General features: G+C 43.7%; 3 protein-coding genes and 3 long non-coding RNA genes across 6 annotated transcripts; 2 read left to right on the top strand and 4 right to left on the bottom strand.

Moving 5' to 3' along the window:
- Positions 1 to 11,193: 11,193 nt before the first annotated feature.
- LOC119703692 lies at positions 11,194 to 12,683 on the bottom strand. The gene is made up of 2 exons (XR_005257688.1): positions 12,394 to 12,683; positions 11,194 to 12,109 (listed from the first exon to the last, which is right to left on the bottom strand). It is a non-coding gene; the product is annotated as an uncharacterized LOC119703692 (long non-coding RNA).
- Positions 12,684 to 12,830: 147 nt separating this feature from the next.
- HOOK1 (hook microtubule tethering protein 1) lies at positions 12,831 to 34,116 on the top strand. Its single transcript, XM_038144319.1, has 22 exons — positions 12,831 to 12,975; positions 17,100 to 17,185; positions 18,743 to 18,815; positions 19,125 to 19,175; positions 20,143 to 20,275; positions 20,921 to 20,988; positions 22,194 to 22,256; positions 22,855 to 22,938; positions 25,532 to 25,698; positions 26,304 to 26,444; positions 27,539 to 27,740; positions 28,587 to 28,697; positions 28,991 to 29,078; positions 29,166 to 29,217; positions 29,638 to 29,778; positions 30,440 to 30,527; positions 30,839 to 30,873; positions 31,416 to 31,498; positions 31,894 to 31,994; positions 32,331 to 32,432; positions 33,129 to 33,197; positions 33,373 to 34,116. The coding sequence occupies exons 1-22, from the start codon at positions 12,925 to 12,927 to the stop codon at positions 33,529 to 33,531; spliced, it is 2,148 nt and encodes a 715-aa protein (XP_038000247.1). The 5' UTR covers positions 12,831 to 12,924; the 3' UTR covers positions 33,532 to 34,116.
- A 2,524-nt stretch (positions 34,117 to 36,640) lies between these two features.
- Positions 36,641 to 44,459, bottom strand: LOC119703868 (cytochrome P450 2J2-like). The gene is made up of 10 exons (XM_038144318.1): positions 43,516 to 44,459; positions 42,853 to 43,157; positions 42,169 to 42,331; positions 41,870 to 42,019; positions 41,193 to 41,353; positions 40,625 to 40,801; positions 40,230 to 40,365; positions 39,867 to 40,054; positions 39,269 to 39,407; positions 36,641 to 38,653 (listed from the first exon to the last, which is right to left on the bottom strand). Exons 2-10 carry the CDS (start codon positions 43,039 to 43,041, stop codon positions 38,478 to 38,480), a joined length of 1,479 nt encoding a protein of 492 aa, XP_038000246.1. The 5' UTR covers positions 43,042 to 43,157; positions 43,516 to 44,459; the 3' UTR covers positions 36,641 to 38,477.
- A 101-nt stretch (positions 44,460 to 44,560) lies between these two features.
- LOC119703867 (cytochrome P450 2J2-like) lies at positions 44,561 to 55,841 on the bottom strand. Its single transcript, XM_038144317.1, has 9 exons — positions 55,325 to 55,841; positions 53,641 to 53,803; positions 52,869 to 53,009; positions 50,785 to 50,945; positions 49,808 to 49,984; positions 49,125 to 49,266; positions 48,380 to 48,567; positions 47,212 to 47,350; positions 44,561 to 46,732 (listed from the first exon to the last, which is right to left on the bottom strand). Exons 1-9 carry the CDS (start codon positions 55,529 to 55,531, stop codon positions 46,554 to 46,556), a joined length of 1,497 nt encoding a protein of 498 aa, XP_038000245.1. The 5' UTR covers positions 55,532 to 55,841; the 3' UTR covers positions 44,561 to 46,553.
- A 6,157-nt stretch (positions 55,842 to 61,998) lies between these two features.
- On the bottom strand, positions 61,999 to 101,726 carry LOC119704227. Its single transcript, XR_005257874.1, has 4 exons — positions 101,666 to 101,726; positions 93,740 to 93,941; positions 63,170 to 63,259; positions 61,999 to 62,488 (listed from the first exon to the last, which is right to left on the bottom strand). It is a non-coding gene; the product is annotated as an uncharacterized LOC119704227 (long non-coding RNA).
- On the top strand, positions 64,816 to 70,214 carry LOC119704226. The gene is made up of 3 exons (XR_005257873.1): positions 64,816 to 64,944; positions 66,604 to 66,715; positions 69,826 to 70,214. It is a non-coding gene; the product is annotated as an uncharacterized LOC119704226 (long non-coding RNA).
- Positions 101,727 to 117,244: the final 15,518 nt, after the last annotated feature.

The following is a 117,244-nucleotide window of genomic DNA, read 5'->3' as shown; positions in this document are numbered from 1 at the left end:
TGCATGACTAGAAACCAACTTACTGAATTGTTTAAAATGGAACTTCCACTACTTTTGTTTGTGTAAAAAGCTTTTACAGGACTGCAAACCAATGTAATTATGCCCAGATCACTGCTTTATTTTGGGCAAATGTTTCACATGGGAAGCAGGAATGTGGGACAGAACCAGACCTAAGCCTGGTGTGTCCTACTCCCGATTTTTACCCATAGAAATTAATTTTATGGGACAGCTGGATTTTTATGCTGCTGATTAAAAAGACAAGCTGTCTTCTCAGAAGTGAGTTCATGCTTGAAGATGAGACTTCATGTTTGTTACATCTCGAGCTTTCACACTTACAAATGTGATTATTGGACTGTGATTTTTGTAATAGGTTAGGGGTTTTTTGCATAGTCAAATACAAATAGTGTGATTTTCTAGTGCATTTTACCCATTCCACGAGTTTGCATTGTAATTTAACAGTATCCTCTGAGATCATCTGTTACTTTTTGGCAGCCTAAGACTTCATGGGCTTTTCAAAAGCGGCACCTTACAGATGTGAAAGCAATGAGCAAATAAAAATACTGATTTTTCAGGGAATATCAAAATGGGATTTCTCCTGCTTCTAGTGAGGGAACCTACATTAATTGCAGGGAAGAAGGGCTTAGTCCTGGTTCTTACACAGGCCTTGAGATTGCTGCCAGAAGAATGCCTTGTTTAGCAGCCTCTGTAAGCACTGCCTGCACTGTCAGTCCAGAACACTTCCCACAGAATAAAAGCCCACAGCTGGTTTCTGCTGGGAGAGGGGCTCAGTGGAGGCAGGTGGGGCAGCTGGAGTTGCTGTGGTTCCTGGGAGAGATGTAGTGCAGTCTTCGCTAAATTAGTAATTTGATTGACATATTCAGTTCGTTAATAATAATTTACTGTGATTAGCAGAGAGTCACAGAAACTCAGTGTAGATATCACACAGAAGTAATTGTCACTGTTTCCCTCCTCCTCTGCAGTTGCATCTGTCACTTAAATGTACTGAAATAAAGTCTGGTGTGTTCTCTGCCTTCCTGGGATGCCAGAATGGGATTCTCTCTGTACCATAAGCTGAATGGCAAAAAGAATCCAGGTGAGTGTTCAGGAAACCAGGTCTCTTGCCAGAGCCAGGTCTAACACTATGAATTCATCAAATGGGAAATTTTAAATCAGCACCATTCATACCATTCTTTCCTCCTGTAATGAGGGTCTGTAAATAAGAGCAACTGGAAGTTTTAAAATAATGTGCAATAACTTTGATTCAATGAATTTCAAGGGCTTTTCCAGCCTTAACAATAGTGTTTCTATGACTACTGGGAAAAATCTTGCTCCTTTACTGTGAAGTTATAAATGAATTTGTTTCCATCCTCAACAGAAAAATGTCAGATGCCAAAGGCCTTTTCATTGTTTTCAGATTTTCCTTTCCCTGCACTGATAAGATTCTCTCCTGCAGAGATAACAACCACACAATAGCCCAGCAAAGGATAGCTGGGTAGGAATGAGACACCACAGCAATGGTCAGATCCAAGTCCAGGACACTGAACTCCAGGCAAGCAGATTTTATTTCACACAGTGGCACCCGAAATCCATCTGGCACATCCCATTCCATTCTGACTTCCTGTGCAGATCCAGAACATCCTCTCAGCTGGACAAGCACTGATGGTTTCTGTCAGCTGCAGCCCAGAGCAGTGGTGTTTACAAACACTGCACACACACAAGCCCATTAGGTATCTATTCTATTTGTGCACAGGAATAACACCCACATTTCTTTAGCTTTGTCTCCTACAACAAAGAGAACAAAATGTGTTTCTGGTTATGTGATAGATACGGAGTCAAGGGAAGTGATAGATATGGAGTCAAGGGAAGCCCAGCATTCCCAGACTGTAACCAGTGGAAATTCTGAAAGGCTCCCTTGCCCTTTGCAACCTCAACAAGTTGGAATCTCCTGTGTATTTTGTATTAGCTTGTCTTGTACAGTAATTAACTTATATATGACTCCTAGGGGACAAGTGATTATGGTTTATTTCCAGATGACTCATGAGCAAGTCTGCAGAAAGAGAGTTTGTGCTGCTCAGAAAACAGAAAAATGGAATATGTAGTGTTGCTGATGATACCAGTTCTGGCTGCTGAGCTCAGGCACCAGGCAGAGGGGCTGGAAACTCCTCAGCTTGAGTGCAAGGACCTGTGGAGACCCTGCTGATGCTCAAGCTCTGCTCCCAGAGCATTTGATTAGGACTAGGAATTACAGCAAAGATCCAGGCAGTGATCCTGCACTGTGTGAATAATATGTGTGTGTGTGTGTAGGAAGAATAAAAATCATTCAATCATCATTCAAATCCAGGATTGTGACACCACATTTTTAATTTCCTTGTGATCTCTCATTGATTGAGTGAAGCAAGGTGGGAAACTCCATCAGCTCTTGCAGGATGACCAGGGGTAGCAGATCCAGAGGGAGCAAAACCAGGCAGTTCCTTACATGCACAGTAAAGCCATGCACATTCTTATGGCTGCTAGGAATTGCTGAGTCCAGCAGGTCCCAAGGCAAGGTGGGCCTGGTTTTACCTGGTTTTTTTTTACTTTCCTCCAGTTGCGTGAACAGAGCATTTGGGAAGAAAAGGGGACTCGGGGTCACCTTCAGCTGATCTATTTTTAATAGATTATCTGCACATAATCAAATTTCTGATTTATTGAGTCCAAGCACTCCCAATGATGCTGGAGCTGGCTCTAACCAGCATCAATGATTATGAGGGGCCCACCCAGCAGGATCTGATAGAAGAAGACAGATGATATCTGAGATTGCTGTAAGGCTGCCAGAACTAATTTACCCCTTCCAAAATCCTGAGCTGGCCTTTGAACATTTGAACTATGATTGAATTAGAGATTGATTATGGCAGTCAGTCTTTGTGTTATGAGGCTTTGAGGTTTTGATGGCACTAAACAGTCCTAACAAAATAAAATATTTAGTGTGACTTTGCCTAAAATGACAAATTTTTAGGGAGCTTCCTCTCATGCAGTAATTCTGTGTGTTATTTCAAACAGCACTATTAAAATTGTCAGTGCTCCTAACATTTTAGGCTGGAAACTTTGCAAGTGCCCTTAGGAATGACTATTTCACAGTCTTATATTTGGATCTGGGTGGATTTGGCCTTTGGTGGTTCTAACCCATATGTTGTTGGAACTCCTCTGCCAGAACTGAATGATAAAATGTTTAGTCCAGTAGAAGTCAACTTAATTCCTTGTGAGGAAATTAAATGAAAAAAGCCCAACCAAAACTAAACTCCAAATTCAGAAGCAAATTATTCTGAAAAACAGACTTAGAATTCAAAGATCCAGAGAAAGCCTTAAAGTTTTTCAGGAGTCAGATCCTTATGTTTCTATTCCTTTCTCACTGCACAGCACAAGTGTTCACTGAGGTCACATTTCCAGAGGTCAGATTTGCAAAGGAATTCTTTATGTAGGTACCTCACCAGGCGCCAGGCTTTCAAACTGTGACAGTCAGATTTTTGGAAAAAGGAGCTTTTCAGATCTGGACACATCTTTTGGCTAAAAATGAAAGCTGTGCATTTCAGAAAATAATTCTAGTAGTAGAACTCCACAAAACCAAGCCCATTGTACTAAACCCCAGCCCCCAGATTGAATACATTTTTAATTCTTTCCCACAAAAGGAGGGCGTGAAGCACTGATCTGTTTGTTGGCTATGAAGCCAGAAGCTCCTGGGTATAAACCTTTATCTCTGTGATACAGCTCAGCTCACAACATCTTCCAGTTTTACCACAAGGAAATTTAGCTCTAAAGCATCAGTGGTGAGTCCGTTCTCATCAGCATCTTTGAGGAGAGGTATTAAAGTTTAAAAGCCCTCAGCAGGTCAAGCACTCACAAACATTCATTGGTTTTTCCATGAGCACGTGGCATTGCTCAGTAAAGCAGCCCCTGCTGTGAGGTTTGAAGTTGTCAGGGAGGGGTGACAGTGGCACTTTGCTCTGGCAGGAGAGCAGCTGCTCCCACGCTCAATTACAAGGCCAGTTCAGATGACAAGAGAGGCTACACTGGACAGCTCATGGTTTGGCAATCCAGATCTAAACTAATCATAAGCAAATTAAAACCAGGACATTTTAGAAGGAAGAATTGATTCAGATGGATTTTTCAAAAGGAACCTAATGATAAAATGTCTAAATAAATACTTCAATTATTTATTCCTAATCAGTCTAATGAACACTTCTTACAGTGTCCAGGAAACCTACATGAGGTTGAGTTTGCTATTCCTCTTTGCAAAAATGTTTGAGAGGAGCTGAGTCAGTGACACTGTTGGTATGGAATCATTCAGCCAGGCCAACTATGCCTTATTTGCCAATTAATAATTTAATTGCCCAATTTAGTTGCCTTTATTTGCCGATTATTAATTTAGTTGGCAAGAGACTCTCAGGTATTATAAATTATGTAATGAAATGTATTTTTTTTCCATCTGAAAGTAATGCCCACCTTTCTAAATCTTCTCCCCTAAAATACATTTAACATCATTAAAAAGGTACCTGAGCCCAATAAAAAACTTGCATTCCTATTTTTAAATATTAACTTCAATCAAGGGCACACTGTAGGTATTTTGATCACCTGACATCACCTTTTTCCAAAAATCTGACAGAGTAGCAGCTTATCAGTGCTGTTGTGAAACATCTCTAAAATTTGCCAGACACTTGTGATACTTTGGAATTGCATAACAGCAGACTTAGGTTATGTAATACAAATTTGTCCACGTCCTAAGTGAAGTGCAGAATTTAAGCAGAAGGTCTAACATGTTGAGGTAGTTTTTAATGATGGGCATTTATATGCCACAGTGTATTTATTCTTTGTCCTGTTCTATGGTCCTTGAGAAAGGTTTGATTTATGTAAAGGTGTTCTTCAACTTAATGCTGTAAAATTGATAAGGAAATGTGTTCAGGGCTTGGTTTTGTGCAGTGTTCACCATCCTGATCCTGATTCAACAAGGCACTGAAGCACAAGCCAAATATTCAGCCCTCAGGTAACACATAGCCTCTTATATGTCAGTAATATTGGAACAGAAATACACTTAGAACAGAAATACTGCCCCTGGCATTCCTGCCGAAGCACTGATAAGCTAAACAAAGCACTTTTCAAAGCCTAATAACCGGATGGGATTTGTAGCATAAACAATGCTCCTTGTTAGTCACCAGTCCCCAGGGCATCTTCCTCACTTTGTTACAGATAAATTAGCAACAAATGAAATGCTGTGTGTGATTTCCTGCCCTGGGTATGCCTGTGTGCTCGCGTGCCAGTGTGAGAGCTGTCATTTATTATTTATCCAAGAACGTATTCACGTCCACAGTGTGATTTAATTACTTATTAAAGGTGCCAGACTGGCAGATGCAGGAGCTGGAGCAGTTTGCTTGTCCAGAGAATGTGGTATAGGCAGTGACATCCTCCAGGATGTTCAGTGCTTCACCCCAATGGACTCCCCAGATCTCCAAGCACAGCTCTTTCACTCCAGCCTTTTCCCAGGTTCTCTGCACAAGGTGTAAAGTTCATAAAGGCTGCTAGCAGAGATGTCAGTCCTGTGGTTTTTAGACAGGAATGTTGATACTCTGGAAAATGGTTTGAACATATTAGGTCAGTCTGTTTCAGCTAGGCTACTCAAGCATTGGGTTAGTACTACCAGAGGTGAAACACCTTCTGACTAAATAATAGCAAAAGATATTATTTGTACAGTTAGAAAGAGCCCAGATTTTCTTCTGCTTGCCAGGGGCTGTGGCTCTACTGCAGTCACTCAGGCCTCACCACAGACACACTTGTCTTGGAATCTGCAGACTTAATTCTGCACTGTTTGAAGAAACAGGATTTTGGGTCCATTTTTTATGTCACTCTAAGCCTACTACTGCTCACTTGTGCTATTCAAAGCAATGCTGGATGCAGGACAGCAGGGAATCTTCTCTCACTTCCATCAGCACACAGGCTTCAATGGGAAAACCAAGATTTTATTTGGCCTAACTCATTGAATTTGACCAGAGAAAGGCTGTTAAATAAAAGCAAGGTTCCTTTCACATAGCTGCAGAATATTTTGAGGAAGATAATGAACACAGGAAAATCCAAATTTCTGTGACTTTGTACATTAATCGGACAATCCATGATTGCCCCAGGCCAGCCGTTCCTGTTGCCTTGCTGACATTTTGGTCTCAGTACATGCCTGAAAGTTGGAATCCTGGATCCATTTTGTCTAAATTGTAGGTCGGGCTTTTCTGGTGCTTGATCTTCGGCTGGGTCTGTAAAGCACAACTGCAGTGCCAGGACCAGTGTTTGCTCTTAATGAGCTCCTTGTTTTGGCTCTGGAGTTTGAGCTGGCAAACACTGCCGTGCCTATTTTAGTTTGCACAGTTGAATAGTCCCATGAAAGCCAACAGGTCTGGACATGCCAGCCACTGGCATTGCTGCATTATTAATTCCCAATTTTACACATCCAGACTCTTGGTGTACTCGACAAAAGCCTACCTAACCAAAAACAGAGCCTGTGAGGTACAAAGATGGGGCTGAGAGGTGTGAAGGTGTGAAACACTTGTGACACTGTTCTGGAGCAGGGCCTACGTGATGGCCTTTGACACAGACTGAGGGGGTTTTGACTGATGTGGGCTTTTGTATGACAAACCCCCAGTGAGTCCCATCTGTGACTGAATTCCATCCTGGAATGTGAGAATGGGGGTTGCTGGATATGTAGGAGGCTTCACAGAGCTCAGCTCAGAACCAGCGTGCCCCTGGTTCCTGTGCATGAGCAAAACAGAGCAGCTGTTGAAGAGCAGCACGAAAGCAAGGGGAAAATCTCTAAATGCAAACAGAAGGGACAGACAAAATTAGCCTTTATCTTAAAAAATTACCCAAGTGCAAAATGCAGTAACCAAAAATATAATTGCAAGCTCGCTGGCAGTCTGTCCAAGAGAGGCTCGACCCCTGCTGTGGGAGTTGGCTTTCCCTCTTTGGAATATGCCATAGCAAGGGAACCTTCAAACATGAAAGAAAATGTGTTCAAAATTCTGAGGCAAACTGAAGTCTATTTTCAAATAAAACCAAGAAAAATGGCATTGATATAGAAATGATGGGAAATCTGAACTCAGTTTTGACAGGTAGGTACACAATAACTTGTTCATTTAATATATAAATATTGCAGTATCAGGACAACTCACATTTCACACACCTGTAGCTCTCCTGCTCTGTCACCTGTGGTTGGGTTCGAGACACTGTTGTGTTACTCAATAGCAAGTGGTGGCTGTGACATTTTCACCCAGGGTTTCTATTTTTGAGCACAGACTCTTCTTCCACTAAAGAAAACTTTTTCAATACTCCATTTGAAAGCATGTCTTTTAGTGCTTTTCACACTATCTTTCAGATGTTGAAAAAGGAATATTCTTTAATAACTTAGCTGTTAATTTTCCATACAAAAATAATTACCAAGTTACTAACATTTTCTTTGGTGAATCTTCTGTGCTAGTAATAATGTTTCTGAATAATAAGAAAATGGTATATAATTGGTATAATGGAACATACAGTTCTGAAAATTATTTTGTTTAGAGAGATTAGCGATATTACCACAATTCGTTTCCCTAGCAGTACATTCCCTGGCACAGAATCAAAGGGGTTACTTCTTGGAAATTGAGTTTGTGATTTCCCTGATCTTGAAAAAAAACACGTTCCTGATCTTACCTGTGGATTAATCCCTGACTGTGGTGAGTACTAGAGGTATTTAGTGCACAACATTAAGTGTGGAGAATACTCTCAGGGTCAGAATCTGTATGGCACAAAACTGGGACACAAACCCACCTGCCAAACTAGTGCCTTAGGAGTCACCTTTTCTGCACACCTGTGGGAACAGGATCTCAAAGTGTCACTGTGTTCATGACCAGCAGGTCTCTGCCATAGTTCATATCCCAGTGCTGCATTTTTTGTCCCGGGCACAAACTGAAATTGTATCTGAGACATTTAATACGTGTGCATTTGCAGAGGGGCTGCCATGACACTGCCAACAGTTCCATGATGTCAATTAACGTCAGCCGGATAATGTTGGAATTGCCAAAGCCCACTCTCACTTGTGACCTTGTTCACTAAAAAAAGATAAGGGTACTAAAATAGAAGTGCAGATATCAGTGAGAAAGTAAATGAAAAGGCAGAAATAAAAAATAATAGACGGGAGATGAACAAATGTTAGGGAAACAATGGAGGCAGTGAGAGTGGGGGAGGGAAGGCTGCAGTGCCAAGTTAGGGTTTTGCTGAGCAGAAATGATGCTGTAGAGGTGTAAATACTTTATGCTCTTCAAGTCACTGTTTGTAAAAGTTGCCAATTCTGAGATTTTTCCCTGAAATAGTTGAGGCAGATAATTCCTTAAGGATGTTACCATTTCTCTCTTGCTGGATGATACCTAAAGGTGCAATTACAAGATCTGATCACAGTGTCTTTTATGAATGTAGGTCAGTAGTTTTCTACCTCAGATCTGCTTTGTCTCCAGTACAGCTTTTTAAGGAATTTAATGAGATATCACCGATTTTGATTCTGTGGCTCTATTTCCATCTTTTCTGTTTCAGTTTATCAATACCTTCCTCACTGGCATATGATAAACCTTCACAATTATTTGGAATAGCAGTTGTTATTTTTTTCTGAAGCTCCTATAGTAAACAGTATTATTATTCTGGGTGGAAGGTGTGCATGCATTTGTACTCTGTATATACACACTGAACCACATGGGCTAAGATAACTCTGTCTGGGAGTCTGCAACCAAGGGGCCCAGAAATTACTCCAGTCAAAACAAAATTAATTATAAAAGACTAGAAATGCCACCCCAAGCCTTGAGAGTTTTAATGAGATGAATGTTTCTTACCAGCATTAAATCTGTGGGGATAAGGAAATGCTCACTGAGTTAAGATGTGCTAAGAAAAGTGTAAAGAAGAGCATAAATGGCTCAGGAATTTCAGGAATCCCACTGGCTTAAACACTCTTTTATTTAAAGCAAATGTTCTCATAGTTGAATGACTTCCAAGAAGGGCCTCAAGTGATGAAAGTATTTCCAACTAATGTGAAAATACTTGAAAGATGCTTATTCCATGTGAAAGTATTGCCACCTTTCAGAAAAGCCTGAATATGAAACTCCTTTAATGAAGATATTCTCAGACAAGGTATTGATTTTCAGAACATACAAAACATCCAAAATTCCTACTAATTTGATAATAAAGAGATTTTAATGACTTTCATCTCCTATAGCAGCCAGGGAAAATATTTCAGGAGTATTTCACAAAACAGATACTTCAGTAACAGAGTGAAAAATTTTCCATTCATCATCCTGACATTGCTCCCTTTTCCCTCAGGGCATGACTGACCTGGAAGGTACCACTGAGCATCTGCAGGGAAAGGCAATGGGGAAACAAAACCTGTAGAGACCAGCAAGGCATGAACAACTCCGGTCCACAGCAGTGGCTTTTTAATTGCTATTTTATGATTTTTAGATGTTCACTCGTGCTGAATAAACTCCATTTAATAACTCCTAAATCAGCCACATTTGGAGAATAAACATAGTCACTGCTTTCTTCATGGAAGGAGAGTAACTTCCAACACACAGCTTGATTCCAGAGTGGCAGGAAGGTGCCAGGGAGTGTGCCAGGGTATGAAGGGATGTGTGGCCCAGCAGGTATCAGAGCAGTTTGTATCATGCAATAATTAATTGCACACATTTTGGAAATTGGGTTGATTCTGGTTTCTGCATCTAAAAATTCATATGTGCCTCAGTACTGCAGAACACCGTGGGGATTACTGGATGCTCCTAAAGCTTTTGCAAGATGCTCAGGAAGTGCAGACTTCCGGAAATCAAATCAACTGAGCTACTAAATTTGATTGGAAAGCAGAGGTAGATTTTTTATCTTGTTTTCCAAAGGCAAGAAATGTGCAAGTACACGAGTAACCACCAAGGGTCAGTGTTCGGTGTTTTTACATTCTGACATCTTTGTTCCCAGGTGCTTGGAAAATCCCTTTTCGATGCAGTACTGTAATTAGCATTTTCCAACAGTATTTTTAAACTACCAGTGAGACGCATATGTGCCATACAAAGTATGGGAAAATTCAAGTGTCTGGATATGGGCTTTTGTCAGCCAGCTACCAAGTTATGTCTGAACTGAGACTGAACTGTTCATATTCCTGGATATAATGATATAGGTCCCATTGAAAATAATAAAAAACACCCTAGGAACTGGATTATATTTCTATGAATAGCACTTAAGTTATTGTAGCAAATGCCATTCTTCTGTTTTGTTAAGAAAGTTAAGACAGCCCTCACTGAGAGACTGTCAGGTGCTTTGTCAAGATGGCAAGGGAGGCACTGTCAAGAGGAGTGAACACATTTTAAATAAGTTCCTGTGGAGAGAAGTAATTTAACCTGACTTTAAAACATAGTGAGGGTGGATATCAGACATCAGGAGATTGAGCTGCAGGCCTGGCTGGCCTCCCCTGTTTCTGGGATGTTAATATAGGTCATAATCCTTGATTGGCACAAACCCAGAATGCACTGACAGACATTCATATAAACTGCAGCTCATGAAGAAATCTCCAACCAGGCTTACAAAATAAACCCAACCCACCTTCCTCCACATAAGGCACAGAGATCCCTTTGTTCCCCTTCTGCCCCACGGCTGAGCTCCAGGCACAGCTGCCCAGTGATGTGCCCCCGCTTAGCTGTGACTCAAAGGATGTAAAAACTGGGCAGGTTTCTGTGTGGAGCTGATTTTATTTCTCTGCAGGCACAGCCAAGCCCTGGCAGTGCTGCCACTGCTGTGTCTGGGTGAGCACTCAGCCACCTGGAGCCCGTCTGAGCTGGATGCAGCAGCCGGGAGCACAGGGTGAGCCGATCCCTGCTGACACAATCCCAGATTACCCGCCCCGCACAGCCTGCCTTGTTTGTACACGGATCTCAGCCGCACTCCTTGCCCTGGCCAGTCTGGATCACCCTTCCAGCACTGCCATCCCTTAGGAATAACCATTTCTGGATGCTGCTGAATGACGATCCACCCTCGGGAAAGGACATAAAATTATGGAAACTACAAAGTAAAGAGGGATAAAATAAACAAAAGCCAGTAGAAATTTAAAAAGAGCAAAAATACTAAAAAAATTAAAATGAACATGCCAAACAGTACAAATCCTAGCACAGAACTCTGGGGGATTTTGCTGTAAAAACCTTTTATTCCTTATTCTATTTTTAATAAGGATTTATGTTAATCTTCCATGGCAACCAAATCTCTTTAAGAACCTTTGGTGAAGGAAACAGTAATAGGGATTCCAGAAATCCAAGTCCACTCTCAAGTCTTTATCAGTTCTGGAGAACACTAGGAGGAGAAATAGTTATGTAATACCATCACACCATCTCCACAATTTCAACCTCTGTGAGGCAAAGTAGAATCAGCAACAGAAAATTCAAGTAGGTAGCTTGAAGAACAGCCACAAAACAGCAGATGCTGCCTGTAGCAGTTATTATTCAAGTTGTTTAGTCCACTCTTAGGCTGATCTGAACAATGATGTGTTTAATGTCATTCCGTACACTTCTGTAACAACAGGCACTATGGAAATGGTCATAAAATTGAATCAGCTAAGAAAAAAAAATAATGGTTCAAATTAGTAAGAAAGGCTGGTGGAGGGAAAATTTAAATAAATTCTTCTGGTGAAACAGGAAAAGGACAGAATAAATACATCTCCTTAGTGTAAGGTGCTGAGCCTCTTCTCTGGAGTGTCTGAGGCAGAGTGCTATAGCAGACAGGATCCTGGCTCAGGCATCCACAAGTTCTGATCAAATAAGGCTAACCTCTTCCTATGAAACAAATACAGTATTTTCTGGAACAAAACAAAGATCAAACAAAAAAAGTACTCATATGTTTTAGCTATCGTGTAGTGAACTAAGCAAGATGAAAAGCAGGCGTGTGCTGGGGTTTGATGTGCTGTGAGGGCTGGATGCAGAGCCTTGGCTGCGAGCCCTGGGCTCTGCCAGGGGCAGGAAGGAGCTGCTCTGGAGAACAGCTCACACCTCACTGGCAGGTCAAGGCACTGGAGGCTGCTGGGCTTTGGGCAGGAACAACTCTGAGCCTGAAAAAAAGAAATGACAACATGAATGAAGAGTAGTTAAAACTGCCCCCACCCTTCTCAATCCATCCTTTTGGAAGGGGGCACATTTCCCACCTCTAGAAGGGTTAAACCAGCTGGTCCTCACCCCCGTGCTTAGAGCGTCATAATCCTTCACCTCCACAGATAACTGAATTGGTATTTTCACCTCATTTAACTTTATTGTTATTATTATAACTATTTTTTAAGCAATTCTTTACCCTGCTCTGATAGCAATGTTCGTGGCAGGTACAGATACACTGACCTACCTGCACCTTAAGCACAGGTAATTCTGCACCACGCCAGCAGCTCTTCAGCCGTGACCTCCCCGGCCCGTCCGTGCCCGCGGCAGCGCTGACAGCCGGGGCGGGCTACGAAGAGGCGGCACCCGCCATGTTGGGACGGAGCGGCGCCTCCCGGGCCGTGCCGGGGGAACGAGGTGCCGCTCTCGGCCCAGGAGGTCACTCGGGGCGGGTGACACGATCGATTTTCGCCCACGCGTCAGCCCGGGGCGGGTGACACAATCCCGACTCGCCCCCTCACGGAGGCGGCGCGGCCGTGAGGGCAACCCCCGCCTCCAACGGGTCCCACCGTGATTGGCGCGAGCGCACCCCTTCTCCGCTGTGATTGGTCAGACGCGCTGTCACTCCCGGCCTCTGAGGGCAGGAGCGGGCGCTGAGTGGTCGGCGCTGGAGGCGGCCCCGCCCCCGCGGGACGCGCGGGCGGAGCGGAGCCGCGGCCGGAGCCGCCGGAGCGGGGGCGGCCTGAGGGCGGGGGGGGACACGGCAGCCGCCGCCGCCATGGAGGCGAAACCGGCGGACCCGCTGCTCTGCGACAGCCTCATCCTCTGGGTGAGTGGCGCGGGGCTTCTGCCGTCTCTGGGGACCCTCGAGGGCAGCGAGGAGGCGCCAGCGGCGGGGGCTTTTCCCTCCGGCCACCCCTCCCTCCGTCGCCGCCCGCGGGAGCTGCGGGTGGGTCGGGCACGGCCGCGGCAACGGCAGCGGGGCTGCCTGGGACGCGCTGCTCGCAGCCCGCGAAGGGTTCCCGCGGCGCCCGCGAGGTGTGGATGTGGTGGTCGGAATATCCCGTGGGCCCAAGTGCGGCTCTCCAGCCGTGGTTTCAGTGTGGAAACTGCTCGGCAATTAACACGATTAATAAATAAATGCAATTAATTTGAATTGACAGGCGTAGAAACCTCAAGTATTTCGTGCCGGCTGGTTAAAGCGTTTATTAGTCAGGCACGCCACACCTGGGTGTGTGATGTTACCCGTGCCAGAGGCACCTGTTGGGAACTGCGGAATTATTTAGGTCGGAAAAAGCTTTTAAGGTCATCCAGTACAAACATATTTGTTAAATTCATCAATTGCTCTTGCTTCCTCTTTGTCTTTCTCTCCAGGCTTCTTCTGTGACCTTGTGTGTAATTCTGGTTTTGCAGGTGCAGTTCTCTTGGTGACAGGGAGCTCTGTGAAATAGAACTTCTGTACGAAATCTTGGCAGGGAAGGTCACAGTTACCTGTGTGAAAGGTTTCTCTAGAAATAGCAGGAGTTTTGCCTCTGTGAAATGTAAATCATGGAGAGAAGGGAGTGAGTGTTTCAGAGGCATTGTAGAAACCCAGGAATGAAACTGGTAAAAGTAACAGGAACAGCAGCCTGAGTAGGTGTTCTTGATTTCTGCATGGCAGTACAGAGGTGTTGAGTTAAAGTCTGTAATAAATAACTGATAAACAATTTCTTCCTTTCTTTTTCTACCTTCCATTTTCCTTTATTGACACTGTATTCTCCCAAGGTTTTGTTGCTCTCTAGAATTTTGGTGGCCTTATGTTGGATATCTTTTGTTATTTAATCTTTTTCTTTGGGCTCTTTAACTTTGTATTTTCACCTCAGTAGTCAGGTGAGAATAACTCCATCATGATTCAATGGCAAAAAAATAAATCTCTGCAATCCTGAACTCTTTCACAAAAATCCTGTCAGCAGTGCTGAACTCATTTATTTTTCACAATTCCTGCTTTAAATATTTCTATCCTAATTGTCATTTTTGGTTTGCTCACAGTGTAATAGCTGTAATCACATCATGAATCTTAATGGAACCTTAACTAGCCTTAAACTGAGCAATTGTGTCAGTGTAAAGGAAGACCCAACCCTCTGTTCGGGTTTTCTATACAGCACTCAGCAGATCCATGTTTTTAGATTTAGCACCCTACTTCTCAGGCCTAGTTTGCAACTTAGAAACTGCTTCTTAACACTTGGGTGTGCTTGAAACATCCTTTCACAATTTGAACTTCAGTGTGAATAATAGGGAGAAAAGTGATGTGAGGAGAGGGAGATGAAGTGCTCTGTGTTTGGAGAGAAAAGGGCTCTGTAACTCTCTGCTTCTAATGGTTTCTCAGTTTATTTACTCATTAATATAGCAAACAGATGCTTATGATTATCTGTATTTTGCTGCCAGATCTGTCATTTTCCTATTTTTATTTTACCAAAAGCAATATTAGAAACCATGCTGCGTCCAGAGAAGAAAGAGAAGATTCAAATAAAAATGTTACCTGTTGTTTCTGCAGCCCAGGTGTCATTGAATTTAAAGTTCTGAGGATTTTACAAGAGAAACATTATGCAGCTAAACTGAATTGTAGGGGTAATGTTTATGAGTATCCATGAAAAATTGACTTAGGTAATACCTGCTAAGGTGAAACTCACAAGCTGCAGCAGAAACAATTTTCTAAGTTAGTTATTTTTCCTCTGTGTGGAGGAAAAGTTAATTGTGTGTCTTTTCAGTGCTGTACTGCCTTAGCCTCCAAAGCAGGGACTGGATGTATGGCTACATCTTAAATTGGAAGCATTTTCCACGATAAATGCACTGCTTGCCACTGGCACCACTGGTAATGTTCATTCTGTCCAGTGGCTGACTTATTCTATTAATATACTTGTTTTCAGCATGGGAATGTTTATTTTTATTTTAAAATCTCTTTGATTACTCTGTAAAACCTCTGTCCTTCGTGTGTATAAACTCAACCCCTCATTGTCAGGGGAAGCTGAGGGCACACCTTCCCAGGTGGATGGCTCATTTCTGCTGGGCACTCTCTACGCTCATGTTTCATCTGCAAATGTTTGGTGGTAGAGCTACAAAATTGACTTTTCAGCTGTATATTGGGAGCTTAACAGCTCTGTGTCTGAGAGAAGAACTTCTGCAGCAGCAAGTGGCAGAGGGCATTTGGGGTGGAATTCACAAAATGGTTTTCAGCGTAAGTAGCAGCATATCCTTGGAGCTATATTTAGTAAAACTGAAAAAAAAGAGGGAAGAAAGAGCGCTGCTACAGTCCTGAAGTCTGTGGCTTCTTTTTCCAACCTCCTCCCCACGCCTGCCACTTTTATTGGTTTTGCAAGAGCAGTAAAAATCCATTTGGATGAAATGATTGGGCTGGCATGAGGTTTGGATAACCCATAATTAATACTTCTACTCTCTTATTATTTCTAGGTCCTTATGTGACTTTTAAATACATAGAGAAACCTAGACTGTCAGTTCTGCTTTTTATTTAATTTTAATTAGCTGTTTCTATTCTGGGAGATCATGCATAAGGCAGTGTTGCATGTCAGGGTTTTCTAAGGCCTTGTTTATCTGCTCAAACAGGCTCAGGTGAAAGGGTTGCACCTGTGCATAGCAATTTCCTTGTTTTATGAGGGGCATATCCAGATGGCAGCGCCACAACATTGTGCCATAAAACTCTGGATTTGGGAAGGCCAGCCTGGAATGTGAACTTGCATGCCTGTGCTTGTGCTGAGGCTGCTGGAGTAGTAGAAGCCAGTGCTGTCAGGCATAGCAGCTTTGGGCTGTGGTGTTCCACTTAATCTTTTATGTAACCTATGAGGGATTACTGACTTCTCGCTTCCTGTAAGACAGGATTTAAACCCACTTTTTAAATTAAAAAAAATCCCCTCGCTCTGCCTATTTTTCTTTTGGCTTGATTGGATTCTTCTTGAAGGAAGCAAACAAGTATTCCAGAATTACGGTCACTCTTTATAAACACAGAGTGGACAAAAACTGCCTGAGATTCTCTCAGCTGAAAACTGCTTTTCCATCACTCTGGTCCCAGTAGCTCCATTTCCCAAACACAAGGTCATTTTTTACTAGGAGTTCTGAAGAAGCTTGTGTTGCACAGGATGTTTGGGGAAGCCCTCTTTCAGAGGGACAGGTAATTTAGGACATTGTAAGTGCAATGAGTTTAAGAAGTCAGTTTCTGCAGTGGACAGGGTTTATCAGGATTTGTACTTGCTCCCATTCTATTCTATCTTTTAGTAGTATTAATAATAAATTTTCTGTTTTGTTTATTGTGGTAAAGAAGGCTCTTATTTTCCTGAGTAACTGTGATGAACTGACCTGTGTATGGATATGGCTCTCTCATCTAGAATAATTAATCCTGAGTTGATTGTCTTTGGAGGGATAAAATAATACTATTCTAAATATACAGCTAATTCTGTCAAAATGTTATCTGTTAACCTGGGGATAGTTTGAAAAACATCCCACAATTTTAAAAGAGAAACATTTTTAACATTGAGGCAATCCCATCCTATTTCTATTTCTAAGTTCTTATAGTAAAAGACTGGATTTTTTTTCCCCAACAACTTTCACACCTTATTCTGATGCTGGTTTTTGTTTAGATAGTTATGTCTAGAACAAAGCACTGCAACATAATTCAAAGGCTGGATAAATATTTAGTCTCCCAAGTTATCTTTACATAATCTGCTTTACAAGAGAAGGCCTAGCATGAAAAAACAGAGCGTGGGTGTTTGTACCAACTTTTTAAGCTACCAGTCATAACAGTCACAAGTGTTGAGAAAACTGGGTTGGCTTAAAGTCTGTGTGGTTCAGAAAGGATTCCAAGTAGAAAGACATTTTGCTAAATGCTTGTGGCTGAATGGGAGAAGGAAGATGGCAGCTAATTTACTGTGCTGAACTAAACCCCAGTGTTTTTCCCTGTTTTAGCTACAGACATTCAATACAGCTGCACCCTGCAGGGATGTCCAGGACTTGACTAACGGCGTTGCCATGGCTCAGGTGCTTCACCAAATGTAAGTTGATTCTTCAGCTGGAAGAAGAGGGATTCAATTGCCTGAGGTTTTTGTGTTTGACAGACGTAGTTGCTTTTAAAGGAGGCAGAAATCCAGAGTGGACAGTTTGTAACAGAAGAGAGGTAATGCCTCTGTATTGCTGTTTTGGGGATGATATAATAGTTGATTAATGGCACGGTGGAAAAGGTGCTGAGAAGGTACACAAATACTGCAGTATTAAATTCATACTTGGGTATAGTTGGGCAAGGATGACATTATCTTCCTTTCTTTTCCCATCAGCACTATTTCCATGCTTCAGGCAATACGTTCCTTTTTGGAATGAGAAACTAAAAATTCCAAAGGCATGGCTTTGTGTTCTTTTCTTCCTGAGGTTGCTCAATTAATTTAGATTTAAGTTCTAGGTTTTAAATGACAACTTACTATTTGTGCGGAAGACAGCAACTGTAAAACTTCAATTGCAGTTAATAGTTAGCAATTATTTTACTTTTGATTAGCTGTTCTATTGGTGTGATGGAGATTGGTAGTCTGAGTGATACACTAGTTTTGAAAATTAGGTAGAGGGTTGTAATGCAAGTCCTGTTTTGAAATAGTATCATACTACAAGTCATCACTGCAATTTTATTGTTATTATTGGCCCAGGTGATTGAAGAGAAGTCTGCATTACCACCTCAAGTTCAAAGCATCTTTTTGTAATTACTAAGAAATTACTTTGACATCATCACAATCGACCCTCCCACAAAAATGAGTTCAGAAACCCTCCTGTCTGTTTGTAAAGATTTTAAATGTACTTTTTAAAGGCAGAGCTAACCCTTTTTCTGGACATAGCAAAAATTGATTTAGGGTTTGCTTCTCATGTATTTTGAGTATTAGGCAGCCATGTTCTTCGGACAAACTTCTTACCACCAAGTTGGTTCTTGTGGAAGTGGGGATAATGATTGTCCTTTCTTAGGTGCTTTGAGACCAGTGTATAAACAGTGCACTGTCAAAGTTAAATATTGTTTAATATGCTGTGATTGTACTGCTTGGTAGCTGAGAGTGTGTAACACCTCCCTCAGCAATTCATCCTTGTTTATGCTGGCAAACTGAATCCCCTTCTGCCCAGGGGAACCAGAGACATACAAAATATACAAAATGCCAGTAGTTTAAAGGGTTTTCTTAATATGTGCCTTTGACAAATGGGAGTAAATGTTAGTTAGTCCAGCCTACAGGAGTAGGTACCAAACATAACGTCAGCACTGGGCAAAAAAAGATGTCTCTTTACCTCATTATGGTTGCTTTATCAGGTACAAAAAATCAAAATTATAAAGACTCCCCATCCTTGTGCTCCATCCATAGCTGGCTCAGGCAAACAGAGAAATCCTCCTTGGATTTCCTGGAATATGCCTTGATGCAGCCAGCAGGATGGAAATCTCCTGTGATATAAGTGTACCTTGCAATCTCCAGGAATTCATGCCTTGTTAGACACTGGAGTTCAGCATCAGATGATTTAATGCTGGGAATTTGCTGTCTTATTTATTTAAGTCTGTGCTCGTGATTAATCATTTCATTTTGTTTCAGAGATGTTGCCTGGTTTGATGCAGCTTGGCTCAGTCGCATCAAAGAAGATGTTGGTGACAACTGGAGAATAAAGGTATGTAAAACTGAAGATAATTAGGTTTGTGGGGTTGGATGTTGTGGCTGTTCTGAGATCTGGCAGTCCAAAACCTAGAGAATTAAGCTCAAGCTTTTCAAGGATATTTTAAATGAGCTTGAATTGTCTGTTGATAGTTTAAGTACCTTCCAGCATTGTTGGATGGGGATTTTCTGCTTTGATATTTCTATTCCAATGTCCTCTCATAGAGCTGCCTTGTAGCCATTTTATTAGAAATTATTCCTTGATTTAATAAGAAATAAAATTTTAAATAAAATTATAACCTTGTCTTTCATGTACAACAACTAGTCCAGTAATTTGAAGAAGATACTGCAAGGAATTATGGACTACTATCATGAGGTATGGAAAAAACAATTTACTGTTGTTCTCATCATTAAACGCGATGATTATTGCTCCCCTTGACTTAGCCAAGTAGAAAAAAAAAGCTGTAATTTGTTTTGAGGACCTTTTAGGCAGCAGATGTGTGATAATTATCTGTTAAGTGGGAGGTCTGAGTGAATATGAAATTAATTTGAGCAGGTGTGTTTTAGATAAGGCTCTTGGAGTACAAACTGGGAGCCATGTCTCTGCCCAGGTGAATGTTGAAAGGACTGAGCTGCAGAATCCTGTTGACTTTTGTGCGTGTGTTCATGTTTGCTCTTGTCTAGAGAAGTTTTAATCCTTTTATACACAACAGAACAGACTCAGCAACCCCAGTGCAGATTTTATGATATTCAGTGGGAAGCTGGGAGCCAAGGTAGGAATCCTCCTGGACAGTGTTAGTTTGTTCTGTCTCATGCAGGGATGAGTACAGTAGCCATAAAAAGCTGCTGTATTTTGGGTTTAAAACATTGCTGAATTTTGTATTGATGTGATTACAGTTATGTAATGGGTATGGTTTAGAAAAACTTGCCAGATCTTGTGGCTTCCTGCTCTCTCTGGGCTGAGCTGTGACACCAAGAGCCAGGCCCTAACGTGCTGCCAGTTCTGAGCATCTTTGGCAGGCCCAGAAGCAGAACTTCTTCAAGGTTATGAGAAGCCTTTTGAAGGATTTGGAAACAACTCCATCTGGAAGTGTTATTAATTCATTTCTTTATTATGTTGGTAAAATAAATGAGTTCGCTCATATTTTAGAACTGTCCCAATAACTTTTACTAATGTCACTTTTTCTTGTAGAAGTGCTCAATTAACTAAACCTGATAACAAACTTCTAGGGCATTTTCTCTGGCTGGCTCATTGAGCCCAGATTTCCTGCATGATACCAGATTTTCACGTTGTACAAAAATGGGAGTCTACTTTTTTCTCAAAATTTTAAATTTTTTTTCAGTTCCTGGGTCAGCAGATTGCAGAAGAGCTTATTCCAGACTTGACCCGGATATCTGAGAATTCAGATCCCACTGAACTGGGCAGACTCCTGCAGCTTATTTTGGGTTGTGCAGTCAACTGTGAGAGGAAACAAGGTAGGCACTACCTTAACCTGCTCAGCAAACAGCAGACTGCCTCAGGTGATAGTTAAGGTGGAAAAGATGTAGAAACTTTTCTTTCTTATCCTTCAACATTGTTGATTTGCTGAATGCCTGTTCTGAAACTGGGGTTCACTTAAAAGCAGAAATTCCCTGGGAAATGTCTGTGAATAAAGCTCCAAACTTTCTTCAGAGTAGGTTTAAAAATAGAGTCTGAAATATGTATGGTTTATTCATATTGTTAAAACATGTAGCAAGACCTATTCAAATGCAAATATAGCAAAATTAAATTAAGTCCTTAAATTAGAAACTGCTTGTCTACCTGCAGAGGCTCAAGGCTGAATTGGTTGTTTTCTCTCCTGTTACCAGAACTAATCCTCCATGCTCTGATGGCATCTCTCCTTGGACAGAGTATAAATGTGTCCAGTTAAGAGTTGATAATCTTTTCTGCTTATCTGCCATGTTACTGGAAAATAACAATGGTGGTTAATGGTACTGCTCTGTATAAAGAGACCACTACTTGTTTTGAGGAGCTTTATCCATAAATAGTTTTTTTCTGGATCTTTCAACTAACAGTTTATCATTTTTCTCAAACCATTGACATGACCATTGTCATGAGTCAGTACAAATCCTTTTTCACAGAACACATACAGAATATCATGACCCTTGAAGAGTCTGTTCAGCATGTTGTCATGACAGCCATTCAAGAGGTAAGTAACAGTTCATAGCCTGATGCTGTCAGTTGAGAAGTCCAAAAATCTTTTTGTTGACCTTTGTGAATTTTGTCATCCAAGCAAAGGTCAGGGAGGAGTATAAGTACTTCCCTAAATTATCTGGGAGGTTTGGGACCAAGAGATCTTAAACACCAGCCAGAAGGTTTTGGTTTTAGACTCATCATGCCCAAACATACAACAAATGCTTAAGATTTTTTTATTCCACACAAGAAATATATACAGTTACCAACCACTGATTATACTGGAGTTAGAGTCTGTAATTCTGTCCCAGTGCTATAGTCTTGGTCCCAGAGTTAAGCTGATTGTGTTTGTGAGGTTGCATTGTTCTGACAGACCATTCCAGCCTGTGACTTAGAAGCTTGCAGCTGCAGCTCTTCTATTTTTGTCATGGTGTGCTCCTCCTCCTGTCTTAATTTGTTCTTGGTTGGATCATCTTAGTGATCCAGCTCACAGCTTAGCTCTGCAGTCACTGGCTTTTGAGGGCTTCAGGACTGTGAAGCAGAGTGTGGAGAGAGGCAGAAACTTCACACTGATTGTGAAGAGAAGCTGGTGTGTAATTACACCCTCATCAAGGTAACAGTGGAGTTGGTAATAGGCTTTATAACTTAGATTTAAATTGTCTGTATAGTCTTTAAAGCTGTACTTGTCCTGTGGGTAGAAATAAATCCATAAAGCTTGTGTTTGTTGTCTTCTGACTAAGTAAACTTTCTAGAAGAAGGTCTAGAAATAATTCAGTAATTTCTGAGAGAGGATTAAAGCCCTGTAAATGTTGGTAAATACACACGGTACATCTTTGTATCTGAGGAGTAATATTCTCATTGTTTGTTTAGTGGCAATTAATGGGACACAAAGAAATGTGAAAACTGTTACATCAATCTGGTTCATTCCAGTTTGACGGACTAGGGGGTGGCAATACCTTCAACACATCACACATTCATCCAATACAATGTTACTGCAGACTTGGGTAATTTTGAGAGGAGGGAGGTAAAAAAATCATCTTACTGTAGATCTGTTTAAATCTTTTACCAGCCATGAGATGAGGAGGAGCATTATTAATCCATTTTGGTATATTGAAGGGATGCAATAACACAATGAAAGATACACTTGGTACTCAGTAGACAGTGAACTTACAGATCTATAACCTCTAATTTAACCTTTTTTCCTGTGGCCTCTTTCTGTAGCTCATGAGCAAGGAAGTAACAAGTGCTTCCCCATGTGATGCATCAAGTGAAGTGGAACAGCAGGTAATTGCCTGATCTGTGTTGCTATTGTAGATCAAGCCTGAACTCTAAGTTGGTATCTGGCCATCCCTTAAATGAAGAAATGCTGGTTTTCATTGCTAATTAACTGAAAATTTAAGTGTTATTCTATAGCTTCTTAAAAAACCTACAGTGACTGCATGGGGTGAAACTGGTCAGTGCAAACCTATGTTGCAGGGAGGGGTAGGGGTGCACCCTCAGCATTGTCAGGCTGAGTACTTCAGGTTACTTTTAAGGAGTTGTGAAAATTCCTGATAACCTGAACACTACAAGGTGTTGCACATAAAATGAACTTTTCTTTAAAGGGGTATGAAAATGGTGACAGCACGTTCCTGTGTTTTATTATGCCTTTAGCCTAAGTTTTTGTGTTTCAGTAATTTACTTTCTAAGTGTGATAATAATTTAGGACGCAAGTGAAATGAGCAGGGATCCTGATCTAGCAGAGTATTTATAGGTTTGTGTGTCAATGTGTGCACCCAACAGCCAACTTAAACAATAGGTGTAAGCAATTGAGGCATTTTAGAAGCTGTAACTGAGTACTTTGAATATGGGCCATAGTGATTGACTGCCTTATTTTTGAAAGCTTAAAAAAGCCTTGGAAGACCTTCAAGAAGCTCGAGCAGAAAAAGAGGAGTTGGCACAAAGATGTCAAGAGCTGGATTTGCAGGTAAGAAACAGTCAGTTGTTTGTTTCTTTAATATGTAGTGGTGCTGCTTTTAAGATGCAGAAATTTTTAGGGGCAAAGTGCATTTTGCATTGTTTAAATTTTGGTGAGAATTTTTAGCTGCTTGTGGGGGAAAAGCAATTATTCTGTGCTCCAAAATGCAATTACTGGAAAGAGTTTTCTGATGGAAGTGTAAGATGAGGTCCTGTGCCAGTTTATCTCAAAGGTTCTTTGTCTCAGGTTAATGTTTACTGTTAGAAGAAGGTAGTGTTAAAACAACCTTATCATGGTTTTAAGAATTGCCCTTTTCATTCTTAGTCCTCTAGTCTTTTGTACTGTGTCCAAAAAATCCAGTTCATGTCATAAACAGTAATTAGATTTAATCACAGGAAAATCATGCTGTTTGAATAGGAGTTGATGAAGGACAAAAATTTGTAATTTATCTGAAACTTGCTAACTTTTTCTCATGCACAACTGCAACATGGAGGAGATTTCAGGATAAAAATAATGAAAACTAATAGATCCTTGCTGGCATTTTCAAACAACCCTAATAATAGGCCTATTTTTGTTTTTAATGGATATAGCAGTTAATCAAGTCACTCTTGAGAGAAAGGAAAGAGGACTTCATGACAGTAAAGATAAATTTGCATTTCAATCAACACTTTAAAGAAAAAAAATCACTTATTAGCCCCTCTCTTACGGCACTATAATCTGAGAATAGAAAGAGTTTTATCTGGGAGGGCAATTCATGTCAGATTTGGCTCTGCACAAAGAGAACATTGGGGTGGCATCTTCTTGTAGGAGCCAGAGGGCTGTACTGGCTGTGAGAGCCTCTGGAAAGGAACACCCACAAAAGCAGAGGCCAGTTTTGCATTTCTTACTGACAGTGACAACTGTAAAAGCAGAATTCTTGTGTTTAAAGCATCTCAGAGCTACTTGCCGTGCCCAGGAAGCTACTGCTATAACTGAATTGATATTTAATTCTCTTTTTTTCTTGAGGCAGTAGTAAGGATTCCTAGTGAAAGCAGGGATGTAAAACGGCTTGTGAGAAGAATCTGCAGGAGAAGTTCCAGGTGTTCTCCTGTTTTCCCTGGCTTTTCTTCCAGAATTCTCTATTAATTAATCATAGGTGATGCAGAGCCGGTTGCTCATAACATGGCATGGGACAGGTGAAAGGTGTTCAGGGGAAAGGTTCTGAATATAAACAGATGAGTTAATGACAGCACAGCTCTGTAATACTGTGATGTGTCTTTAAAACCTCTCTTCATAATTTCTGTCAACTGTGACAGCACTTCTGCTACATTGAAATAATTTAAAAAGAAGAGAGGGCTACCAGAAAGCAGCTGAGAAAAGATGTAAAACTTGCTCTGAGTTTTGTCACAGTTTGATCTTTAGGTTTTTTTCGTATCTGAGAAAAAGTCTGAGATAAGTGATGTTTCAGGATTATTGTGAAAGTCCGAATGTTGTGCATGCTTAAGGAGTGGCTGACCCTTGAGCAGGAGGCTGAGCAAGGCTCAGGTGTGCTCCCTACTCACAGGTGTTTGTGTGCATGTAAATAGTAAATGACATCTGATACGTAAAAAGGAATGAACCTAGAAAGCCAGCACCTCATGAAGTGGCAGATTAATTACTCTTTGACTTTTACATCTGTTTGCCTGATAGATTTTTAATTTATGATCACATACAAATTGTTTTTTAATATTGCATACTGTAGATTATATCTGTTTAATAATGTCATCATGATATGTTTTATTTTATTTATTTGAAGCCGTAATATTGACTTGACGCTTCTCATTTAAACTAATTCTTAATAAATTCACTTGTAAGGTCTCAGTCTTCCTTGATATTTTCCAAGAGTATAAGAAAGGTAGGTTTACTTTATAATTCAGGAAAACATAACCCAAAAAGCATATTGTCCCTGTTTCAATGCAGTCGACTAACACATGCTGCGTGCTCTTACGTTCGACAGGACGTTAAAATTAACACGGCAGCTTTCACTAGACAAACTTTAAAGGTTCTATCCTCTTAATCCTTGTGGCTGTGAAGCTGGCTGCTGTCAGTGGAGTGCTGTAGCCCCTGTGCTTAGCTGTGACACCGGTAGCCGTGTGTGTGCTGCCAGGGTTGCATGCTCCCCGAGGCTGGCCAGGCTGTCCGTGCGTGTGTGCTTCGGCCCACCCCGCTTCCCGCAGCCATCCCCGCTGAGCACGGCGGCCTGGGCTGCTGGCCGTGCCCTGCTGCTTCTGGTTGTCAACTACAGGCAAGATGGACACTTGTTGCAGCAGCACTCAGAGTTTTTTGTACGGCGTCCATGGTGTTTTTAATGGAAGTAGCAGTTTCTCTCCATATCACTTTGTCTGCCTTTTTACCGTGGTTTCAGTTACAGAAATTCATCTTTTTATTTAGAGGGACTTTGCCTTTAGTGCTTCATAACTGTCATACACTAAAGCATCTGTATGCTCAAGTGTGCTCTGTAAACTACATTCTAAAACTTCTAAACGCTCAGCCTTTTTCATAAACTAATTTGGTGATGTATTGCTGTCTTGCTTCAGTTCTTTGGACAGGTCTTACAGTGTTCATGCTGTTTTATCTGTGCTAGGTGGCTGCCCTCCAGGATGAGAAAAACAGCTTGATGTCAGAAAATGAGATTATGAATGACAGACTAGAGCAATTAGACGACTCTCTTGATGATCCAAATACCATGGTTGCAAAAAAGTATTTTAGTGCACAGTTGCAGCTGGAACAATTGCAAGAAGAAAACTTCAGGTATGAAATTATTTTCTCCCAAAATCTCTCACTTGTCTAATGCACTCTGAAAATTTCTGGTACTCTTTGGGGCTTTTCCATCTCAATTTCTTTTGCATTAAAAGCTATCTAGTGCTGTCTAAGCATATTTTAAAGGCAGTCCTTAAATTTAAAAAAAAAAAGAATCTGTTACTTGTTGTAAAATGTATCAGTTTGTAATTGGAATTGCCCTCTAATACTTAGAAAAAAGGAAGAATGTGATGGAAGGCAAAAAAATGAGTGCTGATTTGTGTGTCAACAAATCAAAAGTTAAACCCCCCCAACACCCACCATGTCTCTCTACTGAACTGATTTCTTTCTTTCTTTAGTCTCACTGTGATCCATAGTGGGAAACAAAATCACTTTTCATGTGATTCCTTGATACCGATCTGATAAATTTGCAGTGTGCAATGCATTATGATTTAACAGGTAGACAACAAAATGTTCCATGTCTATTGTAACATTTTCCCTGCTACTTAAATCAGTGGTTTTCCTTTTATCTTGGTTCTTTTCAGTAATTCTAGTACTAAATGAAACTGTGCAATAGTGATGAGTTCCTAACAGAAGTACTGGCTTTGATCTGGTAGGCTTGAAGCTGCAAAAGATGATTATCGTGCCCATTGTGAAGATCTAGAAAAGCAATTGATTGAGCTGCAGCACAGAAACAATGAATTGACCTCTCTGGCAGAAGAATCGAGGGCCTTGAAAGATGAGAATGACATTCTTAGGTATGTAGCAGAGAGAGTTCCACACACACACATTAGGATTTAATGGCTAAATCCAAGGATTTGTATTTAACAAGATTTTTTGAGGTGTTATTTTTGCAGATCATACCTGAATGAGCTCTTTGGTTAAGCAGAGGTGAAGTGCAGGCTTTAAGGGAAAGGCTCCATTGTTTGACAAGAATGGCACAGGGAATTTGTCTGTGAAGCAGAATTAATGACTACAGAGCTTAAGCTTCTTTGTTTGGGACAGAAAGTGGAAGTTCTCATGTAGAGAAGCATATATACAGCTAGAATTTTAACCTAACTTCTGGTGTCAGCATTCTAGGCCAGATTTAGGTTAGTGAGATCATTAACAAAATGAAGATGAAACACACAGTAACTTCCATGAGAATTCAAGTTAACATTCCAGCTTGTATAAACTGTATTAAATACCAGACCACCCAAGAAATATCCAAAATAAATTGTATTGTGAAGGCAGATCTGCTATTCATAAAATAATATGAAGAAAACATGGAAGGAAAAGTGGTTTCAGGTGTTTAACTTAGTGGTTCTTAAATAACATCTGAAACAAATCCTAGCTGTAGATTTTTTCCATTATTTTCTTCTACCAGCTTCTGGCAAGATATGAATGCAGATAATAAACACAGATATTAAAATTAATTCTAAAATTATTGTCCCAATGTTTTCTTACCATGTAGATTTTTTTAATGATCATTTGACTGTTCTTGGGTGTATCTGCTGGTGATCATTTTCACAGAGCAGTTACGTTCTAATTCTAAATAATCCCCCAGTGAGATCATACCAAGTACCAGTATTATGAGGTGACTGTCTAGCACAGGATGTTGTGGTGCCACAGAATTCCTCGGGGATATTTGACCCACTAACCCTTGCTCGTATTTCTGGCATGTGAATGTCAGTCTCACTTGAAGGCTGGCTGATTTCAGTTTTTACAAGCAAGTTTGTGTCGATTATACATTAAAAAATAAAGCAGTGAAATGTAACTGCTGCTAAGCATGTCACATCTCTTTGAAAACAGTGCGTGTCAGCAGGGTTTGAGTTTTGTAACATTTCCTTCTGGTCGCTGTTGATACCTCAAGGGCTACTGCAGACAAGGCAAGCAAGCTGGAGTCGACGGTGGAGGTGTATCGGAAGAAGCTGCAGGACCTGAACGATTTCCGCAGGCAGGTGAAGTCCCTGCAGGAGACCAACATGATGTACATGCACAACACTGTCAGCCTGGAGGATGAGCTCAGGAAAGCCAATGCAGCACGAGCCCAGCTGGAAACCTACAAGAAACAGGTGCTGCACTTGAGTTTGAAAGGTTCCTTTTTGCCTACGTAGCTGGGAACACCTTAACAACCCCACATTGTCCTTCTGGGATTTCTGAGTAGTGAAAACTCTTTCATACCCTGCAGTTCCCTTGTGGGCTTTTCCCTGTTTGTTAAACTTGCAAGCTTAACTGTAGTTGCCCTCTCAGCTGATGTGAGAGTCCATGGTCTGCAGGCTTTTCTTCTTTACTCTGACTGAGGTAATTTGTGTGCCTAGGAGAGGTTGTTCAGCTGTTACTGAGATCACTTGTATGGAATCATGGAGTGGTTTGGCTTGGAAGGGGACCTTGAAGATGATCTTGTTCCACTGCCATGGGCAGGGACACCTTCCACTATCCCAGATTGCTCCAAGCCCCATCCAACCTGAGCGTGAACACTTCCAGGGATGGGACACCCACAACTTCCCTTTGAAATCTGTGCCAGGATCTCACCAACCTCACAGCAAAGAATTTTTTCCTAATACCTGATCTAAACCTGTTTTCTTTCAATTTGAATCCACTCCCCCTGGCCTGTCGCTACATTCTTATATTCTCATATTCTTACCAATCTTCATGGAAATTAAAAGTTTTATTTTAATTTCAGTAGGAATTAAGAAAGAGTTAGATTAAAAAAAACCAAAAATCCAAAACCAACCAACCAACCAAAAATCAATATAACCCTCCAAAACACAGAGGCCCCCATCCCATCTCTGCTTCCTTAAACTTGAGGACCCAGCTGTTTTATTTTGGCTGAATTGGGCAGGAGGGACTATTTTAATGTAGCTTTTTAAAGTAGCATCTTGCAACATTCCTGTGCTAAATAGTGCTTTTCATAAAAGGTCCAGGAGCTTCATAACAAGCTGTCTGAAGAATCCAAAAGAGCTGACAAGCTGGCATTTGAAATGAAGCGACTCGAAGAAAAATATGAAGCTTTAATGAAAGAAAAAGAGGTAAGTCCCTTTAAGAGTTTATTTGAGCACCTAAATCTCCCTCAGATCCTCTTCTTGAGGAGAAACTTTCTGGAAGTAGTGCCACCATAAAGATGAAATTTAGTGCCCTGTGTGTGTGCATTCACATGTAAAACAAAATACAGAATCATTGAATCATGAAGGTTGGAAAAGATCTCCAAGATCATCAAGACCAGCCTAAAATTTGCATGTGTCATTATTACTTCTGATGAATGTTATTTGGTCTTAAAAGTGGTGCAGCCTGACCTAATTCCATCTTAAATGTGTCTTGTTAGAGACTGATAGTGCAGTGTGATGCATTAAGAGAGACAAATGAGGAGCTCCGGTGTGCACAGATGCAGCAGGATCACCTGAGTCAAACAGGTACTGCTTTATCTTCAGAGAAGACTCATTTCTTTGGATTACATGTTTCTTTAAGAGTGCTAAATTAAACCCCTGATGTGATTTCAGGTGAAAAAAGCCATGAGAATCTTGCTGCTGAAATTCTGCCAGTGGAATATAGGTGAGACCCAAAGGCTGAGGTTGTTGGGCATGTTCATAGGTGGGGCATGACAAGGCTTCTGTGAAAGTTCAGTGTTTACATCAGTGTGATTCTTTATCCCACTCCTTGCTATGCCCCCATATAGGTGTTAATAATTATTTCCCCATACTAAAATTACTTTGCTTTTTTTCTTAAAACCATATCAGATTGCTGTATATAAATCTGACTTTGGAGTAACAATTTAAAACTCTGCTCACATATCTTAAAGTTTTCAAACATTTTAAGTTACCTTTTAATAATAAATTGCACTGTTACCCCAATTACATCATTAAGTACAACTTGCTTGGCTTACTTTAATGTTGGGGGAGTGAACAGGACTGTTACTTCCTCCTCTTGGTCACCTTCTTAATAACAGTGATTTTTTTGTTGTTTTTGCTTTAGGGAAATGTTTATTCGGCTGCAGCATGAAAATAAGATGCTCCTGCTGAAACAGGAGGGATCAGAAAATGAACGGATTGCTGAGCTCCAGGAAGAGCTGGAGCAGAAGCACCGGACAGTGAACGAGCTGGAAACTGAGAAAAGGTGATGGGTGAAACTACACCTTAAAATACAGCAAAAAATCTCTGGAGTTTTTAGGGTGGATCTCTGGAGTTTTTAGGGTGGATCTCTGGAGTTTTTAGGGTGGATCTCTGGAGTTTTTAGGGTGGCTCTCTGGAGTTTTTAGGGTGACTTGTGCCTTGCATCTGTAGTGTAGGAACCTTTCCTTTCACATTTTCTTTCACCATAAAGGAAGGATTGTGAAGCAAGGAAGGAGGAGAGTGGTTTAAATGTGGTAGATCTTTGTGTACCATACCCTGAAGAAAGTGTTGCTTACAGGACACTCCTCTTCAATCTGAATTATTCTTGGTAGACCAAGAATGGATGTGAACTCTGTTTCTAGAACTTCAGACTGTTAGACCATCGATTTTCTATCAAATGAATGCTAAAAAATTTTACTAGAATAGGAAAATTTTTGATAGTTACGTTTTCTCGAAACTTAAAATGACGACAGGAATTTCATTATAAAATGTTCAGTAAAGCTCCTGTGTTTGTTTCTGCAGAAGTCAAACTAAAAGCATTTGAAATCAGTTTATTTGTGGCTTAAGTTGTGCTGGGTAGACCCTATGGAAAACTAATGAAACAGAAAAATCTGTCTGGTTTTAGATTACTTAGATGGGCAGTAACTGTGTTTTATTCCTAAAAGGCTCAATGAAGAGCGTATTGGAGGATTACAGCAGCAGATTGAAGATCTGCAAAAGACTTTACAGGAGCAGGGATCCAAGACTGAAGGAGTGAGTGAACCATTTTGCCAGTTTTGTTTAAAGTCCTCCAGTTTAGCATCATATTTTTCAGCATATCTGAGAAGTACCTCCATATCAACTGCAGTTCAGTTGAAAAGTTCATGTTTTTTGTGATTCCTTCTATGGAATTGTAACCCTTCTGCTTTACTTTCAAAGTCTGTGGTCTTATCATTCAGTGGATTTATTTGCTTTGGCTTATTTAGTTGTGCTAAGTATTCTTGGCTGATTTGTTAAGAGCCCTTGAATGTTGCATGGTATGAAATACTGAAATGCAACTGAATTTTAACTCTCTCCTTTCACAGTCCAGCAACCTGAAGCAGAAATTGGCAGCACACATGTAAGTAAGGCACATGCATCCACAATAGCTTATTTATACTAAATAGAGCACAGGAACTGCCTAAATCTTGGTAGGGATGTCTTGTTTTTCTAAGCCACTGATTTGAGAATTATGCATAGAGTTAAATATTGGTGTCATAGTTTTGTTTACTCTGACCATGATGATCTTGTAATACCAGAACCACTTCACTGTCTCTTCATCACCACCAGCATTTTAACTGTTCTGTTCTACAACAGGCTGCTAAAACCATCACTCAAAGTGTATTCTACTCCTCTGAAATATTTCCAGTCCTTTCAGCAGATGTAGTTCCTCCTAAGATGATGCTGGAGGGGCTTAATTGTTAATTTTCCTAGTTTTAACTAAAGGGGGATCAACTCAGAAATCACAACTTTTATGATATTAATATTTCTATTCAAACCCTGCAGAAGTGCTAGAGCTTGAAATACTTATTTAAATACTTTTTTTGTGAAGTTTTAAGCTTCCAGCTCTTAAACCTGGAATTATTTGTGAGCTTAATCCTTAGCCCAACTTTTCATTCACAGGGAAAAGCTGAATGAGGTTCATGATGAGTTACAGAAGAAAGAGGCTGATCTTGCAGAGCTCCAGCCTGATGACAGTCAGAACCGTGAGTTGTTTGGTGGGGGCTTTTTTGGGTATTTTTTTAATAAGACTGTGTTAAGTTTCTTCTAAAATGATTCCCATAACCACTGGATGAGGCTTTCTGCTGCTGCTTAGCTTTGAATCTGAGCTGGGGGGTCTGGAGGGGTTTTGTGTGGTGGTGGGCAGGGAGAGGATCCTGGGGGGGATGAGGTTTGTTGAACAGTGCTCTGCAAAATGGGATTTCAGGGTCAGATGGGACACCTAAAACAAAAATAAGAACTTAAATCTTCTAAACCTAAACTTTTAGCTTCTACATTGTTCTCTATTTGAGGGATGGTGAAATCAAGAGAACGCAGAAGCCCTGAAAGGACCATGTCTGTTTTTATTTTGTATGTCTTTGTTGATGATTTCTGTAAACAGCCCAGAAGATTGGAGAGCTGGAAGCAGCTTTACGAAAGAAAGACGAGGATATGAAAGCAATGGAAGAAAGATATAAAATGTACCTTGAAAAAGCAAGGAATGTGAGTGGCATGTTTCTGAGCATATGCATTCCTCCCTCATAAATTGTTAAACAGATTGAGTGTGTGTGTCCCCACCTCCCAACTAAAAGCAGTAACTGTAAGTTGCATTTTTAGTCAGATTGTTCAACTGCAGTCAATTAAGTCTGAGAGAATAAGTAGGGTTTAGGCTGAGCATGAGGTGCAGTAAGGATTCCTTTGTGCCCTTTGCTCACTGCTGTACAGGGTAACAGCCTGACCCGTGCCCAGCCTGTTCTCACACTCCTCCTTTGAGCGGATGGGATGCAGAGCTGGTAAGTATCAAACTGACTTGTAATGCCCTTGTTTTGCCTTGTCCAGGTGATAAAAACCTTAGACCCCAAGCTGAATCCAGCATCAGCAGAAATTATGTTGCTCAGAAAACAGATTCTGGAAAAAGACAAAAGAATTGAAGCACTAGAGGTAAAAATTTTGCATATATTTAAAAATAACTTCTAATATACTCTGTTTCTGATATTAGGCATTCAAGATGTTGTTTCCTAGTGGTTCAGTAAAATCTGCCTGGCTGAAATTCTGAAAGGATTGTTGACAGTAGTCCAAACATCAGAAAAAATTGGGGAAATGCATTGAGTTTCACAGCAATATTGATGGAACTATTTGGAATAGTTGAGTTGAGTGGAGAATCATCCTCAGTATGATTCAGTAGGCTAATAGGTCTGACTGTAAATGCTGTGGCCTTACAGTTCTTTTATGTATGAGTACAAGGGAAGTATATTATATAATAGCAATTAGCCAGTCACTGGAGGTGCATTCTTTTCAGGTGAAGGATTACTAAATTATTTGTAGATTTTCTGATACACAGCAGTCCTCTTGTGCATTTCCCCACACAAACCCTCAGAGTACATTTCCAATTTCCGTACAGAAAATGTACAGAGTACATTTTCCAATTTTCTGCAACTTGTGTAGTTTAGCCCCTTCTTAAAGCAGGCTGATATTTATCTCAGTTTTTTATGGACGTATCTTTGTTTATACTTCTAGGCTTTGTAGTTATTTGGTGTCTTGAAGCATTTCTGCTGCCTGTGTTTATTTCACTCAGTGGACTGCAGCAAGTTTATGCAGATAAAATTTGTGTTTTAACTGAGATTTGTGTCCTTGCAGAATGAATACAAAATAGCCAAGCTACGCGACTATGAGGAAAAGCTGATTGTAACTGCATGGTACAACAAGGTGGGTCGAAAATCCACTTTTTGAAACATCTTTTGCTACGTGTGCCAGTTAAATCATAGTTAACCTAAGAAATACATCGGAAAAAATTGTGTGCGTGCTAAGAAAGCATGAGCAGGATGGGTAGTTTTTTCCTTCTGTTTTTGCTGTTGTTGAAGTTGTTGTTGAACTCTTGCAGAGCCTGAGTCTGCAGAAGCTGGGCATGGAAGCCAGGCTGGTGGGCAGCAGTGGCAGCTGCGGGGCCGGGCCCGGCCGCTCCTTCCTGGCGCAGCAGCGTCACGTCACCAACACCAGGAGGAACCTCACTGTTAAAGTACCAGGTGCAACATCCGATTAAACACGAGGACATGAAGAAGACTCACGTGCTAAAGTGTCCTTAAATGTTTTATACCTTTCCACTTTACTTACTTGATGAGAGAGGAGGTTAGAATGCTGGGCAGCTGCAAGTGACAACATCAGAGCCTGTCAGAAGGGATTAAGGTGATCAGCCAGAAGGTAGCATGTAGATTTCCAAGTAGATCTAATAACTGCAGCATGTACAAGCACAACTTAAAAGATTTCTATTTGCCTTCAGATTATATTGTAAATAGGAAATTTGGCACTATATATTTAAAACTTTATTTAAGTGGGTTTGGGCTAGGAAGTTGACTTTTATAATGGGAAGATGTTATGCAAAGGTGTACTTCAGGAAACTGGCAATACTGGGCACTTTTGCTGGGCTCTTCTGAAAACAGATCTAAAAGATTGGTAACACCTTTTAAAAAAGACTTTTTTAGAGTAGAAAGTACAATTTTAAAAGCAAGAAAGTACTTGCATTTATAGAAGAAGAAAATAAAGGTGTGGTACCAGTTGTTATGTAACAGAAGACAAAATTTGTTTTATGAGAAGCAGAATTTCTCAGTTTATTAAAAAAAAAAAAAAAGCAAAGCTTAAGTTGGTGCATATATACACTGAGGAAAACCTGTCTTTAAGATGTTGAATTCAGTTAAGCCAAAAAAACTTGTCTTTTCCTGGGTAAGAAAAAAGCTATTGTACTAACTCAAAAGTCTGGGCTATGTTTTAAAAGTCTGGCATATTGGTATACTGCATTTATCTGCAGAAAGGGGATTAGGTGGGAAGGAGCCCCATTTATTTCAACCTATTTTTACAAGCCTGTGCATGGAAATTGCATTTCCTCTCTTTTAAATGTAGTTTCACTTGGCTACTCTGAACTAACTGTGCTAGGCAGAGGAGTGAGAGCTGGCTTTGGCAGTTCCTGGCAGCAGAGGTTGTTTGTTGGCAGGGAGCAAAGTGCATAAACTGTAATAGTTCGATTGAAGATGAAACGGGGGTTGTTACCTGACATCTGTGTGCAGGAAGTTGCTGTCTTTCACAAAACTTGTGACTTTATTTCCCTAATGTCTAACTCTTGTTTTGAATTGTAGTTTTAGGAAACCTGTTAATGTGTGTTCTTTGCAAATGGTCTAGAAAAAGTTCATTATACCCATAGTTAAATGAAATAAAATTGCAGCAGCCCTTGAAAGGGATACACTTAATTTAATTATTTGAGGGTGCTGTACCAGACCATCATCCTATGCAAAATTCAGCTGCCTGTGAGAATGAAAACACACCTGTCTTACCATTAAGGCCATCTTTGATTTGAGAACAGGGTTCAGCTTTACAGAATTTTTAAGTTTTAAAGTGGGACATTTGGATAGTGTGTCATTTTGCCTGCCCCTCACTATAGCTTGTCCTTTGATTTCTTCCTTCCCCAGCATCTTAAATCTTTAATTGGGCATTGCATGTCATGCCAGAGAAAAGGCAAGCATTCATTTTTGATACTTAGGGTTGCTTCTTAGTTGTGGTGGTTGTTTTCCAGTGCTGTATGTATGAATAGGCATTCAGCAGATTTCTTCCTTCGAAAGACATTGTTTAAAAGCCAGGCTCGTGCTCAGCATGGCACGAAACAGACACGTGGCTGTTGGAGAGTTGTCTGTGGTGGTGTTCTTCAGGACTTTATGCTTCCTTGGACTACCTCGTGGGTTTTGAGGTCTTTTATTGCTGCAGTGGTGTTAGTGGAGTTGGTGTTGTTAAGGTACAGTTGCATATTTAATCTGCCAGAGCTGTGGGTGGGAGGGAGGTGGTGGTGAGCAGTGCAGCAGGAGATTAAGGCTTAGCAGGATGCTTCCATTCCTAAAGTCTGGTATTTGGTGTGTTCTAGTGAAACGTGGAGCTGTTTCTGATGGTGTTGAGTGGGTCTCTTAACCCTTGTTCTTTGCAGCATGGAAACTTTCATGGATGTCCTTCAAATACTCATGTAGTTGGTAGGCTTGATTTGTTGTGCTTCTCCCAGTAGTGGAGCTGTGTCAGTAGTCTGTCAGGTGCTGAATAGTGACAAACTTGGAGCAAATGTCTTTGACTTACACTTCTCAAAACTGCAGACCCTGGGACCAAAAATAACTAAGAACCTTCCTGTCATTTAATTGGAAGTTTGTCTTCTGACTAGTGATGAAAGAATTGAAGTCCTGATCTACAGGCAGGGATCAGCCTTTTTCAGGGCACAGTTGTCCCCATTAATCATGTTGGGGTTGCCAAAATGAATCTGGTTTTCAGGTATTTGATGAAATGTTGCTTATTTGGGGCTTTTCCAAACTGTTAAGAGTGAAGCCCGTGAATATCGCTCAAGGGTTTCTTTGGGACTGAGAACCTGTTTAAAACAGCTGTTATACAACTAGTTAAACCTGGGTTCTGTCCTGTGAACGAGGAACTGATGTGTGGAAGTAAATACTGGATTAGAAGCCATGGTGTTGTATTCACTTCAGCTCATCTGCTTGTGCAGGAAGGACCATTAGATCAGGATCATTTTATTGTTGGCTTCACCCGTGTCAAACCAAAAAGGTGCTGAAAACACTGCTGTGTTACAGCTGAGCTGTGTCCAACATGCAGCAGCAGAGCCCTGTCACTCCACGTCCTTTGGTGCACCACGCCTGAGGCAGGAGGAACAGAGAGGCCCTTGGCTCTCCTGGAAGGTGAATTTGTACCAGCACAGTTCATATGAGGTGAAAATAAATGTGAAAAATAAAATATGAGGTGAAACCACTGAATCCTGGTGAAGTTAAATGGCATTATTAGGAATTTAGCCAGTTTCCAGTAAAACGGGTAATGTAGATCCAAAGAAACAAAAAAAAATGTTCTGATTGACATATCATTTGTTGATTATTTTTTATATAAGATTAATTACTGTGGAGGAGAAGTGTTTTATAGCAATAATAGAAAATATGGACTAGTAGGTTCTTTTACTCAAGATGGGTCAGGCAGCAGTTTTGAGAAGATTCTTTTGCAACAACCTTATTATATAGTGGTTTAAGAAACACTCATTGAAAATAAATTTTCACCTGATTTTTTTGTTCATTAAAAAAATCTATATATATATGGGTATTCTATTTTCTATGATATATACTTACTTGGAAATAAGTAATATAAGCAATACTGATGTTCTATTTAGGTAGCCATAAATAGTTTAGAAATTAGAAAATGAAAATAATTGTTTAGGAGTTGGTAATGTCTAGTACAATAATTTTCTTACTTATTTCATTTTCCCCTTCCCCTAAAGCTGGAGTTAAGGTTTTTGGTGTATCGGTGTCTACATCTTCTGTTTAAAACAAATGTAAACACTGTGTTGCATAGAACTCGAAAAATTGCACTAATTTTTAAACTTTTGGTTTTATTTTTTTCTTTGGAAAAAAATCCTTTTATATTCACATAAAGATTTTTAAAATGAATTCTTTGGTGTCTTCATTCCAAGCCATGTATTTAATGGTCCCGAGCTGGTGTTTCTGGGCAATGCACAACCTGGTGCTACATGTTGATACTTTTACACCACCTCAAATACCCTGTTTCAGGACAGACCAGGTTCTCCATGGGATTGGCATGAGACAAGTCTGCATTTAATAAATGGACTGGTTTGTGTCCCACCATGTGTCCTCATTTCTCCACCTTACCGGGTCTGTGAAACAGCCTCAAGTACCTGGAGCAGTATCTCAGCCCAAACTCTTGTTTCCACTGGCACAGAAAATCAGAGGAAGTGGCAGAACCCCCACCCAGGCAGTGCTGAAGGAGCTGTGCCAGAAGCTGTGTTCACCTGGGAGAAATTCACTTCCTCTAGGAAGAGGTAAGCTGTACTCCAGGGAAAATTGAAAAGAGGAAAAGATTGCTCTCTGCTCATTTCCTCAGCAGGAGAGCAGGAGCTGGAGGTGTGTGTTCCTGGTGCTGTGCTGATTTTCTGATTCCCCATCCTGTTCCTGGGAGCTGCAGCTTCTGCTTGGAGGTCTCAGCAGGCTCCTTGGAGTGCAGCTGTTTCCCAGTTCAGTGCATTTACTGGTGCTAACCATTGGTTGCCAATCCTGGGACTGTTTCACTGTGTAGATGATGGTTCAAAACAGTAATTTGTTGCTGTTATTTCTCAAGGCACCCTTTTCCTCCTCAGACTGTTGAGTGCAGCTGAACTGCATCGTGTGTTGCTGGAGCTCACCCCACTGCCCTCGGACACACCAGCCACTCTGTGATGCTGGGCAGGTAAACAGAGAGGATTTTGTATATTGTAGCTCTAGCTGTGCTGCCAAGATCGTTCTTTCCATCACTTCTGTAGGAATTGCCTTTGTTTTTACAGTGCCAACCTCCTGCAGTGCAGGGCCAGAGACACAGGGCATGGCCAAAGCCTGCAGCCCCTGCTGGACTTGGCCTGCATTGGTCTTCACTTTGCAGAACACTTCATGACACAAATGCTTTGATAAAGATTTATTATGTATTTATTATGTGTGTATTGATAATGATTTATTATGTAACCAGTGTTATAGAGTGACTTTTTTTTAGATAAGTACATATTAAGGAAATATCAAATTAATGCTTGTGTTAATGTTGTAAAACAAAGGCTGGTATTGCTCTCCCATTGCTCTCCCACTGTACCCAGCCACAGTGGGTGGCTCAACAGTGCAGTCTCTAAAGTGTCCCTCATTTTGCCAAGGTGAACCACGGCCATCCATCACAAAATTAGGAAATCCCCAAGCCCCTCATTAGTTTACAGTGCCATAGGGCAAGCCTAATAATGCCCTGGAAGCTCCCGGGCTGATCCCATGATCACACCATCATGGGATACAGAGTGCAAGGTCTAATTGTGAAAAAAAACAATTTTACAATTGCTTTGAAAGAAATAAACCACCCAGCATCCCCCTAAAGCTGTCAAGGGCTTGTTTTCAGCACCCCTGACAAAGGATTTTTCATGTGAGGATGGTGGCCAAGGCTCCTCTACCGAGGCACAGCGCAGATCTTGTAGGGCTGTGGGGCCAGTGTGATGCCTATAAAGGGCTGGAGGCTGAGCGTGGTGTCGGGGGGTGCCTTGAAGGTGAATTTCTGGAGCAGGGAGGTGAAGAAGAGGAAGAGCTCGGAACGGGCCAGCAGCTCGCCCAGGCAGGCACGCTTCCCTGTGGAGACAGCAACCCACAGCATCCTCAGACTGTGCTTTTTGTCCTTAGGACCTTGGTCCAGCTGTGTTACCCCATTCCTGGGTGAGTTTTTCAACCCAAACAAAGCTTCACAGTAATAACTTTGGCATTGCAGCATGGTCTGCTCCCCATATTGCATGATTTTGTGAGGACAATTCACACACACACACGACCTGGATGTGCCCATGCTGGAGAGCTCACCAAAGAGAGCTCGCAGAGATGTGTGGTGCTGGTGTCAAAGCAGGTGCTAAAAGCAACTTCCCCATGGAAGCTCTTGGCTGGGGAACTCTGTGGTGGCAACAGTGAGGCCCCTGGTGAGCTCAGCCATGGGGGAGCAGAGCAGTGGCCTCAGTGAAGGTGTTCCTAAGATCTCTGGAATTTACATGGTTCTTTATTCATCCTCATTTCTCTTCTGTGCATGTGAAAGACAGAAAAGGGCTCCAGGTGTGGTTGTGGTGCTTTGGGGAGGCAACGGGAGCATTTTGAGTAGCACCTCCAGGGTGCATCTGCCCCTTCCACTACTATTTTCCTCTCTGTTTCCACCCTGCAGTTGGAAACTGAAGCCCACGTGCACCATAATTGAGCAGATCTTACCCATAGAAAATGGTAGAAAATACTCGTTTTTCCAGAACTTCCCATCCTTCAGAAAATGCTCGGGGTTAAAACTTTTAGGGGTTTTCCACTCATTCTCGTCAAACAGCAGAGAGGATAAATTTGCCATTACACCAGTGCCCTAAGAGGAAAAAAGAAAGATAAATTACACTTTCTCTGGCACTGACAGCAGGAGGAGCAGTTTTATCTTCCAGTCTGCTCTCCATGAAGAACATCCTTAGTCAAATTCTACTGAAATTATTTGTGTAACACCCCACTGCAAGCTCCAGATTTTCTATTTCTTGTCTGTTTGGAGGTGCAGTTACGTAACTGCGTTTTCCCTCATCAGCATCATTTTTATCTGTTCTAATCCTGGGCTAAAGTCCCTGTAAGAGCTGGGAGCTGGGATCTGTGCCTCAAAGGCATGTGTGGGATGGGGCACTAGTCAGGGAGCTGGAGAACATTGGTTGGAAAAAATCCATTTTCAGCAGGAGTGAACTCTGGACAGGGCAGGGACAGTGTCTGCACAGGAGGGACCTGGGCTGGCACCGTGCCTGGGGAGCTGGGAGTGTCCCTGGAGTGCCAGCGCTCTGGAGTTTACCTTTGGGATGTAGTAGCCATCCACGTAGGTGTCCTGTGATGCCATTCTTGGCACGTTGAAAGGGATAACGTTGCCTTTCCTCTGCACCTCGTGGATGACAGCGTTGGTGTAGTGCAGGTTGTTCCTGTCCTCCAGGGCTGGTGGCCGTGCCTGGCCGATGACTGCATCGATCTCAGCTTGCACCCGGGCTGGGGAAAGAGCAGGAATGAGCCCAGGGAAAAACCCTTGGAACAATATAAGGTTACTGCTGTAAGGGTCTAGCAATGGACCTCTTATGTGAGTGTGGGGACACTCCCAACTGGTCTCTCACAAAGCTGTGAGGGATAAAAGCAAGGCAAAACACCCCCTTTTTGTTAACTGTACCTTGAATTTCTGGGTGTGTGGCCATAAAGAGCAAAGCCCAGCGGAGGGTTGAGGACGTGGTCTCCGTCCCAGCAAACATCAGGTCGAGTGAACAGGCTATGAGGCCTTCCTCCTGGAAGGTGTCACTGTCATGGTCCTTCAGGAGAAGGTGTGTTAGTGACGCAGGAACAGTGAGGGTGTCCTGGCACCAGACTGTGTCCAGACCACCGCAAGGATTTTGGCAGATGCTGCTGACCCCTCGCATCCCCATCCTGCTGATGGGTGGCCTGAACCTGATGTCCATCCTGAGCTCATAAAAGGCTGCACAGGCAGCTCAGATGGAGAATCTGGGCTCGTTTCCCATCCTTTCTGATTTCTAAGCCCCACTCCAGGAGGGTTTTCTCCCAGTTGCTGACCTTGGAGATCTCCAGCAGGTAGCTGTCAATGTAGTCCCGGATCTCTGAGGGGTTCCAGTCCTCCTTGTGTTTGTTGATCTGCTCTTGCATAAATTTTTTCAATAACCTCCAGTGTTTAAAAATGGTTTGGTGGGCTCCAGGTAAGTACTTCATTATAGATGGGAAACTGTTGTACAGCTTTGAGCACAAAAGGAGAAAAATTGAATAAAGGACTTTAAAAACTCTTCTGACACCAAGATTTTAGCCTTCGATTGCACTCACTGAATTTGGAGCTGGTGGAAACAGCTCAGCTCCAGAAGAGCAGAATTCTCACTGTGGGGTAACTTGTGTGTTACCCGCTATTTCAGCGGGCAGGTTGGCAATCAGGGGGCAGGAAAAGTGATTTTGGGTGAGAGAAAACAGCGTGAGCATGGCACAACTTAAACAGAAGGAAGAAAGAAATGACAGGCAAATCAACCCTGTGCAAAGGAATAGGGAGTGACAGCTTTGGTGATGACAGCACTGTGACTTTTAAGGTTGACTTCAGAGAAGAAACTGTGGCCCTGGGTTGGTGGCAGGAGGGCTGTACCTGGCTTGTGACAGCTCCATGGAGGGCAGTCATTTCATTCATCAGCTTCAGCAGTCTTTGGAAATCCTCATCGTGGTACTCAAACCGATTGCCAAAGATGAGGGAGCAGATGACATTTGCAACAGCATTGGTGACATTAAGCTGAGGGTCGAAAGGATTCCCTGGAGAAGAAAAAGATCAGTTCTCTTCCACTCTTCTCAGAAAAGAAGAAAACACACATCAGAGGTAAAGTAGTCAAGAAATATGAATGAAATGAGTGGCCCCTAATGGGCACTGTCCTGTGTCAGTGCTTTCCTGGGGTGCCTGGCTGACCCCATCAGCTGGCCAAGCTTGGCAGGACAACCCCAGTGGTCCCAGTTCAATCAGCTTATGGAGATGTTTGTATGAAAACAAAGTCTGCCCGATGTCATTCGAATTCATTGGAAGCATCGGTGTTTATGCACACGCGGTATTTCCCAGAGAGGAGTAGACTGAAGGTGGGCTGTGAATAATGCTGTGGGTGTTGCCTGGCTGCATTCCCCAGCCACTTGGAAGGCAAAGCACCTGCAGGAAGGAGCAGGGATGCTGGCAGTGTTGTAGCATCGCTTACAAGGTGTGGTATTTTTCAGCATGCAGTGAAATTATAACAGGCCCTACCAGTTCCTGCCTTCCCAGCTGCTGAGGGCCGTGGCACTCACCCTGTTCATCCCTAAACACATCCACGAGGTATCGGCACTCCTCCTGGATGCGCTCCTCCAGGCTTCTCTTCCCCAGACCGAAGTTCCGGAGCGTGGTCAGGGTGAACCTCCTCTGTGCCTTCCACACGTGCCCAGTGGAGGAGATCAGTCCTGGCAGAACACCCCCGTGAGCCAGGGCCCATCTCCCACTGAGGGAGAAAAGCTCCAGGGCTCTCTCTGCCCTGTCTCCAGCAGTCTCAGACCTCTGAGGGTCGAGGCTTGGACCTTACACTCGAGGCGTGTCTTGAGGAGTAACTTACCGATCTTGCTGAAGATCTCCTCGTCGATGGGAATGTCAGGGCGGTCCATGAACTTGTCCCCTTGGTTGACCAGCACTTCCTTCACCAGCCGCATCCCATTCACCATCACAAACTTCATGGTGCCCATGTGCATGCCGAAGATGTCACCGTATCTTTTACTTAGCTGGGAGGGGACATAAACAAAAGGGGTTTTCATTCGCAATGAATGTTGCTGGTGAGACCAGGACACCCCTGTCAGGGGACACGGGTGAAAATAAGGGAAGAGTGGGAGGGGAGACAGAATGTGTGCACTCTGCCTGAGGGCATAGTCTTTTTTCTTTCCTCTTTTCCTGAATCAGTGATCAGGAGATGGTGTTAATTGGCCACAAATCAAGTAAAGCTCACCAGGTTTGATTTCTGAGTCCTGTTTTTCCAGTTTTTGTTTCACCCCATTCCAGCCCCCACTCGGACCATAGGGTTTGTACGTCTGTGACTGCACCTGTGGGATGGTGCTGTGACCTTTGCCCATGGAATCACTCCGCACTTGTCACCCTGCTTGTACACAGGCAAATGTCACCGATGAGGGCAAACTTCCTGCCTGCCTTCACTACCTGTGAGATTTGGGTTGTCCCTTTCCCTGCATGGCCAGGGATGTGTAGCTGCAATCCCTCCATCCCTTCTCCATGCTGCTCACCACCTACATACCTTCTGCACTGTGATCGAAGGATCTTTGAAGTCTAAGAGGTAGATGTGCCCCAAAAAGGGCAGGCGGAAGGGGGTGGGAGGGAAATTCTTTGGATTTCTGTTCTTCATGTAGTCTGCGATGAGCAGGAAGATGAAGAGAAAGATGAGGAATGTCTGGACGGAGATGCTGTTCCAGAGGAAGTGCAGCATGGCTGGATGGTGGAGCTCTGCAGGGACGTGTCCCACAGCAGGTCAGGCAGGTTGAGCTCACAGGGCACCACTGAGGCTCCCAGGGTCAGGGGGAGATGGGTGATGTGCTGGCACAGCTGTGGGTGCAAACACAGGGACAGCAAGGAGTGGCGTTTGCAGCCTGCTCTTGGGGCTGCATTCAGGCTCCTGCTTTCCCAGCTTTCAGAAGGAATTAAACCCTCTCTTGATTAAACTGAAACATTCCCTCTCATCTGATTTAAAACAAACCCACCACAAACCAGAACACCCCCAGCCTCCCCCTTCCTCTCCAGCCTCCCCTCAGTACTTTACTAAGCCCTGGTGCTCCATGCCCTTGTATAAAGGACAGAAATGAGCTTTGTGGGATTGAGATTAAAACCTGGCAGTATCAGCATGCAGCTCCCACAAACCCATCTCCCAGGATGACCCTGCTCCCTCCTTCCCAGGTGCCCTCACCGTGCTACATCCCAGTTTCAGCTTCTCAGTGCCAGGGAGTCTCCAGCTGCTCGAGAGCCTCGTGCTTTCCTTGTTTAAAGCAGCTCGCTTCCTGGTATGAGGAGTCCCAGGTCTCAGGGGACACCCGAGATAAGGTTGCACAACCTTTCACAACCATCTGACTGAGTTTCGTGTTTCCCGTGTCTGGTGACGTGGGCTGGAAGTAAACAGCTGTCCCGGAACTCAGCGCTTCCGAAGCACCAACATTTTCTATCTCCACCCAACGAGTGCCGGCAGAGCAGCTGGTTCTGGCCATGCCCTGAGCTCTCCAGCCATCCCTTCCCACCTGCCTTGTCCTTTGGGTCACAGCCCATGGCGAAGCTGCTCCCAAAGCCCCGCAGAGCTGATGAAGGTGCTGAGAAGTCAATGCAGATGCCCAGCTCTGCCGGCCGGGGCCCTTTGGTGGGAGCTGGCAGCAGAATGTGCTGCATTTTCCCACCCAGGAGCAGCTCTGGGTTAGGGAGGTGTTCATGCACATGGACCATGTGGAATCTTGACGTGTTTGTTGTGTTTTAGTGTGAAAGAAGCAGGGAGCAGCAGCACTTTGCTCTTGCACCGTGTGGCTCTGTCACGGCCCTTTGCAGTCATCAGCTGCCTCCTCTTGCACTGGGGGACATTTTGGGTTCCTTTTCTCTCTTTTGGGGCCATCAGTTGTGGCTGTTGGGATTGTCCAGTGCTGATGACAAGGCACAGAGGTGCAGCAGAGCCACTGTAGTGATGCCATACACATGTTCTCCATTACCTTACACTTGGGAAGCTGGAAAATTCAAATCTCTGTTTTAATGTGGAATTTAAAGGGGAGAGGCCTATTTTTGAGAATATCTCTTTTCACCTCTGGGTTTAAGCACACTTAGGCATGAGCCCCGGGAGATGCATGTATTCACCAGCAGTGACATGAGAGGATCCACTTGAAAATTAAACAAGTTCATGCCTCCTGCCTCTGAGGTATGGCATCATTGCATTTAATAAAAAAAAAAAAAAAAAAAAAAAAAAGAAGAGAAAGAAGATCACTTCAATCATTTATTCTCTCCAGGAGTAGAGGAGGAAACCCCAAAGTTGGAAATGAAAGAGAGATCAATATTTATTTGCTAAGCCAGTGCAAATAATACAAGCTGCAGCGACAAGCCAGAGGTCAGACCTACAGCAGAAGGAACACAAAAATGGAGAGAAACCAGTGCCTAGTCCCGAGTGGCGTTGAAGACTTCATAGGTGAAAAAAAGTCCCTGTATCTTTTATGTTTTCTCTTTTACAAAGACAAAAACACAACATGGGAGCCTGTGACTGTGCAACAATAATTAAAAACGCAATAGGATTAAAGTGATCAGTCGGAAGGACAGCTCAGTGACAGAATCCCCGTGTGCCCAGGGATGTGATGTGCAGAGGACTCTCCCCTGTGGCATAAATCTGCCACTGCACAGGGATTGCTTTGTACCGCAGCAAAGCCGCTACTGCCGGGCACAGAGGAGAAAACCAGTGGAAATGAAACTCGATGTAATCCTCTTTTCCTGTTAACTCTTCCATATCCTACGTGGGTACCCACAGAAAAGTCATTTATGAAAGGTGAGAAGCAAAAAAACAAAAAACAAAAACAAGAAGGAGAATCTTTGCTGTGACTACAGTCCAAACTGAAGCACACAGGAAGGAGACAGCATTTCTAAGTACAAATGCTTGGTGACATAAATGAAAAATTCTCTACAAGTTGCATATTTAATTAACTCTTATCCAAAGAGGCCTGGCATAGGAAGAAGCTGTGTCTATGGTGCAGGTTGCCCTGTCCCAGCCTCTTCCTCAGCCCCCCGCTACGTCCATGCTGGTCACACAGACACAAATCTTTGCCAGAAGCAGAGGGGAAGTGCTGAACTCGTGACTTCCCACCACAAAACCACTGTTCCAACACTTCCTTCCTGAGGGCCAGCGCTGAGCCACCACAGGCACGACCCTTCCAACACTCTCTGCTGTTCCCTTTCTGCTGCATTTCAGGTGAACTGCTCCCCAGCAACCCCAGGGGATTATTTTGTTGCAGCTTTTCTGATTTGTATTTTACTAGCACAAACCTTTTGATTTTCTAATATAAATTGCTGTGTCTTATTTTTATAGCCCTTCCAGACCTGCTGGAAGCACAGCTCCTTGCGCCATCCCACTTGGGTTGGGCTTTGGTAGAAGCTGCTTCTACCCCCCTGTAGTCTCCTAATTAAAATTCCCATATACTCTTTGAGATTTAAAAAATGCTTGCTGCTGCTGCAGACATCTCTACTTAGATTTTTTTTTATCCCTGGAAGGTTCCAAGGCCAGGCTGGATGGGGCTTGGAGCAATCTGATTTTGTGGAAGGTGTCCCCGCCCATGGCAGAGGGGCTGATCTTTAAGGTCCTTTTCAAGCCAAACTATTCCTTGATTCTGTGATTTCCATCACACAGCAGCAATGTGGAGCTGTAGGGAATGTCCACTACCCTGAGCCCAAGCCCACCTGAGGCTCAGGATTGGCTGTGGCCACCTGAAAACCCAAATTGATGCTGAGTCTTGAGTCCAGGGCTTGTGTCCAAGGCCAGCAGCTCGCTCTAAGCAGGGATACCTTGGGAGCCCTTGGCTATTTGGGTGCTGCAGCATTCGGGGATGCTAAGTGGTCTCTGGGTGATGGACATATTCCCTATGGAAAAGTCAACATCAAAGCATGCTTTTGCAGCTGGCAGACACCTTCCTGGGAATTGCTGACAGTGGAAATGAGGTAATAAGGCTTTTAAATCCATGCATTTTGTCAGACTGGTAGCGGGGAGCAGGAATGAGGTGAAGGGAAGAGGGAATGAGGTGAGGTGCAGCCTGTGGGCTGCGTTTGCAGCACGCAGGATGTGGCCCTTGTGCCCTTCCCCTGCTGCCCAGACTCTGGTGAGTGCAGGAGCTGCAGGGCCCATCATTTCAGCCCGAAATCTCTGGGGTGGTCAGGAGAAGGGCATTTCCCAGTTTGTGAGGCTGCGGGGGGCTGTGGGGCAGCCCCAGGCCCGGCTCAGTGCCGGGGCACGGCGCAGAGCTGGAAGGGCTTGGGGCAGCGCGTGAGGCTGAGCGTGAAGGCGAAGGACAGCGCGGCCTCTGCCGGGGCCTGGAAGGTGAACTTCTGCAGCAGGGCCACGAAGAAGATGAAGAGCTCGGTCCTGGCGAGCTGCTCCCCAGGACAAGCCCTCTTACCTGGAAAAAGAGCACAAAGAACCCGACAGAGTCCCGGGCGAGCTCCAGGCAGCTCCGAGCCGCCTCCGGCCCGCGCCGCCTTGCACAGGCTGCGGCAGCTTTTCTTCCTGGAAAGGTTAGGTGGCAATGTTCACCCACACAATCTGCTCAAACCTTCCCCAGAAGTTTACTGCCGAGCAAACTGCGCCTGTTCCGAGAGGCGAAGAGAGGAAACTGTCTGAACAACCCAGTTATGTAACTTCTGCAAGAAGAAAAAGCCTTTTTCTTTTTTTTTTTTTTTTTTTTATCCTGCAGTAACAAATTGATTTCCGATTTCCTCCCTGCTCCGAGCAGCCTCTATTAACTGTGTCTGGCATTTTCACTGTGGGGATGGGCTGGAAGCTGGACAGGACTGGTACCCCCTACTCTATAAGCAGTGTCTTGGGGAAGAAATAAAAGCCTTGCCAAAAGAAAAGCCACCTCTCCATCCATCACCCTACCTGCAGAGAAGGGCAGGAAAGCCTCCCGCTTCCTGTACTGGCCGTTTTCCAGGAAGTGTTCAGGATTAAAGGTGTCTGGAGTCTCCCACACGTTTTTGTCGAACATTATTGAAGTCAGGCTGGTCATCAGGGTGGTGCCCTGCGAGAGGTGGAGAAAAGGGGCGATTATGTGGCAAAGAGGAACCAAAATGTTGCCAGACTGGGTTATTATTAGCTCTGTAAACTACACTGTTTTAAGGGCAAAACGGGCTTTTTCCCCCCCACTAAGCTATGTAATTAAATGAGGGTGAAAGCTGGCAGGATTGTTCACTTGTGTGTGCCTTTACTGATCACCGAGCCATGATCTGCATCCTGAGCTGCAGTAACAACTTTAAATTGGTAGCATTGCATTCCCATAGGACCTTGAAGCAATTTAATCAAGTAATTTTCAATTGATTTGTTTGAAGTGTTTTTTTAGGAAAAAAAACCCCAAACTGATCTCGTTTATCTGCACATTCTCCATCAGCAAGAGAAATATTCTAATCCATGTGGAGGAAAATGCCTGGATTTTTAAAATTTCCCTCGGTGCAACCAGTCATATAGAGGGAAGAGACCAGTTATATATAAATCCCATATTTGCTTTTGTAATTGCAGAAGAGTGTATGTGAAACAATACTCATTACCTGCCTTTCATCAAGTGCTGCTTTTAATAGGTGAATATTAATATTGTGTAGAATTAGCAAATCCAAACTGTTTGCTTTCCTATGTTTCCTCTATTCCCATAATGTGTTCAGGATGTCTTTTACAAATTTAAGGCATACACCTTTTAAAATTGGCAATTACAGCCAACACCATGAGGATCTCACAAGTCTTCTCTGTAAGAAGGTGAGACCCACAACAGCCCCACAGGATCCATCAAGAGGGCTTGTGTTTTCTGTACAATTGTGATATTTCTATACGATCCTGCTGGTTGGTTCCCCTCCAGGTGAGATTTGGGGCTTGGGCCGTGAAGACCCCGCTCTGGTGGGACGAAGGCTGTTGGGATGAAGGCTGGTAGGATGAAGACTGGTCGGATGAAAGCTGGTGGGACAAAAGGCCAGTAGGATGAAGGCTGGGGTGACGAAGAGCAGTGGGATGAAGGCTGGTGGGATGAAGGCTGGTGGGACAAAGGCCGGTGGTCCCCACGCACTTTGGGCAGGTGGAAGCCGGCCAGGGTGGTGTCGCTGGTGGCCATGCGGGGCACCCCCAGGGGCACCACGTTGCCCATGCGCAGGACCTCGCTCAGCACGGCGCTGGTGTAGGGCATCTTCTCCTTGTCAGCCATCGAGGGCTGCTGGCACTGCCCGACCACGGCGTCGATCTCCTGCTGCACTTTCTCTACAGGGAGCAAAAAAAAAAAAAAATTCAAAATATTCCTCTTCACAGAATTTTTAGGGTTGGAGAGGGCCTCTTAAATGATCAAGTCCAACCATTAAGCCAGCACTGCCAGGCCACCACAGTGCCACATCCTCACTCCTTTTGAACACTTCCAGGGTGATTGCACCACTCCCCTGGGCAGACTGATACAGGACTGGACAACCTTTTCAGTGAAGACATTTTCCCTGATATCCAACCTAAACCTCTCCTGCACAACCTGAGGCCATTTCCCTTTGTCCTGTCACTTGTTCCTTGGGAGGAGGGACTGACCCCCACCTGGTTGTGCCCTCCTTTCAGGGAGTTGTAGAGCACAAGAAGGTCCCCCCCGAGCCTCCTTTTTTCTGGGCTAAACACTCCCAGTTCCCTCAGCAGCTTCTCCTAAGACTTGCTTCAAAAAGTTCCCAAGAGGATATTTGGGGCACAGGCACATCCAGATGTGGCAGAGCTGGGATAACTCTATTCCCTGAGTTTCCCTTACCTAATTTTGGGCTAAGCAAAGGAGCCCTCAGTGGCCCTACCCTGAACGTGGGGGTACGCGGCCATGTAGAGCAGAGCCCAGCGGATGGCGGTCGCAGTTGTCTCTGTCCCAGTTAAGAACAGGTCCAAGGTGGAGCACAGCAGGTTTTCCTCATGGAAATAGGAGCTGGTGTCATCCTTAAACTTGGAAGAAAAACATGGCAATGAAAGCTCTTACTGTGGAGGGGTTGCTTTTAAAACCCAATCCAAAATCACCTGTGCGTAACTGAAGTCCTACTGCTCCTTTATTATCAGCACCTGGGCTTGGAAATTTCCAGCCTTTCACTGGATTTCAAGCCCTATGGACTGTTTTGACAGACACCCTGGTTGCTGTAGAGTGGCTCTTGAAAGCAGGTAGCATTTTTAAATGTCAAGTTTCACAATAGCAAACACAGGCGTGCGAGTGCTCACAGAAACATGAACATGTTCCCTGAGAGTCCTCCTACGCCGTGTGACAGAACGAAAAAGGGAGGAAGACAAAGTGTAAATCCTTTCAAATGGAAAAAAAAAAATCTGTATGTTTTCTAAGAGATCAGGCTTCTGCTGCTGCTAAAGTTTGATGTGGCAGAGGTAGGGAGGGGAAGGCAGCATGCGAGGCAAGAACTCCCCTGACAAAACAGCCCTGAAACTTCTCTGCTCATTCTATGGGTTAACCTTTAGGTGGTTTTAGTTATTTACTTCCTACCTTTTCTATTTCCTTCAGGTAGCAGTCAATATAATCTCCTGCCTCAGACTGGTCCAAATCCTCCTTGTGCTTTGCAATCACACCTTTCACAAAATATTGAAGTTTCTCCCAGTGCCTGAAGATTTTCCTGAAGGGTCCTGGCAACCATCTCATGATCAAAGGAAAAGCATTATAGAGCTGGTAAGAAATCAAACAGAGCAAGAGAGCATTTTTTGAGTTAGAAAAGAGCAGGTATCATAGTTGAGAGGATGGGACTCTAATTGATTAACTCTGCTTGCTACCATGAAAAAAATAATCCTTGCTGTAACAGTCCAATTTGTACAAATTCACTCACACAGGTGTAAACAAGTGCAAACAAGACAAGAATTGGACGGATATTTTCTGCTGATAAAGTTCTCAAATACGGAGTGGCCAAAGCTGCCCCCTAATGTGAGGTGGCCACAGGTGAGGGGGATGCAGATGATCCCCTTAGTTTGTCCCCATGGAGGGGACAGAGATCAGAGATCAGGTGTGTGGCCACGCAGAAAATACATCACCAAATCCACCTATTTGGTTTCTAAACTGGAATCTCAATTTTCTCTTTGTAAATAGAAGTTATTTAAGAAACTGGTTGGATATGGGTGTGGGAAAATACAGGAATTTTCACAGTGTTACTTGTTCTTCTTTTTGTAGAAATTTTGTAGATTCTTTTAAGATTTTCCCAATGTTTTTTTGGTAATGTCAGGCATAAGATTGGTTTCACAATCCTGTAGTGTTTTTTTATTCCATGTGTCCCAATAATTTTAACTTATTTCTTGGCTTTCCTGATAGGCTTTGTGTATAAATCCAATCTAATGTAAAACAATTATCCTGGTCATTTTCTTTTAAACATGGCTCTTTTTCTACAGGAAAAGGCAGATTACACCAGTGCCTTAGAAACTCCAGTTTCTGAGCTGTTCCATGCAGCTAAAACTGGACAAACATCCAAGTGGCTTTACCTGGCCCCAGAAACTTCCGATGAGCAGCAGCGTTTCAGCCAGGGAGTGCAGCAGTTCCTGGAAACGGTTGTCATGGTAGTCAAAGCGGTTCCCAAAAGTTATGGAACAGATGATGTTCGAAACAGCACTGTTAATTTTGTAATGAGGGTCAAAGGGCTGTCCTGGAGGAAAGAAAAGGAAAGGAAACTGCCTGAAGGGAGGTCGTGGCCGGGTGGGACTTGGTCTTGTCTCCCAAGGAACAAGGGATAAGAGGAAACAGCCACAAGTTGTGCCAGAGGAGATTTTGACTGGATATGAGGGAAAATGTCTCCATTTGAAAGGATGGCAGGCTTTGGAAGTGTTTGCTCAGGGCAGTGGTGGAGTCACCACTCCTGGAGTGTTTGAAAGGTGTGTGGATGTGGCATTTGGGCCATGGTTTAGTGGTGAACACAGCAGTGCTAGGTTAATGTTTGGACTCAATGAACTTATGGATCTTTTCCAACATAAATCTCTCCATGATTCTTTGATTCTAAAGACAGCTTTCATTTCTTTTTCCTGTTCAGTCTCAGTCAAAACAGTATTCTCGATCAGATCCACAGCTGTGAATCAGGGTGAGACCTGCTTCTCACCCACGATGGAGCTCAGGTTTTACCCCATGTCCCTGTCCCCCCATCCCCATCACCTCCAGCATCCCGCTGGAGCCTGGACACAATGGGCCAGGACACCCTGTCCTGTGTGCAGCCCAGGCTGCTGGCAGGCAGTGGCATTAGCACTGAGCTGCCCAAGCAGGGTCTCAAGCATTTTCCAGGGAAAGCAACCAGCAGCATGCCATGCTATGGCTGTCAACTTTGCCCGCTCCAACCTGTGTTTGGTGCCAATTTTAAACACCAGGAGAGCATCCCTCAAAGCTTTGCCCAGGGCAGGGAGCCCAGGACAGCCACACTAAAAAATACCATTGCCCTGGGCTTTAGTTGTCCACCATGGAGAAGTCAAGGGAGCTGGAGGAGAGAGGGCTGCAGATCTCTGTGCCCACCTGTAAACCCCAGCAATGGCTCACGAGGCCCAGAGAGCCCATTCATAAAGTGAAGTGTGATGTGATACTTGTCACATCTGTGCTCCCTGAGAGAGAGCTACTGAGCAGAGACCCTCATCTCCTTGGGCACATTTCAGCAGCCTGGAGAGCCACTTGCTGTGACAAGAGACTGATCTCAGTGACAAGCCCAGGCCAGCCCTGAGCTGCTGTTGAGCATCACTTTGAAATGCAAGGCACTCCTCGCAGCACTGCTGCTCTCTCCTCTCTTCAAGAAAGTAATTAAACCGGGCTGGTGCTCAGATATTAGAGTGATGGACATGATCACTATTTGTCATTACTAATGGGAAGAAAGGCCCAAACCAGCAGCTTAATTAGTTTATTGATTAGGACTATAGAAGACTATAATCAATTGGCAACATGGAGTATTTGGCCTGTTCAGTGCAACAGCAATTAAAATGGAGCAAGTTTAGTATATAATTTCACAATTCCTTTTTAGATCTTTCTTGTTTACTATATATAGCTCCATAGAATTAGCTCAACCCCATCTGCTTCTATTTAAAGCTGAAGTGCAACATCACCCATGCACCAACATACAAATTATTCTTACTAATATCCCTCTGGCAGTTTTTAAAAGCTGGACCATAAAAGAGCAAGGCACACGCTTCATCTGTGTGTGATACAAAAGGAAAGCCTGACTAAACAAGTTTTAAAATACTTTGCGAAACCAAGGACAAGCAGAGGTTAACTAAGGCTCTGAGTGGAAGTGCCTGATAGCAGGAAAGCTGCATTTATTCCTCCACAGAATGCACGAGACACTTCCTTAGCCATGTAAACACTCATGTTTTAATAACCACCTAGTATATATTTGCTTAATATTAATAAGGAGCAGCTAAAATAGGAGTCCTGAGGTCTAAAATAAGTCCTAAAAGGCACAGTCTGGAATTGTAAGATAGAGATTTGAGCTACTGAAGAAATGTTTTGCACATTTGGAGCTGTGCTGGGGCAAGAGTTTTACTTCTCATCATTCATTTAGCTGGAAGCTCTGAGCACAGTGCTGTGCATTAACCCCCACCTTTCTCCTCCTCAATTGTCTCCACGAGGTACCGACTCTCCTCTTGCACTTTTTCCTCAAAATTTACAGCAAGGCTTTTCAGTGTTGCTAAAGCAAACTTTCTCTGCTGCCTCCATATGTGCCCATTGGATGATATGAGCCCTGTAGGTGGAAAAAACAGGTGAACAATCCTCTCTCTGGGTCATTTGTGAGTGTTAGGACTCTGAAACGGCCATTCGTCATGGACAAAAACCCCAAACCAAGGCAAACGAAGCTCGTGGATGTAGAAAAGGCTATGGCTTTGCCCGAGAATTAAAATTCAAGAGTAATTGGCTTATGCTAAAGATCTAGCTTTATGGATTTGCTTTAATCTGCTACTTTGTCACTTTGCGTGGGAAAAAAAGGTGTAAGCCAAAATACTCTGAGTACTATCACGCTGTTGGCAGAGCTGCAGTCAGGAGCACCCCGTCTCTGGAGCTGAGTGCAACCCAGGCAGGAGAAGTAAAGGAGGAGTGAAAACCAAGGGGAAACGCTGCAAGTGTATTGATCTTTGGGCAGCTTGCATTTATTTCTCCTCTTTCGCTAAAATCTGGTTTTGAGCCCATCCTCATCCCTAAATCTCACAGAGATTAAAACATGCTCCTGTGAGATTATTAGCATTCTTGCCTTCCCCTGTGCAAACTTTCACAGGTGCAGCTCACAAGGGTTGAATTCAACCAGTTTCTTTCCCTCTAACAGTTATCATTCCAAAGAGATGAAAGTTTTGTCCCAAAATCCTGGTAGCTGTGCTTACCAAAGCCTCTAAATATTTCTTGGAGGAGTGGAATATTTGGCCGGTCAGCAAATATTTCAGCCTGGTGGACAAGAGCTTCTCTCACCATCTGGTACCCGTTGACCACCACGAATGTCAGACTTCCAAACTGCACGCTGAAGATGTTCCCGTACCGACCTGTGAGCTGAAAGAGAGTCCATTGTCTTCTGAAAACAAGAAGATGGGGATGTTCAAACCTCACCAGGCCAAGACCTTGAACAGGGAAATCTGACTTTGAATTTAACCCTACTTGAAGCAAAGGGACTTTAGAGAAACCCAAACCCAAGCACCAGGTCCCATCCAATCTCAGCTGCTCCATGAAGGCTGGAGAAGGCATAAAAAGGGCTGGAGAGCTGTAGTGTGGGAGGGATGGATTGCTTATATTTGTTATCTGGTGTGATCTGGGCCTGACCAGGTGTTTCCATCAGTTTGGCTTGTATTGCTTTGTAACTGATGGGCATCTGCTCTGTCCCTTTCTGTTCCACCACCTGGGTCACCACATTCAGGCTCTTCCAGCTGAGGGCAAAGCATGACAAATTATCCCTTTCATCAACTTTGTGTCTAGAGCAGTGTGGTTTCTTCTCCAGCTCTCCCACTTAGACAGGAGCTCTAACTGCTTATTGCTAGACACGTACTTCTAATTTTAAGCCTGACTGCATTTATGGCCAAATTGCAGCCATTTTCCTTGCATGGACTTTGCTGGCATTAGTGTCTCCTCTGAGATGTATAAGGGTAAAAGGGGGATCATATCTTCTCTCTGTCAAGGAGCTCATCCTCTTCTTAGAATGAATCTGCATGAAAGGAAAAACAGGGTCACCCCAAACTGCTGTGGTGACTTGTGAAACCAGCCTGGGACCAAATGGGTGTCTCAGTCATTGTATGCTTGTAAATAAATGGGATTAATTTTCTTAATAACGGTGTGTATTGATAAAATATCTTGAACTCGCTGCCTCAGCCTTCCCCGAGGATTCCTTCAGGGACCAGCCATGCTGATTGCCTGAGAGCACCCATGGTGGACAGGCTGGTGTCAGCCTGCTAAGCAAAAGCAAGAGACAAATAGTCACCAGGAAGGATTTTTGCAGTCAGCATGTCAGAACTTCTTCCACCTTTTCAGAGAGGAATATTCAGCATGTATAAAATCTCTCTCTTTTTGTCTCTGGTGGGAGTCAAAGCTTTCCAGAGGGATCACTGCCTCTTTCTGCAACACAGTAGAAGCCACAGGACATAACTCAGGGTTTTAAATGTTTCTTTCAGATGTGATCAGGCGAATTGTTGGCCTTTGAGCAAAGACAATGACAGGACAATTTCCAGAGGTGATCTCCAAACAGTTCAGCTGTCACACAGCACTTTTCACCTGTCCCCCAGCCTGGCCCAGCCCTTCTGTGCCCTTTCTGGGGTCCAGAAGGAAATGGTCATAGTCAGATGGGAAGAAAAAGGAGGAACATATAGGTCTTCCTCCATTATGGATTTCTTTCCCATTGGACCATCCCACTCCCCTGGAAGAGGAGGTGATAGTGAGAGATAAAACCAAGAAGGGTCATCTATCTCATCTGGTTATTATATACCCAGCTCTGCAGAGGCTGCCCTTGCTGCTTCTCAGTGTGGTGGTAAGAGTCATGGAAGGGTAAGATATTGTTAGTTGGGAAAATGTCCATGGATCTCTTACCTTCTGCAGTGCAAGATGGAGGGGCTGCTTAAAGTCCACAAAGGTTCCCACGAGAGGAAAGAGCTGCGGCCCTGGAGGGAAGTTCCTGGGTCGTCTCTTTTTCACTAGGTCAATAATCAAAAGAGACATGACCAGAACCACCAAGAGCATCCGACTGTTCAGCTTTTTCAAGAGAGACACCGAATCAGGCCAAAACTGGAGTTCCATCTTGGCTGATGAACTTGCAGGTTTTCATCCCAGGAAGGGACTTGGTTCTGGTGTTACATTTGCTAAAACAGGAGTAAGCAAAGACTGGAGAAGAAACAAAAAAAGCTAAAATGCTGATAGCTGACTGGAAGCTGCTTTTCCATATACAGCTGCTGCCAGACCACCTGCTGAACAACTAACTTTAAACACCAGGATCTCCAAAAACAACCCTGAAACCTCACAACATTTGGCCAAGCAAGAGCAATCTTGCAAACCTTTAGCTTTACAGCTCTGTCAACTCCCTGATTTTCTTATGGAAGAGCATTCCTCCTTTTTGCCCTGAACAAGGGGCTCCTTTATACGGACACCCCGCTGGGATTATCAGCACAGCAAACATTCGAGGTGAGGTGAAATCAGCTTATGGGGCTGATCACATGTGGTGGGCGTTGCGTTGTTTCAGGGATGGTGAGGCATCTGAGGTGATGGACACCACACAAGGGGCTGAGGGGCTGATCCTGTTAAGTGCTAAGCACCATCTGCAAAGGGCTGGGCGCCTTCAGTGCCCACCAAAGCCTTCCTGGCTTTGCCAGAGCCGTCAGGGGAGGTTCAGACAAGGGAAGAACTGCAGGGGCCCAGGGCTCTCCCAGCCACACAAATGAGAGTTAAAGGAGCTTAATTTCAAGAGCGAGAACATAGGCTCATGTGCTTGCCATGGGATTGGAACTTATGCATTTAAATCTCCTGGGTTTTTCTGAAAATCTCCTTTGAATAAAGCTTCACACTGTCCTGGGGGAAGGCTGCAGTGGACTGACAGTGACCTCTGTGACTTGGAATCAATCTTGTGTCACCTGCTGATATTTAGCTACAACTTGGTTCCAGCTCTTCCTTTTTTTTTTTTTCTTTTACAAAATTTACTTTTACAAATAATCTAAATTTATACTAAAGCAAAACTATAAATAATGAGTTTTCAAATTATTTGTCTAGAACTTAATGTGAGAAATTCTGAAGGATAGTCATTTTTTACTGCCATAGAATCCTATGACGGTTTGGGTTGAATGGGAATTTAATATGAAAAATTCTGAAGGATGGTCAGTTTTTACTGCCATTAAATCATATGATGGTTTGGATTGAATGGGAACTTAAACATCCTCTGGTTCCAACCTCCTGCCATGGGCAGGAATGCTGTGTTTGCAGCTTTAAAGAAAGCTTTCATTTTTAAGGAAAAAAGTTCAGCTTTTCATAAGAAACAATAATTGGGGAAAAAAAATCTGGTATTCTCTGATCTTTGACCATTTTAAAAAGCTTTGCTGTCCCCGTCTTTCATTATCTTAGAAGCCAAGCAGGCTGACCTGCACCTTGGCTATGGCAGGAGTCATTTTTAGGGGCAAAAGCTATCTGCAACCCAACCCTTCTTGCTTTGAAATATTATTTACAGGTTCCTAGATGGGATTAGGCAGCAAACAGGGAACAGCAATGGGAGAAACATCTCACATCCCTTGTGTATAAAGCACATTTTGCATGTCCCCATAGCACAGCTGTGAGCAGCAGTGGTTGGATGTGCTTTGCTTCTCCTCATGCACCCACGGCGCTCCTGCACCATTTGCGTCCATGCACCTCTTCCAGCCTTCCTGGTGTGGCAAGCCAAGCCTGGCTTACCAGAGGCTAAATCAGGATAGCAGGCTCGTGCTCCTCATCCTGGCACCGGGGAGATGACTCGGTTGGTGGAGGTGTCAGCCTACAGCATGCTCAGAGGGACTGTGATGATAAGGCGTCAACTTCTGCTAGCCCAGTTTCACTCCTCTGTTCCTCGCTGTGCCATATGATTTGTCAGCATGCACAGAGTGCAGATCCCTCTACCACTTGTGGCTGCTGTGAATCGGGCTACGTGCAAAGCCAAGGTGTTAATGTGTTCTTCTGGGTGGTGTTGTGGGGGTGGGTGCATCGTGGTTGACAGGAGAAATGTTATTTTTAGCAGGAGGAGCACATTCTGCATGTACTCACATGTGTCTTGTCAGTCAGAAACCTCAAGTCTATTCCTTTGCCTTGAAGCTTCACATGTCCAAATGCATCCCCTCACAAAGTTCTTAACACGCCAGATTTACAAAGAATCAGGGAAGAGCCTTCCAGTATTACCAGGGCTCTCCTAACCTTGGCAGACAGCAACACCAGCATGTTATCAAACTGTGGTGATCCTATTTTGGGTCCCAGGCTTTAATCAACCCAGTTCTCAGCACGTGGTGATGTGCAAATCCCCAAAGCACTGAGGAAGTCACATCACCGTGGCACATGGGCAGTGCAGAGGTTGGTGGACAACGCCAATCTCTGCAGTGTTGATGAGATCCTTATCTGTAAGGTCTTGGTCACCTGCAGGATGAACCTGTTCCTCTGACCAGGACCATGAAGGCTGGAACTTTGGTGTTCTGCAGATCAAGTAACACAAATTTGAGTTCATAAGAGGATGTGCGCCCACACGTCTAATAGGGAACAGGATGCAGACCCACCTTCCCCCAATTTCTCCTCAAATACCTCCCCTGATGCCAGTACACAGCTTTTGACCACCTCACCTGAGTTCTAGGATTCCACGTGGATAAATTGTGCCATATTGCATGGACAGGCACACATCACTGCCTGAATATTAAGGCATCTTGAACAGCCAAGAGACAGAAATTGGCCCATATGCTTTGTACCTTCTTCCCTGGCTAGATGTCTAACTGTGTGCAGAAGGTTTTGAAACACAAAGAGAAACATTCTGTTAAAAATGCAATTACCATTTGTTTTTCAAGATATAGTATCCCATTATTTTTTCCAGAGAAGTGAAATTCAATAAGGTTACAACAGAATGTAGTCCAACAGTTACCGTACTTTCAGAGCATTATTTAAGCTACAGAATTTCTTAATGATTAGAAACATATGTAGGAAAAATCACATGCAAAATGAGAATGACTGGAGACAATTTTCCCCCAAAACACTTTTTTTCAAGCAAGTAACAGCTCATCCACCACTGTTGTTCCATCCATCAAGTTGGAGGTGTGAGACTCCCACCCACCCGGGGAGCTGCGTGCTCAGGTCCCGTCAACAAACAGGCTCAGCAAAGTCCAAGGACCCATCCTGATTTCCAGCGAGGAATATTTTGCTGTTTCTCTCCTCTTAATGTCAGATCTAAGGAAGTGAGGCCATTTTCACCATGAGGAAGCTCTTGAACAGCAGCGACCGCCCCGATTTCTGTCTTAATGCCACGTTCCAGAAGGTTTTCACGCAGGTGCAGCTGCTGTTTCATGGTCCAGCACAGGTGAGTCTTCATGAACCTGGAGTCAGTGACAGATTAGGACACTCATTTCCTTTCAGGACTTACTTTACTGGATCAAGTGAAATCTGCAGGGGATTTGTAGTTTCAGAAAGCCAGGAATGGAGAGTGCCGGAGCACCCAAACCTCCTGGGGTGAACTCAGCAAAGACATGGTTGAACTCACTTCTTAGGCTGAAGTTCCCCACTTGGGGTGATTTTACTGGGACATAAGGGCTCCCATATATCCCAGGCTTTGGCTTCAATGCCCAGAATCAGGAAGCCAAGTCCATGTTTACTGCTCTGTGTGTGTGGTGAATACTAAAGTGCCTCCAGTTTTGCATCTTCTCTCTCTCCTCCCTCACCCAGACTAGGTGCAAGTAATCTCCAGGTTTTCCTGGGACCACAGACCTCTCAGCTGTAACCTCCTGGCCACAACATTTCCAGTGCTCATTAGGGCTCCAAGTCAGGGAGCTGTCACCAGGAATGGGCAAACTGAGGCATTACAAGCCTAAACCAAGCGGTGTGAGCAGACCTACAGTGTCTGCCTGTGCCATCTGGGAAGGATCCCAGAAGATGGGATGCTCAGTCCCCCTTCTGTTAGAGTCCAAAATGTCCCTTTTCTGCTGTAGAAGCCGGTTGCGAAGGGATTACATTCAGACTTCAGCCAGATAATTAAATGCTGTTAGCAGAAAGTGCTGCAGGGAGCCCTCCCTGTGCCCCCCGACCCTGCATCACCCCTGGCTTTTCGGTCCAAGATTTTATTCCCTTCGCACCCAGGAGCCGCGCCGCCGCTGCCAGCGCTCGCCCCTCAGGCACATCCCGCCCGGATGCAGCGAGCCGGATTTGGGGGCGCCGGGTGCTTCCCCCCGGGGGCCGCGCCCGCGGCAGCGCCAGAGGCAGCGCCCACCCTCCCCTGGCACGGCTCTGCCACCGTCTGCCGCAACCTGGCAGCGCCGGGGCTGCAGCCCGGGCTGTTCCGCATCCTCCGGCTCCCCGTAAACCTCGGGAAAACTCTCCCGTCTAAGGCGCACCTTTTCAGTATTCACAGAGAAGAGTACAGTCACATATTCCTCTCAAAGCCACAAGGACTTGACTAGAGCTAAAATGTCATTTATGTACATATCACAAGCGTTTTTCTAGGCACAGATGTCTTTCTGGTGCCAATATGCTGTTTATGTACTTATCTGTCACAAGCACATGTCTACATACATATGCCCTGCTGGCAGAGGCACAGAGCATTTTGAAACTCTTATTAGACTGCTAATGAATAATACGCATACAAAGGAGAAAACAGAAGGTGGGTCTATCAGGAACAGCCTCTTTCTTAACTACCTTTTAATTGTAGGAGAGGAAGAAAAGAGATGAATTTTGATATGTTGGCATCTGTGAAGGCCTGCTTAGCAGCATCCAACGCCATCATTTTAAAAGTGGATTTTTCACAGGTTTGGGTATTTTGGGGGGGAGGGGAGGATTTTTTTTTTTCCTCTTAAAAAAACCCCACAAAATTTTGACACTGAGAGTATTGCAAATCCTGGTGCCAATGATGTATGATAGTGTGATTGTCACCATGGAATGCTGAAAAGCTCGAGCAGCTGTTTGGCATATTGACAGTGCGAATTTAGAGCGTTTTAAATGCAAATGACAGTATTCAATTGATCGCAGGAAAACAATGGGTCATAGCCTTACCTTTCCTTGGCTATGCTCTGAATAATCAGGCTGCAAATCCATGCACAATAGGGATATTGTACACGTTCTGGGGATTTTGTTCCCCACGTTCATGGGGGTCGATATGATGCTTCTTTTGGGCAGAGCTGAAATAGAGGTGCCGCTGAACCGTCCCAGGCACCTCGCAGGGCTGAGGTGGGGAAAAGGGCATAATTTGCTCCAAATCCACCACGTCCTAAGTGTCAGCCTGTTTTTCTTCACTTCTATCCTTTTCTGCTTGCTCTTTAATCATTCCCAAGGGTGGCTGGCTTTCTGCCTGACTTGTCTCCATTATACCCTGCTGCAATCAATATGGCAAGCAGAAATCAGCAGGAGAAGGCATGTTCTGCTCCCAGTGAAAGCCGGTGGGAGGGAAGGAGATCAGGCCAGCCAGCTGCAACCCCAGCCCGGCAGGCGAGCCGAAATCCAGCCGAAAAAAGCTGCCGCCAGACGGCTGGGTCCTGTTTCCTTCGTGGTGCCCCCTGCCCGGCAGCGAGCAGCAGGTAAAGGTCTTCCTCCTTCCCCCAGCCCTGGGAGGGCAGGCAGGAAGACCTGGCCCTGGTAAAATTTACCCTAAAAGCCCCTTTGTGTTTTGGGGTTTTTTTCGGGTTTGGTTTTTTGGTTTTTTTTTTTTTTTTTTTTTTTTGGTAGGTTTTTTTGTTTTGTTTTGTTTTTTGTTTTGTGGTTGGTTTTTTTGGTTTTTTTTTTTTTTTGGTTTTTGTTTTTTTTTTTTGTTTTTTTTTTTTTTTGGCAGTGGTGGAAACAAAAAAAAGGGTCTCTCCTAAGCAGAAAAGTCCAGGAATGGGAGAGCCACACTTTCACCTGAGCAGGTCTGTTACATATGGACACTGGTGAGTGCTTGTTGGGATCACCCTGGCTCAGGTCTCCAAGGCTGGCCATGATAGATTGAAGGCAGCCACTGCCACTCTTGAATACCTCTAGCAATAGATTTTTGGTTTTAAGACCCACACTTCTTTGAAAACAAGTTAAAGAACATGCAGGAGTGGTGTGAATGAGGACATCACCAAGGCCATGGCTTTACCTTACCATGTACATATATGACATCTCCCTCCAAGAATTTTAACTTGGTGAATTTCTTCCCTTTCCCTAATTTGTACGCCTGGAATGGATATTCAGAATCCATTCCCTTCTGCAATCCCCTGATTGCATCTAAATTATACCAGTGTGCAGAGCTTTTCTGCCTCTTGTCCTTCCATCTACCCTTCTGGGGTTTCAGTGTTAAGCACTTTGGGTCAAGCACTGATTTTTGTGTCCCCTTGATCCATGGGTTGTGTGCTCTGGGACATTCTGAGTGTTTCTGCAATACAACCACTGTACAAGCAGCATCAGAGTTGCCAGAGCCGTTGCTGATATGTCTGAAAGATATCCATGATCAGATTTGCACCTGGGATCAGGAGGGTGAGTGGAACATCACAAACGGCTGATGCTCTTGTCCTGCCTACATGTGAAATCCAGGCTGTGGCTCCTTGCACCAGAAATTGGCTTCTCTAGGGAATCTGACAAAAAGTTCTGTTTATAAAAGGAAGGTTGATGAGGAGCTGGGGTTGGAAACCACATGTTAATGGTTAATGTCATCCATTTATGGAGTCTCGTTAGAAGGCTCCACAAGTTTTTCAGGCTTTCCCAATCTTGCCCAGCAATCCCAGATGCCCATTCTGCCTTGGTACAAAAATCAAGGGACTGTACAGCTAAATGACACCTATTCCAGCATCCAGCCCTTCAGTCTCTGATGGAAGGCAATGAATAAAAAAACCCCCAGCATCATTATTACCTATGCCTTCCTAAGATAAATCTGTTTACCTGTAAAACAGATGCATTAAAAACCAATCAGCCAATAGAAATAATTAGTTACAGGGTGGGCATGTGATTTGCTCAGCCTCTGGAACGGGGTAATGTCTTGCTTAGCTTGAACTCCTTGCTGATGGATGCTTGGTGAAAGGTCTTGGAGACGATGTACTCAGCTAAACGCTGGGGAGACAGAAAATGATTACTACAGAGAGACATTGCTCAAGTCAGCTCCGCGAGAAATTCATCACCAGCAGCATTGGCACCACACATGAGCAGCAGCGTATGGAAACTGAACTGTAAAAAGTAACAAAATGAGTGAACTAAGGGAACACTGCATACCGTGAATGTGAGGGAATGCTTCGTTTCCCAGAGGGAGAAACGTTCCTATTTAGCAGGCTTTTGTTTTGTTACAGGAAACACTTGGATGGGGGATTTAGCTGTGAACACAGAGCCTTTGTTTTCTGGGAACAAAGGGAACCCAAAAGACACAGGTTGGTAATGGGTAAACTTTCTATGCTGAGCTGGTAGGTGAAGCCTTGGGCTTGCTATAAAACACGCACGACTGGCTTCTTGTGCCTAAAATCCCCCAAGCAGCCCAAAACAGCAGCCATTGGAGGTAAATTTAGAGCTCATGTCTGCTTTGTGGCCACAAGACTAACCTCAAATAAAACCAAGACCAAGAGGAGGGGATGCTGCAGAAGGCTGCTGCCCCCTCCCCAACATTAGCAAGATGCTCTTGATAAACCTTCGAAAGACATCAATGTTGTCTTTAGTCTGCTGTGAGTCCTCCTGGGAAAATCCCCTTGCAGGGAAAGTGGAACTGGGGTCTCTGCCCCAAAGGCTTCCTGTGAGCCCCTTTACCTGAAAGGTGGAGCACAGCAATCTTCAGAGGTTCAGGAACACCCGACAATTTAACAACGGCCCTCGTGGTTTACAAGCAGCTTGGCGCATCTGGAATGAGAGAGAAGATGCCTTGACTTCAGCTAAATGAAGAGACTGATCTCATCCTGCCAGAAGGAGATGGGTAACAATAAAACAATTCCACAAGCGTCCCTTGTGCTGACAGGACCAGTAGAATTTTTCCAATCCTGCTGGCAAACGGTAGAAGGCAAAAGTCTTGTGGAGACAGAAGGAATAAAAACAAAATGTCTTGCAGGAGGCTAGAAAACTTTCCCAAAGCATTTTTCTTTAAACTTAACCACATGATTTACAAGCTTATTATTAGTTTCCCCCCTTCCTTACATAAAAAGAGAAATTAAAAAAGTGTAGATTAACACATTTTTGGATATCTTCCAAGCTCTCAATTCCTCTGCTTAAAGGATTATTTTGACAAATCAAAAATCACTTTTTGGGTGGCCTGGAGAGACCCAGATTTGCTCTCTCTCTGTAGCAGAAATGATCCCTTCTCAGAGGGTGCTTACTTGTGCCTCTCAGACAAATAACAGAGAGAAATCCAGTCCAGCTTCTGATCTAACTGTCATACAATACTGGCTGCTGATTCCAGGGAATTTTTTCCAGATTGGTCAGGCTGGGGACTGCACTGGTTACCTTAATCTCTACCTAGTCACTACTCAGGAGATACTAGAGGTTCTTCAGTGAAAGCAGAGCCTTGGGACCTGCTACCAGGCCATCTTCACCTGGGTCATGAGGGCAGAAAATGCTCCTGAGCAGGTACTCACTGACGTTGTGGGGGAGGGCACAAGAGTTGGGCTGTCTGCTGGAACTCCCTGGTGTCGCCCACCTTCGTGGCTGGACACCAGAATGCCACATCCATGGGATATGCTGGCTTTCTCACTGGGATGTGGCTGCAGCTCATGGTCTGGCCCTGCCACAGTGATCACCCTGCATCTGACAAGAATTCCTGGTGGCCTCAAAGGGATTGAAGTATCACAATGCATATTGGAAAGGTAAATAGATTAGCAAAAAAAAGTGCCCAGAGAAGTTCAGAGAAGCAATTTAAGAACAAACCAAACCACTGTGAAAGAAACAATTGTTCTGAAATAGAAAAAAGAGGTTTTTATATATATATATATATATATATATATATATATATATATATATATATATATATATATATATATATATATATATATATATTCACTTAAAGGCAATCTTTGTAAACAGGTTGAACAAGACTATAAGACTATGAGGCTGGAGGAACAGATGGGAAAATGGAACAAACAGATGGAAAAACTCTATTTCTGAAAAAAAAAATAATCTATTTGTAAAGCTATAGCTACTTTGAATGAATGCTTCAAGGTTAGGAAGCTGAGGCATCAGGAAATTTATAACAAGGCCATAAATTCATCAGAGATCAGTAGGTTGGCAGGTCTTTTAGACAGGTGAGTAAGGTGCTTCCCAAACAGCCATATACATTATTTATCCATACTTAGTGCCACCATCCTCAGGGATACTTTGCTGCCCTTTAAGGCTCTTATTCACTCTACAGTTAAAAATTACCTTTCAGCTTTTCATTAACCATAGCTGGCTAATATATTAAAAGAAAAGAAGCAAGTTCACCTTGCTTTCTGCCATCTAATCACAGGGGAAAAAGCTCACCAGCACAGTTAGAAAAGTCCTACAGAAAAGAAGGGGAGAAGGAGTGAGCACCATGGCTCAGCTCTCCAACTTGATGGGTAAGTAAAAGCATCTTCATTAAATGCCTCCTCCTAACCTAGCTGTTCTTGAGCAGCTCTCTGAGTAGTTTTAGAGGGGATGATCAAGAGAAAAAGTGGGAGGAAAGGTTTGATGTTACACTGACTCCAGGGGGGAAACTTTTCTTGCAGCAACCAAACTGCAATGCTCGGGGTGAGACAGCCTTGCAGGAAAATGCAGGTCGTGTGTTTTAGTCAAAGAACCACCACCTGCAGAGACAAATCCAGCCCAAGCATCACATGGTGTTCCTTGGTGAAGAAGGGTGAGATACTTACAGAGAAAAAATTTCCAGCCATGGACCAGATGTGCAGAAACTCTCCCAGGAGTAAAGGAGTTCAGCAACCTCCGAGCAGTCCTGGGATAAGCAACAAAAACTGCATTGCAAAATAGGCTAAGTTGCTCTGAGGACTAGGGAGAGGGTGGTTTGGACTGGACAGTGTTAATAGGTGCTGGTTTATGATGTTGGCTCCAAGCCCTCTGAATCACAGCTTCACAGCTGTGAGAACGGACAGTAGAAGTGCTCCAGCTCACTGGGGAGATGCGAAGATTGAATTTTTAACTGAGTGCATTCAGCAGCATGGAGGCAAAAAAAAAGGATGTTTGCTTTCAGCACGGGGTCTGGGATGGGGATACAGGGGTGGGGACCCAGCTGCCAAGTGTGTTTTGTTGTCTAACTTATTTCAGGTCATTTCTTTTAAGTCGGTGCAGGGCTTTTAAGGACTGTGTCCCATATCTGGGTCTGAGCAGATTTGCCCACATGTTTTCCCGTGTGTGTCTCTGGGACTCATAAAAGCGTCTTTAGCGCTCAAGTAAGTTCCCCTTTGAGAAGGGACTGTCAAAGACAGGCACTAATGTCATTAGGAGGTTACAAGGGGGAAACAAGAGAGAATTTGCTACAGATCCTCATTTCCATAATCTTGCCTTGGCTTCCTCGTTTGTCAGTTCTTAACCTCAATTCCTTAACCTCCAAATCTGTGGAGTCGTTGACCTTGGGGATTTGTCTTCAAACTGATTTCAAGTTTTAGGCAATCTAAATTAGGCTTCCCGTGACAGAAGACAAAACTTGGTCTTTCACCCAAATGTGAAAGACAGGCCCAGAGTGCAAGTGAAATCTTGCAATCGTTTTTTCAAACCATCTGCCCATCTGCAGTCCCAGAACAATATCAGTTCGGTGCTGCCTTCCCTCTCCCTCTCTCAGGAATAAAGAAATTACCATAAACAAAGCAGATCAAGGGTCTTTTTAAGCCAAATGCAGCCAAGACACATTGCTTCAGAAAAGAGCAGGAGAGGAAAAAAGAGCTGCAGGGGAAGTTTCTTCCTAATTCTCATTAACTCTAGTTTGGCCAGTGATGCTGGACACTGCAGTGTAATTTGGAGGGGATGGTGCTGCGTCCCTCTCCATGGGCACTCAATTTCCAAGGTATTTCTGTGGCAAACAAAAGTGATCACCACAGGAAAAAAAAAAAAGGAAAAAGACTGCAGAACTGCTCCTTAAAACTGCTCCCTAACTGTGCAAAGGAGGGAGAATACAAGAGAACAGGGAAATTGGTCTGGACACAAAGAGCCTTTTGGTCTCTCAGACCATTTCTGCGTTGCACATGGCAGTCAAACCCCTGCCTGAATCGTGTTCTTTATTTCAGGGAGTGAAGCCGTTGTGAGAAGATGCATTTATTTCCAAGAGTGTGCTCTGAGTTAGAGAGGCTGCAGCAAGCTGGCAGGGCAGCTTGGCACGAGGATTTTCTGGAGCAGCAGGTAGAGATGAACAACGGGAGCTGGACCAGTCCCTGCATGACGGGGAAACAGGGGAGGCAGGGAGATTAAATAATTCAGTGTGTGTTGATGTGATGCATGGAAAAATACTGCCAGAAGTCACAAAGCTAAATGCCTGGGTACCTCTCCAATGGATCAGAGAGCAGGTTTGGGGGGTAAAGAGAGGGAAACAGGCACATCCGTGCTGGGGAGCAGCTTGTGCAGTGGTGGCTGCAGAGAGGCTGCCCCCGAGGTGCCGAGAGGGGGAAGGAGATCTGCGGGAGCCTCAGCCTCATTATTTTTATGTTCAGCTGCCTAATTACTACGTGTCAGCTGTCTGTTGGAAGGAACGATGTACTGCAGCCTCTCGTTTGGGAATTTATAGTGATTAATGGGCCTGGAGGGAATGACTAACGAGGAAATGTTAGAATTAGTAAATATGCATCACCGTGCAATGAGTAAAGCGAGGGACATGACAAATGAGCCCAAGTATGTGAAAGATGTAAATGTTGCAGAGGGACAACCTTTGGGGTGTCCTGGGGACCCACAGAAACTGAGAGGAACAGGAGGGTGAGAGCAGCACAGGTGTGATCCCATGGGGAGACAACAAACCGAGTAAGAAGGGCCCTCCAAAACTTTCCAAGCAGTCCTAGGCAGACTTGGAGGAACAAACTCGCCCTGGCAGGACTGCAGCAGGATGGAAAGCTGTTTCCCTGTCTGTTGTGTCCTGTGGAGCACAGCAAGGAGCACCGGTGTCACGGCTGCATGCTGGGTGATCATCACAGTCTGTCCTGCACCAGGACCTGGGTTTTTGAAGATATTTAGGTACTGCAAGACCCAAACCACTTAGTTTATCCATTTCATGCACAGAAATTGCTTTCAGCTCGACTGTTTCAGAAGAACTTGTTTACCAAATAACAGCTTTGCTGCGTGCCAGGGACCTGTAGCTGGTCCAACATCCATGCAAAGTAACACCTGCAGGCTCAGCCTTACAGGCAAGGACAGCACAGAGCAGCATCATGGAGGGGCCTGGGTTTTGGGGTTACTTTCCTTCTATTCCTATGTAAGAGAGATGTGTAAGCCCCCAGAATTACAGCTTGCAGGTGTTCTTGAATGGCTGGCATTTTAAAAACTGTAACTTTAGGAAAAATTCCACTATTTTCAGTAAATTTATTAAAAGCTGTAAAATGAAGAGGATTAAGGAAGAAAAGCAGCTGTCTTAATTTCTTGATCTAACATCTCACTGAGATCATCTGACAATCACTGGTCTGTACACCTGTCCAGTGCCAGCATCTGCTGGTGAGAACATTCCTCGAACAGTGCAAGGTAAATCTTGGTACCAGTGTTTCAGTCTTTATATGAAACTAGAACCCAGATTAAAATGTTCATGAGTTTTGGGTCACAGATAATCTAGAACTAGATCTGCTATGGAAAACTAAAATTTGGTCTCATTTGCACCTACCAGATCAAACCCCTCATTCCATGTGGCTTTTCCATTTTATTTCCAGCACAGCAACATTATTCAAATTTCACTCAATTGAAAGATGCAGCTGTTTCTATTTTTGGTGCATCCCTGCTAGAGAATAGGAATCAAACAACAATTCTGCACTGTTTGGTGATCAGCAATATTCTGTCTGTAAGATAATTTTCACTCATTGGAAACAGAAGTCAGGGGAGCAATAGCTTAGGTGCTTCTGCCCTTTAAATACTGCAAAACAGCTGTAATGTTATGTTTTCTCTAAACCAGACATTTCTGAAAGCTAAGGCAATTTTCAGAGGATGTAACTAAATCATAGACAAGCCTGTAGCTATGGAATAGATAATTTCCCTTTTCCAGCATGCCTAGATGAAAAAAAAAAAAAATTTACAAGGGGAAAACAAATCAACAAAACAAACACCCCCTCCTCCAAACCAATCAACTAATCTCCTAGGTGAAAATTAAATAATCTAAATAACTCCTGCCCAGGAGGATAACTGTGAACTCCTACAGGTAGAAGGAGGATCACTCTGTGTTTCAAAGTCCTTTAGGGCTCTGAAGGCAGAGCAGAATCACCAGTGCTGACCTCCAGTTTCTGACTGGACAGCAATGATTTCTGTAATTACATTTTAAAAGAACAAGTACCCCCCTTGCTTTTTTGTAGAGATCAATATAAACTGAGACTAGACATGTACAAAACAACTTCTTCATCAACAACTTGATGCTGGCAGTGGAAGTAATTTAAAGTCACTTCGTTAGTCCCTCCTAAAGCAGAAAATGACAATTCCCCCTGCGACACATCTCCCCTAAAGAAACACTCACAAAGGCAATTTTGGCAAACCAAAGACCACCTCCAGTGTTCCCATGGGCAATGGGAAGTATCTCATGGACCCAAACCCTCAGGAGAAGCCCAGCACTGCCTCTTTCTCTGTCAGCAAAGATGAGAAACACCAAATCCCAGTCTCAAAATTAGGATTTCTTCCTTTCCCATAGGTCTGTGGCCTCAGCCAAATGCCACTTCCATCACTCCTAATGGTGCAATGACCACTGCACCCCACATGAAGGGAGAGTTCATCTCTCTTGAGAAAGTTCAGGACTGAACCAGAGCTCTCACTTTTCCTGCTTTCACCACTGGCAAGAGCAGTTCAACACTTAGTTGAAATGATGAAAAAGAAAACTTTTAGCTGAAACATTATATATAATCTAATTACAATCAATCCATCCCCAAACAAAATATTTAATTTCAATTTTCCCAATGATGGCTTTATTTGGGGGCTGTACATCCAGGGGGAAAGGATTTCTATTTTTCAACGGCAAAACATGATGTTTTCGAATGTACTTTTTCAGTTGGAAAATGACAGGATGGAAAATCCACAGCTATCTCTACTTATAACACATCATGGTTAGGTGTGTGTGCATAGCACTTAGCACAGCATAAAACATAACATAGCACATAACACATCCAGGTGGGTGTGCATATGGCATGGGCACAAAAAGTAAGTTTTAGAGACAAAGTTTGAGAACACAGAAACTATTGGAAAAGGAGGGTTAAATAGCAGTCAGATCAGATGGTACAAAGCAAGCTGTGCTTTCTTCACCTCAAGGAAAGTTAAAATAAAAAAAAATCTGTTTGCAGGTGATGCTGAAAACACTTTGGAGGTCCCTCCATTTATTGTCGGGTACAGGGAGACCTGGCGCAAGAAACATTTGAAATACCAAGTCATTTGTACTGGGGGAACAATATGCAGCCCTCAGCAGAGAAAAAGTCAAAACTCAGCTGATGTTTCTGAGTCAGAGGCAAGTGCAACTGGTCAGATGTGCCACACGCTTCTCGCCCTCCAGCTGAAAATAACACTGCTTCCAAATTTTCTGGGAGCGTGAAGATTTCAACAGCAGCCTCAGCAGAGCTGCCCTGTGCTGTGTTGTTTACTTTTGAGGGAAATTGTTGACTGCTTTCCATTTTGCCACATGTGAGACAAAACAATTCACTATCCTTTTATTCAATAAAATTGTTTAATATTCCAAGTTTCTCGTGTGATTCAGAAGGGAACTGTTTCCTAGTGCCAACCTCCCCTGCTGGGGGGTGGAAAATGCCTGCTCCTGGCTTGGTTTAGCAGCAGGATGGCAGCAGATTGGCCTTTCCAAAGCAGGGGTCTTGGGCAGCGACAGGCAGACGTGCCCAACCATCAGCCAAAAAATATCACCCAAATCCAGGAGGAAAACATTTTTAATAGCTCACCTAAAAAGGCAAAAAATATTTGCCAGAGGTTCTGGCAGTATCACAGTTAACGCAGCCATTTCTCCTGGTAAACAGGGGGAATTGCCTGGATTGCCTGAAACGGGTCAGTTATCACCCTGGGAGCTGCTGGCCAAGTCTGACCTCTCCACCTCACACCTGGGTGCAATTTCCAGCAGCCCAGCCACTGCTTCCAGTGAAATCAAAGCCGATGCAGCCGTTGACTTCTAAGATCTCCAAGAGGGGGATCTCAGCTGTGGTTACCAGCTGGGCTGCGCAAGTGTCATTTTCCAAAAAACCCATCTGCCACACTGAGGCTTCAGTAGCCAAGAATCTGCTACTTACTACCACAAAACTGCTCCAGATTTTCACAGGGGTAACTACTAGCATTTACATTTTGGGAGGGACAGAGAAGGTGGATTTTAGAAACTGTTACTTTCAGTGTTGAAAGGAAATTTTTCTCCTCCTGCGCTGGTCCAAGTCTGCCTTTTTCTCTGCTGCTTTCTTGTTTTGCTGCTTCATTTTCAAAAGCATGCCCTTGGCTTCCCAGGACCATGGGCCACCTAATGTCTTTTATCTTTCTTGACATTTTACATCTGTTTTATGTCTCTAACTGCCTTTGATTTCAGCCTGGCTTCTTTTTTCTCATATTCAAGCTTAGAGGCAGAGGCAGCCCAGCTGAGATTCATATCTCTAGAGATATTAGATGTCTCCAGGGTTGATGTCTACATTGGAGCTGGTACTCTAGATTCCCTTTAGCATCAATGGAGAGAAATGAGTGGCTAAACCATTATTTATCTGAGCTACTTGAGGCATCTGAACTTAGTGGGGGGTAATTCCTGCATCACCAGCATCTCTTTTGCTCAGTTAGCAACAAACGGAGAAGTCAATGTTGGGAGGCACGACTCCTATCCTGTATCACAAAAAAATAAAATTTGAAGTGCACTGAATGTGCCTTTCCTTTGGGAGAGTCCTGTCCCTTCACAGAGGCCTTTCTACACCCCTTGGCTCAAACAATTCACAGGTACCTGCCTTCCCAGGTGATGCCACCAAGGTTCATGAACATGGTCACGGATTTCTGCAAGGTCTGGCTGATCCATCCCCACTTATTGCCAGGGTATCTGGTGTGATTTTTCCCCAAGAGGCCTCATGAAACCTAAAATACCATCAACAACCCTGTTTGAAGAGTGTGGCCATTTACAAACAGGGAGGCAGGCTACAGAATGAAGGTTATTTAGTAGAAAAGGGGATTTATCATGATGGATGAAGGGCATTTTTAGCTTGAGAGGCAGCTGGTTTCCCTGCAACCAGATGGCCACAGGGTCCAGGCCAAACTTTGCATCTTGACCATGCTCCAGTGTGATGATTACGACTGACTGAACTCAGAGTTTGGCCACTGTGCAAATATTAAACACCCCAGAACGATTTCTAAAGATTATTGCATTACTGCAGCACCCAAGTCAACATCTCACCACTGAGCTTGTGGAAAAATGAGAGGCTGAAATCAACAGTATTAAATCAAGCATCAATAAAAAGCACTCTCCAAGACCAAGACACTAAACTATTAAAACTGGCCCAGGATGGAGATGCTGGAGCCCACCTAACATACAAGGAAATTGAAATATGCACCAAATCTGAGCTCAGAACTTGATCCTGATTTTACAAACATGCATTTTGTCAATAAAAACATTGGCTACAAATATCTCAGCACTTCCTGATTGTCAAAATTTGGGCTGAGATGGAATTTCAGATGTGTGAGGCACCTCTACTACTTCTTCATAGAGATGGTATATGATTATCCAGAATTACATACTGAACCACAGCCATAAAATCCAGCTTGAGTTGCCCTTGTGCTAAATGACTCCAACACAGATGTGTGAAAACCTGCTAATAGTAATCTTTAGATTACTTTAGTAAAACAGCTGAGTGTGGTGGCATCTTGGGAACTTGCTGTCAAGTAAATTCCTGCTTTGGGGAGCAGCAGGAGCAAGAGGGAAAGGCTCTGGTATCTATCTGCTCTGGTCATCTGCAATTAATCTGCAGCCAGGCATCTGTCAAAGCTCCCAATTCTTTGGGTATCCAGAGACAAATGAGGGAGACAGTGCATGCAAAGGAAGTCCACTCTGGAAATCACTTCTGTGCACACAAGGCAACCCGAGCACCCAAAACCTGCACCAAGAGAAACCATTCATGTTCCAGCAAAAAGACAGATTTTATATCCAAGTATAATATACATTTTAAGATTTACACACAGGGACCTGATAAACCATTTAGCAAAGAAAAAAAGGAATCAACAGGAAGATAAATAAAACTAGTCCCTCTACAATGCCTGCAAGTGGCTTCTGTGAATTGCTTGCCACAGCTCCTCAGTGCATCCCGATCCAGGGGTCATCCATGGAGGGAGGATCTTCCCCAGTGCATCTGCACTTCATTAGGAGTTTGTAGACTGCTAAATGAGCAACAGACCCCAGCATGAATGCACATTGTCTGAGCTGGGCTGATCACACTGTGTGATACAAGGGAGTGTTAAAAAAAACTGCTGTTCTTCAGTAAACATTGGAAGAGAAGACTGAAGATTAATTCAAACAGCTTGGAAAAGTGAAACAAGAGAAATGAGCTGAATATTTCCAAATATGGGCTACCTTACTTCAGTATCAAGCCAGGAGAACCTTGGGGCATGCGAGCCAACCAAGCTGCAACTCCCTGGATAACAAGGCCTTAATTAAAAGCTAAATTGCACATACATAAAAAACCCCACAGGGCTCACTTCAGCCACAGAGGTCATGAAATCACAGGCAATCATATGACAAACATTAATCCAAAAGTCCAGGGAACAACTGCTCTGCACACACTCACTCAACACAAGCCACAGAAACACTTGCAAAAATGCCATAACGAGCTTAAGGCTTTTAGTACAAATAAATAAAGCCACAAATAGTAACACCAAAGGAAGAGAGAAAAGGAACCACCAAGGGCTCTGGTCTTCTGTAGCTGGGAGTTGTTCACTGAAAATGCCAAATTAACTCCAAGGGAGGATTCTATCCAGTGTTCCCCCAAATCCCTGCTTCCCTGCTTCACTTCCCCATCAACTCCTGCTAATCTGATCTGGAGGAAAGTCTTCCCCACTCCAAATCTGGCACTCATTTTACCCTCACATACAATCAAAACATGCCAACCAGCACTTGAGATGTTTTTCTTTAATACCATTAGGAGCAATAACACACCATGTTCAACATCCCATCTCCAGCTGCTTTGGAGAAAAGCAAAAAACCCCAGCTCAGACACCAAACTATGCACAGGGGGCTCAGGGAGAGGAATAATTAGCTGATTTATGTAATTCCCACATCCAGCCCTGGGTTTTATTCAGCATCCTGTGTTGGATGGTCCTGAACCCCATCACCTCAAGCAGCAGGTCTCCCCACACACGCTGTGGCACCAGGGATGAGCACAGATGGTCCCACGTTGAGGTTGCATCCAGGAGGCCAGTGCAGGGTGATTTATCTCTTGGAGCACAGCAGACCCTGGGACTCAGCTGCTGTAATTTGGGGGCAAGTCAGAAACTGCCACAGATATCTGCTGAGGATCTGCTCCTCTGTTTCAGCACTTTTTTTTTTTTTGCCATTAAAGACCAGCAGCTTGCAAGAAAAGCAGTGAGAAAAACAGTAAAAGAGAGGAAATTTATGTAGGGCAAACCAGGTGCATTGTTCCTGCTAGCAGTGCTGACCCACCACCAGCACATCATAGTGCACAACCTACCCTTGCTGACTCTGGGTGTCAGGTACTACTAATTTGGACTCAAGTCACCATTTAATGAACATTCTTTTCATTTTCATTTTGACTGGAGGCTTCCAAGACCATTTCCTTTGGAAACACACCAACCCAAAGCTCAGGGTGGTGTTTGGGGATGGTGGTGTTGCCCACAGCAGACTCCTCTTAGAAGAAGTTTCCCTGTACCTGTAGGTCTTTCCCCAAGCCTTCCCTGATGGCTCATTGCATCTCCCAGGTGTGACATGGAGTCACAAGCCCCTGTCCCATGGGACAGGCAAACGGAGAATTTCCTGGGAATTAATACTACTACTACTACTAATAATAACAATAACAATAAATATCATCTGGCTTCACTTGTCGAAGACCAGAACCTTGCCAAGAGCAGGAGACAAGCATGTGGATGTTACTCTTGAAAAAAACAATGTCCTCTCAAAGAGGCCACAAAACAAGACAATTAAACACAGTCTGCCAGCAGAAATACACTTGGGACAATGCTTCCCAAGCCTCCCCTCCGCACCCATCACCCTGAGCATGTTGTGGATGTGGGTTTTGCTGTGCTGACTGAGATAGGAAGAGAGCAGCCCCAGCAGCATCACTCTTAGGGCTGGATCCAGAGGCAGCTCAGAGCTGGATTTTGCTCTGAGGGTCCAGCCGGTGGGGATGCAGCCACGCAGCTGTGAGGGAAGAAGCTGTAGCTATAAATGAGTGTTGTTCTCCATCTCCTGACGTCAAGAGAAGCTTTGCTGGCGAGCCCTGCCAAGCTCCCAGCTCCAGAGAAGCTCTCTCACCCCACACAGCCCCCACGTGAGATCTCAGCCGTCTCCCTCCCAGCTGGGTGCAGGCACCTCCTCCACCCCCGGCCCCGAGCTGCCAGGATGGGGGGGACGTGCTGCCAAAAGCTGCTCGCCCAAAAAGCCACTTTCCATCAGCAGCACCTCGGGCTGGACCCCAGGTTGATGGAGGAGATGGTGGTTTGTATCCAGGAGACCCCGGGGTGGGAGTGGTGTGAGTGCCCGGGTTCATGGCAGCAGGATGGAGAAACCATCTCAGCAGCTGCTTCACCCTCTAGTGCTTCTCAATCAACACCTGGGCTTGAGCTGTTGCTCTTTACTTTCATAGCTGACAGGGGATATCTCATTGCATTGCTCCCTTTATAGGGAGAGAGAAGAGATCTTTGTGCCTCTTCTAGAAAAGAGAAATAAATAAAATCAGACAGCCATTTCCTTCTGTAAATAGTCAGGACAGAGCTGGGGAACAGGTGAGGCCAGGAGCAGGTAACTCTTCATAGCTCTGATGCAGGATTAAAACAACATTCCCAGCATATCCTTAAACAAACCCATGAGAGAAGCCAAAGCCACCCCAAAGTTTCCCCTTCAGCCTGTAATTTTCAGACAACAAACCAATCCTTTCACTTTTCTAAAGGAGCGAAGAGAGAGGCAGAGAACTGGAAAAACCCTTTATAGAAATATCAGCTGTTCCTCCTCATTCCCACCCCCAGTTCTGTTTTTTGACAAGTTAAAGTGAGGCCATAACTTATTCTGCTTTGTTCGACAGGGCTAATCACACGTGACTCTAATCACTCATGATGTTTTATTGATTTTAAGCACATTTAATCAGAAATTGGCTCGGAGTTAGATTCCTGCTAATTACTGAGAAGCAGCATTTTGAATGACTTCACAATTGGACTGCAGATTAGAATGGACAATATGTACTAAAATAATGATTCATGCATTCAGCTCCCTGGATTTATTTTGTTTATATTGGATTTTTTAATCTTTAAAGACATAATTCTGCATATGGGCAAGCAGCATTTAAAACCTTTAACAAAATGGCTTTAATTTAACAGGCCAGGCTTTCACCAGAGATGGGATATGGGGGAAACAGTTTATCCCCAACAAATGCAGTTATTTCTTTGAAGGTCACTGGACATGCCTTGCCCCACGGTGACACCACACACAGGTGGTGGTGGTGGCACTGCCAGGAGAGGAGAAGCCACTTCTAGGGGCTCCTTTAGCATTCCCACCAAATCCATCACTTCTGCTCTGAATCCAGGGTGAGCTTTTCTCAGTCAGTCCCTGCACATCCCTATTTCCAACCCCAAAACCCAAATGCAAATGGCTCATTAAGGGAAAGGCACCCAGCTCCAAGAGGTGCCCGTGGTGAGCTGAGTTCTGCCACCACCTCACCCCTTCTGCTGCTCAAATCTCTCCACAACACAGGGTTAAACGTTTACATTTCCATATTTCTTGACCTAAAAGCCACCTTCTCGTGGAAAATCAGATTGTTTCTGATCACAGCCTGGAAACAGATTTTTATTTTTCAAGAGCTGCAGGTGTCTCATCTCCACCAGTGTCCAGGAGATCCCTGGCAATGTGGCTGCAAATGCTCCAGTGACATTGTCCATGCTCAGAGAGAGCTGTGGCCAAGCACAGACCTTTCTCAGCTCTGCAAAGCTTTCTCTGCCTCCTGGGAAACACTGATCCATGAGCAACAGGGAAGCTGGAGGCTGGCAGAGAGGCTAGACTAGAGACTACCAGATATTTGAACTGGTAGGAAAGGAAAATTTCCTTCTGATTGAAAACAGAAACTTTCCACTTCCATCTCTGCTATTTTATTTTTGTTGGAAAAAAAGAAGTCACACTGGGGAAGGCTCTCACAGTTTTCAGCTAAAATTTTCAAGTTTTGAGTTATAAAGTCAAAATTTTCCATTAAGAAAAGGAATCTTTTTTCCCCTCAACACAACTCCACTGGGAATACTTACAGCAATCTTGCCAGCCAATTGCTTTCATACAAAAACAAGCCTAAATTCAGAATGATGCACGGAATACACTCCAATAACTGGCGTCTAAAGAGTGACAGCTCCAAAATCTCCTGTTCCGCTTTCACTCCTTTCCATGGGTTTGTGACACCCCAGTTCAGTGGTTGGAACTTGCTCATGAATTATGTGAAACTTCAGTTTCACAGGAAGCTGGGAAATTCACCCCAGAATCACCACTGGCCTCCCAAGGAACCAGCCTGCAAATCTGTGCTAATTCATCCTACATGGAGAAGTGGTGGGATTTTCACTCTTCAGGTGCTGTTACACGCTGTAAGATGGCAAGGCTCCAGCCTTCATGTAGGTTGTAGTAAGTCCAGAGTGTAACTCTGACTCCTGCATCCTTCCCTTCATCCTCATGACCCTCCCCATTCCCCACTGTGCTGTTTCACTGTCACTGCAGAACAAGATTTAGAGGCAAAGGGAACTCTCACCTTGGGTGTAACTTCACAAGTTATAAAAAGGAAATATCTCTTTGAGTTGGACTCCTTTAATATTTTTTTCCTTCCTCCTTTTTTTTTCACTTCTTCATTTCTTCATTTCTTCATTCATTCTTTCTTCTGTTCTTTCAGTTGTCCTTTATTATTTCTTTCCTTTTTACTTTCCCAGGAGTTGGATTCCTAGAATCCTGTGAGTCCTTTCTGATCATGATATTCTAGAACTCTATAAAACTCACTGCATCCAGCACTACTGGGTGTAGGTGTTCACAGCCCTGAAGAGTGTTGTTTTAGTAGTTTTCTGAATGGTCATGAGTGACAAAACAGCAAATCTGTGTTCTTCCAGACATTGGTTGACTCCAACTCCAGAGTCTTCAGTGAGAAGAACAGGCCTGAAATTATTCTGAAGTTACAGCACCTACAAGAATTTTACCAGATGGAAACCTGAAAAAAGATTGCTGATTACTTCTCAGATGCATTGCTCATTTGTTAGAGTAATTACTAGATGCAAAACCAAAAATAGACCCTTTTCCTTTGATCCTCTCCAGTTGGAGTCTGCACATGACAACGCAGAACATGTATCTGGATGTTCTGTACTGAAGCTGCCACAGTTTTCATTCAAAACCCAGTCAGTGTTTCTCATCTCACCTATGAAAATGCAAATGAAGATAAAATCTGTCAAAGGACACTGGCAAGCATCAACCTGTCCCAGCTCCTCACAGTTTATATCCTCCTAGGGGGGAAGAAATCACTTACAGAGTTTGGAGCAGCTCAGTGATGACACTGTGCTGTTCTCCTCTGGGTATTTAATCATTTGTTAAAAAATCCACCCTGAAGCCAGCAGCCAAGGTCTTTGTAGGTCCAGCTTTGGGATTAGCCCTTTATATATAGCCTAGGGCAAAGGGTGAGAAAGAAGAGTGGTTTCCAGGAGGTGTGGACCAAGGGCTGAGCAGATGAGGCCAGGGCAGAGCTTGGCATTCCTCTGTGTGTGTGAGAGCCAGGGAGAGCTGGCAGCAGGAGCTCAGGGGTGCTGGAGATGCTCAGGAATAAATGCTACCAAAGTGACCCACGGGACAGTTGATTGCTCCAGAAAAGGAGATGATTCTCTCACAGTGCAAAGCTGGCTGAGCACACATGAGCTGGCCATCCTGCTCCAACATTCCCGAGCAGGAGCTGCCTCACTCCCCTCTGAGGAGCTCCAGCAGCTTGACACGGGCACCTTGACCCCCAGAGAGAGGCTGGGAGGGGTAAACAGTGCCTGAAGTTTTCTCTGCAGGTTTTCTTGCAAGGCTATATTAAAGGAAGATTATATAGATCGGTTGCTCATCAATGCCTGTAGAGACTTGTCCTCCTTGGATGGCTTTGGTAATGTGGCACCAAGAGCTGGACTGGCTACATGGCCAGAAGTGAAATGGAGGGTGGAGAAGCTGGAACTCACACTGCTGTAGCATTCTTTCGGCTTGTAGCAAAGCTTCAGCACAATAATCCAGTCCCAAATTCATCCATCAGCAACTGATTCCTCTCCCCCAGCAGCAGCACTGAGGCCGCTCAGTGAACGGCACCGGACCGGTGGGACTGTGGTCAATTTTCCAGCTGTACATTCAACAAACCTCATTCTTTATGCTGAGCATTAGCCTTGATATCCTGAATTAGAGATTAGGCAATACTATACATTATTTCCAGCCAGGGATTAATTAAATCTCAACATTTCTGAGAGGCAGCTGGTATAAAGGAAGCCATTCATTTCAGCAAGGTCCAAATGAACAAGCTCCTCATTTGTTTCTAGGCTTGCTCCATGGTGGAGTGAAAAGTAAGCTGGGAACTACCTCTTGCAAATGCTTTTAAATGCCTGATAATAATGCATATTAGGTACCCTCCAGAGGTTCTTTGTGCCAACCACTGCTCCTTCCTCTTCAGGTGCTGAGGCTGCCTTTTCTCTGCCCTAAGAGCAGGTCCCAAATGTGGCAGCAATGTCCCTTTCAGTACACTGCCCAAATGAGCTCTGCAGTGCTTTGTTCCTGATGTTCCTTGGGCTGGAAGGAAGCAGCACAAAGCCCCTGGCACCATGCTGGAAAAGAACTAAAACCCTGTTTGTGTCTTAACATGGTGAGGGGAGGCAAGGGGGGACAGGACTGTGTGTTTTGCTCTAACTGGCTGCAAAAAGGGGCTGTGAAGGAGACCCCCAGGGATGAAGATGGGGCAGCAGAGTTGATGTGCCCCGGAGATTGAAGTCGGAGTCCACCAACCAACATCTTCAGAGGGATTTTTTCCAGGAAAATGGGAAATCTGCCATCAAATAGCCCCAAAGCTGAGCAAAACACTGACTTCATTAGAACTCTTCACTGGCAAAACTGCTCACAGATTTACTCATTGTCCTCCCTTGCCCGCAGTGCTCATGCCCACATGCACATGGCTACGGACAGACCTGGGGATGTCCGTGCCATTCCCCACAACAGGGCATTTTCCATGGTTTCTTGGCTTTTTGTGGGCCAGTGAAACAGCTGGGGCTGCCCACAGCTGCTCACTTTGCTTTCTCAAAATCTGCTGTTACTTGTTTGGGCTTATTTAAACTCACTTTCTTCCTGTTCACTTTTATTCTGCTTTTCTTCATCAAAGTTCTGCTTGGGCCGAGGAGGGACTTTGAGACCTGGAGGGTTTCCACGGGTCTGGCTTGTATTAGAGTGGGGCAATTTCCCAACCACCAGCTGAGTTTCAACATTCCCTCTCTCCCTGCCTTACTGAGGAAAACCAGGGGCGCACATACAGCCTCCTGCAAAGACTCCTTTTCCAGCAGGATGAAATCAAGGTGAGGGAATTTTGACAAGTTCAACAGAGTGGGCTGGGCTGGAGACCTGCTGCTGGCATGCTTGGAGCTGAGATTTTTCAGACTGATGTTAATTTCTGCAGCTCTTCATCCTCCTCCCTCCCTGCAATCACAACCCCATGATCACAGCAATCCTCATTTGCAATCTGCACAGGGGGCTCTTGCACAGGTTGAGGTAAGTGACATTCCCAAACCAGTGCCAGTGCCACAATATTAATATAAAAACCATCATAAATCTGGGGTTTGCTCTTCATTGTTTCAGTGCAGCTCAAACTATTCAAAGAAGTAACATGTTGTAAAAATCAATGAAATAATAAAAAAAAAATTCCTTAGACATAAGATACTCCACCCCTGGAAACATTTAAGGTCAGGTTGGATGAGGCTTGGAGCAGCCAGGTCTAGTTAAAAATGTCCCTGTTCACTGCAGGGGAGTTGAACTAGAGGAAGTCCCTTCCAAACCAAATTTTCTATGATAAGCATGCCAGATACTCCACTCTAAATAACAGCTTTGGTGTCTTTCATAATTTGGAGGAGAGTTTCCTCCTAGTCCTTTTCATGGATTAAGTTCCATCCCATACCCACCAAAAAAACCCGAAATCCACTGGGCAATGATCTCCATGTAACACAGGACAGTGTGTGGCTGCTTAAAGCCACGTGAGTTCCTGAGTGCTGGAACTGAAGCCCCCATTTCCCCCTCCCAACTCCCCTGTTGCAGGCCCAGCTGCACAATATTCATTTTAGTCCCCCCATGTGCCTCATGTCCAGTGGATGTTGCATTTTAAAAGGTGCCTTCGTGCAATTCAGCATCAGTAATGCGAGGAGACGTTCTGCAGAGCCAGCAGTTTTTGCAGGGAACCACGAGATGGCGATGGAATAGAAATTTCCATCCAGAGGAAAAGCAGTTCTGGGTTACGGAGAAAAGACTGAACCCCCTGCTTGCTGAGCCCTCTGCCAGAAAGTAAAAAGCAGGGAGGTGTTGAAATTTTACATTATTTTACAGCTTTTTTTTTTTTTTTTTTTCTGGGCAGAGCACATATTGGTTCTGTACTTATAGATTATCAAATATCTGAAGCATAGCCCAGTTTTCATTTTTTTCTTTTTTTTTTTTTTTTTAATTAGTGTATGCTTTAAAATCTCCTGGATTAGAGCAGAAACTTAATCCTGCTATGACCAATCAAGTCACCATGAAGGGGCAGTAAAACTGCAGCCTTTTAGAGTTTGCTGCATGGGAATAATTAAAAAAAGGTATCTTGCATTTCTCCAGTTCCATTTCCCAAGAGATATGTCCATCATTGATCAGCCCACTGAAGGGAATTTTGACACAAAGTGAAAAATTAATTAATTAAGATTTTTAATTAAAACACAGAGAGGCATGGGAAATGGGAAGCAGGAAACTGCAATCCCTTCACCCTCTGAGCTCACCCTTTCCTACAGGATGGTGTGACTGGGATTTGGAAGGTGGGATGAATAAGTGTGACCGGAGTTTACAGCCTGGATGTTAAGAAGGGTCTGAATATTGTTACTTAACCCCCCTACTTTATCACCTTATTTTTGCTTATAGTCTTTCCCCTCTACTGGAAACATACCCATAGGAAAAGGAACAGTCCTTTTTATTTAATGAGTGAATATTCATAAAATGATTTGGGTTGGAGGGGACCTTAACGCTCATTCAGTTCCACCTCTGCCATGGGCAGGGGACACCTTGCACTACCCCAGGCTGCTCCAAGCCCTGTCCAACCTGGCCTTGGACACTTCCAGGGATCCAAGGGCAGCCACAGCTTTTCTGAGCAATGTTTCGCAGTCTGTGACCAGTCTCATAAGGCCCCGTGGTCATTTCTGAGATTATTCTCAGCATCAAAGAGTAATGTTGGCAGTTTTAAACAAGGGGAACCAAATTAACAGAAACTGAACTGTTTTCAAATGCCTGCAAAGCAGCAAAAGAATCCATGTCCAGCATCTCCATCCTCCCTCTAAAAATGCTTAGTGAGGCAATACTCAAATCTTAAAGCCATCAATTTTTTTTTAAAATGTGACTTCTAAAGGCAATCCCATTAAAAAACAGTGTGCCTTTTCTCTGGGTCCCTGTCCCCCCAGCTGCCACAGTGCATGGCATGGGAGCAGCACCCACTTCCCACCAGCCCCTTCCACACCACACAGGGAGAGGGTGGCAGTTTTCACCTTCCTTCTCCAGAGTAACAATATTTCTACTGCCAACCCCAAATCTGGGGACCTGTTAAACTGAATGAGGATAAAGGTCCAGATTTTGAGCCCATAATTCAATTAGGACTTGCACAAATGCAGCTTCAAAGTGCCCTCATGAAGATTTGCCCTGCAAATTTAAACTTCACTTTGCAAATCTGCCCTTTAGGTTCCTGCTTGAGAAGGAGATGGGAGACAGATTGAGGAGATTCATTTTTCCTCTAGTTTATATATAACTTGCTAAGCTTTTTATTTTTTCAAATGAGCTTACTATGTCCAATTTAAGTCAAAATTTAATGATCCCTGCAGTAATTCATTTAAGGATACAGCTTCCATAAACGGCGTAGCATAAGTCAGGGAATAACTGTCCTTGTCCTCAGCGCAACCATTAATCAACTTTATTAAAATCAGGATTGGCTGAGGAGGTTTGCAGAATGAAAGAAGACTCGGAGCGTTTTCCAGGACTAAAATGGACCTGAGACCAAACTTTGGGTATTTCCTCCCCACTTCCCCAGGACTTTGCTCCACGTAACTTGGGAGCATCCAAGTCCAGAGTTCATGGTTGGGCTCACGTGTGGAATTGGATGGGGTGATAGTGATCCAAAAAAGGGTTAAAAAACACCAATAGTCCCTAACACAGACAGGCATGTTGCTTTGCACTTAGGGCAGGAAGGGGATGTGGGAAACATCCTATTTCTGGCAATTTTAGTGGGGTTTCTCAATGCTCTGGTGTAGGGATGCTTTCTGGATGAGGCATAAGCCTCAGAGCAAGCACCTGGAGTTATTTTACATTATGTTATTTTACATTATTATATATTATTTTACATCTTCATCTTCCCCTCAGGTTGGGCAAGGCCCTGAATTCCTGCTCTGCTTAGTGATGGTGCTGTGAGTGGCTGAGCCCCTTGGCAGGTCAGGGGAGGCAGGAGCAGCCCAGGGTGCCACCACAAGGGACCAATTAGATTTCTGGATCCAATTAGCAGTAGCTGTGATTTGTGTGCACCCCCTCTGTACATATGGCTACGCTGAACTTTCCCTCTGCTTTAAATGTCCTCACGGAGCGCGGGCGAAACGAGAGGAAGGAACATTTGTCTGGGTTTTTTTTTTTAAAGCCTTTATCATGATGGACGAGGAACCTTTTACATCATTCTCCAACTTGCAAACAAATGAGGTACCTTCATCACCTTCCCCTGATAGTGGAGCTGGCAAGCGACAGCCCGATGAGCTGCTGGGGAGAGGGTAAGGAGTGTGCAAGTGTTTCATTGGACCTCATCAACCAAGTTTGCTGGAAATAAAATATAAGTGAAGTCAGATGCTGAGGGCTTAAGTGTCCATGCATTAACCAAGATGGTTTCCATCTCGTGGAGCAATTTGGGCTCCGGCCATTTAGGGCAGGACAGGAATTGTTACTCATTTTAATGGATGCTGGGCATCCAAATCCCTTCGGTGGCATTGAAACATCTCATCCCTAATTTCTGTGTTTCAGTCCCTCACATGCAGCCAACTCCTGCAGGGCACTCCAGGAAGCCCGATGAAAATGTTGCTGGTATTACTCATAATGATCTTCAGTTTCATTGAAGAGATCAGACCAAGAAGAAGAGAAGGAAAGGTCCAGGTCTGTTGACAAAATGTCAGGGAGATTAATAGAGCTGGTTCCTTCTTCCCCATCAGTGGTTTCAGTCCAGAAATAGAAGATCCCATCACCTGCAGCCCACCAGCAGTCCCTAGCTCAGGGTTTCACAAGCAATGAGGCTGCAGCTGGGCTGGCAGCGGAAGGGGACAATGCAGGGCAGGGCAGGTCCTGCTGCTAACCATCCTGGTAAGGGATGTTGCCAGCACCGGGGAGAAAGGCTGTCATGAATGACTGAGAGTTCTGCAGCACAGCCCAGGGGTCAGGTCTACCCCTCTCTCCTCCATCCAGAGAGATTTTAATGGCAGGATGTCCTTCCTGGCAGGAGGTGCTGATAATGGGGTGGATCACCAACTCCAGCCCAAAAGGAGGAGATAAAACCACTTTACAGGATGATTAAAAGAAATAGTCATCTAGCTGGAAAGTCTCTGTTAGAAAAAAAGGCAGTGTTGGAGAAGAAACCCCTGCAGACATTCATAGCCTTGACAGAATTGTTTAGGGTAGAGTAACAGGAAAAAGGCCTCAGATCTTTTCCTAAATGAGCTCTTTTACACAGCAGCTGGCTGGCATTCAGCTCCTAGAGATGAGTGTGGGGAGAGGTTGTAAGTTAGGGGAGCAGCAAAGGGGGCTGAAGGTTGCATGACATCACTTCAGGTCAGAGGGTCTGAGAAAACCCAAAACAGTTTCTCTCTATTTGACTGAAAAGTGAAGGGGGCAGTTCCCCATCCCTTCTCTTACAGGTGGTTCAATTTGTCTTTCCTTGGTGGAGAGCAGGCAAAGTTGGGCAACATTATCTCTAGAGGGGAAGGATAAAGTGGGTGATGTTTTCCAGAAGTGGAAAATCCAGCAGAATTAAATTTGATCCTTGGAAAAAGATAAACATCTTTAAATGCCCGGCCCAAATGCTGAAGTCACTGTAGCTGACCCACAGAGAGGAAGAATGGTTTTGTGGTTAAGGCACTTCACTGCGATCTGAAAAATCTGGGTTTGATTCCCTTAGCCACAACCTCCCTGTGTGCTAACAGACAAATCTCTTCCTATCGTTTTGCCCACATTACTATTTATAAAATGGGGTTGAGAACTCTTCTTTTCTTACCAATAGTTGCTGCCCATATGGAATTTGCAGTCATGGTGAAGTCCAGACATTGTGGATTGAAGCAACAAGTTTCAGGAGTGCGTCTCCTTGATCATGATTTTATCTATTTCCTTCATGGAAGGAGCTGAATTCCCCACTTGAAAGCAGAATATTATAGCCACAATCCACTCCTATTCACGGGTCAGGATTTGAAACCAATTCTTGTATTAAAAAAGATGAATCACAGCACAAAAATGACTTAATTAGCTGTGTAGACAGCCAGTGTGAGCACAGAATACCCCGAGTGAGGGTCCTCTCCAGCCAAACACCGTCCTTTAGGGAACTTGGCATTCCTTCCAGGCTGTGTGTCAAGGAGACTGAGCAACTTTACATCAACACAACATGGATTTTCCTTCTACCAAACTACTCTGCAATCTGTAATTTTTAACCTCACAAGTTTGAGATTGTACCTTAACATTTGCAGGAAGCAGATGGCTTCTGCATACTGCCAACCTGTTGTTACAAAAGCATCTTCCAAGAATTGTTTTCTACCCACAGTCGCTAACCATAATTAACCTTTCATATGATTTAATAAACAGCAAAAAATATTTGCCATCTCATATTAATAAAGAGAGCTTTTCAGGACATTTTTCCCCCCTTTTCAAGAACGTAGAAGCTGCAGTAATTTTTGTGTGTGCTTGTTTTTATTGCCCTTCAAATTATTTAAGGATGCAGTTTACCTATGCTGATCAAAGCTGAGAAGGACAGCAGAGCAGTGGATGAGCAGAGCATCTTCTGGCAGGGCACAAAGTGACCTTTAATTTCAGGAAAAAATGAAGTTTGGGTGAGAAGCATGACTGCTAAGCGTGGGGCAGCAAGGGAGTGCAGAACCCATTGACAGACACAGTTATATCAAGTTGTGTTTTCCAGCTTTCCCACACTCATGATTTTAATGCTTCATGGAGTTTTAAGTGATAATAATAGTCCTGTAGTACTTTGACCTTTTTTATCTTGAGAAACTTCACTGGCTGGTCATTTTTGGGCAGGACTCTCTCTATATATACACACATACCATGGTGACAGACACCTCCAAAGTGCCTGGGAGACAGCTAAGTGAAAAGTGGGATATTACCATGATTTCATTAATGAATGAAAATGAAGATGTTGGCTAAGACTTACCCCCATATTACAGGAGAAATGAAATGGCAGACATAAGTAAAAAGCTGGCATGGGGGACCAAAGTACATCTTTCTGTTTCTGATGGGCAGTTGCTTTGGCTTAGGATATCAAAGGCTTTCTGAAGAGCTGAAACTATAAAGGAAATATTCTCTTGCCTTAACCAATTTCCATAATGGGGGCTAGGGAACACTGTCCCTGCTAGGACAGGAGAACTTCTTTAATTAATATTTCTTGTGACTGTTGAGTGCTCATCATCCATTAGTATGATAATGTACCTTTGAAATTACAAATACAATTATGATGATAACTGCTTGGCTATAAAAAATAAAATCAAATCATATACATACGAAGATTGAGTTGCAGCCCAGGAACTGATTCCAGGAGATGGCCCCAGGTTTTCTGTTTTCTCCCTGGTTTTGCTGGTAGATTGGAATTTGCCAAATGGTGTTTGGTTCCTGTTTATTATCAACGTGCTGCCAAGACTGAAATGGATCAGCTTCAATTAAGATGGATGCACATCAAATTAATGCAAGCCCAAGGAGGCTGACTTGTAGCTGAAAATAAAATACAGTAAAATAATTAAAAAATAATTTGCTTTCTAAATCTAGAAATTAGGCAAGGGAAATAAAAGACCCCAAGGAGAAAACACTTTAAAAAATATTATTAAGGATAAAACTTCTGGTTTTTATAAATATAATATGCTCCTGAAACCAACCAAGCAGTTGCAATGTTTTCTTTGCATCACATTTCAGATGTTGACTCACATATTTGCTTGCCTGGAATACAGCAGAAAAGCACCATTTTGTTAAAGATGCCATTTCTTTAAATATTTCTGGTAGCCTTTTCCAGTAATTAATGCTTCAGTCATGCCAGACTGTGGGTACACTCCTTATTGTGCCCCATTTTGAGATAATTTTGTCCTAGTCTTCCTCTACAGACTTTTTTAGTGTAGGATTTTATCTAGTTTAGAACAAATTTTTTAAAAATTATTCCCACTAAAAAATTATTTTCCTGTGAAGACAAAACATTTATCATGATATAGACACAAGTTTGAAACATGCAAATGTGGTTTTTACTGTTGCAGAGCTCAGTGAAATACAGGATAGCAAAACCACAGAATCAGTAATCTTTTATACAATCCTTTTCCTCTTTGCCTGGTACCCCAAGGTGCCCTCTCTGACTATGGAAATTCAGAGTTTGTTTCTGCTGTTGTCCTTGGAAACTTTTTTTTAAGCCCAGTTTACAAGGTCTAACCAACTGAATTTAATTTTCTTTCCTTTCCAATTTAGTTTAAAATTCAGGTGGAGGTTTAGCCTTTGACCGTCTGAATTTTCTTTTTCCTGTCCAATGTATAATAATAATAATAATAATAATAATAATAATAATAATGTTATTATTATTAAAAGGTGTTTTCTTGCTATTTTTTCTTGGGTTTTTTTTGGTTTTTTTTGGTTTATTTAGCCTGGGGTTTTTTTGTTGGTTTTTTTTTTTTTTCCTTTTTTCAACAGGATGGGTTAAAGAGTCACTCCCAGCACTTTTTGGATTCATTGGATCCAGCTCAAATCAAATGGGACAAATATTTTGTTGCCACAAGAGCCCCGAGGATCTATAATCTGCAGTTCTTTTCAGCTCCCTGGCAGCAGTTTCCAGCCAGGACGTGTTTTTTGGTTTTTTGGAAGAACACGTTTTCATTCAAGAGATGTTGCAGCAAAATTCAAGCAAGGTCTGCAGTGGTCTGTGTCCGAAGGCAACAAAGCGAGCTTTCTCCTCGGGTTTGGGTTTCTTTTCAGCACTTACCAACTTTGTCTCACAACACCCTTGAGGAGGCAAAAGCGCTTTTTGTTCCTTTATTAACAGGCGAGGGAAGCGGGACATTAAAATCCCGGTGGTGCAGCAGGAGGCAGCCCTGGGGACGCCTTGGCGGGGCAAAGTGGGGGTTTGGGGTGATGCTTTGGGTACCCCCCTGGTCCCTGCTCACCTTACCCACACTAACCTCCTCTCACAAATTTATCCCCTCAAAATTCAGAGCCACAGAGCTCTGGGAGAGCTGCTTCAGCAGGAAGGCAGAGGATTTATTTGCTGCTAACCTCTTTGGGGAGTTATTTTTTGTTTCTCTCCAGCCTGCACATGGCCCTGCCATCGCTGCTGCCCCTCGCCAGTTTTAAGGCATTTGTACACAGATCCCTGTGGAGGAAATGGGCTCTTTTTGTCCCGTATTGCAGATGGCAGCTATGAGAGAGGAAGATTTATGTCACTTGCCCAACTTCGCCCTGGAAGTCTTTGGCAGAGATTTGCACCCTGGTCTCCAGCCTCACGCTACAATTTGTGACCATCACTCCTGGCTCCACTTCAGCCTCTCCTGTCTCAAAGCAGGGATAAGGACAATTTCCATCTTTCACCCTTTTACATGATAATTTTTTTTTTTTTTAACCCTCTCTTTGAAGTGGTTTGAGACTGTGGAAAACTCCACTTTCATTAAAAGGAAAATTAAAGTTATGGACAAAAAGGTTGAAGCAAAAAGACTAGAAACTGTAATCTAACAGAAAAATTCAACATTAAAACAACAATCTGCTGCTCCAAGGGTCATCTTGTGATTTACATGGAGTAATTCGTGATTTTCCAGCAAGTTGCTGGGCAGACCTTAAAGATCGATGCTCTGAGAGAATACTAATTTTAAAAAGTATTCAGCTCCTCATCAGATGTTGAAGAGTATGGCACGCTTTCATTTCTCCCTGCACATTAGCCAAATTAAATCAAAATAAATATCAATGAAAATATTGCACAGGACATAAAACCCCATCCATTTGTGCTCTATCCATATGCTGCTTTATGAGATGCTGGGTTTCGTTCCTGCTCCGCTCTCCGCTGCCAGCCCCGAGCGCGCAGCAAGGCGCGGAGTCCCCGATGTGCTTTAGGCATTCATCCCTCCAATACTGCACCCCGGGGCCTGCCTGCAGTTTTGTTCTCACCCTGTATCTTTGCCAGGCTTGTTTGTGCCCACGGGCAGCAGCCATGGCCCGGCCAACGCCTGCCAGGCCAGCTCCAGTCCCTGCCACCGGCTCAGGCTGCGCCGCCGTCACTGCGGGACCAGCCGCAAGGTGCATTCCTGCCAGCAAAAAGTACAGTTGCTAAAAGGTGCTTTGTTCATTAATTATCTTAGGGTGGTTTGGACAAAGCAAACATTTCCATGTCCAGGAAGTTGTTTCTGAGGGATGCTGGTGCATTCGTACCCCGTGGAGTCCCTCGCTGTGCAGCTGCACCGAGGCACCGTGCAACCTGCAAAGCACGGAGTGCCCGCGACAGAAATCATAAACCACAACTCAGGGTTTGGAAATGCAACCAATTTGTGCCGGCTCAGGAGCAAGAGCAGCGATTTCTGCTTTTAAAACCGGTGCAGTTTTTAGGGTAATGTGATTAGAGATTCAACATTTCCCCCTCTCATTATTATTTAGCTCCCTCATTTGAATGCTCAGGTTTGAGGGAAGGGGGATTGCTTGGAAATTACAGACGCAGCCAAATTTCTTCCTTCCCCTTTGACAGGGCAGCGCTGATGGTTATTGTTCTTTTCTAGCTGCATTACGCTGTCCTTGATTTTTGTTTCAAGCAGTCTAATGGCATGATGTCAAATCCTGCTAATTGGTTTAGGATTAAAATGCAGGGCCACATCACTCTCTTGATTAACCAGCAGCAAAACTGCTTTTGTCTAACGATCGTTTCAGAGGAGAAAGAAAATAAAGCATATAAAGGAAGCGCCAGGCTTTTGTCAGTAAAAATACGTAGGAAACTGCTTTTTTTTTTTTTAAGGAAAAAAAATTGCCACTGTGAGGCCCACTAAGTTTTGACTTGTAGCAGTTCAAAAGCAGCCCTGTGGGGAAAGATCGCTTCCTGAGGAGCAGGGACTGTGCTTTTATCCAGCATCCAGCCACTTGCTGCGCCACACTGGAGCATCCGTGGCTGAACCTGCTCGTATTTAACAAACCAGCAACAAAAAATCAACGGAAACTTCTCAGCCCCATTTCTGGCCTCTCTGACACCCAAAGAATCCCAGTCCCAGCCGAGTTTGTACTGGGATAAATAATCCAGGACTGAGCAAAGTCTGTGGTGGGCAGTGCAGTGGCAGGGAGGTGTTGGGAGCTCCTGGCCCTAGAAGGGTCTGAGCAGGATGTGGGATGCCTGGGGCCATGGGAACAGGCTCTGCAGCTGCATCATCCCACTCCACTCACCCTAAGGACTCAGAAATTAGTTCTGCATCCTGAAACGGTGTTGTGCTTGCTGGGACAGAGCTCACCTGTTGGGTAATGAGCATAAAGAGGTAGTTTTTCATGGGGATTATTGGGAGAGGAAGAGGGGAATTCATGGTTCAAATTAAAATAGTGGAAGCAACACCAAACCACTACTTTGCTACCCTTTTGTTATTAAAAATAATACCCCAACAAACCCACAAGAACACCCCCAACAACCCTCACAGATTCTCCCTACTGCACTGTTTAATCTCTTTGGCTCCTGTTTTCCCTGACCAGCTGAGGGATTTAATTTCCAGGGAATTAGATGTCCAATTCAGGGCATTGTTTTGGGAAATGTGCACACGATTTACCACACACAGTCCTGAAAGTCACCATCAGACCCAGCACTCCCAGCACGCTCCAGTCCCATCCCTGCTCTGCCGGGAGGTGAAAGGGGCTTTATTGGGAAGGTTTTGATGCATTTGGCACGTCTTTGAACCTGGCTCCCCCAAAGGGAGAGAATGAACTCAGGCGGAGAAAGAAAAAAGGAAATAAAAGGGCCCTTCCCATCTGCCCGGCTGCATTCAATGGGGAGCTTTTTAAAAGGTATAATAGAGGTTTGTGTGTTCCTGCTGAGATTTGTTCTGGTCAACTTCTCCAGGGCGCTCAGACGGGGCGGTGTGGTGTGCCTGCCCTCCCCCAGCACCCTTAGAAAGAAATTACAGTTGGTTTCCTTTTTTTTTTGAACTAATTTTTTCCTGCTACAAAAAGTGTATACCCTGCACACACACTGCTCTTGCACAAAAGCAACTCGAGCCAGCCCTGCTGAAAACTAATGTGGGTGTTTCTCTGGGTTTTTAGCAGCAGTGCAGTAAAGCCTGGTGTTCCCAAGCATGGCACTGAGGCATTCAACCCCCAAATATCCCTACAGGATCCAGCCCAGGTTTTCCTAGAAAGCTTCTCTGGGACAGTGAGGATGGGGAGCACCCAAGGGCTCAGCCCAGTTTTCCAGCATCCCGTTGTGGAGGTAAATCAACAGCACTTTGGCCATACTCCAGAAGTTGTCCTGCTCTTTATTGTGCTCTGTGACTTGTTGGTGTGATTATTAAAAGCCAGGTCGGCTGCAAAGCTGATTTTTTCAATGCACTCCTGGCCCCAGAGCAGACGAGATGACATTTAACAACACCAAGCACTCAAGAAGGGGCCCTGTGTCAGCACCCAACAGGTACAGAAACGCCTGAGAAGTTCTTGGCTGTCGTGAGCAGCTTTCTGCTTTGCACACTATGATAGAAAGAGTGGAAATACGCTTTGTGTGCTTTTCCCTGACTCCGGGACTCCAAAGCAGGAAGATGAGAACATCCTGCACACATGTTAATTAGTCATTCCTTAAAACCAAATGTCACAGCGCTCATATTTAATTCCAAGAACAGACTGATGAATATGTACGTATAGTTATATTTCATTTACATACTCTGGGATTTGTTAAGAGACGCCTAATAAAACCATCTAAAATGAATTAGATGTTCTCTTAACAGCATTTATTTTGAATTCATGTATATCAGAGAAACATTCCTAATATTGTAATAGGGGATTTTCATAGATATAAAATACATATATTGCATTTCATAAACGAAGATAGGGAGTTAAAGCAGCCACCTTCTAAATGGGATTTGATTCTTGAGGTAGCAAGCACACGAAACAGGGCTTGAGATTGGGGGGAGGCAGTGATTGGGTTTGTAGGACCCCAAAGAGGATGAACTCAGCACCCAGAATGCAGTAAGAAAGTGTCCACATGAGGAAAATATTAAAGGAAATGAATTAGCTCCTCAAAGCCAGCAAGCAAAGAAAATCCCCTTGAGACATTTGCATCCTCTTATTTTCAATTTCCCAGTTCTATATCTGATACTTTTTGAAATTTATTTTTTTCTTTACTCAGAGCCCCTGCCCTTGGAGTGGGGTCCATACGGGTAGCTGCACTGAAAAATGCCATTCAGCCCAAGAGGCTCTTCAGGGATTTTTTTCCTTTTCCCTGTGGTTTTGGTTTTGGTTTTGTGTTTTGTTCTTCCCCCCTAACTGCCCTGCATCCTGTGAGCTCCCGGGGAGCACAAAAGCATGTCCTGGCGGGCACACTATCGGCTCGGCAGGTCGTGCCGCGGGAATTCAGCTCACACTCCCGCGGATGTGTGAGTCTGGAACAAATCTGGCTCACCCGCCTGCCTTGGCCGGCCTCCGTAGGGCTAAGAGGGGTGGAAGGCAGTAAAATCTCCTTTCAGTCTATAAAAATCTGCAGAGATATTTGGAATGTGCAGAGGGAGCAGATCTCCTGGGTAAAGCGGAGCAATGATTAAAATAGTCACTTTTCTGACCGTAATCGCAATTTAAATACTGCAGCTTTTGTTTGTAGAATGGCTTTGGTTTATATTCTAGTGACAGTCACACAACTCCAGGGGTTGTTTTTGGAGTTAGTGGCAAAAACATGTGGTTTGAATTTAAAGTTAGAGGATCGACATTTCTCCAGCAAAGATATTACCAGTGTCTCTATGAGTCATTATTTTAAATCATCAGGAACCTGAACACTCCTCATTAAATGATTAAAGGGAACAGTAATGAAAAAGCTAAAAAAAAGGATAAATATACAGCTATAGAAACAGGAACATCTATTTTCAAAGCAGAAAAAAATACTACCATCCTGACAAAGGGCAATAAACTTATCAAACTAACTCGCTTCTTTATTTTTTTTTTCTTTCAGTCGAGAATGTAATCTTAATAAAGAAACAAATTTCAGATGGCAGGGTAAGATTACAGCTCTTCTAGACTAGGACTAGAGTTTTCCCATAAACAGGTTATTGCTGTGGGTTCTGGTAATAATTAACTCTGTATTTATGCCCCACTTTCTGAGAATAAAATGATCCCGGAGACCAAGTGCTTGATGGTTAAGTTTTCTGTTGGGGTATCAAGATTGTTTCTCTCTACAAGCTCCATGTTGATGTTTTCCCCAATAATCATGGCCTCAACTCAGCCCTCCCACACCTGAGCTCATTCCCTTCTCCCCTCCCAAAACAGAGAATGGGACATGCAGACCAGAGCAGGGCTGGGTTTTGCAGACCAGCATCCGTATACAAGACAGAGGAGCAAAGATAACCTCACTCTGTGTAAAAATATACCTCAGCTGAGCTGCTTTTTCCTTCCTCAGAAAGACCAGGGGCTGTCCAGTTGTCCAAAACCATTCTGGCCAGTTTCAGTAAGGCATGCAATGGGAATGATTGGAATGATTGTGGTTACCAGAGCTGGTGCTTGTTGGAAACCTTGGCACATTGTGTTTACAGGAATTGCATTGGGTGGGTTGCAGTTTTGCTCCTTCAGTGCCTGTTTTGAAGAAAATATGTGAAAAAACAAATAAACAAAATATAAAAAAATTAGGTAAGTGTATTGACTGAGGCATTACGTAGCATAAATAAATATAAATACATGAGGCTCACTGCCTGACTGTATCGATACATTGGCAAGAATTCAAGGGTTATATTTGAAATGCAGAAAATAATCCAGTGAGTCATCTTCCCCACGCTTTGGCTTGCCATCCTCTCCCATTTTCGCTTTGACCCGGGAGGGCACAGCACACAGCCTGAAAATATGCAGTGGGATGATGTGGCGTGGCTGCACCGCTCCGCTCCGCGCGGGAAGCACCCAATCCCATCCACGGGCAAACGGGAAGGATGCTCAGGAAAAGTCTGAAAAATGCTGCTGTCACAGGCATTCTCATGCTTTTCTTTGATCTGCATTCCACCAGCCAAGAGAAATTAGCATATAAGAAGAATCCCCCCAAAGTAGGTGATAATAGTAATAATAGTGATGCTGACAGTGATGATAATAATAAAATAATGACACAGAGAAATACAACACCCAAAGTCACGGCATTTTTAGTCCCCAGGTCCATGGACTTAAAACTGAATCACAAACAAAATCAGAACAGGAAACTGGAGGCACACAGTTTAAATACAAAAATGAAATTTTGGATTGTAACATTTGCAAATGTAAAAATAGGATTCAGCCTTAGGCTCCATTACAGATGACTCCACCATGACAGCTTGGCAAACTGAATCAGCGACTTACCTCCCCAAAACAGCTATTTTCTAGCAGATTTCCAGGGCCAGGCAAATGGTTGTGGTTTGATTGAAAGAGTCTTAATGCAAATGGCCAAGGTGGGCACCTGAGAGCAGAGAGGTGGCTCCAACTCCTGGGTCATCAAACTGTTTCCTGATGACATTCCAGGGCCCTGCTCTCCCACTTGCATTAGATGCTGCTTTTAGAGGGGACAGGACTTTTCCACAGCATCCCCCTGATCACTGAGTAGTGTGGCAGGTGCTGCACCGATCCCCAAATCTGGCCCTGGGCGCTTAACTCTGCTGCAACCCAGCTGGAGACACCCTCCCCTGCCTCATGTCTCTAAACACAGAATGCAATCCCTGGGAGAGAGCCTATGCTCATGTTTAATCTTTCCTGGAGAAGGAATCTGACAGTCCTGATCCACCCTGTTCTGCTCTTCCACTACTGAGCACCAAATCCTGACTCACATGACCATGAGTTGTCGGTCAGGTTAAAGGAACTTTGAACTTATATATATTAAAAAAAAATAATAACAAATATATACATGTACACACATACAATATATAGACACAGATGCACAAGACTGCAAGCAAAAGTTACCTAAACCTCTGTGATTCTAATCACAGTAATACACAGTAGTAGTAATACATTGATATTTCATTTCTAAGGACTCAAGGCATAATTTAAAGAAAGGACTCTCAAGAGTACAGCACCTGGCCTATAAACAGGTAATTTCCTTTCATCCCACCATTCTCCTGTCCTTACCCAAGCCTTGCTACTTCATATAAGCCATAGAACCCTTCACAAACGACCAATATACTGTGTTCCTATTTAAGATATTGGCTACACTCAGTTTTTATGCAGCTTTTGATCCCCAATCCTAAAGCATCCATATGAAAGGCCTTAAAAACAGGTGGGTATGTTTGCAAGAGCCAGTTTTCTCCCCCATCCTGCCATCTCTCATCTTGCCATCTTTCATCTTGCTTCATGGATTTTTCCATTAAAAGAACCAAGCATTAAAAAAAAAAATGATTGAAGTCTTAAGACCTATGTATTAAGATAATTTTTTTTTTGCACATTGGAAGGAGTTATCTCAGATATGCATCAAAATGTGGCTGTCTCTTATTTTATCTTCTCAGTCCAACAGCCTGGCAGAGTCACACATGGGACACGGTGACCGAGGGCTTGGTCAAGGACATAGGAGAACATTCCATTTTCTCTCTGCATCCATGCACACACACATCATATGTACAACATGGGTGCCTGCTAAGCCACGGATTCAGCACATTCACTACAGAGATTGTTTTCTTAGTAATTCTTCCAAATGTGGGAAAACAACCGAGTGCTCAGTCCCCAGGCATCCCCAGGGCCAATGTGGTTTTGTTCTGTCCTGTCCTTGGAACATTTGTGCTTTGCAAGTCCCTGGAAAGAGGGATGCTCGTGCAGCAGCATAAACCCCTTTGGTGTGCTACCACATGCCTTCCCTTGGACAATTTGTATTACAGAGGAGCCACAAAGAGGCAATATGTTTGGAATGGCTGATAGAGGAATTGCTCATATAGGCAAAACATAACATTTTTAATCCCATCCTCATTTAATTTTTTAAGCAAAATAAATGATCCCTGTATCTTGGCATATGCATCACGTTGAAATGGAGCCATTACTCTGGGCAGCTTTTTCACAATGTCTTGCATAATGTGGTATGAAAATCATGTACAGCTCCTGTGTTTGTATCTCAGAAGGAAAATAAAAGGCAGTTAAATTACAATGCAAGAATTAAGCTATGAATGGATGTTGCACTCAAGAAGTCTAATGCTTAAGAGGGGGAAATGACAAGATTTTTTTTTTCCTCTTCTAGATATTTTATCCTTGCAACAAGCTCAACCGTCAAATGTTTCGAGAGAGGTCAAAACTAGTCTATCTGTCTTTTTTATGTGAGTTTGTGAAAGGAATCTCTCCGTGTGGAGTTGTACAGGAATTGACACGATAAACCTAAATGGCTCCTTTACAACTGTTAGGGTTTTCTGTAAACACATGCTGTCCTGCCAGCCAACCAGCTTCAAACCCGGGTGCTGAGCACAGCAGATGGTCTATCCTGCCGATACACACGCTACTAATTCATATTTCAATACACAGCTTTGCTGCCTAAACGAAGCCACTGCCTCTTGAAAAGTTTTAAAACACCCCAAACTGGTAATCTTGGGCAGGTTAATTGGGGGAGGCTACAAAGAGGAGGTTACTGGCTCGCACGGGAATGGACATTTTGGAGGTGCTTGTTGCAGAGTTGCAGACATGAGTCCTGCTATGCAATGCCTCCTGCCAAAGGGAAACCATGGCATGGCTGTGCTGCATTAATTGAGGAATAAATAAAGCCAGAGAAATCAGCCCTGCAGAACAGAAAAGGTAAGTGGCAATGAAAAATAGGGCTACTGGCAGTATAGTGGTCACAACACCCTGCTATTGGCATGGCCATGTCAGAGGAGGATTTTTAGAGGAAGACAGGCTTTTGAGAGGGATGCAGGATAATGCAGCAATTTAAACAGCTCCCTTGACCCTTACTGCACCAGCTCTGCTACTGCTGCTATGTGCAGGAACATATTTTGGCATCAACACTTGATGTAAAAACCCTTGACTAAATCAGTTTCCTTTCTCATCTCCTGCAACAACCAGCTGTCACCTCACAGGTTTGGGTACGATGGTGCAGTACAAGATCCTTGTCTTTCCACTGGGCTGCCAGAGCAGGTTGTGAAGGGCAAATTGTTATTTCACCTTGAAAAAGAAAGGAGCAGGGGAAAATGCAGGTTCTTGAGGGTTTTATGAGTTTATGATGTAGGGTAGCAGGTTTATGAAGCTGAAGGTACCGTAGACATGGTAGTGTGCAGAACCTTGGGCACATCAGCCCAGGGCTTGTCACTGTGTCCTGTCGCCAGGGCATTCTGGTGTCACCAACCAGTGACTCTCAGGGTGAGTTGGGAGCATCCACTGGTAAGCCATGGACCACTGCTGTTCCTGATGGAGGAGGACACAGGAGACACATCCTAAACACTTCCACAAGTGCCTGAAGACAGATGTTCCATGCATTTGGCCTGGAGCCCCCACACTGTTGTATTAACTTCTCTCCATTGCTGACAACTGCTTACACCAGAAAGAAAAAATAAAGCTAAACCCTCAAAGGAGCAGTGATCCTCAGCATTAATAACCCCTTTCCCTGCAAGGGGATTGCTGCTTGAATTCCCTTTGCTGAGGTTTTATCAAATGCTATGCCTCCTCCACTGAGCTGTGATCAGCTGGGCAACTTCATCAAGTTCAACACTAAGTAGGAGCAGAACCTCCTTCTAAAATTCATTTAATCTTTCTCCCAAAGGAGAAATGCAAATTAATATTAATTTTCTCTTTTTATTTCAATTTACCTACCTCTCTTCCAGAGACTAAACTATAAAGGTGTTCCCAAATCCACAGTTTTTTTCTCTGGCTGTAACAGAGAATGAACAGTTCTGATAAATTTGTTAGAGGGGAAAACAGAACGAAAATGTTCCTAAGAGGGGGAGAACAGCCATTGTTTTCATACACTATTTTGGCTTTCCTTGGTTAAAGAGTCCCAGATGTATAACTGGGTTTATTCTTAAAACAAAATCCCTCCCCCAAAAAACCCAATTTTGAAATCTTGTGTATTGTTAAAGAATAGAAAACTAAAATCAGGAATTGCTGCAGAAGTCACTCACACTGTAAATAAGGAGAACATAAATCAGCAGAGAGACAGAGTCTTACAACTTAATGACTAATTAAAAAATGCTAGTATGCAATTAAGGAGTGTCCTTTGATAAACGTGCTGTATTACATGAGTTAGCTCTACGCAGACACACAGCATTGCAATAATTTATTATTTTTATATCCTAGGCATAAAAGCATGGCATGTGTGCATGTGTATTATATTGATGCAAGGTAATGTGCAGGGCTCTGCGTGTTGCCATTTGAAATGAAAAATCTACTTACTGTAAATCAGATAACCCCCTTCCATTTAGATTTAAACCTTCTCCTTAGCACACCTACTGCCAAGCTGTGGGCAAAAGGCATGGGAAGCAGTTCCAGAGGGAAAAGTGGAAGCTAATGAGAAACATCCATGTGTCTGCACCTTTTAATGAGGTTCTGCAGGGCTCCTGTCCATGGGATAGGAATCATTGCAAAGAGCGGTGGCACTATTTCTGATGGATGTGGGGGTCTTGCTTTTGGTCACCAGACCAACTTTCAAAGTCCTCTAAATGAGACTTATTCCCACCACACACATCCAACTGCAAACCAAATTCTGTCACTTGCAGCTCCAAAAGTCTTTCTCCACATACAACTCCCCATTCTCTCTGTGCCTTGACTGAAGGCAGATGACAGACACAGCACTACTCACATTTCAGGTTCCTGAGACTAGGATACTCAACCCCATGAACGGCATGAACCATGATGCTGAGGAAGACTTGGAACAGAGCAGGTGGATGATAATAAGATTGATTGACCAGACAAAAGATGAGCAGCAAAGCAACACAAACCCCAACATGCCATCCCTCAGAGCTTATCTCATTTCTCCTGCAGCCAGGCTGTTTAGATCAGGAATACATTTTCTAAAATTCTCCTCCTTTCTTACTTTCTGGAAGATCCTCCCAGAAATTCTTGGCTTCCTGCAAGCCATGGGGAGGTCTCGGGGTGCTGCTTGGGTGGACAAGTGGCTGCGCTCCCGCCTGGAGGCAGAAACCACAGCAGCAAAAAACCAGATTTCACGAGAAAAGCAGGGAAGGGAGGGGATGAACAAAAAAAAAAAAAAAGGGAATGTGTTAGTTAACTTCGTGTGGTTGTTCGAGCCACTTCCTGACACCCGAGCGAGTCATCTGAATTTAACACATTTCTCTTTTGCATTTTGCAGCTCACCTTTAAGAGAGCACAAGGCGGAGGAGGTGGGAATATATGGACTTCAGCCCTTCCCATCCGTTTCCCCCTGTTACTTTCAAAGATTTTCTATTTAGAAAGGAAGGCTTTTTTTTTCCTGCTGTTCATACATTACACATACTTCCCAGCCAAAATATCTTGCTTGTATATTTTTTTAATTTAACCTACATTACTCAAAATTGCTCTAAGAATAATTTAAGAGAATTACTTTCCCTGTCCCTTTGATTTACCTGAGATTTTATTTCTGAAGAGTGTTTTGAGAAAAACCATTAAAAAAATGGAGAGATTAACAATTACAGAAAAAAACAATCCCACATCCTCCTTCTTGTCTGAATCTAATGAAAATGTTTAAACTGCATGGATATTTATCGTTATGAAAAACACATGAACAAAACAAAACCCCCAGTATTCTGGTGAGATTCTGTAAACAGGACAAAACGTTAACTGCGGAAATATATCATTTAAGACCTTTATTTCCTTCTAGCTCTTTCCAGGCACCAAACGAGCTTTGCATGCAGATTTCGTTTCAGCTGGGTGGAATCATTCTCATAACTATTCTCCAAAGCCCAAGCTCTGAGGTCAGCCCTGCTCTTTCTGCAATGGGATAAATATTAACAAGTGTGACTAACCCATTCCTTGCGCCCTTCTTAAATTTTCCAGAGTGTGTCAGCAAGCATGAAAGCCAGAGATCAAAAAAGGCAAGGGTTTTATTGTTGGAACCGGATGGGAACAGGGATGTAATATAGGAGAAGTCCCAGCACCTCGGAGAAGTTGGTTTATAACAACACCAATAAAAAATGAAGGAATTACGCGGCTACAAGAAAATGACCGTGTTCTCCTGCTCAAAAATGAGTCAGTTTTCACTTGACCCCTGCAATAACGTTTTACAAGGGCTGGACTAGCGCCCCAGGAGCAAATCTGGCCTTTCCCTGTGGGTCCCAAAGGACCCAGGAGGGGACAGAGGTGGTGGGGAAGGTGTAATATAGCTCAGTGCCTCCTGGCCAGAGGTGATGGGGCTGTGGTGGCCTCAAGGGCTCAAGCTCACTCCTGTTTTTCTCTGCACAGCTTCTGCTTATGAAGTTTCATGGATAATCTTCCTCCCTCCCATGCAATTCATCCTGCTGTGACCCAACCTGCCCCCATGATGGAGCTCGTGACACCAAGACGCATCTGGTTATATCACCCAGATGTTTCTAGGGGGGAAAATCTTAGTTTAATGAATCTGGTGTTCAATAAAGTACCTTGAGATGCTTATTACAAGTGCAGTTTGATCCGTGCAGCAGCAGCAATGCCGTTTGGAGAGGAATTGGGACACAGGAGCCAAGCAGTTTTGTACATAATCAGTTAAGTGACAAGAGAGATGTGGATTGCACTTCTGGTGAGCAGGGCATTGGGAAGGGAGGGAAAGAAACCAGGGAGGGTTGGGAATTTAAAGGCATCTATCACACAGCTTCCCAAAACTGGACAAATCCTGTAGATATGAGGAGAGCATGGGGCCTCTGTACACACTGCTTATACCAAAAATTTGTCAAAACTAGATTACAGCCTGGAGAATATCCCTGCTCAAAGTCAGACCTAGTCCTGACAAAGCCAAGGAAAATTAAAAGCCAAGGAAAATTAAAAGCCAACTGAAAAAAAAAAACCAAATCCAAACCACCAGAAATGATGAGCAGAGGTATTAAATCCTGAAAGAGGTTTTATTCACCTGATCAACCGAAACCTGGGCCCATATGATTCAGAGTTGTTCCCTCATAATGCACAGGCCTCTTGCTTTCCAGAACGTGTTTAATTCTCCTACGCATTCCCTCAAACGAAAGGTATGCCCCACATTTCAGCACCTCTGTTGCATCTACTCTACTGACCCCGCAAGAAATCATCTCACTCACTTTGTTTCCACACCTGGCTTTCTTCTCCTCCAGGATGTCAAACTGCAGAGCAGAGCACACCGAAGAACATACACTTTTCTCCCTCCATCTCCTGAAGCACTTTAGCTTGAAAACCGGCAATTTTTGAGGTTACTGGGTTTGCAGATTATAGGAAGAAAAAGAAGGTACCTGAATTGTGGTCCTGACTTAGATAGTTCCTGTTCCACAGTCTTGTTCCACCCTGGTGTTGTGATAGCCAGGGCTTCCAAAGGCATGAAGGGAGCTTGAAAAGAAAGGAGGAAAAGGCAACATTTAGTGACACCTTATCTCATAGCCTGTGATATCTGCCATGGCTTGACAGAACATGTGAAAACCTCCTGCAGACACTGTACAGGAGAGGTGGACCTGTCCAGAGGTGACACTAATGAAAGCAAGCCTCATACCCATATCCCAGATCGAAAGAAAGACTTTATGTTTTTCCAGCATAGGAAATATTTGGGTTCTTTTTTACTCAGTGGCTCCTGATGTCCTAAAAGTTCCTGTGTGTAAATGCCAGACACCCAGCTGAGCCCAAGGAGAGTCACGAAGGAGCCACCTGCAAATCACTGCCCACTGCTCTGCCGAGGTCACCCATCTCCATGGCATGGCAGTGACATTCCCTGCAGCAATGCCAACAGAGCCTTGTGGGAGAGGCTGTAAGGAAAAGTCCCAGGAAACTTTGTAACTTGCATAACTTCTAAACTTTGCCCAATTAAACTGCGGTTCCATTAAACTTTCCTTTAGCTGGCAAAGGACTGGCTGAGTTATTATGGGGAACAGCCCCAGGCAATTAAAAGCAAGAGCAACATTACAAATCTACGATTTGGTAGACAAAAATCCCTTGCAAAAGACACAGCCTTACAGAGTTATAGCTTGCCCAAATGGGGAAAACCAAATTAAATGAAAAAACATATTGTATATTATCTTAATTTATATATGAGATTTTAGACAGTTCCAGATTTCTGGATTAAATACAATACCATGTGGCTCCATTAAGCCTCACTGGCCTCTTAGAATATTATTGAAAGAAATAATATATAACAGTTTGAAAGGTTTTTGGATGCTTGGTGGCATCATTATGCAATTTATTAATATGTGGGCAGAGTGACTAATGCCTCTGAGGATGTATTTTTAGTTTCAAAAATAAAATATATAAAAAAGAAAAGTGTGCTGGGGGGGCCCAAGAAGGAAAAGCAGCTACAACTGGGTTTGTGCTGGAGGCATGTGATGGCATCCCTCATTCTGTCTGTCCCTCCACACACCCAGTGGCCAGAATAGCCTTTCTCCTTTCACTTATGCCATTCTCAAAGAGGCCCAGAGGCTCCAGCTATTGCAATTTGGTAGAATTTGGATATTTAGCTCCTTTTCTGGCATCTTTCCTCCATTTTTAAGGCTGAAAGGGACAATTCAGCTCATCTAGTTTAACGCTCAATATAAATCCCCAAGAAAATAATTTCACACATTCACTCACTAATTGAGCCTACTACTATATGTTTCACCAGTCATCTGGGCTGGCCTCCAGTTCTGATTTCAAGATGCAAAAGGATGACAAATCCCCTGCCCCCTTCAACAGTCTGCCCCCTCTCCCTTCCCAATCTCTCAATTTTGCCTGTCTTAAATTTCCAGCCATTGCATCTCATTATGTTTTCCCCCATTAGACTATAAAGCCCTTTTGTATGCAGTATTTTTTCCTCCAGAAGCATTTTCTGCCCAGAGTCAGGGCTCTGCCTGATCTGCTTTTTTTGCTAAGTTCACCAAATGGAGCACCTTAAGCCTCTCTCCACAAGATTTCCTTTTCCAACCCTCAAATCATCCCTGTGAAACTGAACCATAGGCTGAGAGTTTACAGCCTTCATCATGAAGCTGAGTCCCTGAATCTCAGGTTAATAAACTCTCTATTTTTTAATAAGGCTTCTGTGAAATGACCAGAAATAGTCCCGCAGGATGTGTTATTTGGAGGTAACTATTTCCACATGGGCTGGAGGTACAGCTCTGGGAGCAAAGCCTGGGGAGAGCAGTAGGAGAACTCTTTACCCTTTTCTGCAGCCGTTTTTAGCACTCTTCCAAGCTGCATTTCAAAACCCAGGATTTTTCTGGAAGGGCCCATCTTGGTGGCCATTTCCTAGACCACTAGGAAGAAGCTGAACAATTTTACCTCCCCATGCACACACAGAAACCAGCTCCTGAGAAAGCTGCTTCTCCCAGCACAAAACCTTCCCCGTGCTCAACAGCACTGGGAGCCCCATCTCCATCACAAGCAGAGGTCTTGGTACATCACACTTCCCAAACCACTCCTTCCCTAGGCCCAAAGAGATAGCTAGAAAATCTCTGAGACATCACCAGAGCCACTCCTTCCCTATAATTAATAGGATTAAGGAAAAAACCTGGAGTTTTCCTTCCCCATTTTTTTTCCAGTTGGTGTCCATGCTTTGGAGGTGCTTCTTCCCATTATTAATTGGTTTATTTGCTGCTTGTTAAATGACAGTGGAGTTTCACAGGAAGCTTGGCTCTAGATCATTGAAGAAAACTTCCCAATATTGCCAAAAATACAGTGAAAGGACAAGACATGATGAGTTCTAGACAGTCTCCTCAGGCGCCGGAGCTACAGCTCACTGTTCCACAGAATCTGGATGACATAATACTCCACTTTTTCATCCGTCCTGTTTGACTTGGATGTGAGATTACACACCAAATGAGGAGTTTGAAAGAAGTGCCAGCTCAGTTCCATTTGGCCTGGCCTTTATATACCCCACAGGGACAAACTTGCTGTTCTGAACTGAGACCAAAAATTTCAGAGTCAGTCATAAGTGATAAAATATCTGAGCAAGGTCAGTGCCACTTTTAAACTTGTTTTCCTCGCTTGATTTGTTTGACTCTGTTGCTCAGTTTTACTCCCAGTGCTAGTGATTAAAATCCTTCAAGACAGGTCATTCACTTCACTTCAGGCCATTTTCTACTTCCCAAAGTTGCCTACACATGTTGTGAAATCTTCCTATGACTTAAGAGCTACCCTAACCTACTTTACCTATTTGGTTTCAAACAAACCTTTTGTTCCCCTCTCTGATGAAAGACCACCAGTTTAAATGCAAATGTGAGTAGGCATTACAGCTAGAGCAAACCAGCTAATAAACCCTCCAAACCAGCTAATATGACCCTCCTTTCCAGCTGTGAATTGTCCACAAAGAACATATGGAACATCTGGATTAGAAGAACATGCCATTGATTAGTGACTCGGCATCCCAGTACTGGTGTTACACCCAAAAAGTAATGCAGGCTTGTGCAAGCAGCCTGCAAAATCTATTAGATTTATAGGTGATTTTGAATTCTGGCGTAAAATTTAAAAAATCCACATGGCAAGCAGAATTGCTCAAAGTATTCTCAAAAATATCTGTGCTAGGGAAAGCCTAAAAGCCTGGTTTTATTGTGGAAGCAGGCAGGAACGGGTCAAAAATGCAAATAGGCTTGCATGCAAAGCAAATAAAAATAATCTTTGAAAGGAAAGAACATTAGTAGATGTTTCCTAATGGTCACCATTCACCCTGGTCATTTTTTGCACTCCACTTGCCAAAGGCAGAAGGTTTTAATTTATAGTCAATGTAATGTTTGTAGTTTCATCTACTTGAACGATTCTTTGGGGAATGGTTGCAATAGCTATATTCTGGGTTTAAATTGCATTTTTTTTTAACTAGAACAGAATCATACCAAGGAGTGAAACTGGAAAGGATAAAATTAGATTCCTGAACCTTCATCTCTTTTTAGAAACAGACATGAAAAAAACTGCATCCAGTTTTGTTAAATATTTTTTCCACATCTGGTGTTCAGTCAAAACCATAAGAAAAGTGCTGGAAATCTCACAAGAAGGCTCGTACTCTTGTGATTTCCAGTCCAATTTTTGCAGCCACAGGAGATCTGTATAGTTCAGATAAGAATCTGAAGCAGAAGCCAAACCCAAACTGTGAACCTCCTGAGGCTCACCCCACCCACAACAGCTTATGTCTTTACCCATCATTTGCAGCAGATGTTCTCCCAAATTCTCCAGCGAGATAAATTCCATTAAAAGTTTCAGGAGAAAGATTATAAGATACATACAATACCAAATAAAAGTGTCCAGAGGAGCTCATCATGGCCCATTAAACTATTGTTAAAGACCTTCATCCAGCAACATCTATTGATTAGAGCAGTTTGCTTCTCCTTAGGACTCATTTTTCCATGCTGAGCTTTGGGGGCTTTTTGATCTAAAGGCCACTGACGTCAATGAGAGCATTTCCATTGTCTTCAGTGGGCTCCAGATCAAGCCCTTGACAAGCTGGTTCCCCCATAGGTCAGTCTGGAGAATGGGTTTCTGCCAGCAGATTGTCCCTAGAACATTTTACTGTAGATTTACAATCTTTATAAAATTTTTAAATGAAGTTCTATAGTTAGATTCATATGGTAAATCATAAATTACAGCAGACTTTGCAAGCTTGGGTTTGAGGGTTGGGATTTTTTTTTTCATTTTGCTCTCGGGAAACATAGCTTTTTTCCATAGGAAGTTTCTCCAAATGCTAATTTTACCTGTTTTCTTTCTTTTTTTTTTTTTTTCTCTCAACATGTGCATTTTCACTGCCAAACTCCTCTGAGGAAGGTTGTGCCTGTGGCAGTGTTGGCGATGTGGGCAGGCAGGGACTCACCACTCTCTGTCTTTATGTTTGTTGGAAGGGCAGGAGGTGTTTTTGGGCTCTGCCTGGTACCAGACTAGTGAGAAAGGAAAGCAAGCCAAGAGTTTCAGAGTACTTTTCCCTTTCAAGGTGTATTTAAAGTTGGAGGAACATCTTCTGTCCAAGTCTTCTGTCAAACCCTTGAGGGATAAATCCCTGGAGCAAGGATGATCCTGATGCAGAGGCTTGCACACATGAACAGTGGTGCTAGCTGGGACCTCAAGGATCTCAACACTTCCTGCAGTCACCTGGCCATGTGAGGGCAGGACACAAGGGACAGTCCTCAGACACTCAAGTCCTAATTCAGATTCCCCCTCTCCAGAGCCTAAATTTAAGAATTCAAGCAGCATTACCAGGCCCATCTGCAAAGTGAGAGCAATAATCCCACAATACCTTCACAGAAACGCTGTGAGGCCACGAACTCTCTCTACACAGAGTAGTACTGTTCAGTAGTAAATGAAATCTGTTTTCACTTCCAAGGCTATGGCATAAATTACTATAGGCAGAAATCCAGCCTAGCAGGCAATGAACTGGATGGGGCCCACTCAGTTCCTTCCATCTTTAGCTTTGATTTTCATTGTTCTGTTTCATTAATAGAATTTCCTTTTTTTCTTTTTTCCCTCCCCCCGCTGTAATTTTTCTAAGCTGTTAATTTGCCAGCAGAAAGAACAGCCTCAAAATTGTATACCAGCTTCTCCAAAGCACCCACAAGAATCTGAACAGTTTTCAGCAGACTCAGCGTTTTCCTCTTTACTTCACAGCCCTGGTATATATAGAAAAAGAGGCTGAAGAAAGTCTGTTGTTGTGTTTGCACTGGGGGACCATAATCTGGCCACTTGTTTTCTGCTTAAAATACATTGCATTCTGCAGAGATTGTCCTTAAAATCAGGGTTATCCTCCCAAGTCAGTGGGGCTGTTACAATTGACACCAAAGAACATAAATATCATCCCAAACCAGGCGTCAGCTGAGAATGCCTTAATTCATTCTATTGTCTTGTTTAGTCCTTTTATTTTTAAGGAGGGAAATTCTGCTCAGATCATCTCTGCAGGAAGGAGAATGGGGAACACGCTCAGGAAAACTGTAAGGAACAACAAAATCATCCAGAAATTTTTCCAACTCTCCCCTTTGTTTTCCTGTGTTCCCAGCCCCTAAATCCTACCAGGGACCAGCTCAACTGCTGGCCCCTTCTCTGATCAGTGGTGTCAAAGGCTGTGGATGAACAGGCATTTCATCACCTCTAGCTGCCCCTTCTGATTCATGATGTCTATGAAAGGAATTAACAGCAATAAATTTGATTCAAATCCTATTTTTTCCCCAATAGCAGAGTTTGTGAGTGCATACAAGTGCTCCCTCTGGAAAGAGGACTGGAAAGCTAAAAATAAATAAGATGAATGAGGGATTACAGGAGAAAATGATGGCCACTTGCAGCCAAACAGGATTCACTTCTGGAGGCTGATAAGTCCCTTCTGATGTTGAGAGCAGTAGAGAATCTGCTCCGTAATTTTTTTTCAACCAAGCTCTCCTGGAGGTTCAACCTGACCATCTACTATTTCCTTGGGGCACTGGCAGGGAGGATTTTTGATGTCAAGCTCTGCAGGAGGAGCATGTCCTGATTGATGAGCATGTCCTGATTGATGAGCTCAGTCAGAGTGCGGGGGTGTATGGGGTTGGATGAACCCACAGGTTTTAGGGACTGAAGTGAGAAGGGTGGTGTGGAAACCATCACCTAATGCAACCCTTGCCAAACTTACCTCCCCCCAAACATGATTAAATCCTCACCAAGGAGGTTTCTGCAGGCAGTTAGGAAAGGGCACATAGCAGGACATTATCTGCCCATACCTGAACTTGGGATTTCCACTGTAGTTTGGCTTTGCCCATCAAAAAGCCCTTGCTTTACCTCCACTTTTGAGATACAAACTTTCAGGCACAGAAAGGTTAAGAATGAGCCCAAGTTTCAGAGCCAGAAATAAAACTCATTAGTTCTTCGTCCACAGGGAGCCCTTTGCTTCCGTCTCATCTGAACTGCCGTACAAGCACCACTGTCAAAGGCATCTCAAAGGAGCAGATCAATTTTATAGTGGTTTTACTCTTTGAAAGCATGAACAGGCTCTCCATTAGGAGCTATACTTTATCTGTCTGTGACCACTGACTGCAGGTCTATGAAATGCATCTAAATGGATTGCACGGAGCCAGAAAACTCAACCCAAGTATGTATAGCACACATATAACAAAGCTCTGCAAGGCTGAAAGTGCAGAATATCAGCAAGTGCTCTGGTTTCTGGATTGATTTGGGAGGTAGGTAGGCTTAGCTGAGGGCTGTGGTTTCTAAATTGGACATGGTTACCTAAAACTATTGGAAATTTGAATTGCATGTCAGATGTCTGGAATAAATGGACTCAGGAGACATAAGAAAAAACATGTGGCCCAGTATTTTTCTCTTTTTTTAATGTCTTTTGGAAACTGTTTAAATCTCATCTGGGGCTTGTATAGTTTCTTTGTTTAGTAATTCAGAATTGAAATTCTTTATAAAGCTTTGCTAATCAAAAGGTAAAAACTTGATTGTTGCACACAGAGCCCTTCATCCTGAAAGATGCCTGTACACTTTCCAAAAACATACTCTCCTTTCCAGAAAAGTAAATGATCCTTTGCAAACTAGGCAGAGCAGTTATTTTATTTACCTCAAGTAGACCGACTTTAAATTCCAAGCTGGGCCCTCATGGCCTGACCCTGTTTCTAACTCTGCCAAGAGCTGCTGTAGCTGGGCTGTTCCCCCCAGCTTCCTGGTGCAAGACAGACTTTGGGCTGCACATCTTTAGCAAGACCATCCAATATAATGATGGAGATTTCAAGCCATAAATTTCCTGTGGACTGCAGTCACCTCTGGGGTGAACTGTATCACCTTGCCATGTCAAGGGCTCTATTGTCCCCCCATGACACAAGAAAGGGACACAAGAAAACACCCTTCTGTAGCCAGAGTGGCCTAACCTGAACCAAGGAGGCAGAATTTGGGATGAAATGTTTCCCACCAATGTGTGGCTTTGGTTCATAAAAAAGGAGAGGGGATTTTTCAGCCTTACCACATCTTGGAGATGGCACACGGCTTCCTGTGCTCACTTTGGGGTCTCCAATCTCTGTTTTTCTCAACCTTCATTGTTTGCTTGGTCAACCAATCAGCCAACCTACTCTTCTGCTTCTTTTCCCACATTCTTTACCTGGTGGATCTTACCACTCCTGATGTTCACTAGGAAATTCCCAGAACAATGCAGATGTTTTTAAAATTTTTTCTACTTCTTATTTCTTATAGCATGCCCAAGCTGGACTAGAGATCTTATTTTTCTCTTTGCACCTGACAAAGATGCAAATGCTCAGGCCTAGAAAATGCTGAGAATGACCTAAGGGCATAAAAATATCTCTTTTTGTTAGGATACCTCTTCCTCTCCAGGATTTTGAATACAATGGAAAATGGCAGACAATCTCTGTAGGAGTCCAGGCAAAATTTGCAGTTCCTCTCATCAGAAACCTGCAGTAGTTATTTCTTCTGAAGTCATGTTTTCTAAAAGCCCTAAACTACACCAGCTAAAGCAGAGTTCATGGCAGCATATAAATGTCATTGGAAAGAATTACCGCTGTTTTATTTGCTGCTTTTGTGGACATTTAGGAATCTCCATCCAGGCTCTGTTTCGGATATATGGATATTCTGGTCTGTGCAGTCTTGGCAGGGTTAAACTGCTAGGGATAAGAAAGGGCATAAGTTCTTGGAAGGATTTGACACCCCTCTCTTTCCCACTCCCAGCATTCAGGTGTGCCAAGACGTTATAGTTTCTTTTAGATCTGCATAATTAAATGAGTGATGAGGATTTTCTCACCAATATAAAACAAAATTATTTGCTTAAAATAGAGCTGTACCTGCTCCATGTTGTCAGTTGGTGTCAATCCGGAATAACACCACGAAAATCAGGACAGCACGGTGTAACCCCAGCACCAGGATTGGGAAGGGAGCATTAGAGTGACCAGAAGAGAAATGCTGAGGGGGAAGCCCACGCAGTTTTTCTCCCGGTTTAACAGACAGCTGGGGTTCATAGTTGCCAAATTTTGCGAGCAGGCAGTAGATTTACGAGCCCCAGGAGCGCACCCGGCTCCGGCTGCGGAGCTGCGCGGCCGCGGAGCTGGGGGACCGCGGCGGGGCAGGAGCCGCTGCTCCTCGCTGAGCTGCAGGACCGAAACCAAATATAAATGGGGGAAAACAACTATAAAAATTGGGGAAAAGCAAAGAGGAACAAAAGGGAAAGGGAGATTTCGGTCTCATCCCCTAAGTCTGTACTTCTAAAGCGATGAGATTATGCCGGCCCCTGAGCATTGCGGGGCTCGCAGCGGCAACACCTGGGGTGGGAAAGGAGAAGAGTTGGGACAGGAAAACTCTGGGGAGGGGGAATAAAGAGGCAGACGAAAAGGATCCGGCGAGAAATCCTGTAAGGTTACGAAAAAGAGTAACTTGTCCACAGGGTGTCACTCTTGACCCACATTTGGGCCAGCACCAGGCCTGGTCTGTGGCCCCAAGAAATTGGGGATTTTTAGCTCCCCAAGAAGTCTCCAAAAAGGCAAAAGTCTCAAAAAAGGGCAGACTGGCACCTCGGGTGTGCTGGCCAGGACAGTCACCTGCCTGCTCCTGACCCTGCTTGCCCACCTGGCTGCCCTCCACCTTGCCTTGCCTTTTCAAAGAACAGTTTGAACAGTGTCTGCCTTAGGCCAGGCTCACAGCCCACCATGGAAAAGGGGATGAGAAGTGGAAGAAACCACTCTTCTGCACAGCCAAACTCTTTCTCACCATTCTTGCACAAACTCCTGCCATTCCCCTTCAGTGTTTTGGGAGTGTTTTAGCTTCGCATGAAATTCCCCTATCATCCCATACTGTTAGTCTGCTCCTTCACTGCAGGAAACCTCCTGTTTCTCAGGCACTTCCTCATGGAAGATGCTGCATTACAGCTTTATGGTGAGCCCCAAAACAGGATAAATCAAGTGCTGATAACCCCTTGCTTTTGGTAGCTGTAACTCAGCAGAGATTAAAGGGGTTCTTAAGTTAAGGAGAAGCCCTATGAGTTCCCACCATGTTTTCTGCATTGAGCTGTAGGCTTCTGCAGCCATGAGGGCAAAGCTGGGGGTTGCCTGAAAGCAGGGAGAGCCTTGACCTTTGGTGGGATGTAGTGCAGAGGCCAGGCAAGGCAGGATTGCCTGCCTGCCTGCATTACCTGTACCAGCTAAGGGCCAGTTGATGCATTCGCCTTCCCAGGACAGGCACAGGGAACTGCAGTCAGTTCAGGCATGGAGGGGCTGCAGGCTGACATGGATGCTGGGGTCAGCAGCACAGCAGCCAAAGTACAGGCTGCAACTTTTATAAAGCATCAGCAGAGCATGAATTATGGTGTGTCCTGCTGGCAAGGTTCCTGGAGCAGAGGACACACCAGCAAGAGTGCTATCTCCTCTTCCAGGGCTGGTTGGGACAGGATTTGTGTGTAGTGTGTACAGCACATAATTCATCAGACTATCACTTACAGAGCATGAGCTCAGCACTGCAGCACTCTCTGACATTTTGAAATATTCTGCTGGGGGCCCAGCAGTTTACAGGGAGCATTGCAAAAGATACATCCCAAAAGGGATGCTGTCCTCCTCCTGCACAAGTCAACCCTCTGTAGGGAGGTGTGCCCCTGAAAAATCCACATCCATTAATCCTACCTGTCTGTCCTCCCTTGTTCGTGCAGTGACTTCACTCTTCTGCCCCAGGACGATATTTGTAAGTGTGCTCAGTAACATTTTAAGCACTTCTCCATTTTCTTTCAGGCCATCCTGGATGTGTCTACCCTGAGCTTTTATGGAAACACCTGCAATATGTAAACGCAAACGTATAAATCTCTGTAATGTGAAAAAACAGCTTCATGAAGCTGTACAAGAATGCAGCCATATGACTGCAAAACTTCATTTATAAGTATCTAAATATAGATCATAGCAAGCAGCAAACCCAGCCTTCAATTTTAAAAGCGAGGGCATAGGGGAGAGCGCAGAGTCAGCACTTCTTAAATAAGAAGTTCTTCTTGTACTAATTCATTTACAGCGGCATCTTCCTTTGACACAGCAAATTTGCATCACCGAATCCTGATCACAGAGACATAAAGATTTTTATGGGAGTCGGAAATAGCCTCCATGCAGGCACTGCTGTGGAAGCACTGCACCACCACCGACCTCTGCGCCCAGACAAGGGCACGCTGCAGTTTTTGCACCAAGTGCTGCACAGGCTTCGCTCCTCCGGGTGCTTTGATCACATCCCATTTCCGTTCCCTGGTTCCAGTTTGCTCAGGTTATTCCCCAGCACCAGGGGCTGTGATTGCCCATGATCCCATTTGGAACATTAGGCCAGAATGTGCAGGCTGAGTGGAGAATGCTGGACACATCTTCTGTTCCATCTGCCCACACCTGCAGCTCAACTGTTTAGGATGATGGGGTTGTCATAGTCTGGATGATATTCCTTTATCAGGAACTATAGTGACAGGATAAGGGAGGGATGGCTTCAAACTGAAAGAGGGAAGGTTTAGGTGAGATGTTAGGAAGAAATTCTTCCCTGTGAGGGTGGTGAGGCCCTGGCAAAGGTAGCCCAGAGAAATGGATGTGTGGATGACACATCCCTGGAAATGTACAAGGCCAGGCTGGTTCAGATGTGGAGCAACCTGTCCTCATGGAACGTTTCCCCCTAGAAGATCTTTAAGGTCCCTTCCAACCCAAACCATGTGAGGATCCTATGATTCTATACCTCACACATCATTGTGTGGCTGTCTACTGCCATTATCTGGGCTGCCAATAGGCATGAAACTTTCTCAAATCATTCTTCTAGCCTTGCAGTTTCCATAGAAATACATTTTAAATTTAGAAAAAGTCAACTGTCCTTTGAAAATCACTGAAAACTCTGCAGAGAGACAGTGGCAAGTGTTCTACCCAACTTCCCCTGGTCAAACAGTGGGGCAGTTTTGCACGATTCAATGATTCTCCATGTTTGCACAAGGAATAACCTCACAAACCCACCTGCCAGGGTTTGAGCAGAGAGCAGAGCAAGAAACTAAGGCTTTGAGAGCCAAAACACTAATAACCTGAAATTAGCCTTGTTCTGGGTTTACAGGAACCACTTCCTAAACCGTGAGGACTGTGTCCAACTCACAGCCAAGACTGGATCCAGCTGCAGGGAACAGGAAGGAGATGTTTGGGGAAATTACTCCGTCCCCCTGGACACCTACCCCAGTGCAGGAGCGGTTGTGAGAAAAGCTTGAGACAGACCCAACAGGGAAGCACTTTTCCAACCTGAATCCTCACCTGGGAAAGCACTGCTGTTTAGGAATGGGATTTCGGTCTTATAGCATCAACAGGACTTAAGCAGATGCTTGAATGAATCCCTACATCTAAATCACCACAGAGACTGCTCTGCAAATTCCTAAACATTTTCCACTGGAATAATCAGAAGATCACACATTTTCTAAATATTGCATAAGTTGGCTAGTTGCTTGAATTTAAAATTTTGGGGCAAGGATCTGTGTCATTATCAACAAAATCTGAAATTATTATAGAACATTTTTCACACTCCCTTTCTTACTCACTGATTTCCTATTTAATAAACATAAAGAACATTAACTGGTATTTGTTTTCAGCCAAATGTTGAAGCACTGAGATTTTCTTACAGAAGAAAAATCAAGTCACAACTGTTTATGTTGGATGGGACATAAAATGGAACACTGTGATGTTCTCAGATCAGGGCATCCAGCTGAAGCTGCTGGACTTTGGCACACTGGCGTGATCCCAGAACACAGTGCTGCATTTTGATTACCCCCATCAGATTTTTCCATAGTAAATTTGAGATTTCCATGTGGAAACTTCCTTTTTCTTCAATTAAAAAATCCCTACCACCCAGAAATCTGCTCTACACATCATGCACTAGGCTGAAGAGCCAGTACATGACCAAAGAACACCCACCACAACCATTCTACATTTTATCTATTAAAAATACATCTGTATTAGCAGCAGTTTTCTGCGCTCATGTCTGTGCTCCCTAGTGCTATCTAATGTGTTTAAAAGCACGTTCTGCCATGGTGTTTGGCAAAAATCCCAGCAGGACAACCACAACTGCCCCACTCACACAATCATGGGGCAGGCAAGAAGCAAAGGTGCCCTCAGATGGGAGGAGATGACAGAGGTCTGCCAAGAACTGGCCAGACAACAAAAGCAGGGGACAAAGCAGCTCTTCCTCCCAACCAAAAAGTGTGAGCAGAGGCTGTTACACCCCCTGAACTCCAGCAATGGAGGAGGCTGCAGCTACTTCATGCTCCAAAGCCCAGCTTCTTGCAGCCACCCAGCACACAGGGGCAACACATTAATTATAAACACATACATATCTCCAAGAATGACCTGGTAACTGTAAAAAAGTACTTACATTATGATACTTTACTACTGCTTTTGTTGGACTCACTCTGCAGGTACAAAGTGGTTGCTAAGGAAAACCAATCTCTTGGTTTTGCCACGAGCAATTTAACTCGGGTTGCCAACACGACGGTTACGCAGGGCCAAGGCTAACACTGGCACCCAACCATATTATCCATCTCTCAGTTGTGGCTCCCCAGTAATGAATCCTCTGCCTCATATTACATATCCACAAGCTCAGGAAACAAATGGCACCAGAAACCCAACTGTGCTACAGGAAGGAAAACCCCAGGAGCAGATACCTTGTGTGGGTTGTGGTTCCTCTCATGTGATTCCTGGTTTTGATGAAAAGGCAGAGCTGGCTCTCGTTTTGCTCCATGGGGAAGGTTTGTGGATGAGTACCTTTGCCACCCACAGGTTTTGTGTACACCTTGCTTTTCTCACTCCTCAGATTTGATTTTCTTGTGGCTGCTCAACACCTGACTGCAGCACTGCAACAGTCTTGGGCACCATAAAATCTGGAGCAAGAATCCACTGACAACTTTGGAATCACTTTTTAGGCTGCAGGATTTAATCCATGGTACACAGGGGGATCTCCTTGCCATGGGACTGTGTTCAGTGCTCTCTGCCATTTGACTCACCCATCTCTGATCCACAGAAAACACAAACTGTGGTTATTTACAACACTAGAAATGATGAGGCAGATCACGGGTCACTTGCTCCTCATCTGAGGCACAAAAACACAGGCAAAAGCTCCTTAGTGTTCTCATCTGTCCCACTGCTGCATGTTAAAAACACTGTCAGGAAACCATATTGAACACTGTTTTCTCAGAATAGGAGAAAGAAAATTACAGGGAATTTGGAACATTTAGACCACATCTAAAACAAGGTAAGAAATAATAGCAGGAGAATCTGCCATTTCCATTCTTTCCCAGCACGTCTGGCCTAGGGATTCCCACCTCCTCCCACTGGGGAAATCACCATGACTTTCCAGTCATGAGGCCAGCACAAAGAGGTGACTATAGGAGTATAGAAGTTCCAGTGCCAGTAGTGGTCACCAGGGAACTGGTTTGGACTGGGGAGAAACAGAAATAAATCTGTGGTCCCTGTCAGCCCAGAACACAAGGAAATGTCTTTTTCAGGTTTTTCTTCCATCCTGCTCAGGGACATAGGAATAGGAGCAATATTTGTATTTTATTGCCTATCATGGCTTACAAAAGCACAACTAAGGACTTCAAAATTGCAGCCTGCATGGTGCCAGTTTTAGGAATGGTTGTTCATTATCCTTGCCTGGAAAAGTGGTCACATTCCCTTGCCTCTTCCAGCCTTCCCCATGCTGGGAGGTCCTATCACTTTTCAGGATAGGGATACTTACCCAAAAAACTCAGCAAGGCTGGACCCTAATGGGAAACAATGGGAAAATGCTGGGGGTGTGCTATCCCAACTGTCTTACTCTAGAAGGAACAACAACAAGCTATAACCCTGGAGGTGAACCTTAGCCAGCTCCAGATGAACCTTCTCGGCCCTTAAAAACAAAGCAAGGCTCATTAGCCTAAATTAGAGCCATCAACCAGACATTTAGGCTTCAGATCATTGAGAGGTGCTAATGGCAACCTGCAGGCATCCTCCACCCAAACCTCTTTCATATCCTACCTTGAAGCTGCTGTGAATGATGGTTCCAGACCCTCGCCTGTGTTTGCCACTTGTGACAACATTTTCATAAGCATGAGCAAAAGTTCTGTGCAAAACAGTTCTGGACTGTTTCGTTTCAAGTCTGAAAAAAAAATCAAAACAAAAGGGAACTTCAATATTAAAATAACAGGTTTTTTAACAGCTGAGGCAGCTTCTGGCTATTGCCACCTTCTGCAATGGGACAGAGATGTCCCATCCTCTGAGCAAGCAGAGAGCACCTACCCCAAAGCCACCCCACAACCATGAGAATGCACCAAAGATGTGCTCCTCCATTTCAGGTTAAAATTATAGATTTAACTGTATCATATTTTACCACACTTGATTCTTCAACATCCAATCTTTTCCTTATTTTCAACATCCCCACATTTTTCATTTTCTTTCCCCATCACATATTCATTGGATGCTGTACAAACAAGTGTAGATTTAAAGTGTCCCTGTAACATTTTACTTATTCCGTGACTTAATAATAAAAAGAGCACTGAATAGAAAGGCTAGAGTTCAATTTCTGGGCTCTATTGCCACTTGCAAGCTGCACTCTCCCACAGCTCCTTGCTTGAAATACAGCCACCCATTCAGCTTTATGCTGCCTCTGGAGCAATAAAACTGCACTTTGCTGGAAGAATTTTAAATCGTTCTACACCAATGCAGAGATCTTTAAAAAAGAAATCTAAAAATGTAAAAAGTGAGGGTCAAAGCAAAACTCTGGATTTTACCTAGTGGATAAATTTTCCAAGAAAATTTCCCTTTGCTTTCAGAAGTGAAAAGGGCCTTTTTTTTTTTTTTTTTTTTTTTTTTTTTTTTTTTTTTTTTTTTTTTTTTATGGGAATTTTTATTTTAAAAGGCCCCAACAATGTAAAACTTGTAGAATGAGAATTAAAGAAAACTAAA

The sequence above is a fragment of the Motacilla alba genome, chromosome 8 (assembly GCF_015832195.1).
Source record: "Motacilla alba alba isolate MOTALB_02 chromosome 8, Motacilla_alba_V1.0_pri, whole genome shotgun sequence".
NCBI lineage: Eukaryota > Metazoa > Chordata > Aves > Passeriformes > Motacillidae > Motacilla > Motacilla alba.
Note: the sequence above shows the minus strand (reverse complement) of the source record. Positions and strands in the feature narration are given on the sequence as shown.

What these genes read in the sequence shown, in the direction of transcription:
- HOOK1 (XM_038144319.1), top strand. Translation starts at nt 12,925, where the DNA reads ATGGAGGCGAAACCGGCGGACCCGCTGCTCTGCGACAGCCTCATCCTC. An exon ending in GCCTGATGACAGTCAGAACC is followed by an intron (nt 31,499 to 31,893) that starts GTGAGTTGTTTG and finishes TTCTGTAAACAG; the next exon opens with CCCAGAAGATTGGAGAGCTG. An exon ending in TAACTGCATGGTACAACAAG is followed by an intron (nt 33,198 to 33,372) that starts GTGGGTCGAAAA and finishes GAACTCTTGCAG; the next exon opens with AGCCTGAGTCTGCAGAAGCT.
- LOC119703868 (XM_038144318.1), bottom strand. Translation starts at nt 43,041, where the DNA reads ATGCTGCACTTCCTCTGGAACAGCATCTCCGTCCAGACATTCCTCATC. An exon ending in TGTGTTTAGGGATGAACAGG is followed by an intron (nt 41,354 to 41,869) that starts GTGAGTGCCACG and finishes TTTCTTCTCCAG; the next exon opens with GGAATCCTTTCGACCCTCAG. An exon ending in CACACACCCAGAAATTCAAG is followed by an intron (nt 40,055 to 40,229) that starts GTACAGTTAACA and finishes CTCTTTCCCCAG; the next exon opens with CCCGGGTGCAAGCTGAGATC.
- LOC119703867 (XM_038144317.1), bottom strand. Translation starts at nt 55,531, where the DNA reads ATGGAACTCCAGTTTTGGCCTGATTCGGTGTCTCTCTTGAAAAAGCTG. An exon ending in TCCATCTTGCACTGCAGAAG is followed by an intron (nt 53,804 to 55,324) that starts GTAAGAGATCCA and finishes ACTCTCTTTCAG; the next exon opens with CTCACAGGTCGGTACGGGAA. An exon ending in CGCGTACCCCCACGTTCAGG is followed by an intron (nt 48,568 to 49,124) that starts GTAGGGCCACTG and finishes TGCTCCCTGTAG; the next exon opens with AGAAAGTGCAGCAGGAGATC.